Genomic DNA, 123,871 nt, shown 5'->3' on the forward strand with positions numbered 1-123,871 from the left:
TGCCAACATTTGCAGAGGGATTTAACGTTTAATGGTACCAAACCTTCTCCTTTTTCTGAAACATAATATAACATCACAACATAGAAAAGACACACTATAAAATATCAATTGACTGTTAAACAGAATATACCCTTTGTTGTCCTCTCTCTGTTGTTTTCAAAAATCATCGTTTTATTACATGTTGTCTGGTGTCATTGAGACGGACAACATAATTGATCGATGAATTTTATTATATGTTGTCTGGTGTCATTGCGACAGACAACACAATTAATCGATGGATTTTATGATATATTATTTGTTGAAATTGAGATAGACAACATACTCAATCGATGGATTTTATTATATTTTGTCTGGTGCCATTGAGACAAACAACATATTCAATTGATGTGTTATATTGTATGTTGTCCTACGTCATTGAGACAGACAACATAATTAATTGGTGAATTATGTTGTATATTGTGTGACGTCATTGAGACAAACATAATAATCAATCAGTGTATCTTCTTCTATGTTGTCCGTTGTCAATGGGAGGGACAACATAATCAATTGCTGGATATTATCTGGTGTCATTGGGACATACATATTAAGCAATCGTTTTACTATGTTGCATGTTGCCTGGTGTCATTGAGACAGATATGATAATCAATCGTTTGACTATATTGCATGTTGCCTGGTGTCATTGAGACAGATATGCTAATCAATCGTTTGATAACATTGTATGTTGCCTGGTGTCATTGACACACAGATGATAATCAATCGTTTGATTATATTGTATGTTACCAGTTGTCATTCGAACAGACAAGAGTATTCACTCGTTTGATTATATTGTATGTGCCTGGTGCCATTGACACAACCATGATAATCAATGGTTTGTATATTGCCTGGTGTCATTGAGACACAGATGATAATCAATCTTTTGATATATTGTACGTTGCCTGGTGTCATTGCGACACAGATAATAATCAATCATTTGATTATATTGTATGTTGCCTGGTGTCATTTACACAATCATGATAATCAATGATTTGATAATATTGGATGTTGTATGGTGCCATTGACACAACCATGATAATCAATGGTTTGATAATATTGTATATTGCCTGGTGTCATTGAGACAGACATGATAACCAATCGTTTGATTACATTTTATGTTGTCTGGTGTCATTGGAAGCGACAACATAATTACAAAGTTGATTCTAGAAAATGTTGTCTGGTTTCTTTGAGACATACATTCTTATACGTCGTTGGATTATATTGTATGTGTTCAGTTGTCTTTGGGACAGACATGATAATAAATCGTTTAATTACATTGTATTGTGTCGTGTGTCATTGAGAGCGACAACATAATAAAAAGGTTGATTCTAGGATATGTTGTGTGATGTCATTGGAACAGACATACTAATGCATCGTTGGATTATATTGTATGTTGTCCAGTGTCTTTGGGACAGACATGATACTCAATCGTTTGATTATATCGACTAGGTCTCGACCTTGTTTAATTAGTCTGATTCAGTACTTGATGATCTTTGTGTTGTCTGAAATGGTCTTGACCAAGGCTCGACCTGTCTCGACTAGTCTTGACCTGCAAATTTAGTTTTGACTGGTGTATCTAACCAAAGTACATATTGATCTTACAAAATTCAAGCTTATTTGGTAGTTTGATTTATTGCTGTAAAATGAAAGAATTTATTAAAAAAAAATATTATTTAAATTCAGATTGGCATCTTTAATTCTTTTAATAACTTTTTCAAATCAACTTGGATTTTCATCAAACTATGCAGCTAATTTAGATATGTATTAAGCTTACTGAATCCAAGGTCATTTTGTATTTTGTTGCATTGCTGTAAAATTTAAGAATTATATTAATCTTGGTAAAAAGGTAGGATTTGTAATTCGGACAAAATAGAGATAGTACACATAATTTTTACAATAACGTTTTCAAATCAACTTGGATTTTCATCAAACTAAGCAGCTTCATTGGATATGTATTAAGCTTACTGAATTCTAGGTCATTTTGTTTATTGTTGTATTGCTGTCAAATTTAAGAATTAAATTAATCTTGGTAAAAAAAGCTAGGATTTGCAATTCGGACAAAAAAGAGATAGTACACCGTAGTACACTTTAATTTTTTTAATTACTTTTTCCAATCAACTTGGCCATTCATCAAACTAAGCAGCTATCTTAGATATATATTAAGCTTACTGATTCCCAGGTCATTTTGTTTTTGCTGTATTGCTGTAAAGATTAAGAATTATATTAATCTTGGTAAAAAAAGCTAGGATTTGCAATTCGGACAACATAGAGACAGTACACTTATATGTTTTTAATAACTTTTTCAAATCAACTTGGATTTTCATCTATGCAGCTAATCAAAAAACAAAATAAACTTGAATTTTTTAAGATCAATATTTAATTTAGTCAGATTGGCTAATTAACACCAGTCAAAACTAAATTTACAGGTCAAGACTTGTCGAGACAGGTCGAGCCTTGGTCAAGACCATTTCAGACTACACCAAGATCATCAAGTAATGAATCAGACTAATTAAGTAAAGTCGAGACCTAGTAGAGTACACTTAAGTACAGTCGAGACAATGTCGAGACTAGTCGAGTAAAATGTGTGCTCGATTTTATTACTGGTCGAGCACAAAATATGGTCAATTCAGACTCTGAACAGTTTGTAGTGATTGTATGTTGTCTGGTGTCATTGAGAACGACAACATAATTAAAAGGTTGATTCTAGGATATGTTGTCTGGTGTCTTTGAGACAGATATAATAATACATCGTTGGATTATATTGTATGCTGTCTTGTTTCTTTGAGACGGACATGATAATCAATAATTTGATTATATTTTATGTTTTGTGGTGTCTTTGACAGAGACATGATAATCAATAGTTTGGCCCAGAAGCACCGAATCAGGGCATCCTTTTTGAACGGGAAAATATCCACTTTTTGATATGGGATGATCTCTGACGTCCCACGGCTCCAAATTGTCTGGCGAAACAGCTGTTGGACGTCAGAGTAATCTTGGACTAGTTTAATATTAAGTGATTATTCGGAACTTTTTGTATCAAATGATGTAATATAGTTCTAAACTTAAAAACCTTTACTTTTCGCCATTTATCTAAGAACATAACATATGTTCCTTCATCAAAGAGCAAATTATTCTGACTCTTGGTTAGTAAGTTGTATCATAGGTTCGATGGTCTAGGTTTGGAAGTTAGCCTCTCATTTTGCAAAAATAATTCACAGCCAGCTTGCCTTGTTTTATCTAAAAATGTTACCGAACAACAATGTTTTAGTCTCATTTTAATTGATCAGTTAGTTGATAAACATTCTAACAAATATACAAAGTCCACAAAATGGAAATTCCATTAAAACTTTTAAAACAAATTAAGATGTTTGTCAAATATAACATACAGAGCTAACTAGTATGTCGACACTGTCTGCCAAATGCTATCACGAAGTTAAGTGTACAAGAAGAATTTATTCCGGTTATTAAAAATCTACGTGATAAGAATGCAAGACTAAGTACCTCTTTGCGTATAAGCACAGTTGCTTTTCAAAAGCTACATAACAGACGAAAACATATAATAGTATATCTTTCCTAGCAACATATAGAGCAAAACAATCTTACTTACCTTCTTTGGCTATTAAAACCTACATCACGCTAGTTGAAAATAATGTCATCGCCTTTTAAACGTAATACCTTAAATTGAATAGAAGAGCAGGAAGTAAACAGTTATTCAAAACGAGGCAATGATGAACTGCTCTTCCATCAATTGTACATACATGTACTACACAAGTCATTTAAGTGTAATACAAAATCGTCACTCTAATTATCATAAGAAATATTGAACTAAAAATGATAAAATAAATATCGAATTCCAAAAAAGGTTTGCAAACACATTCTTGTTCAAACAAATGAAAATAAAAAATAATAATCTATAAATGACGTGCGTCCAATGCCCGTTTCTAAATGGCATCATAGACACTCAAACAGAAAGATGGCCTAATCAATCTTCCTGTAATAACTAAGGAGCCAAAACACCCGTTTCAAGAGACATAATACTTTTGATGAAACATTTAAATAACACACCAGTGAACGATACGTACAAGAAGGGATGTACGCGCAAGGACAACGTATTGTCAGAAGCATAAAAGTATTTATATAATAGATTGTCTAGTTCACGCATCGTTATTGATATAATGGAATTTGATGCGACTGTCATACAAGTGAGAGGTTTAGCTAGCTATAAAACCAGGTTCAATCCACTATTTTCCTCATAAGAAAATACACGTACCAAGTTAGGAATATGACCGTTGTATTCTATTCGTTTGATATTTTTGAGCTTTTGATTTTGCCATTTGATTAAGGACTTTCCTTTTTGAATTTTCCTCGGAGTTCAGTATTTTGTGATATTACTTTTTTCTAGTAAATGTCCGAATTCGAATATACAGCCTGAATTATTGCGTAATTATCTATGTCGTAGACTGATATACTAGTAACACATAAAATGAGTGTTGCTAGTGCATTACACCCGACTTAAAATAATCTTTAGTCAAATTTGATTTATCTACTCCTTGTGTGTAATAATACTCGTAGTTCGAACCTAAATTAATAAATTCCTGAATGTTAATTTTTCGATAATTCCGACATGAAATTGAACATTGGTTATTCAACTATTTTCTGTTTATTTTTTCAATTTTAAAGTTCAACTTATGGATTGGGTTTATAATTATTCTTCCTAAAGTCACTTAGATATTAAGATACAAATTGTTTCAGTGATTGGTGAATATTTATTTCTTAATTTTCAGTGGCAAATATTAAGGGTGAGGATTTGACTGTTCAAAACAACCTATAAACTAAATAGAAACATGATACATCTTGGTATCAAATTATTATATTATATAACAATGGCAGATCGACGAAAATGACTATTTCGAATATAATGTAAAGATATTTATCTATATATTTAAAAATCCATGAGGTAAATTGAAAATGAAGAAACATAAAGAACATAAGAAAATGGGAGTTTGTTATACACATATCTATTTTAAATCTTAACTTATTGTACAAGTTTGTAAGCTTGAACTCTCAGACGGATCCACATATGTTGATGGGGATCAAAACAGTTTTCATCCTAGTGAGTCAAATAAAGTTGTCGAAAAAAGTAAATTTGCCTGGTTGATGTAAGAATCCTAAACTATAGCTTTGATTTATCGATCAATTCTAGATTTAGCATTCTGTTTGTTCAAATTGCCCTATGATCTAATAATTCCATAAAGAGTATGCAGTTGTCTTCATAATGTGACGATAAGAAGAACACATTCTTCACAATCTAAATAATAATCTAATCAGATAAAGCAAACACACTTCTGTATAATAGTCAGGTCGATTTGTGAAACAATTCAGAAGGTGGTAAAAGCATCAAACTTTGCAGAGTTTTAGTTTAAGTCATGATAAACATTTATAGCTATGGACCCATTTCTAAAAATCAAAATGGCGTCTATGGGTGGCCATTTTAAAATGGATACCTGAAATTTTCTTTACCGATTGTTATAAAACTCGGTATATTTATCACTTATGATAAGGAATATTATCTGAGGACATCGTGTATTGAAATACTGGTGACCATTCTGAAGGGTGCCTATTTTGAAAACACAAATTTTAAATAATTTTTGTTTTTGCTGTTGTATTTATTTTTCTCATTTGCATTTAAACTAATGAACTGATATATATTTAGATTTATATCACCACATCATTCTTATAGGACTATTTGTATTTGGTATTCACCATGTGGTCAAATAAGCACTAATGGACATATTAAAGAAATGAACCCAGGACAAATACCAGTCATAGCATGTGATCAACTTTGTTATGCCCTTGCTAAAACATCCACTTGACTATTGCATGAAAGAGATGATTTCAGCTTTCCAATTGTGAACTCTCCATTTCTAAGTAGCAACATTCCACCAGCACTTGCATGCAGGGTATAAATCTCCCAATTGATACGATATTCCCGTGCTTGCATTTCCTATCATGATTTTCTTGATATACGGTTGCTGCTCACAGGGAAGCTTAAAAATCAAGAGTTCCAAGTTGTGAAGTTGAAATAATCCCTTCGTAAATTTTACGGACGCCATCACGAGTGTGTTGACCGTTGTGGAATAACCGTTTCACACATGATATCGGACATGTTCTTTACGTCGTAACTACGATCCTCTATCCTTTCATGAATGTGACCTATCGAATTAGACTATTTACCGGATTTGTTGTCACATAAGCAACACGACGGGTGCCACATGTGGAGCAGGATCTGCTTACCCTTCCGGAGCACCTGAGATCACCCCTAGTTTTTTGGTGATGTTCGTGTTGTTTATTCTTAAGTTTTCTGTTCTGTGACGTGTGCTGTTGTTTGTTTGTCTTTTTTTATTTTTACCCATGGCGTTGTCAGTTTGTTTTAGATTTAGAGTTTGACTGTCCCTTTGGTATCTTTCGTCCCTCTTTCGATTGAATATTGACCTGAAAGAAACGGGGCAATCATATTGTAATAATGTTTGGTGGTCTACATATTGAGATTGCTGCTTTAAGAACAATAAGAGATTAGCTACAAAATAGTGGATGGCTAAATGCTTTGAGCCAGTCAAACGTTGCATCTGCTGGAACAGCAGAATCATTCCTCAAAGCATCAAATGTGACCCGATCTCGACATGCCCATCAAGTGACTGCTTGTTCCTTACATATGATAATGCATATGGCCTACATACAATATTTATCGAACAAATAGGGATTGATAAGTACCATGAGTACGTGAGGGAACATGAGAGAACGTGCGAGAACGACAAGAGGACAACACCACTTTCCGATCCAATTAAACAAAACACATTACACCTCTTAAGTCGCCAGCAATTGAGAAGTGAATCAAAGGAAAAAAGACAAATTAGCTCCTTCAAGCAGAATTGCTCTCTATTTTCCCAGCTGTATGTGTCTTGCCAAGCTCGTGATAGTGATCTTTATGAGTTTCTTCGTCACGAAAACCAAGCTTATCCACCTTCACTGTCTAATGCCAGTTTGGTCAGTTGAGACTTGGTTCAAAGTCTGATTTGTTTGTGTCATTAGAGAACATGTGCGTAATTGTTATTGCGATTCCTGACGTAGATGCCATTATTTTATACGGAGTTGTTATTGTTATCATACTGAAGCCTAGATTTTGCAAAACCTTTGAGGATAACTCTAAGCAAGTTTTCCTTCCTCGTATAAATAATTACTTGAAGTCATGCAGTCGGATAGATGTGATATGGGATGAATACCGTCATGACAGCTTGAAGGCATCATCGCGTGGTAAAAGTGGAAAAGGTATTAGAAGACGTGTGCAGGTAGACTATACTATTCCTGGTAATTGGGAGTCATTTATCTAAGAATTGACGGCAACAAGACAGAGTTATTTGCCTATCTAGCGGAACAGCTTTTTATGCTTACTCCAAGTGTTCAGACGACAGTAGTTTCAACAAAGGGAAGCGCAGTTGTTTGCAACATACCAGATAAAAATAACGGCAACCTATCACCGTGCAATAATGAAGAGGTGATTAAAAGTGGAATGCAGAAAAAAATGATTAGAACCTTTGACACCGACATTGTTGTAATTTCAGTATCTGCAGTTCACAAGTTGGAGTTGGAAAAACTTCAGGTACATCCCTGTTCATGAACTTGTTCTATTTATGAGGCTTTTTAAGTCCAATGCACTACTATTCTTCCACGCATTTAATGGTTGTGACAAAGTTTCATCGTTTTCGAATCGTGGAAAGAAAACTGCATGGGACACATGTTTATCCTTTGATGCAGTGAATGAAGATTCCAAACTATTAAGTGATAAACCTAATATAAATGAAGACTGTGTTAATGAAGCTGCTTTAAACATTGAACGTCTTGTAGTCTTAATGTATGACAGGACCAGCGAGTGTTTGGGTATAGATGCTGCAAGAAGAGAGGTATTCACGAGAAAAGGACGATCTATTGAAAACATTCCTCCAAGCTCTGCCGCATTACACCAACACATAAAGAGAGCTGCTTACCAAGCAAGATTTTGTTGGGGACAAGCTCTTGTTAAACTCATAGAAACACCATCACCTTCCATCTGGGGTTGGAAGCGGAACAAAGAAGGGCTGTTGGAACTATTTTGTTAATCGCTACAACAAACGTCAGAGTCTTGTGATGATCTTATAAAATGTGAATGTAAAAGTGAAAACGGTTGCAGAGGACGATGTAAATGTGTAAAGGCATCATTAAGTTGTACTGATCTGTGTAAATATGCAGGACAATGTGATAGGGATTAATAGACAGTGACCGCTATTGTATCATTTGACAAAACTTGCACTACTCATTCATTTCCTGTTTTTTATGATGTCGTTGAGAGCAGTTGATTTCGTTATGACATTCATTATTTTATGAGATGATACTAATTATGCCTATAATGCCAATGGAGGTTTTTTGAAAGTTTTTTTTCCAGATAAACAATAATATTAATTAAATGTTTATTTTCATTGGTTTCAATGTTGAAGGTAGACCTATTTTGGCTTAAAAAAATCAAATTGGACACATTTCAATAGGCATACAACTAGTTTCTATCAACACAAAGTTGTTCTACTCAAATACGTATTATCACTTTATTAACCAATTTTCAAGACAATAACTTGAGAAATAAAATTTTCATGAATTTTTTAAGTATCTTTTCAAATCCAACGACCGCCATTTTAAAATGGCCGCTTCTCCCAAATTTCAATTTTCCAGAGTGGGTCCATATCTGAAAAGTTTGTCCAGTATCTATACTTCTACTATGCAAAAGTTCATGGTTTTACCACAATCTGAGCAATTTTGCTTTAAATCTGCACAAATAGAATGGACTATAATATCAATAACAACAGATAAAATTATTACAAACAAATGTATTACTATGAATGTGATATTGATTGAAAGGGGAACTAGTCAATGTTTTGATGTTTTGAAATTGTTCGTTATACAAATGTTCGTCGTTGAGAATACTTGATTGCATTAGGTAGTCCGCTAAAGTTTCGACATGAGTTTCAGCTAGTTATTTGACGAAATTCTTGGTCAGCTTATTTTGATCGCGTGCATCCATGTAGAAAGTTTGTGTTGAAGTGAATGTTTTTTTATAATTTCTTATTACATAGTTATAAAATATTATAAGTGTTACAAAATTCAATGAACCTAAGAGTTGTTTAATAACACCAATATTCATTTTCTTTACAAAATCATGAAAAATAAAATGTGTTCCTATGTCTACCTTAATTTAACAGTCTTATCTAAATGAAGTTTAAGAAATCTTAAAAGGGTCGTAAAGGGATAAATTACAGAATACTTTGACTAACATTGTTCAACAACAGCTAGATCAATGTAATACAAACTGGACCCGAATAGAAGAAATACATTTATGAATGTTTTAAAGCGATGTGTAACATATAATGAAGAAAGACAGAATAATGTATGGTTGTGTATAGTGGAAATTAACGCTCTGTGATAAAAGGGATACATAAGAGATAATTGATTAGAATTTAAAAAAAAACAGCTTTAAAATGTTATTTTGCAAAAGAGTGTCATGATTTAATTTTCAAATAGTTTTAAATCCTTTAAAGAAATAGTAATTATAAAAACTTAAGAGTGATTTATTGATACGTAAAGGGTATTTTGCAAACAAAAGTCAATTTCAAGTCTTATTAAGTGCCAAATGTCAATCTGTAGATCATTATTTGAAACGTGAAAACTGCTTTGCCGAGTTGAGCACATTGAAAGTTGTATTCAAAGTCTCCTATTTGTGTTGCTGGTTTAAAAAAAAAATAACACATTATACGCATCAAGTTTTTTATTATGAACAGCTGAATTTAAATGAGTACACATTTTTGTTATCAGTAAATTAAAATCTTACTTAATAGTTTTAAATTTTGTTAGACATATATAACGATACTACAGTCTGTCGATACCTTTATTTTGGCATTGCACAAGTTAATGCGTTTCTCTGACTGTTTATGACTTCTTATACAACATCAATTGGATGTCAGATTTGTTCTGATGTGTATGTTACTTAAGAAATAATTAATGGGGCTTGAATGTATCGTGATTTTACCACGGGTTGTCCCTTTATGACAAATATTTTACCTTGATCGATAGCAAGGGGTAAAATATCGGCATAAAGGGACAACCCTCGGTAAAATCAAGATATATTCAAGCCCCCATGAATTATTTTGATTCTAATAGGACAAATACGGCAATTGTTTTGGATCGAAGCGCTCTAGGTAAGGCATCATTTGCGTAAAATCCTTATGTTCTGGCGTTATCGTTCTATGACGTCGGGTAGCTCATTCATAAAAAAGCATATGACGCGGGAGACGATCGGAACAGCCCAAACAATATATTAATATTTTACCACGGGTGTGGACTCAAAGCGTTTGAAGGACGTCATTTTAGAATCTTAGAACGATAATTTTATACATTAGCTGTTATTGGCTTTAGACTAGCGTTCAGTAGCTGTGAGTCCGCTAAGATCTGTCTCCTTCTTGTTGTAAGGATTCATGTTAAATGTTTATCTTCTTTGTATTGATATGATGAGTTAAGTCTTTTTATAGTCGACTGAACGGTATGGGTTTTCTCATTGTTAAAGGGTTGCCTAGGATTGCTAACATCCACTGTATTAGAACTTTGGTGGTTATTTGTCTCATTGGTAATCTATATAATTGTATTAATTGTCATTAAACATTTACAATGTTTGTTGCAGTACAAGTTTAAATAAACATTTACAATTAACAACAAAATGAAAACAAAACCAGTTTATGAAAATTAACGAAAAAGACTCAAAAACATAAGTGTTCAAAAATTATAATATTACTATATTCAACATTCCATGTTACAATAAGACCTCTGTCCTCTTTTCTAATGACCTTTTTTATATAGAGGCAAATATTTATAACATGTCTAAAGGAAGTGTATTTTAGGATATATTTAAAAAAAACAGTTGATGAAAATTAATGAAAAAGACTCAAAAACATAAGTCCTAAAATTATAATATTACTATATTCAACATCCATGTAACAATAAGACCTCTGTCTTCTGTTCTAATGACTTTTTTTTGTGTAGAAGCAAATAATTATAACATGTATAAAGACTAACATTGGGCCAACGTTGGTATGATGATATTAAAAGACCATCCGCCCAACGTTGCCCCAATGTTAGGTCAGAAAAAGTTGATGGATTTACTATACCCTTCCGAATCGTATTAGGGCTACTGTAGTCTAAGTTATTTCTCCATTCCCTGGAAAATTTGGTCTATATCAACGATAAGAAAAAATGATCAGAAAAATTATATTGGTTCATTTGTAAAATTTTGTTGGGCCAATGCTGGGCCAATGTTGGGCCAATGTTGAAAATATATTATAAGCTAACATTGGTTGTTTCTCGTAACACTGCACGTCACACTAAAACTGCCAATGTACATTTTTCAGTTATGGTTTACAAGAGTGGTATGTCGGATATCGGTTTGGTATACTTATCTTGTTTACCGATAAAACAGCTATTTTTTGCAATGTGGTGACTCGATAAAATTATATTGTTTACAATTATTATTTATTATTTGTTTTTGTTGGTATTTAAAGTGTCATTTAAGTTACTTTTATAACTATTACCACTGCTACTTGTACTATTCACCGATTATAATCACTTTAAACATTATTAATAATGAATAAGTATATAGTTGGGACGTAAGCAATTTATATACAGCTGTAACATTTTGATAAGGTTGAATACAAGTAACACGCTGGTCAACTGATAGTTGCTATGGTAATATTCATAAGTTTAATGGGATGGTCAGAATTGTGATCATTTCCCGCCTTGCTGAGAGCAGTAATACTACAGAAAAAAAATTGTCTTCAGGAAAAAAGAAAAGAAAACATGTGAGTTGTTAATTTCTATTTATTTCTAAACAATTATGATTTATACAAAATTGTTATATTTTCGTTGTATGCGTAAAGTTTGTATAGTACATTTTTGGTATGAAGTTTTCATGAGAGCGTGGTTATCACCGGGGTAAATTATACTTCAAAAATGACGGAAGCAAAAGAAAAACGTTTATGAAAGTTAAAATAAAACCCACAGAGATATATATTTTGAAAATAAACAGTTGTAAACTGATCATAGCAGCGTATTTTAAAAGTTACAATATTACGAAATCATGATAATGTATAATTTTTAACGTTTGCAAATTGTACATATATAGATATATATTTGTATATGCTTTTTCTCTTTCCGAATTATTTATTTGAAATAAAATAACGTAATACTAGTATGGTCGTGCTTAAAAGATACCAAGCACATTGTAAAAATGTCATATTATTAACTGTAGGTACGTTTATCTCTTACTTGTTGTTTGCAATTGTTTTTTTTTATAAAAATCTAGCATCATATAATTATGTTGCAGATCAAGCACCCGAGTACTTCTGGAGGAGATACGGTAAAGCAGAGTGTAAGAAGGATTATAGGCACTATCCTGGAAAGAAATTGAATTGGCTAGGGAGAGGGGACAAGACTGTTTTTTCCCGTATGATCCTTAAAGATGTTTTAATAAGTAAGTATTACACTTTATGAGTTCTTTATGGCGCAAATTATACCCACAAATCCTTCTAATACTAATGAATTTCTGACCATTAGACAAATTATCAATATTAAAAAAGAGAAAAAAAAATTGGTTATGTAAGATTTTATTTTGCATTCAATAGTGTTTGAAATATTTAGAATATATTATACATTAATTTATATTACATATCTAGTAGGGAGATTACGCACGCATGCATTAGGCAAATACACAATTCAAGTTTACTTATAACTTTATTACAGAGTCGGTTAGAAAAATACCGTAGCTGTAAAGAGTCTTCAGATGAGGATAGATGATGCAGCTAAAGATTGCCTGCGGTTTAGCCTTGACAGAGAAGGTGGCATGAAACAGAAAAGGGAAAGTAAGAATAACATAAATAATAATGGTACCTTTGATAAAATCTGCTTGTTAATTTGTATGCTTGAATTATGAGCTGATATATGATATTTACAAATATATAGTGTGTACGTATATATAGTTTACAGGTATATCTAAATAAAATTACAATCATGTATACTATGTATATATCTATACAAACAACATTTACTCTTATTTTTTAATGACTGGCTATACATTGGACTTTGTTATTTTTATTGAAACTTTTTTTATTTTTATTTACTTATCCATCTGTAAAAGTGTAGGAAATCAAATTTGTCATCAATACACACTATCGAAAACTGCATGAATCTGTTCTATCAATCCTGAAACATTTAAAAGAAATTCTGTCAAAAAATCATTTGCAAAACGTGATTGCATCCGATACTGAGATGATATAATGTACTTAATTAGAGCAACATTCGTTTACCTTAACATGAAGACTAACTTAGTTGTGTTCGCTTTATCCCGATGATTTATTGTATGTATTATTATACATTTTAAGTTTGGATTGATGATGCAGACTTGGTTTAAGTATTTGTTTGATTTTTCCGGATGTTGTCATATTTTGTATGCATCTAAATGATGTTGAACTTCATTTAAATCGTATACATAATATCCATGTCTGAAGCATATTTACGTCGAAAGATACAATACAATAATTCAAAATATGTGAAGTAGATCAACAAGGTATAAAACACAAGTTGAAAATATCGATTGGTTTTCACTTTGACATTTTTAAGTCTAAATATATCTAATAGCTGTTTAAAAACATTTGTTTGGTTAGGTGTTCTAAATTCGGGTTTGATATAATTGGTTTTGCATACTTGCATTCCTATTTTTTTTTCTGTATAAAAAACAAGCATTTTTCTAATAGTTTTGGAAAAGTATTATATTATCTGACGAGACTTGTTAAATGAAAATAAACTTTTGTATTCACATTTTCCGATCGTAAACGTCAATAGCCGAGAACGAAGGGGAACATTTTTTTGTTGGCTTCAAAGCATTGGTTTTACTGTTTTGTGTAGTGATTTGTTACTGTTGTTCTCTTTTCATTTGATTTCTATTTGTGCGTGGTGTTATCTGTCTTTCAAGATTTAGGATTTGTTCCTGTACTTCAAACATGAAAAAGATATTACTTAAGTTACCTGCTTTCATTTGTTCTTTTATATCTTCAAAACTCCTTGTCTCTAATTCCATTTTCCTGATTTCGTCGAATCGTTTTACGTAGGATTCACCTGCTGGATTGTTACGCTGATCAAATCTAGTTATCATATCATGAACTATAGCGATTAGTTTTTGGTATCGTGTTTCATCTAATGCAAAGACAGTAGAATGCTGCATTTCATTTCTGATCACACGTATCCGTTGAATGTCATCACCAATAGTATCTTCATTGGTAGCAATCTCGTCAACCTTTTTTATATTCCTAAAGCCTTTACTTGGAAAGTTTATTTTTAAAGCACAATATTTCTTACACATTTCTGTTATGTCCAACTTTTTACGATCAAGTATTTCTCCAGTCTTTGTATCTAAGAATAAGCGATCGTATAAAACGCCTGATAATACCTCTAGAACTATCTTTGACATTCTGACGTAATTCTGTTCCTCACTACTTAATCTAACGGGAGCCTATAATACCAATGAAATATGTAAGATACAAACTAATGCTATATAATTGCCATCTATTAACAGGTAGATAGACCTACAAATATGGTCAAGGCAGTAAATACACCGGGACAGTGAAAAAGGATAGAACACAGAATTAATGATAGACAGACAATTCATGTTGACGTCAGAATATTCAAAATTACGTCAAATTTATTTGAATAATTAAAAAAAAAAAAAAAAAAGATATATATAGATTCTTACATTGATACCAGTGGATTATCGGATTTATCCAATCGAGATAATTTAACTATCGAGATTGGAAAAATCCGATAATCAACGAGTAACTATGTAAGAATCTGTTTCTCTAATGATTAAAAGACATTTTCTTTTTTTGTTAACCGAAAATCCCCTTCGAGTGCCTTTCACATTGCACGAAGTTGTCAATTTCATTAACACCTGTTATCATATCTTGATTCATACAGTTAGCTAAGAAGGTCATGACCCTTAAAATCATCCAATGATCTTTTGAGATCACCAGCAACCATACGTTGATTAAATTTTTTTATACAATGGGTTCGGAAAGGTATATATTTCCATAGAGTTAGAGAAACATATATATATCATTGCAAGCATGCGAGATTTGTACAAAGCACAATGTTCTTAAAGATATACTAGAAGTATTTCCATTCAACAATAATTTTACAGTCGAGCATTTTTTTTAAATGAGCTAGCTACGTAGTATGTTGTTCGACAAAGATAGATCTTTAGGACATAGGGGCTATTCAAGGTGCTATGATATTAAACGCAACCAAGTAAACATGGCGTTCTTTTCAATTGATTGAAGATGCATTATTACATGCATTTCATTACTTCTGCCTTGAACATACATAAAACCACTCAGAATATAATAGCAACATACAGGTCAGTAACATTTCTTTATTTTTCATATAGCATCGTATGATAAGATCATAAACAAGTAAAATAGGATGGATAATTTGATTAAAAATCACATTAATATTTTCGTAATACAGTGTTAATCCTGTAGACGGTCACATTAATTTTAGGAAAGCACTTAACATGCTTAAAAAGGAGGCACTTAAAAAAATTGTCAGGTGTGGGCGTGGAGCCTGTAGGCTGGCTGTAAATTATCTGAAAGTTCATTTCTGATTTCACACATTTAAATATATATAAATAGATATAAATAGATATAAATAGATATAAATAGATATAAATAGATATAAATAGATATAACTCAAATGTTTACTTTCACTTTTACGTCATATGTTTCGTGTCATGTTATTTGTTTTTCAACCAGGAACAGAAATATGAATCGATGAAGACCCTAGGGTTACCTGTATTTGTTTGCACATTGTGCTTTGATCTAAGAAAAGCTATTTATATATTTACAATGCAACCTTTATTTCATACGAATGTCCCACAAAAAATGTAAAAAGTGTGTATGTTATTAGCTTCTCTCACATGTATCATGCGATAACCTTTTGGTCACTTTTTATGTGTTGCGTCTGAATATGAATTATAACCCTCAATAGTGAATTAAAAGTTTGAACAAATCCTTCTAAACAAACAGAACCAGGTGCTCCGCAGGGCGCCGCTTTTATACGACCCCAGTGGTTGAACCCTGAACAGTTGGGACAAATTTGGTCACAATATTCAAGCTTGATTCTGTCTGAATTTGGATTGTGATCAAATTTTTGACATAATATAGGTTTCTGTCACAAAATTATTGTAGTAAAAGTTCCAACAAAAATTTTGAAAAAAAGAAAGCCCTTTAAAGGTAAACAAAAAATCCCCACCCCCCAAACTTTTTGAAACCCCCTTGGAGCAATAACCCTTAAACTCAATCCTGTGTTTTTGTCATGATTGTTTGGAACTAGAATCATGCTTCTTTTTGGCCCTTTTTTGGCCCCTAATTCCTACATATTTTGGGCAATTAACCCCAAAATTAATCCCAACCTCCCCTTTGTTATTTGGTACATTGTGATATAATTTCTGAGAGATCCATGCAATTACACATACGTTATGTCTTGAAACTAGAAAAAATGCTTGTTTTGACCCCTTTTTGGATCATAATTCCTAAACTTTGGCCCCATAACCTCTACAATGAATCCAAACCTTCTTCTTGTGGTTTTAAACATTGTGGTGTGATTTCAGAGCAGTTGACGTACGTTTACACAAGTTATAATCCTGAAACTAGAAAAATGCTAATTCCTAATCACTTAGGACCATCATCCCCAAAATCAATCCCAACCTTACTTATGTGGTATTGAACCTTCTGAAAAAATTTCATGTAGATCTATTCACTTTAACTAAAGTTGTTATCCGGAAACGAATGTGTATTCGGACGACGACGCAGACGATGCTGACGAAGACATCATACCATTATACGATCCCAAAAATTGGTTGCGGTCGTATAAAAAGAAGACACATAAGAACAACACAAGACTTTTTAATATTCAAGTTTATAAATGAAAACTCTGTCTCTGATCGGAAGACGGTTAGGTGAGCTTTAAATTATAAGTTATAGTGTGGATTACGCAAATGTTTGAAGTTGGTCGGGTTTTGCGTACATTTCCTGTAGAACCAAAGTTTCGTTGTTTTCCGCTTAAAGTTGATGTGGTTACCTGAGTTTTAGTTTGTAACACGGATCTGTTTTCTCGCTATAGATCTATGACTTTCGAACAGCGGTATACTACTGTTGCCTTTATTTGACACATTTAAAAAAAACTAAGGATGTTCTTATCCCAGGCATAGATTACCTTAGTCATATTTGGCACAACTTTTTGGAATTTTGGATCCTTAATGCTCTTCAACTTTGTACTTGTTCGGCTTTATAAATATTTTGACATGAATGTCACTGATGAGTCTTCGGTAGACGAAACGCGCGTCTGGCGTACTCAATTATAATCCTGGAACTTTGATAACGAATTAGACAAAGTCGATCTGAAAAACTCAACTATCTTTACTGATACAAAAAAGTAAGATACAAAATGACAAGCGTTTAATTAACAAAACACATGCATTGCTTTGAAGAAAACAAAATCACGCGCGATTTTGTAAATGGAACTGATAGTAGATCAATACATGGTACAGTCGCGCATATCAATTGGGAATGGACCCAATACTTTTTTTTTATCACAACGAATCCACAATGATACTGACATTAGCAACGAGTACACATCAAATGAATAAAAATAAAAATTACCAATAATTGGATTTCATCGTCTCACAAAGATATGCCCACTCAATGAAAATAATCTAAAAAAATTGAAACATTACCTTTGATTTCTCACCAGACCAATAGTCTTTATAGTTATGAGTTGTCGCATGTTCTTCGCAATAATATTTTTTCCCATCATCTACTTGATCAAATTCATGGAATCCTGTGTCAAAGGAGAAACTGGTAGTCTCACACTTCCATTTTTTCTCGAAAGATACCGTTTTCAACTTGTATCGCGTGTTGATAATTCTGTTGATTTCTCTTTCGACAACTTTTAAAACAGCTTGGTTAACCTCTGTATCTACTTCGTCCCATTGCCATACTTGCAGCTGAATCATATGACTACTCTTTGCTAATACAAATTTTGCACAGCCAGTTCTGTCAATATTGAATACACAACAATCCTTGAAGAGGCCTATCTCGCCCTTTACCACTGCTAGAGGATATTCTCGTAGACAAGAGACAATCAGATTGCTGATTAGATACGGCGGTAAAAAAGTAAAGACAAAACACAAACATGTAGATTTGTTAGCATTTGAAACGTTAAACAATACATCAATATCCTTAATTTTTAATGTTTGAAGCATGCATGGAACGTAAAAAAAACTATGCTCCCTTTGTACATTTCCACTTTCCGTCAATAGCAATGGATAGATGATAATGTCAAACTTTTCGATTACTTCCAGTATATGCTCTTTATGAATCCTCATGTCTTCTGATTGTTTCTTGAATATTTCTTCCAATAGCTTAGGATCCATCTTACCTGTTTGTTTGAAGTTGTTCCATTGTAAGTGTGGTAATTCCAGTTGAAACTGCTGGGCTGTAACAATGCATGTAAAGGCATTTGCTAACCATTGGGGATCAAGTATGATGTATGACGGAATGTCTTCAAAAAATATCATGTTACCAATTTCATGTTGATACCTGAGAAAGAGATGAAGCTCCTTGTCATCAGTTATCGGAAGTGGTATTTTCTCACCTAGTTCTTTTACTCTTTCAAAAGAAATTATTTGTTTTCCGATCGTTAGTTCAGAGTTGATGGCTTTTTCCATCTGAATAAATTTAACAGGGTATTCTCGATTCCAATTTGCGCTACTCTTTGCTGTGGCAAATATATTATTTCTCAATTTTCCAAAAGCATCTTCTTCATCCTCTGTGTTGGATATCAGGTGAATTGATCTCAGGTGACGCTTGGAATCTTTAAATATTTTATCAGTGTAGGATTCGAGACGTTTTCTGCATTGTTCTTCGTCCTTTCGCAAAAACAGAAACAGTGATATTGTATTATTTCATTATCATTTAACTAAAACAGTCTTAGATACATGATTTCTTATGATGTTTTTGGCTGTCAGTAACTATTACTATTCTCATATCTGTACTTTTCTGTGATGTTTTTCTAGAGCAGATGTATAAAGACTCTGGCTTTCGTAAATTGTTATGATATAAGTTAGACGGTTAGGTTTTGGCATTGAATTGTTTCATATGTTTTCAATCGGGGTGTTTTTAAGCCGGTTATATGGTACAGGTTTTTCATCAGCATCTGTTAACCCAACCAGCGCCTTTGAGAATAATCCCCGTTTTTCAGAGGGTTCATGTTGCTCAGTTTTAATTTTCCTATGAAAACTGTGTTCTGTATATGGTTGGGTTTTTTAATGACAGTTTTTATTTTCTATATTCATAAAGAATCGAACACTGGGGCAAAAAATTGGTTACTATTTAAGAACGGAAGTTGACAAAATTAAGAATGAGTGATAAAACACTACTTATTGAAATTAGCAGACACCAACACATGCAAAGAGAAAAAAGTGTCTATAGTAATTGTAATAATCAAATTGATGGTGAACATTAATCCGTCTACCCAGTAAACACACGACGTACTCCCAACGTCGGTTAATGGTCGTCTGAACGTCATGTCTGGATTGTACGTCGTACCAACGTTATGGGAACGGAAAATCCCAACGTTGGATGCAGACGTAGAGACGACGTTATAAAATTACGTCGGATTTACGTAAATTTAGTACCCTGTCAGGAGGTAACATTTTATTACGTTGTGACGACGTGCTTATAACTGTCATAATCCGACGTAACATTTTGTTACGTTCTGTCAACATTATAATAACGTAGTGAACAGACCCTGTAAATACCAGCTTACACATTAAAATCTGGTTTTATGGGAGAATTTTGTGGTTATGAGTCTGACTAGATACAGCATTCACCTTCATTGAAATGTGCTAACGATTTTTTCGATTTTCAAAATATCCCCCCTTTTTCCCCGCACAGACATAATTAAAATTATTTGCACCAAAATATCCAAGAAAATATTTCAAATTCAAATTAAATGTTCTCATATAAATATTTTATATGAATATTTATTGTTTAATATATACCATAATCAAGTTGTGTCATTTATTATTTTTAATAATTTTATAATCGTTTTATAATAGTGCATGTTCAGCAATCCTCGGGTTTTACCGCCGCATACTACGAAAACTCTGAGCATGCGCACTTTTACCGCCTGAATTTTGAAAACAGTGATAAAAGTTGCAGTGAAATCTATCTCGATTCAGATTCCAGAACACAGAAAAAGGTAAAACATAAATTGCACATTACTTCAAAAAGGTTTTTCATGATAACAACAAGTATAATTCAAAAAAATATAACATCTGTCGCCGTGTAGGGCGCCTCGTTCAAATCTGTTGACTCATTGACTGGTTACCGAGTTGAAATATGATACTTCTTCTTTTAATGTCAATATATTATTGCACTGGTACATTGTACAGGATATTTAAGCCAACATTTGTGTTATATGAAACCATTTTCAAACTTCTCCATTAACTTGTGTTTTTTTTAAAGATATATTAAGCAATTGACTATAGAAAGTAAAAAAGGGGGAGGGCAATTGTTTTCTCTCCATGACACCTCCTATAATCCTTATATTTAAAAGCTGGAAGTTTTTTTTGCACTTATTTTTAAATATTGTTGGAATCATAAAAGTCTGATCAATATCACAAATGCGAAGCTACATTTTTTTTTTAGATATCTCTGTACATTACAAACTCGCCCCATTACCTGATTATAATCTCAGCACATTACAAACTTGCCACATTTAATGCAATCTCGGCACATTACAAACTTGGCATATTACAAACTCGTCCTATTAATGATAATACTACATGTATCACCAGTCGCAAGCGTGAAGACTGTATAACTGGTGGTCGTCCTAGACCTGCATGAAAAATTTGCCACTGAACATAACGAAACCAACAATCAATCAATGTTTAACTGGGTCTGACATAGGAATAGACAATTTTACCAACAAAAACTGTCATAGATAGGCGTCACAGAAACTTTAAAAAAAAGCCTTCCAAGATGTCATAATTATTTAGACTAAGATCCATGTGCACATACCAGTTGGGAAAAGTTGGGTAAAATTATCCTTTTGTTAGGGTAAAACCTAGTTTACTGGGGTTCAAAAAAACAGTATATAACGAAGTCTTATTTGCTTTTCAATTTATGGTATGGAATGCATGTACATTTTTCACTTACCTGGTTCTCCCAAAGATTTGTTGGACTGACACACATGTAGTATGTACACAGACTGATCAATATAGAAGATAATTGATTGTATTTATGATTTTTTTCCAGAATCTTGTATAAAAATTCACAGATCCAATGTGTGATCATGTGTCTGAGGTTGTGGAATGCACAAGATGGACCAAGATATAAAAAGGTAAACATAATCATCAGTTGATCAGCTCTTTTTATGCCCTCCTTCACTGGGCCATATGGTTTTACTCTTGTACTGTATGTACATACATGTACATGAACATTGAACTCAAAATTGGTTTCTGAACTCTAACTTTAGTTTGCCTGAACCACATGTTATGAAATTTATACACAATGCTTGTTATCATAAAACGCAGAGTTTGATTTTTGAGACCATCTGTTTAACTGTTCTTTATAAGTTACTAGTATGTCCTTCAATGATAACATCATTTGTGGCTCATGGACACTTTATTCTTTAATTAATTTTATAAATTAAATGATAATTGGTTCATTTATAGATAATAATAAGATTGCGTTCATTGGCATATATGATATACACAACAGCCATGGTGGATTTTGTTTTTTCCACCGGCCCACCGTGAACAGCCCACCTGTGCCCACTCCAGCTATAATTCTTTTTTTTTGTAAGAAATATTGATAATAATTGCTTATCTGTTTCAATTGATTGTAAGTTTGCAAGTCTTTTGATTTAACAAGCTAGTAATTTTACCCACCCGGTGCTCACTCCCACTGTGAACGGATAGACAAAGCAAAATCCACCTGAGTTGTAGTGTAAGGTCTTGCTGTTATGATGTGAATAATAAATTTATTAACATGTCAGATTATGGTAAAATCCTAAGAATATCTTAAATGAATTGATGAATGACAATTTTGAGAAACCATATACTTCCTTTTAATACGCCTGTTTTAATACGGAGGTGGTTGTTTTTGAAATACCAAGATGCAAATTAAAGGGAGTGTAGTTCTTATATATTTTTCATTCTGTCTGTGCTGGGGGTTTAAAAAAAGGTTGTCCCTGGGGGTGGAAACATTTTATATGGAACAACCATAATTTCATAACATATTTTCTTTTAAACAAGGACAAAGGTTAACTAAAAGTTATAAATATCATATTCTGCTGAAATTATGTTCAAATTTCTAACATACATTATCAAAATATGTATATAAAATTGGCAGATACAAACATCTCAGTAACAACACAACATGATTATGAATCTGTAAGATTCATTATACCACCGACCGCGCATAAAAAATATTGATTATGTTTAAACAAGGATATTTTTTAAGAACTGCTGTTAGTCCTAAGTTGGGATAAAAAAAAAAAATTTATAATATATATATGATTTTTTTTCAGAGACTGGAAACCAACACAAGACCAGCTGATGAGAGGGCAGAAAACCAAACCTTTGAATGCCATGTATACAACCAACACAAGACTAGAATTTGGAATAAAATTTCAAAAAATCAGAAACATACTATTATTTTATTATTGGTTCATGTACATAAGAAAAAAGAAGTCCTAACTTTTGGATAGGTCTTTCTCTGGTATGTCAATGGAAAAAAGCAATAGTTAGTTTGATTGAATTTCAGTTATTTTCTTCATTGTGGGATATTTTTAGAAGTGTGTATAAGTTGGTCGTGTGGTCTAGTGGTATGGCTGCTGTGCAGGCGATTTGGTGTCACGATATCATAGTAGCATGAGTTTGAATCTCGGCGAGGGAAGAACAAAAAATTTGTGAAAGCAAATGTACAGACCTAACATTGTTAGGTTGATGTTTAGACGAGTTGTATAAGTTGTGTAGAAATATATATTTGAAAACTACAGACTTTGGGGACTTTTCCAAACATGTTTCGTAGCCTGTTCTTGTGTAGGGAATCCAGCTGAATGATTCTACAGTACATATTAAGGTATATGTGGTAGTTTTTTGTACTTCTGAATAATTCATTAAAAAATGTTTCCATTGTCAAAACGAAATCTAGATTCTAGAATTTCCACCGTCATATAGTGAAACTATTAGTCTAGGACACTGAAACCCTAAACATTTATAAGTTGCAGCATGTACCAAAGTGTCATGTTGAAGGCTGTACATTTACCATAATTGCTAACATATTTAATATTTGATTTTAGGAACGAGGGTTTTACTTGTCTCATTGGCCATCATACAAAATCTCGCCTTTTGAATAGTATTATGTGTTAAATTTTTGAAGGAAAGTTGCTTTTGTTAAATGTAAATGTGTAAATCTTGTACTTCAGTATTGCAAAAAATAATAATAAAACTTTAACCTTAAAACTATGTGAATCATGAATTGGACAAAATACATTTGATATTTAAACCTGACTAAAAGGTAAAAAAACCCAACTCTTTTGTGACTATATTGGAAACTGCTGGCAGTTTGGAAGTAAAGCAATTATCAACATTGTTGTTGTTTTTATAGGTGTTGTAATTTATAGGTGTTTCTTGTTTTTATATATATATATATAGATTAGACTGTTGGTTTTCCTGTTTTAATGGTTTTTCACAAGTTATTTTGGAGCCCTTTATATCTTGTTGTTTGGTGTGAGTCAAGACTCCTTGTTGAAGGCTGTACCTTGACCGTTAATGGTTTACTTTTATAAATTGTGATTTGGATGGAGAGTTGTCTTATTGGCACTCATACCACATCTTCCTATATCTATTGTGTCCATCTTGCCTACATTGAAAATTTTACTACTAAAAAAACAGGTGAAAAGAAGAAAATATAGACCCTGTTTACTTCTTCAATGAAATTTTATTGCTCTTATCAATCAAATGAGGACAAGGGTCATTTACAGTTGAGTTGCAACGTTGTCACAACGTCTTATAAAGGTCATAAATGAATAAATTACGTCACAAATTACGTTGTGACAACGTTGTGTGGATGGTTGTCAGCACGTGCCTTGGAGTTCACAAAATTACGTTGTACCGACGTAATTTCACTACGTTGTCACGACGATAGTATTACGTTGTCACGACGTAATGCCAACGTTGGATTGTTTACTGGGTAGTGACTTGAATAATAATAATTTTGACAAATAAGGAAATGTTGATAAACCTGTCAATACCAAAGGAAACTATAATCGTGACATCCGTAAAAAATGTCTTTAAAATAAGGCAATGTTAGAGTAGAGACTAAAACTACTAATACAAAATTGATACATTTTTTTTTCATATTAAATGTCAATTTATTTGCAATATTATTGATTTGTAAAACACTGGTTTTCTTAATTTACTATGTGTCAATTAATAGGCATCATCTCATTCACACTTCACTCAAAAAATGTCCTAGAGAACAACTTTAAAAACAAAAACGACAATCAGCATTGACGAGCATGACCGTCAGGACAGAAAAAGATATACATTATTATCAATATGACAAAGGTACATATTCGTACAGTAAAATGAAATAGATATTATACAATCTAGACTGAAACAATTTCGATAGTTTCTATTTAAACTGCGCTCTAATGTAACATTGAATCAGCGATTCGTAAACAGCCCGTTAGATGTGTAAGACGTCTTGGCAAACTTGATCTAATCGTATCTTATAGATCCAATACATTGGTGAAGTATTTCCAATGTCCATAGTCTAAACTTAACTAGAATACCGTTTTTATACGAACACAAGTTAACATTACCTAAATATTTTCAAAGGCCCAAATTCAGTCGTCAAGTTTTTATAAACAGAGACTAAATTAAAATGTCTACTCCATTGTTACTTTGATATAAATACCTGAAATTTGTCTTTGTGTGTACCAATTGCAATAACTGGTGGATCTAGAAGGTTGTGAGCTCCTTCCGGCAATACAGCTTCAGTTTTGTCATTTATGCTTCCATAACAATGTATTGTATCCATCCAGAAATTGAATGTGCCTGTGATTAAAGACAAATTAATATTTAAATATTTCGGTGGATGACTGCACTTGAAATGTGTCTTAAGAAAATAATTACGTCATTCAATAAAAAAATATATAATGATTGATCCTGCAGACCGTTATAATATTGCAAGTAAAAAATATAACTATCTAAATCAGTGTTTAAAAAGAGGCGAAAGTTACAAACGGGCGAATCAACATTCATCAGTCAAAAGGAATGCGATAACGATTGGGCAAATAAAAAAAACCAAATAATAGTCAAACAAAAGAAAGCGATATGGGCAGATAAAAAAACCCAAAGAATAGGCAACAAAAGAAAGCGATAACGATCGGGCAGATAAAAAAAAACCAAAGAATAGACAACAAAAGACAGCGATAACGATAGGGCAAATAAAAAAAAACAAAGAATAGACAACAAAAGAAAGCGATAACGATCGGGCAGATAAAAAACCCAAAGAATAGACAACAAAAGAAAGCAATAACGATCGGGGAGATAAAAAAAACCAAAGAATAGACAAACAAAAGTATGCACAACATTATATAGAACACAATCTAGAGAACAAAATGAGCCTTGCATAAATCAGAGTTAAATCGAGGTGCTCAAGAAGGGTACGCAGATCCTATATCACATTCCGCACCCGTCTTATTGTTTGTGGTAAGTACAAATTCGGCGATGAGTCTCACTTGTACGTCAGAGTCGACGTAAATAGAACGATATTGTGGTAACTAAAAATGGAACATGCCTAGGGTAATCTGGTAATAAAGCCAATTTAATGATGGAGTCCATAAATTTTCCATGTACAGAAAGCAAAATGCTATACATTAATAAAACACATTGCGAGGCGCAGCTTGATATGAGCGGAGAGGTCGAACCCTAAACAGTTTGGGCGAAAATCGACACTTCATTCATGCAAGCTTGATACAGATCAGAATTTGGATTCTGATAAAATATTTGACACATATATGTAAGACTCAGATTGACGTCCGGTCTCTAATCGACGTCCGTCCCTCAAATCGACGTCCAAAGCTGACGTCACAATGAAATAAGATTCCAAATCGACGGCCACTTAATTGTCCGATTTTTGGCTCCGCTAATCAACGTCCAATTTTTTGGCTCCTCTAATCGACGTCCGATTTAATGAACCTATGGAAAGATCAAAACGCCGAAACATTTTGGTCCAACATGCCGTATTATATGGAAATACATCAAAAACAAATGAACAAAACTGCCGAAATGGGGACAAACAAAGTTTATAACAGAACTTAAACTTGGATTGTCCGAAAGAATAGTAAAGACAGTTCTACATGTAGGTCAATATTTTTACGACCTAAACTTAGTATATGTGACAAATAAAATATATTAAAATATTTTTTTTAAATGTATTACCGGTGTTTACAGGTTACGAGATTTTTTTAATGTAATTTAAGAGTTTATTAAAAACAATGAGATGTGGTGTGATTACTATACACCAGAGTTTAAATGAAGTGGGTGTAAGTAATTATATAGCCCTTTATCTTTATAGCTTGCTGTTCGGTGTGAGCCAAGGCTCCGTATTTAAGACCGTATTTTGACCTATAATGGTTTTCTTTTATAAACTGTGATTTAGATGGAGAGTTGTCTCATTGGCACTCATATACCACATCTTCCTATATCTATAGTCAACCGTACGTCCTTTAACAATAATAAAAACGGTATTTAAAGGCTACGACAATTAAACATGTTAAACAATTGGAAATAAAAACTAACTTATAACATAAGTATATCGAAAAACAAATATGCCAAACATAAACCAACGATAACCACTCGACTACAGGCACATAAAATATTTGGCTTGGTTTAACATGATTGTGAGCGCTTAACCTACCCCTTACCTGGAGCAGTAGTGTAACAGCACAACATAAAACATAATGCCAATTTCTTTTGTATATGTTTCAATCCAGGTGTAAAACTAATTAATTTGTTGAAAAATATATTACAGAATCCAAATTATAATACCCCGGTTATCTCAAAACAGTTGGCATTACTTCTTTATTTTGTTCATTGTTGAAGACTGAGTGTTGCCCTATATATATGTCGTTTCGTTTTCTTTGTCGTTGGATTCTTATTTACGTATACTCGCATGCCATTTATCAATATGCAAGGTCATGTATAAGTGTAAGTGCAGCAATAAATTATTATGTTATTAATTGATATTGGACATCAAATAGAGAAGACTACAATCAATCGGATGTCGTTTTGGAAATACATGATTTGATAATGTGACGTCAGCTTTGGACGTCGATTTGAGGAACGGAATTCGATTAGAGACCGGACGTCGATCTGAGTCGAAAATCGACACTTCATTCATGCAAGCTTGATACAGATCAGAATTTGGATTCTGATAAAATATTTGACACATATATAAAGCTTTCTAAAAATTATTTTTTACAAAATAATTAACAAACCTACCATGAAGTTCTGCATAGTTAGATTAAGCATATTAAAACACACCATTGAACACAATGTTGTTAAAATCAAACTAAATTAATTTGGACCCATAGGTCCTCAATGTGGATCAATTTAAACACGGGGCAAAAAATCCAAAATCTGAAGATACGGTTACATTTAGCATAATAAAGAACCCACCATGTTCTAGCCTGTGAATTAATTCCCATTGAAGATGGTCAAGAAATGAACAATTGATACATTTGTATTAGAAAAGTTTTGTTTTTGTTCCGTTTTTCATAACAGTTCAGACCATTGACCCAAAAATCAATCCCAACCTTCATTGTTTTATATGAAACCTTGTGGTAACATTTCATCAAGAACCAATCACTAATATGTAAGCTATTGTTTGGAAACCAAATGTCTTCGGACAACGCAAGATATTTACGATCGTATAACAAAGGATGTTTGTATGAGATAAAAAGAAATCAACATTTGGGGTGATATCTTTTTAAGCAAGATATAAAATAGGTTAGCTACAAGTATATTACACGATTTTACGTGTAAAAGAGAGGGGAAAGATATAAAAGGAACATTTATAATCATAAGACGAACATAAGACGAAAATAAACTGACAAAGACATGACAAAGAACGCCAAAGACTAAAACCACAATCAAAAATATTCAAAACACAACGTAGTGAACTTAAGACTGAGCAACAGAAAACCCAACCAAAAACCGGGGGTGATTTCATACACTGACGGAAGATTCTACTCTCCATGTGGACACGTTGTGTTGTTCGTGTATTTAAAAACCTGGTGATAAGTATAATTCGGTATGCAAAAAGTGGCAGGATTGTAGTTACGACTTTTGGAACATATCCGTCATCATCTTTAAAACAGATATTCAATGATGTTAAACCAACTATTGATGGCATCTGTAAATTTTTAGAAGGGATAATTTCAACTCCACCTCTTTGACACTTGGCTTGATAGCTTTTTTGTGAGCAGCAACCTTCTTATAAGGACATCATGATAGGAAATACAAGTCCTAGCATATTGTATCAATTTGGAGATATATACTTCATGGAAAGACACTGCTAGAATGTTGCTACATAGAAAATGAAAGAACAATTGGGAAGCTGAAGTCATCTCTTTTGCCACAAACTTTTGTTTTCATCCGATTCTCATTTTCAATTTCTAGATGCAAGTCAAGATAGTAAATGGCTATATTAAATGAAACACGAAAAGTGGTGTCGTTTAGAGCAAATAATCAAAATCATTTAACAAAAAAGCCACGTATTAAAATTTGCTGTCTTAAATGTTTAGTTTCATTGTTTTTATATGAACTGAACATCAAGAATAATTCGTATCTAGGTTTAATATAATTATATCTTGACTTTACAAACCGTAGGATACTGTGTCCTCTATGTCATGTAAATTTGCTACGACAAGAAAAATTGCTTCTGAATTCAAAAACGTTTGATGTGTGTTGTAATACTCAATGTCACCAGCAAAATCCCACACTGTTAAATTTGCATAGCCGTCTTCGTCTTGTAAGTCTACAGCAGATCTGAGTATACTTAACAGCTCATCCTTTGCCAGTTTAGCCAACGGCGATTCTGTAATCTCCGGATAAGCAAACTGATAATTCATTTTGGCATGTTTGGGTTGAGGTTCTTCGTCATGTTCAATATTTTTGGTGATTGTGCCCTTATTATCATCTGTTGATATCTGATCTGATGAAGATATCTCCAATATGTCATGCTTTGGTTTTTCTTTATCTTGATGCAACTCTTTGACAATTGACTGCAACATTCTATTGTTGATACTTGTTTCTTTCACTAATCCTGTATCTACAAAAAAAATATTAAAAAGTGTTCAAAGTATAGGAGAAATCTATGGAAGTTAGAATTAAACTTCACCCATTTCATATGTTATACAATAAAAAAAAAACAATAAAGAAAACCACGTTCACCCGTTTCGCAGAAACTAAACACAAAAAAAAAGTATCTGCATTTAGAAGATATAGATATCAATAACATTTTATTTTCATATAAAACCTTTACAGTAACAACTATCGCAGTAATTGAAATAATGAAATTACAGTAGACATAAAGTATTTGCTAAAGGATTAAATTGCCAAAGGGTTTATACAACACTCAATTCAGACATCCATCTGATTAAACATTTTCATTTAGTTTTTTTTGCGCTGATTGGATTGTATTCTTGAGAACAATTTTTAATAAGACGTTGAAGATCATATAACCATGAAATGCAGGCACTAAAAATTTATTAGAAAAAAAACCTAATTACACAGCTTTATAAGTCTCAAGTATAAAAGAGTACACTGGAAAACAGTATAATTATAAAAAAAAATAACATTTTTACATATAATAAAACGGATGCGAGGATAAGTTTACATAAGCATAGTCATTTTTGAGAAGAAAAAAAAACAATTGTGATAATGTAGTAGAGATCATTAGTCTGTATTTTAGTTTAAATTACATCCAACATGCCTATCTTTAATTCCATTAATTAAATATTAAATATTCATATTAGGTCTGAGACATACGGTTCATACTAGGGTCTAGCAAAAATGTGTTTCCAAGAATTGAATAAATAAAAAAAAAGAGTAAATACATAAAAACAGCATACACAGAACTTAAAAAAAAAAAATATGTTTACTATGTTTTAGTTTTTCTAGGATAACTTTGCAATAAACATGATAAATAAAACATGTAAAACGACGGTGAGAAAAAAATCGCATATTTACCTAACACTTTATTCCATTCCCAGTTACTTAGATTTATTCGACATCTTCGCCGATGAATTTCTACACCATTTGTGCTTTTTACGCTTTGTAACTCCTCCCCGAACAATCTTCGTACTAAGGAAGTCTTTCCAACAGATTTTTTTCCAACAATTATTAAATTTATATCTCGTCTTCTTTCTGAACCTGATTCAAGGGCGTTCAGATAAATGGCAATCGACTCATGATCCATCTTTTTTATTTGTTCTGGTATTTTGCTGTCTGAAATGTAAATAAATAAATTTTTATCCTCAAAAGTCATTAGTAAGAGATCATACTCGTCTACCGATTTATACATATTAGCTCTGAGACATACAATTCATATTAGTCTCAATCGATTTATGAATTTCGAACAGCGGTATCCTACTGTTGCCTTTATGATTATGTTGACATCACATGCCTTGTGACAGCAACTAGTAAGAATGATTTTGACGTCACATGCCTTGTCAGAGGAACTAGTAAGAATGATTATCCAAAATATTTTCAGCACGTTGAGGAAAATATAAATTAGATGGAAATGATTTTAAAGTTAATGTGGTCATGGTGATCTGTAATCAATCAATCTTCATCAATAGCCTACTTCACTTTTCTCATCAATTTGTTGGTTTTTTCCATCATTTTTCATTATAACATTATAAGCAGATATCAAGGTTTCCGTATATTAGAAACAGGTAATTATAAATCATTTCAGCCGGTATCTGAATAATTAACATTAGATGATTACCTTCAACTACTGGTGCTGCAGGTTTCTGTAAATGGGTGACAGTAGTTACTTCTGGGGATGTCTTTGACATGGCAGTCTACAAAAGAAAAATATGCTATAAACTATCATGCCCCATTTGAAAACTTGTCAATTAGTTTAATACACATATTTTAATAGCCTTTCTACCTGCCACTAGGTTTAAAGGACAATAACTCTATATTTTACAGGAAGTTGAAATGCGCAATTCAATCACAACTTATTTTAACTAGACACAGACAATTATCTTGGATGGACCGTAATTCTTTACTTATTTCCAACTTTGATTCTGTTGTTTGCATCTATTTGTTATAGTAGGTACAGTCATTGTATTGAACAAAATCATTCCTCTTCGCCGCATAATTTAAAGATAATGCATAGTGATGCACGTTGACTAAGTTTGAAAGTGCATATGTAGTTGTCTTCCTTACTAGAATAATCAGTTTCAGAGTGTTCAGTGTTATTTCCCTTTGTTTAAAAATATAAATTTCATGTTTCTTTATTTAAGGATTTACATGATGCTTATTCAGTAAAATTTAAAATTGAAAATGGAAATGGGGAATGTGTCAAAGAGACAACAACCCGACCAAAATAAAAAAACACAACAGCAGAAGGTCACCAACAGGTCTTCAATGTAGCGAGAAATTCCCGCACCCGGAGGCGTCCTTCAGCTGGCCCCTAAACAAATATATACTAGTTCAGTGATAATGAACGCCATACTAATTTCCAAATTGTACACAAGAAACTAAAATTTAAATAATACAAGACTAACAAAGGCCAGAGGCTCCTGACTTGGGACAGGCGCAAAAATGCGGCGGGGTTAAACATGTTTGTGAGATCTCAACCCTCCCCCTATACCTCTAACCAGTGTAGAAAAGTAAAAGCATAACAATACGCACATTAAAATTCAGTTCAAGAGAAGTCCGAGTCTGATGTCAGAAGATGTAACCAAAGAAAATAAACAAAATGACAATAATACATAAATAACAACAGACTACTAGCAGTTAACTGACATGCCAGCTCCAGACTTCAATTAAACTGACTGAAAGATTATGATTTCATCATATGAACATCAGGCACAATCCTTCCCGTAAGGGGTTTAGTATCATACCATCATAACATATATGAGAAGAACATAACCCGTGTCATGCCAACAACTGTTTTTAGAATAAATGTGTTTAGTTCCGACGCAAAGACCTTATCAGTGACTCAATATTAACGCCAAAATATGCAATCTTTAATGACTTGACAACAGTATCGTAATTATATCCCTTCTTAATAAGTCTATTCAAAGGTTTTGTAAGTTTATGAGGTGAATACTGACACCTTTGTGCTTTATAAAGAATATTTCCATAAAAAATTGGATGTGAAATACCTGAACGTATAAAAAGCCTGCATGTTGAGCTATATTTACGAATGATGTCTTTATACCGATGATAAAATTTAGTAAATGTTTTGACTAGTTTGTGATATCGAAAACCCTGGTGTAATAATTGTTCAGTAATACATAAATTTCTCTCGTTAAAATCTAAAACATTGTTACATATACACGAGCGAATCGTACAAGTTGAGATATATAAACACCGTAAGATGGTGACAAGGGAACGTCACCATCTAAAAACGGATAATTAACGATAGGAAATGAAAAATCATCCCTTTTATCATAAATTTTAGTAGTCAGCTTTCCGTTAGTGATATAGATTTCAAGATCGAGGAAAGGGCAGTGGTCATTGTTAGTATTAGCTTTATTTAAAGTAAGTTCACCAGGATAAATTTCATTAATATACATACTGAAGTCGTCATTATTGATAGCCAAAATATCATCCAAATATCTAAAAGTATTATTTAATTTGTTTATCAGATGTTGTTTTGATGGGTCTTTGCTTATTTTTGTCATAAATTGTAACTCGTAACAATACAAAAAGAGGTCCGCAATAAGTGGTGCACAGTTAGTCCCCATTGGAATTCCGATAATCTGACGATATACGGAATCCCCAAAGCGAACAAAAATGTTATCTAGTCAAAATTCCAGGGCATATATAGTATCAAAGCATGTCCAATTAACATAGTTTTTTTGTTTATTGCTACTAAAAAATGACCTAAAAGAGTTTGAACATATATATTCACATTCTGATTTTTTGAATGCCCATTTAATTAGGTGTGTGAATTTTTTCTTAATGAGAATGTGAGGCAATGTGGTATACAGGGTAGAAAAATCAAAACTTTGAACAGATTCAAAATCACCAATATAAGCATCCAATTTATCAAGTATTTCCAACGAGTTCTTGACACTCCAAAAGTAATTTATTCCACTATTTGCGAAGGCCTTATTTGAACAATTTATTATAAGGTTTTTAATTGTACCAAGTGTGCTGGTAAGAATAATAAACAAATTAATAGTTGAACAATGGCTTGAAGACGAAATAAATCTATATTTGTAAGGGGTTTTGTGTAGCTTCGGAAGCCAATACATAGTTGGGACTTTCATTGTATTTGGCTCTGCTTGTAAAGCGGTGGCTAAAAGTTTATGTTTGTTACAGATTTCGTTTTCTGAAAATGGAGTACATATTAATTGAATAGATATTAGTATTTTGAATTCATTGGTTAAAGATATTCATTTATATTCTAAAGTTTAGTATTTCAGACTGAAGTATACAGTCCAACCAATGAAAGTTGTAAAGAATGCAAACTCCCTTTAATTTATTGGTTTTCAATTTCTTAGACATGTTAGATATGAGAAGCAATTTTTTTTTGGAATTTTGATCAATCTTGAAGAAAATAATATGACCCCCCCCCCCCTCCCCCGCAAAAAAAAGCACAAAAAAACAAAATTCCCCATCCCCATTTTTTTCTTAATTTGAAATTTCAAAATATATCAATTCACCGAACACATTTGACAAGATAGAATTTTTCGGTGGTATAAAAAAATTACAGAGAAAATGATTTCGTTCTTTGCTAGAAACAGACTTAATCAAACTGACATTGAGTTATTCCTCTTAGTATAAGAAAATGTCATGAGAAAAACTCTGGTTGTACCCCTTGTATTCATTTGTCGTTTATAAACAAAAAAAAATGAAACTGTTTTCTCAGGCGTGCAAGAACATACAATCAAACGTTTTGATTTATTTTGCTCTAATTGTAGATGACTGTTTAAAAAACCACATTTCATTGGTTTATTTTGATATTTAATAAACTAAGTAAAAAGCCTAATTTTAAAGGCCCATTTTTGTCAATGACAATAATGATTTTTAGAAAAATTTCAAATTTGCCCATAATGTTTGGAAAATGCATATAGGATCAAGAAATACATAGGTCAGACACATTTTTCTTTACAGAGAAGTTGGGAATACATATTTTTAAGTTGTTCGTTTGACCAGGCTGATGATACAACCCACACTTACTGGCACTTGAGTTGTGTGATGGTGACTTCGGTCATAAATCCAAATACCCAAATAATGGACGACAAACAATATTTTACTAAGATTTGTAATGTAATGTCCTTTTTAAATAATTTATATATATTTTTTTTTTCAGAAGCAGTTATTGCCAAGTTCGAAAACAGCAGTGTTATCAACCATACTTTTAATGGAAAAAATGCATCTTTTCTTAAAGTATGTTTAATTTCTCCCATTGTTTAATTGCAAGAAAATAGCACATATTCAGGTTTTCAGGTTTTAGGCTCCAATCTGGCAATATGTGTTGTATTGCATTTAATGTGGCTACCTTTATTTGAAATGATAAGTTTAGAAAAAAATCAATTGTTTTCTGATTTTTGTGATTCACCGTTTTTTGCTGTAAAGGTGTCAAACCACCAATTTAAAATCCCTACCTATTCCAACAAATTTTTCATTTTTCAATTGTCACAGCTTTCTAAATTTTGTACCTAAGTATAACTTCATACAAATCAGGTATATCCTAAAATGTACATGTATCACCTTTCTATCTGCCAATTTTTAATCCAGGTTTAATGTTTTCACTTGTAGTAAAATACCAAATGTTCGAAGGTAACTACTAAACATAGCCCCTGATTTTTCTGGAAATCTTAAATAAATATAGTATGGAGAGCATTAATCTTAAATTTTTAATGCAAACTCATGAGCAAGTAAATTATGTCTAAAAATGGTTTAAATATATTTCTTTAACAAAAAGTTTTATTTCTGTAATTTTTTTGGTTAGTATAAGTAAACAATGACATCAAGCACTATATATTTTTTAGGGAAGGACTACTTTAATATAGAACTTTACATTCTAAATTGGAGTGAGTGAATTCGTGGTCTGACATCTTTATCACTATGCCATATCTCACTGGAGTAAACTTTACTACACACTACTTATTTTATGATGATGTGATTTATTTGTTTTGTATGTAATTTACAAAGGTTGTGCAGGAAAGTTAACATTACTGAGTTTACTAATTTCATAGAGGTTTTATCTATGTAGGTGGCTTTGCCTATCCGCTACATACTGAAAGGTTTAAACTTTATACACAGGTTGACAGCATACTTTGTAAAGATGTGCTTTTTGTGTTTTAATATATGATTAGTTACACTTTTTATTACATTGGCTAATGGCTATTTTTTTTAGTGAAATTAACGTAGAAAATGTAAGGAACTATGTGTTTTTCCTACGCATTCACAATTTGTTTTGATCCGACGTTATCGACGTCTTGACAATGCCTATTGTTGTATGACGTCAGAGAGTGAAATAATCACGTTTATTTAACATGAGAAATTATCGGTTTTTATTCAACTGGGAAATCAATGTTATTTATTGCAACCAATGTAATAATACATTTAAGCATAAACATGTAAATCAATCTTTCTGTACAGAGGTATGCATTATATATACATAAAAAGAGATGATGTGACGTCATATACCTAGGATATAGCAAGCTGAATGACACATACAAGAAGATGATGTGATGTATATTCCAAGGAGACATCGAGCTGATGACACATACAAGGAGATGATGTGATGTATATCACTAGGAGATAGCAAGCTGATGACACATACAAGGAGATAGCAAACTGATGACGCATAAAAGGAGATGATTTGATGTATAAACCTAGGATATACCAAACTGATGACACATAAAAGGAGATGATGTGATGTATATACCTAGGAAATAGCAAGCTGATGACACATAAAAGGAGATGATGTGATGTATATACCTAGGATATACCAAACTGATGACACATACAAGGAGATGATGTGATGTATATACCTAGAAGACAGCAAGCTGATGACACACACAAGGAGATGATGTGATGTATATACCTAGGAGACAGCAAACTGATGGCACATACAAGGAGATGATGTGATGTATTAACCTAGGAGATAGCAAGCTCATGACACATAAAAGGAGATGATGTGATGTATATACCTAGGAGATAGCAAGCTGATCACACATACAAGGAGATGATGTGATGTATATACATAGGAGATAGCAAGCTGATGACACATACAAGGAGATGATGTAATGCATATACCTAGAAGATAGCAAGCTGATGACACATAAAAGGATATGATGTGATATATGTACATAGGAGACAGCAAGCTGATGACACATACAAGGAGATGATGTGATGTATATACCTAGGAGATAGCAAGCTAATGACACATAAAAGGAGATGATGTGATGCATATACCTAGGAAATAGCAAGCTGATGACACATAAAAGGAGATGATGTGATGTATATACCTAGAAGACAGCAAGCTGATGACACATACAATGAGATGATGTGATGTATTTACCAAGGAGATAGCAAACTGATGACGCATAAAAGGAGATGATTTGATGTATTTACCTAGGAGACAGCAAGCTGATGACACATAAAAGGAGATGATGTGATGTATATACCTAGGATATACCAAACTGATGACACATACAAGGAGATGATGTGATGTATATACCTAGAAGACAGCAAGCTGATGACACACACAAGGAGATGATGTGATGTATATACCTAGGAGACAGCAAGCTGATGACACATACAATGAGATGATGTGATGTATTTACCAAGGAGATAGCAAACTGATGACGTATAAAAGGAGATGATTTGATGTATATACCTAGGATATACCAAACTGATGACACATAAAAGGAGATGATGTGATGTATATACCTAGGAAATAGCAAGCTGATGACACATAAAAGGAGATGATGTGATGTATATACATAGGGAATAGCAAACTGATGACACACACAAGGATATGATGTGATGTTTATACCTAGGATATACCAAACTGATGACACATACAAGGAGGTGATGTGATGTATATACCTAGGATATACCAAACTGATGACACATACAAGGAGATGATGTGATGTATATACCTAGAAGACAGCAAGCTGATGACACACACAAGGAGATGATGTGATGTATATACCTAGGAGACAGCAAGCTGATGACACATACAATGAGATGATGTGATGTATTTACCAAGGAGATAGCAAACTGATGACGTATAAAAGGAGATGATTTGATGTATATACCTAGGATATACCAAACTGATGACACATAAAAGGAGATGATGTGATGTATATACCTAGGAAATAGCAAGCTGATGACACATAAAAGGAGATGATGTGATGTATATACCTAGGATATACCAAACTGATGACACATACAAGGAGATGATGTGATGTATATACCTAGAAGACAGCAAGCTGATGACACACACAAGGAGATGATGTGATGTATATACCTAGGAGACAGCAAGCTGATGACACATACAATGAGATGATGTGATGTATTTACCAAGGAGATAGCAAACTGATGACGTATAAAAGGAGATGATTTGATGTATATACCTAGGATATACCAAACTGATGACACATAAAAGGAGATGATGTGATGTATATACCTAGGAAATAGCAAGCTGATGACACATAAAAGGAGATGATGTGATGTATATACATAGGGAATAGCAAACTGATGACACACACAAGGATATGATGTGATGTTTATACCTAGGATATACCAAACTGATGACACATACAAGGAGGTGATGTGATGTATATACCTAGGATATACCAAACTGATGACACATACAAGGAGATGATGTGATGTATATACCTAGAAGACAGCAAGCTGATGACACACACAAGGAGATGATGTGATGTATATACCTAGGAGACAGCAAGCTGATGACACATACAATGAGATGATGTGATGTATTTACCAAGGAGATAGCAAACTGATGACGTATAAAAGGAGATGATTTGATGTATATACCTAGGATATACCAAACTGATGACACATAAAAGGAGATGATGTGATGTATATACCTAGGAAATAGCAAGCTGATGACACATAAAAGGAGATGATGTGATGTATATACATAGGGAATAGCAAACTGATGACACACACAAGGATATGATGTGATGTTTATACCTAGGATATACCAAACTGATGACACATACAAGGAGGTGATGTGATGTATATACCTAGAAGACAGCAAGGTGATGACCCACACAAGGAGATGATGTGATGTATATACCTAGGAGACAGCAAACTAATGACACAAACAAGGAGATGATGTGATGTTTTTACCTAGGAGATAGCAAGCTGATGACACATACAAGGAGATGATTTGATGTATATACCTAGAAGACAGCCAGCTAACGACACATAAAAGGAGATGATGTGATGTATATATCTAGGAGATACCAAGCTGATGACACATACAAGGACATGATGTGATGTATATACCTAGGAGACAGCAAGCTGAAGACACATACAAGGAGATGCTGTGATGTATATACCTAGGAGATAGCAAGCTGATGACACATAAAAGGAGATGATCTGATTTATATACCTAGGAGATAGCAAGCTGATGACACATACAAGGACATGATGTAATGTATATACCTAGGAGATACCAAACCGATGACACATACAAGGAGATGAAGTGATGTATATATCTAGGAGACAGCAAGCTGATGACATTTAACATGAGATGATGTGATGTATATACCTAGGAGACAGCAAGCTGATGACACATACAAGGAAATGGTGTGATGTATATACCTAGGAGACAGCAAGCTGGTGACACATAAAAGGAGATGATGTGATGTATATACCTAGGAGATAGCAAGCTGGTGACACATAAAAGGAGAAGATGTGATGTATATACCTAGGAGACAGCAAGCTGGTGACACATAACAGGAAATGGTGTGATGTATATACCTAGGAGACAGCAAGTTGATGACACATACAAGGAGATGATGTGATGTATATACATAGGAGATACCAAGCTGATGACACATACAAGGTGATGATGTGATGTATATACCTAGGAGATAGCAAGCTGATGACACAAAAAAGGAGATGATGTGATGTATATACCTAGGAGATACCAAGCTGATGACACATACAAGGTGATGATGTGATGTATATACCTAGGAGATAGCAAGCTGATGACACAAAAAAGGAGATAATGTGATGTATATACCTAGGAGATACCACACTGATGACACATACAAGGACATGATGTGATGTATATACCTAGGAGATACCACACTGATGACACATACAAGGAGATGATGTGATGTATATACCTAGGAGATACCACACTGATGACATATACAAGGTGATGATGTGATGTATATCAATGTATATACCTAGGAGATACCAAGCTGATGACACATACAAGGAGATGATGTGATGTGTATACCTAGGAGATACCAAGCTGATGACACATACAAGGAGATGATGTGATGTATATACCTAGGAGATACCAAGCTGATGACACATACATGGAGATGATGTGATGTATATACCTAGGAGACAGCAAGCTGATGACACATACAAGGACATGATGTGATGTATATACCTAGGAGACAGCAAGCTGATGACACATAACAGGAGATGATGTGATGTATATACCTAGGAGATACCAAGCTGATGACATATACAAGGACATGATGTGATGTATATACCTAGGAGATACCACACTGATGACACATACAAGGAGATGATGTGATGTATATACCTAGGAGATACCACACTGATGACACATAAAAGGAGATGATGTGATGTATATACCTAGGAGATAGCAAGCTGATGACACATAAAAGGAGATGATGTGATGTATATACCTAGGAGATAGCAAGCTGGTGACACATAAAAGGAGATGATGTGATGTATATACCTAAGAGATAGCAAGCTGATTACACATACAAGGAGATGATGTGATGTATATACCTAGGAGATAGCAAGCTGATGACACATAAAAGGACATGATGTGATGTATATACCTAAGAGATACCAAGCTGATGACACATAAAAGGAGATGATGTGATGTATATACCTAGGAGATACCACACTGATGACACATAAAAGGAGATGATGTGATGTATATACCTAGGAGATAGCAAGCTGATGACATATACAAGGTGATGATGTGATGTATATCAATGTATATACCTAGGAGATACCAAGCTGATGACACATACAAGGAGATGATGTGATGTATATACCTAGGAAATACCATGCTGATGACACATATAAGGAGATGATGTGATGTGTATACCTAGGAGATAGCAAGCTGATGACACATACAAGGACATGATGTGATGTATATACCTAGGAGATACCAAGCTGATGACACATAAAAGGAGAAGATGTGATGTATATACTTAGGAGATACCTAGCTGATGACACATACAAGGAGATGATGTGTCGATGTATATACCTAGGAGATACCAAGCTAATGACACATTCAAGGACATGATGTGATGTATATACCTAGGAGATAGCGAGCTGATGACACATAAAAGGAGAAGATGTGATGTATATATACCTAGGAGATACCACACTGATGACACATAAAAGGAGATGATGTGATGTATATACCTAGGAAATACCAAGCTGATGACACATAAAAGGAGATGATGTGATATATATACCTAGGAGATACCAAGCTGATGACACATACAAGGACATGATGTGATGTATATACCTAGGAAATACCAAGCTGATGACACATAAAAGGAGATGATGTGATATATATACCTAGGAGATACCAAGCTGATGACACATACAAGGACATGATGTGATGTATATACCTAGGAGATGTCAAGCTGATGACACATACAAGGACATGATGTGATGTATATACCTAGGAGATACCAAGCTGATGACACATAAAAGGAGATGATGTGATGTATATACCTAGGAGATAGCAAGCTGACGACACATACAAGGACCTGATGTGATGTATATACCTAGGAGATACCAAGTTGCTGACACATACAAGGACATGATGTGATGTATATACCTAGGAGATACCAAGTTGCTGACACATACAAGGACATGATGTGATGTATATACCTAGGAGATACCAAGTTGCTGACACATACAAGGACATGATCTGATGTATATACCTAGGAGATACCAAGTTGCTGACACATACAAGGACATGATCTGATGTATATACCTAGGAGATACCAAGTTGCTGACACAAACAAGGACATGATCTGATGTATATACCTACGAGATACCAATCTAATGACACGTATAAGGAGATAATGTGAGGTATATACCTAGGAGATACCAAGCTGATGACACATAAAAGGAGATGATGTGATGTATATACCTAGGAGACAGTAAGCTGATGATACATACAAGGACATGATGTGATGCATAAACCTAGGAGATACCAAGCTGATGACACATAAAAGGAGATGATGTGATGTATATACCTAGGAGATATTAAACTGATGACACATAAAAGGAGATGATGTGATGTATATACCTAGGAGATACCAGGCTGATGACACATACAAGGAGATGATGTGATGTATATACCTAGGAGATACCAAACTGATGACACATACAAGGAGATGATGTGATGTATATACCTAGGAGATATCAACCTGATGACACATAAAAGGAGATGATGTGAGGTATAAACCTAGGAGATACCAAGCTGATGACACATAAAAGGAGATGATGTGAGGTATATACCTAGGAGATATTAAACTGATGACACATAAAAGGAGATGATGTGAGGTATATACCTAGGAGATATCAAACTGATGACAGATAAAAGGAGATGATGTGATGTATATACCTAGGAGATAGCAAGCTGATGACACATAAAAGGAGATGATGTGATATAAAAACCTAGGAGATACCAAACTGATGACACATGCAAGGAGATCATGTGATGTATATACCTAGGTGATACCAAACTGATGACACATACAAGGACATGATGTGATGTATATACCTAGGAGATAGCAAGCTGATGACACATAAAAGGAGATGATGTGATATATAAACGTAGGAGATACCAAACTGATCACACATACAAGGACATGATGTGATGTATATACCTAGGAGATAGCAAGCTGATGACAGATAAAAGGAGATGATGTGATGTATATACCTAGGAGATACCAAACTGATGACACATACAAAGAGAGGATGTGATGTATATACCTAGGAGATTGCAAGCTGATGACACATACAAGGAGATGATGTGATGTATAAACCTAGGAGATACCAAGCTGATGATATATAAAAGGAGATGATGTGATGTATATACCTAGGAGATACCAAACTGATGACACATACAAAGAGAGGATGTGATGTATATACCTAGGAGATTGCAAGCTGATGACACATACAAGGAGATGATGTGATGTATAAACCTAGGAGATACCAAGCTGATGATACATAAAAGGAGATGATGTGATGTATATAGCTAGGAGATACCAAACTGATGACATATACAAGGAGATGATTTGATGTATATACCTAGGAGATAGCAAGCTGATGACAGATAAAAGGAGATGATGTGATGTATATACTTAGGAGATAGCAAGCTGATGACACAAACAAGGAGATGCTGTGATGTATATACCTAGAAGATACCAAGCTGATTACACATACAAGGACATGATGTGATGCATATACCTAGGAGATACCAAGCTGATGACACATAAAAGGAGATGATTTGATGTATATACCTAGGATATACCAAGCTGATGACAGATAAAAGGAGATGATGTGATGTATATACCTAGGAGATAGCAAGCTGATGACACATAAAAGGAGATGATATGATGTATATACCTAGGAGATACCAAGCTGATGACACATACAAGGACATGATGTGATGTATATACCTAGGAGATACCAAGCTGATGATACATACAAGGAGATGATGTGATGTATATACCTAGGAGATACCAAACTGATGACACATACAAGGAGATGATGTGATGTATATATCTAGGAGACAGGAAGCTGATGACATATAAAAGGAGATGATGTGAGGTATATACCTAGGAGATAGCAAGCTGATGACACATACAAGGACATGATATGATGTATATACCTAGGAGATACCAAGTTGATGACACAAAAAAGGAGATGATGTGATGTATATACCTAGGAGATACCAAACTGATGACACATACAAGGAGATGATGTGATGTATATATCTAGGAGATACCAAACTGATGACATATAAAAAGAAATGATGTGATGTATATACCTAGGAGATACCAAACTGTTGACACAAAAAAGGAGATGATGTGATGTATATACCTAGGAGATACCAAACTGATGACACATACAAGGAGATGATGTGATGTATATATCTAGGAGATACCAAACTGATGACATATAAAAAGAAATGATGTGATGTATATACCTAGGAGATACCAAACTGTTGACACATACAAGGAGATGATGTGATGTATATACCTAGGAGATACCAAGCTGATGACACATAAAAGGAGATGATGTGATGTATAAACCTTGGAGATACCAAACTGACGATACATACAAGGAGATGATGTGATGTATATACTTAGGAGATACCAAACTGATGATACATAAGAGGAGATGATGTGATATATATACCAAGCTGATGACACATAAAAGAAGATGATAAGATGTATATACCTAGGAGATACCAAACTGATGACACATAAAAGGAGATGATGTGATGTATATACCTAGGAGATAGCAAGCTGATGACACATAAAAGGAGATCATGTGATGTATATACCAAAGAAATAGGAAGCTGATGACACATAAAAGGAGATGATGTGATGTATATACCTAGGAGACAGCAAGCTGATGACACATGCAAGGAGATGATGTGATGTATATACCTAGGAGACAGCAAACTGATGACATATAAAAAGAGATGATGTGATGTATATACCAAAGAAATAGGAAGCTGATGACACATACAAGGAGATGATGTGATGTATATACCTAGGAGATACCAAGCTGATGATACATAAAAGGAGATGATGTGAGGTATATACCTAGGATATACCAAACTGATGACAAATACAAGGACATGATATGATGTGTATACCTAGGAGATACCAAACTGATGACACATACAAGGAGATGATATGATGTATATATCTAGGAGATACCAAATTGATGACATATAAAAAGAGATGATGTGATGTATATACCTAGGAGATACGAAACTGATGACACATAAAAGGAGATGATGTGATGTATATACCTAGGAGACAGCAAGCTGATGACACATACAAGGAGATGATGTGATGTATATTCCTAGGAGATACCAAACTGATGATACATACAAGGAGATGATGTGATGTTTATACCTAGGAAATAGCAAGCTGATGACACATACAAGGACATGATGTGATGTATATACCTAGGAGATACCACGCTGATGACACATACAAGGAGATGATGTGATGTATATACCAAGGAGATACCAAACTGATGACACATACAAGGAGATCATGTGCTGTATATACGCAGGAGATACCACGCTGATGACACATAAAAGGAGATGATGTGATGTTTATATCTAGGAGATAACAAGCTGATGACACATACAAGGAGATGATATGATGTATATAGCTAGGATATACCAAGCTGATGACACATAAAAGGAGATGATGTGATGTATATACCTAGGAGATACCAAACTGTTCACACATACAAGATGATGTGATGTATATACCTAGGAGATACCAAACTAATGATACATAAAAGGAGATGATGTGATGTGTATACCTAGGAGATACCAAACTGATGACACATACAAGGAGATGATGTGATGTATATATCTAGGAGATACCAAACTGATGACATATAAAGAGAGTTGATGTGATGTATATACCTAGGAGATACCAAACTAATGATACATAAAAGGAGATGATGTGATGTATAAACCTAGGAGACAGCAAGCTGATGACACATAAAAGGAGATGATGTGATGTATAAACCTAGGAGATACCAAATTGATGATACATACAAGGAGATGATGTGATGTACATACCTAGGAGACAGCAAGCTGATGACACATATAAGGAGATGATGTGATGTATATACCTAGGAGATACCAAACTGATGACACATAAAAGGAGATGATGTGATGTATATACCTAGGAGATACCAAACTGATGACATATAAAGAGAGTTGATGTGATGTATATACCTAGGAGATACCAAACTAATGATACATACAAGGAGATGATGTGATGTATATACCTAGGAGACAGCAAGCTGATGACACATAACAGGAGATGATGTGATGTATATACCTAGGAGATACCAAGCTGATGACATATACAAGGACATGATGTGATGTATATACCTAGGAGATACCACACTGATGACACATACAAGGAGATGATGTGATGTATATACCTAGGAGATACCACACTGATGACACATAAAAGGAGATGATGTGATGTATATACCTAGGAGATAGCAAGCTGATGACACATAAAAGGAGATGATGTGATGTATATACCTAGGAGATAGCAAGCTGGTGACACATAAAAGGAGATGATGTGATGTATATACCTAAGAGATAGCAAGCTGATTACACATACAAGGAGATGATGTGATGTATATACCTAGGAGATAGCAAGCTGATGACACATAAAAGGACATGATGTGATGTATATACCTAAGAGATACCAAGCTGATGACACATAAAAGGAGATGATGTGATGTATATACCTAGGAGATACCACACTGATGACACATAAAAGGAGATGATGTGATGTATATACCTAGGAGATAGCAAGCTGATGACATATACAAGGTGATGATGTGATGTATATCAATGTATATACCTAGGAGATACCAAGTTGCTGACACAAACAAGGACATGATCTGATGTATATACCTACGAGATACCAATCTAATGACACGTATAAGGAGATAATGTGAGGTATATACCTAGGAGATACCAAGCTGATGACACATAAAAGGAGATGATGTGATGTATATACCTAGGAGACAGTAAGCTGATGATACATACAAGGACATGATGTGATGCATAAACCTAGGAGATACCAAGCTGATGACACATAAAAGGAGATGATGTGATGTATATACCTAGGAGATATTAAACTGATGACACATAAAAGGAGATGATGTGATGTATATACCTAGGAGATACCAGGCTGATGACACATACAAGGAGATGATGTGATGTATATACCTAGGAGATACCAAACTGATGACACATACAAGGAGATGATGTGATGTATATACCTAGGAGATATCAACCTGATGACACATAAAAGGAGATGATGTGAGGTATAAACCTAGGAGATACCAAGCTGATGACACATAAAAGGAGATGATGTGAGGTATATACCTAGGAGATATTAAACTGATGACACATAAAAGGAGATGATGTGAGGTATATACCTAGGAGATATCAAACTGATGACAGATAAAAGGAGATGATGTGATGTATATACCTAGGAGATAGCAAGCTGATGACACATAAAAGGAGATGATGTGATATAAAAACCTAGGAGATACCAAACTGATGACACATGCAAGGAGATCATGTGATGTATATACCTAGGTGATACCAAACTGATGACACATACAAGGACATGATGTGATGTATATACCTAGGAGATAGCAAGCTGATGACACATAAAAGGAGATGATGTGATATATAAACGTAGGAGATACCAAACTGATCACACATACAAGGACATGATGTGATGTATATACCTAGGAGATAGCAAGCTGATGACAGATAAAAGGAGATGATGTGATGTATATACCTAGGAGATACCAAACTGATGACACATACAAAGAGAGGATGTGATGTATATACCTAGGAGATTGCAAGCTGATGACACATACAAGGAGATGATGTGATGTATAAACCTAGGAGATACCAAGCTGATGATATATAAAAGGAGATGATGTGATGTATATACCTAGGAGATACCAAACTGATGACACATACAAAGAGAGGATGTGATGTATATACCTAGGAGATTGCAAGCTGATGACACATACAAGGAGATGATGTGATGTATAAACCTAGGAGATACCAAGCTGATGATACATAAAAGGAGATGATGTGATGTATATAGCTAGGAGATACCAAACTGATGACATATACAAGGAGATGATTTGATGTATATACCTAGGAGATAGCAAGCTGATGACAGATAAAAGGAGATGATGTGATGTATATACTTAGGAGATAGCAAGCTGATGACACAAACAAGGAGATGCTGTGATGTATATACCTAGAAGATACCAAGCTGATTACACATACAAGGACATGATGTGATGCATATACCTAGGAGATACCAAGCTGATGACACATAAAAGGAGATGATTTGATGTATATACCTAGGATATACCAAGCTGATGACAGATAAAAGGAGATGATGTGATGTATATACCTAGGAGATAGCAAGCTGATGACACATAAAAGGAGATGATATGATGTATATACCTAGGAGATACCAAGCTGATGACACATACAAGGACATGATGTGATGTATATACCTAGGAGATACCAAGCTGATGATACATACAAGGAGATGATGTGATGTATATACCTAGGAGATACCAAACTGATGACACATACAAGGAGATGATGTGATGTATATATCTAGGAGACAGGAAGCTGATGACATATAAAAGGAGATGATGTGAGGTATATACCTAGGAGATAGCAAGCTGATGACACATACAAGGACATGATATGATGTATATACCTAGGAGATACCAAGTTGATGACACAAAAAAGGAGATGATGTGATGTATATACCTAGGAGATACCAAACTGATGACACATACAAGGAGATGATGTGATGTATATATCTAGGAGATACCAAACTGATGACATATAAAAAGAAATGATGTGATGTATATACCTAGGAGATACCAAACTGTTGACACAAAAAAGGAGATGATGTGATGTATATACCTAGGAGATACCAAACTGATGACACATACAAGGAGATGATGTGATGTATATATCTAGGAGATACCAAACTGATGACATATAAAAAGAAATGATGTGATGTATATACCTAGGAGATACCAAACTGTTGACACATACAAGGAGATGATGTGATGTATATACCTAGGAGATACCAAGCTGATGACACATAAAAGGAGATGATGTGATGTATAAACCTTGGAGATACCAAACTGACGATACATACAAGGAGATGATGTGATGTATATACTTAGGAGATACCAAACTGATGATACATAAGAGGAGATGATGTGATATATATACCAAGCTGATGACACATAAAAGAAGATGATAAGATGTATATACCTAGGAGATACCAAACTGATGACACATAAAAGGAGATGATGTGATGTATATACCTAGGAGATAGCAAGCTGATGACACATAAAAGGAGATCATGTGATGTATATACCAAAGAAATAGGAAGCTGATGACACATAAAAGGAGATGATGTGATGTATATACCTAGGAGACAGCAAGCTGATGACACATGCAAGGAGATGATGTGATGTATATACCTAGGAGACAGCAAACTGATGACATATAAAAAGAGATGATGTGATGTATATACCAAAGAAATAGGAAGCTGATGACACATACAAGGAGATGATGTGATGTATATACCTAGGAGATACCAAGCTGATGATACATAAAAGGAGATGATGTGAGGTATATACCTAGGATATACCAAACTGATGACAAATACAAGGACATGATATGATGTGTATACCTAGGAGATACCAAACTGATGACACATACAAGGAGATGATATGATGTATATATCTAGGAGATACCAAATTGATGACATATAAAAAGAGATGATGTGATGTATATACCTAGGAGATACGAAACTGATGACACATAAAAGGAGATGATGTGATGTATATACCTAGGAGACAGCAAGCTGATGACACATACAAGGAGATGATGTGATGTATATTCCTAGGAGATACCAAACTGATGATACATACAAGGAGATGATGTGATGTTTATACCTAGGAAATAGCAAGCTGATGACACATACAAGGACATGATGTGATGTATATACCTAGGAGATACCACGCTGATGACACATACAAGGAGATGATGTGATGTATATACCAAGGAGATACCAAACTGATGACACATACAAGGAGATCATGTGCTGTATATACGCAGGAGATACCACGCTGATGACACATAAAAGGAGATGATGTGATGTTTATATCTAGGAGATAACAAGCTGATGACACATACAAGGAGATGATATGATGTATATAGCTAGGATATACCAAGCTGATGACACATAAAAGGAGATGATGTGATGTATATACCTAGGAGATACCAAACTGTTCACACATACAAGATGATGTGATGTATATACCTAGGAGATACCAAACTAATGATACATAAAAGGAGATGATGTGATGTATATACCTAGGAGATACCAAACTGTTGACACATACAAGGAGATGATGTGATGTATATATCTAGGAGATACCAAACTGATGACATATAAAGAGAGTTGATGTGATGTATATACCTAGGAGATACCAAACTAATGATACATAAAAGGAGATGATGTGATGTATAAACCTAGGAGACAGCAAGCTGATGACACATAAAAGGAGATGATGTGATGTATAAACCTAGGAGATACCAAATTGATGATACATACAAGGAGATGATGTGATGTACATACCTAGCAGACAGCAAGCTTGTGACACATAAAAGGATATGATATGAGGTATATACCTAGGAGATACCAAACTGATGACACATACAAGGAGATGATGTGATGTATATACCTATTAGACAGCAAGCTGGTGACACATAAAAGGATATGATGTGAGGTATATACCTAGGAGATACCAAACTGATGACACATACAAGGAGATGATGTGATGTATATACCTAGGAGACAGCAAGCTGATGACACATACAAGAAGATGATGTGTTGTATATACCTAGGAGATACCAAACTGATGACACATACAAGAAGATGATGTGATGTATATACCTAGGAGACAGTAAGCTGATGATACATACAAGGAGATGATGTGTTGTATATACCTAGGAGATACCAAACTGATGACACATACAAGAAGATGATGTGATGTATATACCTAGGAGACAGCAAACTGATGACACATATAAGGAGATGATGTGATGTATATACCTAGGAGATACCAAACTGATGACACATACAAGGAGATGATGTGATGTATATACCTAGGAGATATCAAGCTGATGACACAAAAAATAAGAGAAAAATCCAGCAGATGAGAACACAGATTTCAAACATTTGTCTTTCACATATGCCAACATCTATATTAGGCAACAAGCTTGGAATTGTCAACTTACCGGGTACATTGTTAACTGACAACAAATACTACAACGACATTGAAGACTACCGGCAACTGTTTTATTGTAATTTATTTGTACCAAGTCTGTTTTGTCTCTTGTAATCTGTGAAGATCTTTTAAAGAAAGACACAACTGTTTACCTTAAGGAAGTCCATCACTTCTTCCTTCTTCCTTTTTCTCTCTTCATCATCATAGCTTCCTATTTTAACCAGATCATAAGGAGTTTTACCCTGAAATACAATCAAATAATCTTTCATTAATTATACACATATACATCTTTTATTTAAAAAAACTGTAAAACATTAGGTAATAGGTAACTGTTGCATTAAGTATACCTATGCAATGCAGAATGTTGTCTTATTTATATATACTTGAAATAAAAACCAGTGAACCTAAACCAACAACAAATATGAAATGTCATTATAAAGAGATCAATGAATAATATTTGAGATTTTACTGTTAAAGAAATCATTGAATGATTACAAGGTGTAGGGTGTGTTGGTAAAATGTGATAAGATGGTAGTCATAGTAGTTGTGATGGTAGTGTAAGATATGTTGCTGGAGTATTATTAAATGGTAGTTTTGCTAATAGTGTATGATTAGTGTAAGATGTGTTGGTGGAATTTGATTAGATGGTAGTAAGATGTGTTGCTGGAGTATGATTAGATGGTAATTTTAATAGTAGTGTATGATTGGTGTAGGGTGTGTTGTTGAAATGTGATTAGATGGTAGTTTTGTTAAATAGAGTAATCTATGATTGGTGTAAGGTGTATTGTTGGAGTATGATTAGATGGTAGTTTTGTTAAATATAGTATGATTGTTGTAAGGTGTGTTGGTGGAATGTGATTAGACGGTAGTTTTCAGGGATGATTCCACTATATAGTTTAGGGCCGCTGAATGTTTGTAAATATAAATTTCCAATTCAGGAAAATAAAATAAAAATTGGCATTTCCGAAAAAGTTTCCGTCACCGATTACTGCAACTATAATTTTTCATAGTGTGTCGTCAAAACGTAGTAAAATCCGGATACGAATGCTGACTATGATCGCATTTTATTAACGATTTAATTTTGTCAACATGAGGTTAACAATTTTAGCTGTTGGATTCAATTGAAGTTAAAATGTTATGGGAGTATTTGGTCTCGTTAAAGTAGATCGCTCAGCAGGTTAATAAAAAAAAAACTTTTTTTCCAAATGGGTGTCAAAACAGACCTAGGCAAAGAGCAAATTCAACATTATATGACATTGATGAAATAATTTAATGGTAAAATCAGATCGCCCAACAGAGCCGGTTATGTAATTTGATGAACACTTGTTTTGTAAAAGAAATTATTTGATATTTTGCTCTTTTTTCCGCAAAACAGTTTGAGCGTTTTTGAAAATAATGTTGCTGATAGACCATTCATGAAATGAAGTTTATAAGATTTCTTATATAGTTCATGAGATATCTTCTAGTTGTGACCTTATATAAAGTATATTTGTAAGATATCTTGTATAAAGTATATTTGTAAGATATCTTGTATAAAGTATATTTGTAAGATATCTTATATAAAGTATTTTTGTAAGATATCTTATATAAAGTATACGTAAGATATATATTTTAAAATCGATATAAGATATCTTCTATATTATATAAGATATCTATTTAATATCAGATATCTTATAAAAAATATTATTTAATATATCTCATATATTATAAGAAATATTATTAGAGATATCGTATATAAATTATAAGATGTTTCATATAATTTTGTTAAAATGATATCCAATAAATCATATAAGATATCTTATACAAAACATATTTCATATACTTTAAGATATCTTAAATAAATCTTATATATTATATAAGATATCTTATATATTATATAAGATATCTTATATATTATGAGATAATTTGAAATTCCAATAAATAGCTAAACGGCTTGCCATAGGTTTATGTAAATAGCTGGTACTTGTTAACGCATCAATAAAAATATAACGGAATTTGACGAGACTGACATCATAGTGAGAGGGTTAGCGCTTTAAAACCAAGTTTAATCCACCATTTTTTACATTTGAAAATGCCTGTACCAAGTCAGATATATGACAGTTCTTGTCCATTCGTTTTTGACACCAATCATACACTATTAACTAAACTGCCATGTAATCACATTCTACCAACACACCCTACACCAATCATACACTACCAACACAACTACCATCTAATCACATTCCACCAACACACCATACACCAATCATACACTATTAACTAAACTACCATCTAATCACATTCTAACTACACACCCAATACCAATCATACACTACCAACACAACTACCATCTAATCACATTCCACCAACACACCATACACCAATCATACACTATTAACTAAACTACCATCTAATCACATTCTAACTACACACCCAATACCAATCATACACTACCAACACAAATACCATCTAATCACATTCCACCAACACACCCTACACCATTCATACACTATTAACTAAACTACCATGTAATCACATTCTACCAACACACCCTACACCAATCATACACCACTGACACAACTACCATCTTATCACATTCCACCAACGCACTCTAAACCAATCATACACTATTCACTAAACAACCATGTAATCACATTCCACCAACACACCCTACACCAATCATACACTATTAACTAAACAACCATGTAATCACATCCCACCAACACACCCTACACCAATCATACAATATTAACACAACTACCACCTAATCACATTCCACAAACACACCCTATACCAATCATACACTACTGACACAACTACCATATAATCACATTCTATTAACACACCCTACACCAATCATACACTACTGACACAACTACCATCTAATCACATTCCACCAACAAACCCTACACCAATCATACATTATCAACACAACTACCACCTAATCACATTCCACCAACACAACCTATACCAAGCATACACTACTGACACAACTACCATCTAATCACATTCCACCAACACACCCTACACCAATCATACACTACTGACACAACTACCATGTAATCACATTCCACCAACACACCTTACACCAATCATACACTACTGACACAACTACCATCTAATCACATTCCACCAACACACCCTACACCCATCATACACTACTGACACAACTACCATGTAATCACATTCCACCAACAAACCCTAAACCAATCATACACTACTAACAAAACTACCATCTAATCACATTTCACCAACACACCCTATACCAATCATCCACTACTGACACAACTACCATGTAATCAAATTCCACCAACAAACCCTATACCAATCATATACTACCAACACATCTACCATGTAATCACATTCCACCAACACACTCTATACCAATCATACACTACTGACACAACTACCATCTAATCACATTCCACCAACACACCCTACACTAATCATACACTACTGACACAACTACCATGTAATCAAATTCCACCAACACACATTACACCAATCATACACTACTGACACAACTACCATCTAATCACATTCCGCAAACAAAACCTATACCAATCATACATTATCAACACAACTACCACCTAATCACATTCCACCAACACAACCTACATCAATCATACACTACTGACACAACTACCATCTAATCACATTCTACCTACATACCCTATACAAATCATACACTACTGACACATCTACCATCTAATCACATTCCACCAACACACCCTATACCAATCATACACAACTGACACAACTACCATGTAATCACATTCCACCAATACACCTTACACCAATCATACACTACTGACACAACTACCATCTAATCACATTCCACCAACACACCCTACACCCATCATACACTACTGACACAACTACCATGTAATCACATTCCACCAACAAACCCTAAACCAATCATACACTACTAACAAAACTACCATCTAATCACATTTCACCAACACACCCTATACCAATCATCCACTACTGACACAACTACCATGTAATCAAATTCCACCAACAAACCCTATACCAATCATACACTACCAACACATCTACCATGTAATCACATTCCACCAACACACCCTATACTAATCATACACTACTGACACAACTACCATCTAATCACATTCCACCAACACACCCTACACCAATCATACACTACTGACACAACTACCATCTAATCACATTCCACCAACACACCCTACACCAATCATACACTACTGACACAACTACCATGTAATCACATTCCACCAACACACATTACACCAATCATACACTACTGACACAACTACCATATAATCACATTCCACCAACAAACCCTATACCAATCATACATTATCAACACAACTACCACCTAATCACATTCCACCAACACACCTTACACCAATCATACACTACTTACACAACTACCATGTAATCACATTCCACCAACACACCCTACACCAATCATAAACTACTGACACAACTACCATTTAATCACATTCCACCAACACACCCTACACCAATCATACACTACTGACACAACTACCGTGTAATCACATTCCACCAACACACCCTACACCAATCATACACAACTGACACAACTACCATATAATAGCATTCCACCAACACACCCTAAACCAATCATACACCACCAACACAACTACCATCTAATCACATTCTACGAACACACCCTATACCAATCATACATTATCAACACAACTACCATCTAATCACATTCCACCAACACACCCTATACGAATCATACACTACTGACACAACTACCATTTAATCACATTCCACCAACACAACCTACACCAATCCTACACTACCAACACAACTACCATCTAATCACATTCTACCAACACACCCTACACCAATCATACACTGACTACCAACACAACTACCATCTAATCACATTCAACCAACACACCCTACACCAACCATACACTACCAACACAACTAACATCTCATCACATTCTACCAACACACCCTACACCAATCATGCACTACCAACACAACAACCATCTAATCACATTCTACCCACACACCCTACACCAATCCCACAGTACTAACACAACTATTATTTAATTAAATTCCACCAACACACCTTATACCAATCATACACTACCAACACAACTACCATCTAATCACATTCTACCATCACGCCTTACACCAATCATACACTTTTATTAAAACTACCATCTAATCACATTCACCAACACACCCTACACCAATAATACACTATTAACAAAACTATCACCTAATCACAGTACTGACACAACTACAATCCAATCACATTCTACCAACATATCCTACACCAACAATACACTACCAACACAACTACCATCTAATCACACTCTACCAAAACACCCTACACCAACTATACTATACCAACACAACTACCATCTAATCACATTCCACCAACACACCCTACACCAACTAACACTACCAACCCATCTACCATCTAATCACATTCTACCAAAACACCCTACACCAACTATACACTACCAACACAACTACCATGTAATCAAATTCCACCAACACACATTACACCAATCATACACTACTGACACAACTACCATCTAATCACATTCCGCAAACAAACCCTATACCAATCATACATTATCAACACAACTACCACCTAATCACATTCCACCAACACAACCTACATCAATCATACACTACTGACACAACTACCATCTAATCACATTCTACCTACATACCCTATACAAATCATACACTACTGACACATCTACCATCTAATCACATTCCACCAACACACCCTATACCAATCATACACTACTGACACAACTACCATGTAATCACATTCCACCAACACACCTTACACCAATCATACACTACTGACACAACTACCATCTAATCACATTCCACCAACACACCCTATACCAATCATACACTACTCACACAACTACCATGTAATCACATTCCACCAACAAACCCTAAACCAATCATACACTACTAACAAAACTACCATCTAATCACATTTCACCAACACACCCTATACCAATCATCCACTACTGACACAACAACCATGTAATCAAATTCCACCAACAAACCCTATACCAATCCTACACTACCAACACATCTACCATGTAATCACATTCCACCAACACACCCTATACCAATCATACACTACTCACACAACTACCATCTAATCACATTCCACCAACACACCCTACACCAATCATACACTACTGACACAATTACCATCTAATCACATTCCACCAACACACCCTACACCAATCATACACTACTGACACAACTACCATGTAATCACATTCCACCAACACACATTACACCAATCATACACTACTGACACAACTACCATCTAATCACATTCCACCAACAAACCCTATACCAATCATACATTATCAACACAACTACTACCTAATCACATTCCACCAACACACCTTACACCAATCATAAACTACTGACACAACTACCATTTAATCACATTCCACCAACACACCCTACACCAATCATACACTACTGACACAACTACCATGTAATCACATTCCACCAACACACCCTACACCAATCATACACAACTGACACAACTACCATATAATAACATTCCACCAACACACCCTAAACCAATCATACACTACCAACACAACTACCATCTAATCACATTCTACGAACACACCCTATACCAATCATACATTATCAACACAACTACTATCTAATCACATTCCACCAACATACCCTATACGAATCATACACTACTGACACAACTACCATTTAATCACATTCCACCAACACAACCTACACCAATCCTACACTACCAACACAACTACCATCTAATCACATTCTACCAACACACCCTACACCAATCATACACTGACTACCAACACAAATACCATCTAATCACATTCAACCAACACACCCTACACCAACCATACACTACCAACACAACAACCATCTAATCACATTCTACCCACACACCCTACACCAATCCCACAGTACTAACACAACTATTATTTCATCAAATTCCACCAACACACCTTATACCAATCATACACTACCAACACAACTACCATCTAATCACATTCTACCAACACGCCTTACACCAATCATACACTTTTATTAAAACTACCATCTAATCACATTCACCAACACACCCTACACCAATAATACACTATTAACAAAACTATCACCTAATCACAGTACTGACACAACTACAATCCAATCACATTCTACCAACATATCCTACACCAACAATACACTACCAACACAACTACCATCTAATCAAATCCTACACCAATCATACTCTACTGACACAACTACCATCTAATCAGACTCTACCAAAACACCCTACACCAACTATACTATACCAACACAACTACCATCTAATCACATTCCACCAACACACCCTACACCAACTAACACTACCAACCCAACTACCATCTAATCACATTCTACCAAAACACCCTACACCAACTATACACTACCAACACAACTACCATCTAATCACATTCCACCAACACACCCTACACCAACTAACACTACCAACACAACTACCATCTAATCACATTCTACCAAAACACCCTACACCAACCATACACTACCAACACAACTACTATCTAGTCACAATCTACCAATACACCATACACCAATCAAACACTATTAACAAAACTACCATGTAATCACATTCTACTAACACACCCGACACCAATCATACATTACCAACACAACTACCATCTAATCACATTCTACCAACACACCCTACACCAATCCTACACTTATGACAAAACTACAATCTAATCACATTCTACCAACACACCCTACACCAACAATACACTACCAACACAACTACCATTTAATCACATTCTACTAACACACATTACACCAATCATACACTTTTATCAAAACAACCATCTAATCACATTCACCAACACAACCTACACCATTCATACACTACTGACACAACTACCATCTAATCACATTCCACCAACACACCCTACACCAATCATACACTACTAACACAACTACCATCTAATCACATTCTACCAACACAACTACCATCTAATCACATTCTACCAACACACCCTACACCAATCATGCACTACCAACACAACTACCATCTACTCACATTCTACCAACACACCCTACACCAATCATACACTTTAAACACAACTACTATCTAATCAAATTCCACCAACACACCTTATACCAATCATACACTACCAACACAACTACCATCTAATCACATTCTACCAACACACCTTACACCAATCATACGCTTTTATTAAAACTACCATCTAATCACATTCACCAACACACCCTACACCTATAATACACTATTAACAAAACTATCACCTAATCACAGTACTGACACAACTACAATCTAATCACATTCTACTAACATATCCTACACCAACAATACACTACCAACACAACTACCATCTAATCACATCCTACACCAATCATACTCTACTGACACAACTACCATCTAATCACACTCTACCAAAACACCCTACACCAACTATACTATACCAACACAACTACCATCTAATCACATTCCACCAACACACCCTACACCAACTAACACTATCAACACAACTACCATCTAATCACATTCTACCAAAACACCTTACACCAACTACACACTACCAACACAACTACCATCTAATCACATTCCACCAACACACCCTAAACCAACTAACACTACCAACACAACTACCATCTAATCACATTCTGCTAAATCACCCTAAATCAACCATACACTACCAACACAACTACCATCTAATCACAATCTACCAATACACCCTACACCAATCAAACACTATTAACAAAACTATCATGTAAGCACATTCTACCAACACAACCTACACCAATCATACACTACCAACACAACAACCATCTACTCACATTCTACCAACACACCCTACACCAATCCTACACTACAAACACAACTACCATCTAATCAAATTCCACCAACACACGTTATACCAATAATACACTACCAACACAACTAACATCTAATCACATTCTACCAACACACCCTAAACCAATCCTATACTACTGACACAACTACTATCTAATTACATTCTATCAACACACCCTACACCAACCATACACTACCAACAAAACTACCATCTAATCACATTCTACCAACACACCTTACACCAATCATACACTTTTATTAAAACTACCATCTAATCACATTCACCAACACACCCTTCACCAATTATACACTATTAACAAAACTATCATCTAATCATATTCCACCAACACACCCTACACCAATCATACCCTACTGACACAACTACCATCTAATCACATTCCACCAACACACCCTACACCAATCATACACTACCAACAAAACTACCATATAATCACATTCTACCAACACACCCTACACCAATCATGCACTACCAACACAACTACCATCTAATCACATTCTACCAACAAACTCTACACCAACCATACACTAATGACAAAACTACCATCTAATCACATTCCATCAACACACCCTACACTTATCCTACACTACTGACACAACTGTCATCTAATCACATTCTACCAACACACACTACAGCAATCATACACTACTGACACAACTACCATCCAATCACATTCTACCAACACACCTTACACTAATCCTACACTACTAACACAACTACCATCTAATCACATTCTACCAACACACCCTACACCAACCATACACCACGAACACAACTACCATCTAATCACATTCTACCAACACACCGTACACCAATAATACACTACCGAAACAACTACCATCTAGTCACATTCTACCAACACACCCTACACCAACAATACACTACTGACAATACTACCACCTAGTTATTCTACCTACACACCCTATATCAATCATACACTACTGACACAACTACCATCTAATCACATTCCACCAACACACCCTACACCAATCATACACTACTGACAATACTACGACCTAGTCATTCTACCAACACACCCTACACCAACCATACACTACCAAACCAACTACCATCTAATCACATTCCGACAACACACCCTAAACCAATCATACACTACAAACACAACTACCATCTAATTACATTCTACCATCATATCCTACACCAACCATACACTACCAACACAACTACCATCTAATCACATTCTACCAACACACCCTACACCAATCATACACTACCAACACAACTACCATCTAATCACATTCAACCAACACACCCTACACCAATCATACACTACTGACACAACTACCATCTAATCACATTACACCAACACTGCCTACACCAACCATACACTACCAACACAAGTACCATGTAATCACATTCTACCAACACACCCTACACCAATCATACACTACCGACACAACTACCATCTAATCACATTCCACCAACACACCCTACACCAATCCTACACTATTAACACAACTACCATCTAATCACATTCTACCAACACACCCTACACCAACCATACACTACCACCACAACTACCATCTAATCACATTCTACCAACACACCCTACACAAACCATACACTAACAACACAACTACCATCTAATCACATTCCACCAACACACCTTGTACCAACCATACACTACCAACACAACTACCATCTTATCACATTTTACCAACACACCATACACCAACCATACACTACTAACACAACTATCATCTTTATCACATTCGACCAACACACCCTACATTAATCATACACTACTGACACAACTACCGTCTAATCACATTCCACCAACACACCTTACACCAATCATACACTACTGACACAACTACCATCTAATCACATTCTACCAACACACCCTACACCAACCATACACTACCAACACAACTACAATCTAATCACAATCTACCAATACACCTTACACCAATCATACCCTTTTATCAAAACTACCATCTAATCACACTCTACCAACACTGCCTACACCAACCATACACTACCAACACAACTACCATCTTATCACATTCTACCAACACACCCTACACCAACCATACACTACCAACACAACTAACATCTTATCACATTCCACAAACACACTTTACACCGATTATACACTACCAACACAACTATCATCTTATCAGATTATACCAACACACCCTACGCCAACCATACACATAAACACAACTACCATCTAATCACATTCTACCAACACACCTTACACTAACCATACACAACCGACACAACTACTATCTTATCACTTCCACAAACACACCCTACACCAAATATACACTACCAACACTACCTCCATCTAATCACATTCTACCAACACACCCTACACCAATCAAACACTATTAAAAAACTACAACAAACTCTACACCAACCATACACTAATGACAAAACTACCATCTAATCACATTCCATCAACACACCCTACACTAATTCTACACTACTGACACAACTGTCATCTAATCACATTCTACCAACACACACTACAGCAATCATACACTACTGACACAACTACCATCCAATCACATTCTACCAATTACACCTTACACTAATCCTACACTACTAACACAACTACCATCTAATCACATTCTACCAACACACCCTACACCAACCATACACCACGAACACAACTACCATCTAATCACATTCTACCAACACACCGTACACCAATAATACACTACCGAAACAACTACCATCTAATCACATTCTACCAACACACCCTACACCAACAATACACTACTGACAATACTACCACCTAGTTATTCTACCTACACACCCTATATCAATCATACACTACTGACACAACTACCATCTAATCACATTCCACCAACACACCCTACACCAATCATACACTACTGACAATACTACGACCTAGTCATTCTACCAACACACCCTACACCAACCATACACTACCAAACCAACTACCATCTAATCACATTCCGACAACACACCCTAAACCAATCATACACTACAAACACAACTACCATCTAATTACATTCTACCATCATATCCTACACCAACCATACACTACCAACACAACTACCATCTAATCACATTCTACCAACACACCCTACACCAATCATACACTACCAACACAACTACCATCTAATCACATTCAACCAACACACCCTACACCAATCATACACTACTGACACAACTACCATCTAATCACATTCCACCAACACACCCTACACCAACCATACACTACCAACACAAGTACCATGTAATCACATTCTACCAACACACCTTACACCAATCATACCCTTTTATCAAAACTACCATCTAATCACACTCTACCAACACTGCCTACACCAACCATACACTACCAACACAACTACCATCTTATCACATTCTACCAACACACCCTACACCAACCATACACTACCAACACAACTAACATCTTATCACATTCCACAAACACACTTTACACCGATTATACACTACCAACACAACTATCATCTTATCAGATTATACCAACACACCCTACGCCAACCATACACATAAACACAACTACCATCTAATCACATTCTACCAACACACCTTACACTAACCATACACAACCGACACAACTACTATCTTATCACTTCCACAAACACACCCTACACCAAATATACACTACCAACACTACCTCCATCTAATCACATTCTACCAACACACCCTACACCAATCAAACACTATTAAAAAACTACAACAAACTCTACACCAACCATACACTAATGACAAAACTACCATCTAATCACATTCCATCAACACACCCTACACTAATTCTACACTACTGACACAACTGTCATCTAATCACATTCTACCAACACACACTACAGCAATCATACACTACTGACACAACTACCATCCAATCACATTCTACCAATTACACCTTACACTAATCCTACACTACTAACACAACTACCATCTAATCACATTCTACCAACACACCCTACACCAACCATACACCACGAACACAACTACCATCTAATCACATTCTACCAACACACCGTACACCAATAATACACTACCGAAACAACTACCATCTAATCACATTCTACCAACACACCCTACACCAACAATACACTACTGACAATACTACCACCTAGTTATTCTACCTACACACCCTATATCAATCATACACTACTGACACAACTACCATCTAATCACATTCCACCAACACACCCTACACCAATCATACACTACTGACAATACTACGACCTAGTCATTCTACCAACACACCCTACACCAACCATACACTACCAAACCAACTACCATCTAATCACATTCCGACAACACACCCTAAACCAATCATACACTACAAACACAACTACCATCTAATTACATTCTACCATCATATCCTACACCAACCATACACTACCAACACAACTACCATCTAATCACATTCTACCAACACACCCTACACCAATCATACACTACCAACACAACTACCATCTAATCACATTCAACCAACACACCCTACACCAATCATACACTACTGACACAACTACCATCTAATCACATTCCACCAACACACCCTACACCAACCATACACTACCAACACAAGTACCATGTAATCACATTCTACCAACACACCCTACACCAATCATACACTACCGACACAACTACCATCTAATCACATTTCACCAACACACCCTACACCAATCCTACACTATTAACACAACTACCATCTAATCACATTCTACCAACACACCCTACACCAACCATACACTACCACTACAACTACCATCTAATCACATTCTACCAACACACCCTACACAAACCATACACTAACAACACAACTACCATCTAATCACATTCCACCAACACACCTTGTACCAACCATACACTACCAACACAACTACCATCTTATCACATTTTACCAACACACCATACACCAACCATACACTACTAACACAACTATCATCTTATCACATTCGACCAACACACCCTACATTAACCATACACTACTGACACAACTACCGTCTAATCACATTCCACCAACACACCTTACACCAATCATACACTACTGACACAACTACCATCTAATCACATTCTACCAACACACCCTACACCAACCATACACTACCAACACAACTACAATCTAATCACAATCTACCAATACACCTTACACCAATCATACCCTTTTATCAAAACTACCATCTAATCACACTCTACCAACACTTCCTAAACCAACCATACACTACCAACACAACTACCATCTTATCACATTCTACCAACACACCCTACACCAACCATACACTATTAACACAACTACCATCTTATCACATTCTACCAACACACCCTACACCAACCATACACTACCAACACAACTAACATCTTATCACATTCCACAAACACACTTTACACCGATTATACACTACCAACACAACTATCATCTTATCAGATTATACCAACACACCCTACGCCAACCATACACCTAAACACAACTACCATCTAATCACATTCTACCAACACACCTTACACTAACCATACACTACCGACACAACTACTATCTTATCACTTCCACAAACACACCCTACACCAAATATACACTACCAACACTACCTCCATCTAATCACATTCTACCAACACACCCTACACCAATCAAACACTATTAAAAAACTACAATGTAATCACATTCCACCAACACACCCTACACCAACCATACACTACCAACACAACTACCATCTAATCACATTCCACCAACACACCTTGTACCAACCATACACTACCAACACAACTACCATCTTATCACATTTTACCAACACACCATACACAAACCATACACTACTAACACAACTACCATCTGATCGTATTCTACCAACACACCTTACACCATTTATACACTACCAACACAACTACCATCTTATCACATTTCACAAACACACCCTACACCAACCATACACTACCAACACAACTACCGTCTAATCACATTCTACCAACACACCTTACACCAACCATACACTACCGACACAACTACCATCTTATCACATTCCACAAACACACCCTACACCAATAATACACTACTGACACAACTACCATGTAATCACATTCTACCAACACACCCTATAACCAATCATACACTACCGACACAACTACCATCTTATCACATTCCACCAACACACCCTACACCAACCATACACTATTAACAAAACTACCATCTAATCACATTCTACCAACACAACCTACACCAACCATACACTATCAACACAACTACAATCTAATCACAAGCTACCAACATACGCTACACAAAACATACACTACCAACACAACTACCATCTTATCACATTCCACAAACACACCCTACACCAATAATACACTACTGACACAACTACCATGTAAACACATTCTACCAACACACCTTACACCAATCATACACTACCGAAACAACTACCATCTGATCACATTCCACCAACACACCCTACACCAACCATACACTACTGACACAACTACCATCTAATCACATTCCACCAACACACCTTACACCAATCATACACTACCAACACAACAATCATCTAATCACAATCAACCAACACACCCTACACCGATCATACACTACCAACACAACTACCTTCTTATCACATTTAACCAACACACCCTTCACCAATCATACATTACCAACACAATAACCATCTAATCACATTCCACCAGCACACCCTATACCAACCATACACTACAAACACAACTACCATCTTTCCAACTAATTTCCAAATTGTACACAGGACACTAAAATTAAAATAATACAAGACTAAAAAAGGCCAGAGGCTCCTGACTTGGGACAGGCGCAAAAATGCGGCGGGGTTAAACATGTTTGTGAGATCTCAACCCTCCCCCTATACCTCTTACCAATGTAGAAAAGTAAACGCATAATAATACGCACATTAAAATTCAGTTCAATAGAAGTCCGAGTCTGATGTCAGAAGATGTAACCAAAGAAAATAAACAAAATGAGAATAATACATAAATAACAACAGACTACTAGCGGTTAACTGACATGCCAGCTCCAGACTTCAATTAAACTGACCAACACACCCTACACCAATCATACACTACCAACACAACTACCATCTTATCACATTTCACCAACACACCCTAAACCAATCATACACTACCAATACAACTACCATCTTATCACATTCTACCAAGACACCCTACACCAATCCTACACTACTGACACAACTACCATATAATCACATTCCACCAACACTTCTTACACCAATCATACACTGCTGACACAACTACCATCTTATCACATTCTACAAACACACCCTACACCAATCATACACTACTGACACAACCACCATCTAATCACATTCTACCAACACACCTTACACCAATCATACACTACTGATACAACTACCATCTAATCTTATTCCACCAATACACACTACACTAATCCTACACTACTAACACAACTACCATCTAATCACATTCCACCAACACATCTTACACCAATCATACACTATTAACAAAACTACCATCTAATCAAATTCCACCAACACACCTAACACCAATCATACACTACCAACAAAACTACTTTAAATCACATTCCACCAACCACCTTACACCACAAATACCATTTATTATCTTTCTCTGTTGTTTGGTACTTAGTTTTTAAAGAATAAAATATCTATCTATCAAATAAGAATAAAACTGAATGTTACCTCTTTTGTTTTCACCCAAGGACTGCATCCTTTATCTGTTAACAATTTTGTTACATCAATCTCTCCATACTCAGCAGCAAGATGTAAAGCTGTTCGTCCACGCTATAACAATATAAAAATATAAACATGTTAATGGTGTGTGATAACAAAATCATGAGAGGAGTCAAACAATTTACAAAATGTAAGAAATATAACATCGGGTAAGAAAATATCCAATTATATTTGTGTATAAACTATTAAATGGTAGATTAAGATATAAATTCACTTTTTCTGATTCAGTGAAACAAAAAAGGTAAAAAAAAAATAATACTCTTAATTATATAAGTATAACAAGTCAAATAATAGCAGCCTTCACTTTATATAAGTCTCACTAGTATTTGTTGTCCATTTCACATGTATGATAAACAACATGATTTTATGTTGATTCAGTAGAATGATCAAAGTTGAAAAAAAAACTTTTTTCAAGAAACATTAAAACGACTAATATTTTCTGATTCAGTACGAAGAGACAAGAAAAATGAGACCCCACTTTATATAATTTTAACAAGTATTTTTTTTTTTAAAATACATTTTAAATCTGTAGAATTAACATTATCTGACAAAAGACTTGTTCTCTTTAACTTCTTATTAAAATCAGATGTTTACAAAATAATTTTTCGTCAGGAAACAAAATAAAACCGTAACTATCTGATTCAGTTCTGTGTTACGAATAAAATGAGACCCCACTTTATATAATTCTAACAAATATGTGTTGTCCATTAAACCTGTCTGATTAACAACAGGATTTTGTGTAGATTGTGTATAAATTGGTGTTTGGTTAGAGTAAGGTGATTATATCTATCATTACCAGGCCTGTGGCTTCTAATTGACTTCCGTGAGTGACTAGGAAAGTCACTACCTCCAGGTGTCCGTACACAGCCGCCAACATTAATGGTGTCCATCCATACTGTAATATCAACATATAACAGACATCAAAACTTGTGTCATAAACTGGACAATGTTGTGTAATAAATATAAACAAAATATATATCACATGAATCAGTGGTCAAAACTGAATAAAATGACCAGTCACACTTGTATTTATATTCTACATAAACAACAAATAAACAACATGTTTTATTGTGAGATGTCAGAACTTCCATCAGAACTGTCAGGTTAAAAAAAAAACTTTTTTCAAGAAACATAAACAATATTTATATCAATGGACTCAGCTGGACAAGACAATTAAAATGAGACCCCACTTTATATAATTCTAATAAATATTTGTTGTCCATTAAACCTGTCTGATTAACAATGATTACGTTAAAAAAAAAAAAATTCAAGAAACATTAAAACGAGTAATATTTTCTGATTCAGTATGAAGAGACAAGAAAAATGAGACCCCACTTTATATAATTCTGTCAAGTATTTGTTATTTTTAAAACATGTTTTACATTAAATCTGTAGAATTAACATTATCTGACGAAAGATGTTAACACAACTCGTTCTCAACTTCTCATTAAAATCAGATGTTTACAAAATAATTTTTTGTCAAGAAACAAAATAAAACCTTTACTATCTGATTCAGTTCTGTGTTACGAATAAAATGAGACCCCACTTTATATAATTCTAACAAATATGTGTTGTCCATTAAACCTGTCTGATTAACAACATGATTTTGTGTAGATTGTGTATAAAGTGATGTTTGGTCAGAGTAAGGTCATTATATCTATCATTACATTGTCTGTAGCTTCTAATTGACTTCCTTGAGTGACTAGGAAAGACACGACCTCCAGGTGTCCTTCCACAGCCGCCCACATTAATGGTGTCCATCCAACCTGTAATATCAACATATAACAGACATCAAAACTTGTGTCGTAAACTGGACAATGTTGTGTAATAAATATAAACAAAATATATATCACATGAATCAGTGGTCAAAACTGAATAAAATGACCAGTCACACTTTTATTTATATTCTACATAAACAACAAATAAACAACATGTTTTATTGTGAGATGTCAGAGCTTCCATCAGAACTGTCAGGTTAAAAAAAAAAAAAATTCTAGAAACAAACAATATTTATATCAATGGACTCAGCTGGACAAGACAATTAAAATAAGACCCCACTTTATATAATTCTAACAAATATTTGTTGTCCATTAAACCTGTCTGATTAACAATGATTACGTAGAATGATCAAAGTTAAAAAAAAACTTTTTTCAAGGAACATTAAAACGAGTGATATTTTCTGATTCAGTACGAAGAGACAAGAAAAATAAGACCCCACTTTATATAATTCTTTCAAATATTTGTTATTTTTAAAAGATGTTTTACATTAGATCTGTAGAATTAACATTATCTAACTAAAGATGTTAACACAACTTTTTCTCATCAACTTCTCATTAAAATCAGATGTTTACAAAATAATTTTTCGTCAAGAAACAAAATAAAACCTTAACTATCTGATTCAGTTTTGTGTTCCGAATAAAATGAGATCCCACTTGATATAATTCTAACAAATATGTGTTGTCCAGTAAACCTGTCTGATTAACAGTATTTTGTGTCGATTCAAAATAATGATCAAAGCTTAGCAAATATTTAGTGGTATTACAGTGTAAAATGTTGGGTGTCTACCAGCTGCTTCATATCATATGTGTTGTTGTGAGTATAAGGGTAATATAGCAATGGTGTATGTTTGTGGTGAGTATAAGGGTAATATAGCAATGGTGTATGTTTGTGGTGAGTATAAGTAAAGAACTGCAATAAGCCAAGTTTATTTTTTTCAAGTTTGCATTGCCTATATGTGTGATCTGTCACTTGTTTGTGATGAGTGTAATAATGTCATTGCTATGTCACATGTTGGTGTTGAGTATAAGAGTGTCAATGCAACGTCACATGTTGGTGTTGAGTATAAGAGTGTCACTGCTACGTCACATACATATGTGTGTTGACTATAAGAGTGTCACTGCTATGTCACATGCTGGTGTTGAGAATAAGAGTGTCATTGCTATGTCATGTATGTCACATGTTAGTGTTGAGTATAAGAGTGTCAATGCAACGTCACATGTTGGTGTTGAGTATAAGAATGTCACTGCTATGTCACATGCTGGTGTTGAGTATAAGAGTGTCATTGCTATGTCACATGTTAGTGTTGAGGTAAAGAGTGTCAGTGATATGTCACATGTTGGTGTTGAGGTAAAGAGTGTCATTGCTATGTCACATGTTGGTGTTGACTATAAGAGTGTCACTGCTATGTCACATGCTGGTGTTGAGTATAAGAGTGTCATTGCTATGTCGCATGTTAGTGTTGAGGTAAAGAGTGTCAGTGATATGTCACATGTTGGTGTTGAGGTAAAGAGTGTCATTGCTATGTCACATGTTGGTGTTGAGGTAAAGAGTCTCATTGCTATGTCACATGTTGGTGTTGAGTATAAGAATGTCATTGCTATGCCACATGTTGGTGTTTAGGTAAAGAGTGTCATTGCTATGTCACATGTTTGTGTTGAGTATAAGTATGTCATTGCTATGTCACATATTTGTGTTGAATAAAAGAGTGTCACTGCTATGTCACATGTTGGTATTGACTATAAGAGTGTCACTGCTATGTCACATGCTGGTGTTGAGTATAAGAGTGTCATTGCTATGTCACATGTTAGTGTTGAGGTAAAGGGTGTCAGTGATATGTCACATGTTGATGTTGAGGTAAAGAGTGGTACTGCTAAGTCACATGCTGGTGTTGAATATAAGAGTGTCACTGCTACGTAACATGTTGGTGATGGGTATAAGAGTGTCATTGCTATGTCACATGTTGGTGATGAGCGAAAGAATGTCACTGCTGTGTCACATGTTGGTGTTGACTATAAGAGTGTCATTGCTATGTCACATGTTGGTGTTGACTATACGAGTGTCATTGCGATGTAACATGTCAGTGTTGACTAGAAAAGTGTCATTGCTTAGTGACATGTCGGTGTTGACTATAAGAGTATCATTGTTATGTCACATGTTGGTGTTGAGCATATGAGTGTCATTGCAATGTCACATGTTAGTGTTGACTATAAGAGTGTCATAGCTAAGAGACATGTTGGTGTTGACTATAATAGTGTCGTTGCTATGTCACATGTTGGTGTTGAGCATATGTGTGTCATTGCTATGTCACATGTTGGTGTTGACTGTAAGAGTGTCATTGCTATGTCACATGTTGGTGTTGAGGTAAAGTGTCAGTGCTATGTTACATGTTGGTGTTGACTATAAGAGTGTCATTGATATGTCACATGTTGGTGTTGACTATAAGAGTGTCATTGCGATGTCACATGTTGGTGTTGACTATAAGAGTGTCATTGCTACGTCACATGTTGGTGTTGAGTATAAGAGTTTCATTGCTTCGTCACATGTTGGTGTTGACTATAAGAGTGTCATTGCTATGAAACATGTTGGTGTTGAGCATATGAGTTTCATTGCTATGTCACAGGTTAGTGTTGACTATAAGAGTGTCGTTGTTAAGTGACAAGTTGGTGTTGACTATAAGAATGTCATTGCTATATCAAATGTTGGTGTTGACTATAAGAGTGTTATTGCTATGTCACATGTTAGTGTTGACTATAAGAGTGTCATTGCTATGTCACATGTGGTGTTGAGTATAATAGTGTCATTGCTATGTCACATGTTGGTGTTGACTATACGAGTGTTATTGCTATGTCACATGTTGGTGTTGACTATAAGAGTGACATTGCTATGTCATATGTTGGTGTTGAGGTAAATAGTGTTGTTGCTATGTCACATGTTGGTGTTGAGCATATGAGTATTATTGCTATGTCACATGTTGGTGTTGACTATAAGAGTGGCATTGCTATGTCACATGTTGGTGTTGACTATAAGAGTGGCATTGCTATGTCACATGTTGGTGTTGACTATAAGAGTGGCATTGCTATGTCACATGTTGGTGTTGACTATAAGATGATAAGAGTGTCATTGCTATGTCACATGTTGGTGTTGAGGTAAAGAGTGTCGTTGCTATGTCACATGTTGGTGTTGAGCATATGAGTGTCATTTCTATGTCACATGTTGGTGTTGACTATAAGAGTGTCACTGCTATGTCACATGCTGGTGTTGAGTATAAGAGTGTCATTGCTATGTCACATGTTAGTGTTGAGGTAAAGAGTGTCAGTGATATGTCACATGTTGGTGTTGAGGTAAAGAGTGTCATTGCTATGTCACATGTTGGTGTTGAGGTAAAGAGTCTCATTGCTATGTCACATGTTGGTGTTGAGTATAAGAATGTCATTGCTATGCCACATGTTGGTGTTTAGGTAAAGAGTGTCATTGCTATGTCACATGTTTGTGTTGAGTATAAGTATGTCATTGCTATGTCACATATTTGTGTTGAATAAAAGAGTGTCACTGCTATGTCACATGTTGGTATTGACTATAAGACTGTCACTGCTATGTCACATGCTGGTGTTGAGTATAGAGTGTCATTGCTATGTCACATGTTAGTGTTGAGGTAAAGGGTGTCAGTGATATGTCACATGTTGATGTTGAGGTAAAGAGTGGTACTGCTAAGTCACATGCTGGTGTTGAATATAAGAGTGTCACTTCTACGTAACATGTTGGTGATGGGTATAAGAGTGTCATTGCTGTGTCACATGTTGGTGTTGACTATAAGAGTGTCATTGCTATGTCACATGTTGGTGTTGACTATACGAGTGTCATTGGGATGTAACATGTCAGTGTTGACTAGAAGAGTGTCATTGCTTAGTGACATGTCGGTGTTGACTATAAGAGTATCATTGTTATGTCACATGTTGGTGTTGAGCATATGAGTGTCATTGCAATGTCACATGTTAGTGTTGACTATAAGAGTGTCATAGCTAAGAGACATGTTGGTGTTGACTATAATAGTGTCGTTGCTATGTCACATGTTGGTGTTGAGCATATGTGTGTCATTGCTATGTCACATGTTGGTGTTGACTGTAAGAGTGTCATTGCTATGTCACATGTTGGTGTTGAGGTAAAGTGTCAGTGCTATGTTACATGTTGGTGTTGACTATAAGAGTGTCATTGCTATGTCACATGTTGGTGTTGACTATAAGAGTGTCATTGCGATGTCACATGTTGGTGTTGACTATAAGAGTGTCATTGCTACGTCACATGTTGGTGTTGAGTATAAGAGTTTCATTGCTTCGTCACATGTTGGTGTTGACTATAAGAGTGTCATTGCTATGAAACATGTTGGTGTTGAGCATATGAGTTTCATTGCTATGTCAAAGGTTAGTGTTGACTATAAGAGTGTCGTTGTTAAGTGACAAGTTGGTGTTGACTATAAGAATGTCATTGCTATATCAAATGTTGGTGTTGACTATAAGAGTGTTATTGCTATGTCACATGTTAGTGTTGACTATAAGAGTGTCATTGCTATGTCACATGTTGGTGTTGAGTATAAGAGTTTCATTGCTACTTCACAGGTTGGTGTTGACTATAATAGTGTCGTTGATATGTCACATGTTGGTGTTGACTATAAGAGTGTCATTGCTATGTCACATGTTGGTGTTGACTATAAGAGTGACATTGCTATGTCACATGTTGGTGTTGAGGTAAATAGTGTTGTTTCTATGTCACATGTTGGTGTTGAGCATATGAGTATTATTGCTATGTCACATGTTGGTGTTGACTATAAGAGTGGCATTGCTATGTCACATGTTGGTGTTGACTATAAGAGTGGCATTGCTATGTCACATGTTGGTGTTGACTATAAGATGATAAGAGTGTCATTGCTATGTCACATGTTGGTGTTGAGGTAAAGAGTGTCATTGCTATGTCACATGTTGGTGTTGAGCATATGAGTGTCATTTCTATGTCACATGTTGGTGTTGACTATAAGAGTGTCATTGATATGTCACATGTTGGTGTTGACTATAAGAGTGTCATTGCTATGTCACATGTTGGTGTTGAGCATACGAGTGTCATTGCTATGTCATGTTCAGTACAAGAGTGGTAAATGTATGTTGTATAATCAGGTGTTACATGTCATGTTCAGTACAGGAGTGGTAAATGAATGTTGTATGATCAGGTGTCACATGTCATGTTCAGTACAAGAGTGGTAAATGAATGTTGTATAATCAGTTGTCACATGTCATGTTCAAGACAGGAGTGGTAAATGAATGTTGTATGATCAGGTGTCACATGTCATGCTCAGTACAAGAGTGGTAAATGAATGTTGTATAATCAGTTGTCACATGTCATGTTCAGTACAGGAGTGGTAAATGAATGTTGTATGATCAGGTGTCACATGTCATGTTCAGTACAGGAGTGGTAAATGTATGTTGTATGATCAGGTGTCACATGTCATGTTCAGTACAGGAGTGGTAAATGAATGTTGTATGATCAGGTGTCACATGTCATGCTCAGTACAAAAGTGGTAAATGAATGTTGTATAATCAGTTGTCACATGTCATGTTCAGTACAGGAGTGGTAAATGAATGTTGTATGATCAGGTGTCACATGTCATGTTCAGTACAAGAGTGGTAAATGTATGTTGTATAATCAGGTGTTACATGTCATGTTCAGTACAGGAGTGGTAAATGAATGTTGAATGATCAGGTGTCACATGTCATGTTCAGTACAAGAGTGGTAAATGAAAGTTGTATGATCAGGTGTCACATGTCATGTTCAGTACAGGAGTGGTAAATGAATGTTGTATGATCAGGTGCCACATGTCATGCTCAGTACAAAAGTGGTAAATGAATGTTGTATAATCAGTTGTCACATGTCATGTTCAGTACAGGAGTGGTAAATGAATGTTGTATGATCAGGTGTCACATGTCATGTTCAGTAAAAGAGTGGTAAATGTATGTTGTATAATCAGGTGTTACATGTCATGTTCAGTACAGGAGTGGTAAATGAATGTTGAATGATCAGGTGTCACATGTCATGTTCAGTACAAGAGTGGTAAATGAAAGTTGTATGATCAGGTGTCACATGTCATGTTCAGTACAAGAGTGGTAAATGTATGTTGTATAATCAGGTGTCACATGTCATGTTCAGTACAAGAGTGGTAAATGAAAGTTGTATGATCAGGTGTCACATGTCATGTTCAGTACAGGAATGGTAAATGAAAGTTGTATGATCAGGTGTCACATGCCATGTTCAGTACAAGAGTGGTAAATGAATGTTGTATGATCAGGTGGTTCATGTCATGTTTAGTACAGGAATGGTAAATTCATGTTGTATGATCATGTTCAGTACAGGAGTGGTATATATGTATGTTGTATGATCAGGTGTCACATGTCATTTTCAGTTCTGGAGTGGTGAATGAATGTTGTATAATCAGGTGTCACATGTCATGTTCAGTACTGGAATGGGTAAACTGGAATGGGTAATGAATGCTGCATGTCACATGTCATGTTCAGTACAAGAGTGGTAAATGCAGGTTGTTTGCACCTGTCCTAAGTCAGGAATCTGTACAGTTGTACAGTAGTTGTCGTTTGTTTATGTAATTTATACGTGTTTCTTGTTTCTTGTTTTTTTATATAGATTAGACCGTTGGTTTTCCCGTTAGAATGGTTTTACACTAGTAATTTTGGAGCCCTTTATAGCTTGTTGTTCGGTGTGAGCCAAGGCTCCGTGTTGAAGGCCGTGCATTGACCTATAATGGTTTACTTTTTTAAATTGTTATTTGGATGGAGAGTTGTCTCATTGGCACTCACACCACATCTTCCTATATCTATGTGTAATCAGGTGTCACATGTCATGTTCAGTACAAGAGTGGTAAATGTATGTGGTATAATCAGGGGTCACATGTCATGTTCAGTTCAAGAGTGGTAAATGCAGGTTTTATGATCAGGTGTCACATGTCATGTTCAATACAAGAGTGGTAAATGTATGTGGTATAATCAGGGGTCACATGTCATGTTCAGTTCAAGAGTGGTAAATGTATGTGGTATAATCAGGGGTCACATGTCATGTTCAGTTCAAGAGTGGTAAATGCAGGTTTTATGATCAGGTGTCACATGTCATGTTCGGTACAGAAGTGGTTAATGAATGTTGTAGAATCAGGTGTCATGTCTCAAGTCATGGTCATGCAATATTTTTTTGAACCAAAGTAATGTTTTTTGTGTAGAATTCTATGTTACGTGTAATAAAGTAAATCAATATTTCAGTTGTATACAGTTACGAAGTATCAGACAGCAACCCTTTGACATACAAACTGGAGTGGTATTCATCAGTGTAATAAAGATAATCACAATATATCATAATACTATGTTTCTTAATATTTTGAAGACAAGAGTATTTGCAATAACTAGAACATTGTAGAATGTACACACTGAATCATTGAACACTAACAAGGGCAATGTTTAACTGATCCACATTATCATGATTATGTGTACTATATAATCTGTAAATGTGTTAAACATTTTACTTTACTTACAGAATTGCTACATTCCAAGTTAGCTCTGTTCTTTACACATATTTCTACTTCTTTTATATTCCCCTCACTGGCAGCTGTTAGAAGTTTCTGTAAGCAAAACAAAGCTTTAACATTTTCCTCTAGAACATACAAATGTATTATAAATGTAATAATTGAATTTAACAAGCTACATTTTTACAGTGTCAACAGTTTATACCAAATACAGTGATTACCAAGAAGGAGTGAAATTGTTGTCTATAATTTCAGAGTTTTTTTAGAAAAGTCTGTAGACAATTGTCATGATTGTATTATGCATCAGTTTTGAGATCAGCCTAAGTTTTTGTTGAGATTTGTGTTGCTCGGTCTTTAGTTTTCTATGTAATGTTTTGAATATAAAAAGAAGATGTGGTATGATTGCCAAAGAGACAATTATACAAAATAGACCAAATAACACAGAAAATAACAACTATAAGTCACCGTACAGCCTTCAACAATGATCAAAGCCCATATGGCATAGTCAGCTATAAAAGGCCCTGAAATGACTAATGTAGACTGTTGAATTTTGATTGTTTTTTTCATTTTTTTCCATGGCGATGTCAGATTCTCTTCGACTTAAAGAGTTGTGACTGTCCTACAATATTAAATCTTACATTCCTTTTTTTTTTGTCTCCTGGAATTTTGTATATTGAAATTCTGTTCACTGTAGTCCTTTTGATTTCTCCTGTTCTCCCCCTGAGAATACACCTGAGGTCACATGACACTGACTGAATCTTTATGTACAGTTTATAGACAACATATAGGTCACATGACATAGGTCATATGACATAGGTCACATGACACTGACTGACTGAGAATACTACACACCTTTATATTTATGTACAGTTTATAGACAACATATGTCACATGACAATTGATTTTTAAGAAGAAAATCTTACCTTATTCCAACTTGCCATTATATCTTGTAAAAGAAAAACACAATTTCATTGACAACGGCATGTGCACCCTTAGTATCTATCGATAATTTTTGGTATCACTCTACAGTGCTGAGAAAGGAAATTATAAGTTAGTAAGATCAAAGGAAAATTTCGTAAAATAGTGATAATTTGGATATATATATATGGAAATTCTGTTCACTGTCATGACCATAACTGTAGTCAATTTAATTTCTCCTATTCTCCCTCTGACTGACTCTGAGAATACTACACTCCTGTATCTTTATGTACAGTTTATAGACAACATACTGGTCACATGACCATTGACTTTAAAGAAGAAAATCTTACCTGATCCCAACTTGCCATTAGATCCTGTAAAAGAAAAACACAACATTTTATCATGTTTGTACACAAGAGTTGTAATTTGAAGAGAAATATTTTTAAGGGGCATTAACTAAAAGAAACAAAAAAACATAAAATATAATCATGAAAATTAATGAAAGTTTGATCGGTTCTGTTTTGTTAAAGTTACTTAATTTTGTTAAAGGGGGTTCTACATTCATGACATTTGACCGTTACAGTGAAAAACACATTCAAAATTTTTCTGGTGTATTTTTACAAGCAGAATCCAAATATGTGATAATTAAATAAATGGGGAATGTGTCCATGGGACACAGATGATGCCCCCGCTTGCATATCATATAACGTTATAAAGGGGCATAACTGTAGAACAGTAATATTGACACCCTTAAAATTCAAACCTGATCTGTATTTTGTGGTAATAAGCATGGTGTATAAGTTTCATAACATTTGGTTGAGGCTAACTTGTTAGAGAACGGAAATGAAAAATTCAGCAATTTTTTCCATTTGTAAACATGGTAAAGGGACACAACTCTATAATGGTTAAAGCAACACCACCAAAATTCAAACTTGATCTGTGTTCTGTGGTAATAAGCATTGTGTATAAGTTTCATAACATTTGGTTGAGGCAAACTAAAGTAACAGAACGGAAATGAAAATTCAGCAATTTGTCCATTTGTAAAGGGGCATAACTCTAGAACCGTTAAAGTGACGCCACCAAAATTCATACTTGATTTGTGTTTTGTGGTAATAAGCATTGTGTATAAGTTTCATAACATTTAGTTGAGGCAATCTAAAGTAAGAGAACGGAAACCAACTTTGGGACGTACGGACGTACGTACGTACAGACAGACAGACAAGGGTAAAACTGAATGCCCCCTCCGTTACGGCCGGGGCATAAAAAATTCTGTGTAGTAGTTAATTGTGTACACTTTGCCTTTACGTTGTTTTGAAAGAAACTTGTTTAAGTAAAGCCTCTGTTTAATTATCAATATGATTAAATGATGAAACATGTTAAATACCCAATGTGAAATCTGTTGGTCAGAGTTCTGCAATTGTCAATAAGGGATTACACGTGGGCCTTCGTCAAACTCTTACTGCAACTTCAGCATTTTATTGTACAGTCTGTATTCATGGCCTTAATGCCACTTTATATTACATACATTTTTACCCTATCTGCCACCAGTCAATTAGCCTGATAAGAATCTGCAAATAAAGATTTATTTATATAAAATGTTAAACATGTAAATTATCATTGATATGGTCATCAGTCAGGGGACTTACTTAAATAAGTGCATGAAGTGATTTTCTAAATCACTGATTCAAGTAACATTATTTGCATAAAGGTTGGAAGTTAGAGTTGTCTTTCTTTAATAATCACCTACTTAAGTAGTACAAATTAATTTTATTGTAGCTTTAAATATAGAATACTAATGATCCAGGGACTAATTATGTTTCTAAACTTATCAGAACCAACATCTGTGTTGTCTAGGATGACCAGGTCATTTCAGGTGATGACCTTGTACTGAATCTAGGATAATGACATAAAAATCACTTGTTTAAGTATCAGACCTCAATTTCCTTCCCAAAAATCACTTCTTTAAGTATCATTCTTTTAATAACCCCCACTTATTTCAACACCCCCGAACAGTGAAATTTTTATCGCGAACAGTAGAAATTTATTACATAATCTGAAAGATGAAACCTTGAACTTCACAGGAAAAATACTCCCACTGCTGGGAAAAAACTTTTAAGAAAGTATCAGTTCATTATGTTAAGCCATTATTATAGCATTTTTTCAACTAAAATAGAATTTTCAGCTAAATGATAGCATCAAAGGCATAAACCTTGCTACTTAAAAGAAGCAAAAAGTTCATTTTTTTTAATTTTACTAATTAAAAGATATTATTTAAACCTATGTGTTTAAAATTTTGAAAAAACTACAAAATCCCAATTTGTGACAAAACCTTAAATTTGCTACTCAAATAAGTGATTTAAAAATCACTTATTTGAGTAAGTCCCCTGACTGGTCATAATTAATGAATGGCTAATATCTATTTTGAATTTATTTAGCGGATTATGTACATGATGTAAAATGTGAAGAGTCAAAAATTAATTTTATGGTTCAATAACAGGGATGATTCCACTATATAGTTTAGGGCCGCTTGGCAAGAAATACAAGAAATCTACACGGGGACCTTCATGACAGCTTTTTGTCATTATCGACTAAGGGGAACCATGAAGACTTGGCATTTGAATGGTTAAAAATGGCAATAAATGAAAATATTGATACTTCTAATTCTATAATGAAAATTCAAATAAATATAATTTAAATAAGCAATGAATTAGCATGCTAACCATTCCTTGTATGGAGGGATGAAATACTTTCGATCGCGCTACACTGTACAGCGTAGACACGGTTTGTAATGGTGACAGTTCCTCCATCGTTCAATTTTCATCCATGGAGATCCCTGAGGTGTCAAAGCAGACCTTGGCTAAGAGCAAATTTAAAATTTGATATAACATTGACATGATTGATGAATACATTTTAATGGGCGCAAATCTCGTTAAAGCAGATGGCCCAGCAGAATTGGTTACGAAAATTGATGAAAACTTGTTTTGTAAAAATGTTTTTTTATATTTTGCACTATTTCCTCAAAAGACAAAAGTTTGAGCGTTTTTGAAAAACAATGTTGATGATAGACCATTCATGAAATACGATATGTCACCGATATGGAACTGTTTCAAAAGTTATAAAAATGATCCTTTCTTCTTCTTTAGTTACGAAATACCATCAACTTTTTGAGAATTACTTTCCGGTGTATGCCTGTATAATGTCGTTTTAAGTTAATAACAATTATTCTTTTACTTATTTATTCTTTTACAATTTTCCAAATAATTTTGAAGTTCACTGGTCAATTGCTTTAAATATCTTATCAATTAAGTATATACTATTTTGTTATTGCTTTTCTGAATACGACAATGGGTCAAATAAATTTGAAAACAATTTGAATCAAAGTAAATTTATAAAGATGACCTGTTGAAAAAATACTAAATGGATGATTTTTTTCAGCTTGGTTTATTTTGCAAGCCGTCTTGCTATTTAATTTAACTTCAATTTATCGTATACACTTTATAAGATATCTTGTATAGTTTATAAGATATAAAACAGATATATCATGTTAAGGAGGGGTATTTGCGAAAAATAACAGTCGAGAGAATGATAAATTTCGCGAGCCGTAACTTGAGGGAAATTCATTCTCAAGACTGGTATTTTTCGCAAATACCCCTCAAGAACATGCTATATCTTTTTAATTACACCAAATGTTAATGTTCAAAAACGCATTGATGATCGTGACGTTACAAGCGTTTAGTATGATATAGTATTTTTTGGCAAATACAACGGCAGAGAGGGTAAACAAGGTATATCATTTTGGCAAATACCCCGGCGGCGTAAATATTGAAACAGTAAATTGGTGAAAAATACACTAGCTATCAACCAATCAAAATCCAGGATTCTTACATAAGGTGTAAGTATATATAAAATATCTTATAGATTATATAAGATATTTTATAAAATTTATGAAATTTACAATTTTCAAAATAATTTTATAAAATATAAGAGATATCTTATAAATTATATAAGATATTTTATGAATTATATAAGATATCTTATAAACTATATGAGATATCTTATACACTATATACAATATAAGATATTTTATGAATTATATAAGATATCTTATAAACTATATGAGATATCTTATAAACTATATGAGATATCATATACACTATATACAATATAAGATATTTTATGAATTATATAAGATATCTTATAAACTATATGAGATATATTATACACTATATGAGATATTTTATAAACTAGTTAAGATATCTTATCAACAATATAAGATATCTTATAAACTATATCAATCTTATTAAGTCTATAAGATATCTTATGTTATTTATAAGATATCTTATGTTATTTATAAGATATCTTATGTTATTTATAAGATATCTTATATTGTTGATAAGATATCTTTTATAAGATATTGTATATGAAATATATTCATTAGGTATCTTAATAACGTAAGAAGATACCTTCTTAAGTATATAAGATATCGTATAATCTATATTAAATATCTTATAAACTATATAAGATATCTTATCAACTATATAAGATACCTTATAAACTATATAAAATATCTTATACACTATATATATTGTTAATTATAAAATATTTCGCAGAAAAAATATTTATAAAATAAATCGTGTGCAATGATTTTGGTAATGCAAATGGTAGTTTTTACAGGAAAATAATATTATTTCGTCTTAGATTTTATACATAAAAAATTCCCAATTGGAATAAAAATTCCCAATTTGATGTTCTAGGGACCCATTTGAAAACACCTGGAATCATCCCTGAATAAATTCAAAATAAATTATTGCCATTCATTATAAATAAATTTCTATCAAAAATAAGGTTCAAAGAACTTTTTATACTATTTATATTAACAATAACAACGTATACACATGTTGGCGTATGAATACACAAGGTTAGAGTGGGCATGTCGCAATAAAAATTGACAACATTGAAAATAAAACTAATACTTTTAACCAATCAGAAGACAGTAAATACACCAAATTTACAAAACTTTGAATTTTTGAAATACTAAGGCTTTTCTACCTCAGGAATAGATTACCTTAGCAGTATTTGGCAAACTTTTAGGAATTTTTGGTCCTCAATGGTCTTCAACTTCGTACTTTATTTGGCCTTTTTAAACTTTTTTTTTATTCGAGTGTTACTGATGCATGTTGAGGTATAATGCAGTTTTTATCATAAAAAAATTTTAAAGAGATATTCGAGCATCTTTTTTCATATACCATCTTAAGCTTTGATGAGTACTCATTAGCAGTCTTCATGCTTAACCACAAGTCCTACGAGCATCTTTTTTCATATACCATCTTAAGCTATGATGAGTACTCATTAGCAGTCTTCATGCTTAACCACAAGTCCTACGGCATTGGCTGGTAATTAAAATTGCTTTCAGACTTCAGACAACAGAATCCAACTAAAAAAAATTTTAAATTGAGCTTCGGGCTTGTGGACTCTAAAGGTAATCGAGAATGCTGCATTAGTGACATGTAATTGCTTCCGACTTCCTCTTATGTGTTTTGAAAAATGTGGATAATACCTCAATTGAGGTATAATCCACCAATTGACGGATATTCACAATTGGTTTCCTTAAGTCTGCATCAGTTCTAACTTTAAAATTTGTTAGTCGAGATGGACAGGAAGAGACTACAGAGCAAAAATAAGATTTAATAGATGAAAACTCAGAATTTATCAGTAGGAAAAGGAGGGTTACAATTAGTTTTTAGGTTTCTCTAAAAAAAACCTAACAAATTCCAGCACGAAGTCATTCAAGTGTCAGAATCAATTACATATGTCATCACTAATTAGTGGTCACTATCATGATCATGATGATGGTAGATTATACCTGAATTGAGTTATAATCCACCAATTAATGGTAATTCCTGACCTGTTTATATTGTATGCACAATTTTGATTCTAAATGCATTTATAAAAGTCTAAATGAAAGGTTCACGACAAGCTTTTTATAAAAAAAAACAAGTGAAACTGCGAGCTACTGCTCACTGATGATACCCCTGCCGCAAGTGGATAATATTTAAATAGTGTAAAAATATGCAAGTGTTCGGTAAACAGGAAGTTGTCGAGTGATGAATCTGAAAACACATCACACGGTATACCTGACTAAGATAAACCCTGAAACCAAATTTCAGAAATCCTTGTATTGTAGTTCCTGAGAAAAATGCGACGAAAAATATTCATGGGACGGACGGACTGACTGACGAAAGGACAGACAGCGGTAAAACAGTATACCCCCCTTTTTTAAAGCGGGGGTATAAAAATTATACAAGTGTTCGGTAAACAGGAAGTTGTCAAGTGATCAATCTGAAAACACGTACATCACACGGTATAGCTAACTTAGATAAACCCTGAAACCAAATTTCAGAAATCCTTGTATTAATTGTAGTTCCTGAGAAAAATGCAACGAAAAATATTCATGGGACGGACGGACTGACTGACGGACTGATGAAAGGACAGACAGAGGTAAAACAGTATACCCCCCCCTTTTTTAAAGCAGGGGTATAAAAATCATACAAGTGTTTGGTAAACAGGAAGTTGTCAAGTGATCAATCTGAAAACACATCACACGGTATAACTGACTTAGATAAACCCTGAAACCAAATTTCAGAAATCCTTGTATTAATTGTAGTTCCTGAGAAAAATGCGACGAAAAATATTCATGGGACGGACGGACTGACTGACGGACTGACGAAAGGACAGACAGAGGTAAAACAGTATACCCCCCCTTTTTTAAAGCGGGGGTATAATAATTGTCACAAAAAAAGTGACAAACATCAGCGCCGCCTGGTGGCTAAAATCTCTTCAACAGTTCAAAATCAGCGCACCAAGTTTTACTGTCTTTTAAAACTTTCAAATTTGGTTTCATAAATTCTTTAACCTTGAAGAAAATAAAAATACTCATTTAAATGTTCAATTCAAAATTTCTTCTCAGTCATCATTTAGAAAGTTTCGTCCAAAGAAGAAGAGAAATGGAAACCCGGAAATGTCTCCATCGACCTGTTACTGTGTACAAAATGTTTTTAAAATGAGATAAAATGAGTAGGGCCTATGTCATTTCTTCACGTGAGTCAGATATAACAGAAATATTCAAAACTTACCCTTTAAAGTCATTGAAATGACATCTTCTTGGTTAAAAATAAAAAAATAATTGTCTGTAGTTTGAGAACAGGAAGTTTTGTCAAAACCAGACACTGAGTGACGGATTGGGACAAGTCGGACCAGGAAAACTCGGACCAGTTTTAAAAAAACTGGGATTAGATTGAACGATCTGACCAGTTTGAAACACTGATTGGGCCCATTTAAGGTCAATACAATTTCAAAGACACCTCGGAACAATGTGAAACACTGATTGGCCCCATTTAAGAACGCTTCTCAGTGGTTGATTCTAAGGGGGAAAGGGGGGCGTAGAGGACGTAAGACTCGGCCTCCCGTTTGATCGCCAAATAAATAATAAATATTTTTTCCCGGTATATATATATAGATTTTTTTTATATAAAAACGTCCCAACATTTTTTTTATTTAATTGTCTTAAAAACTGGTCCGAGTTGTCTTAAAATGATATTGACAAAATTTCATTGTTTTATGATGAATGAGTCTATAAAAAAAATTAAGTCACCGGCAAATCTGCAAATGGAGCCACTGATTCACATAAATTTGCCAATGAATATTGACTGAACGCTAACAGTTCCCCAACAGGGGGATCTTTTCCTTAGTCACCTCAGTGAGGGTCTGGAATTGGGGGAGGGGTGTCGTATCTACAAACTGATTCACCTTTGTGACACATGCAACCGATCGAGTGGCGGATCCAGCCCCCCTTTTTTCGGACGATCAATGTATTTAAATGGGGACATATAGTTGGACCCCCCTTTATCCTAGTTTGGGACCCCTTTTAAAAATGGCAGGATCTGCTCCTGCATGCATGTAATTCAGTACAAAGAGTCACATTTTCCTTCGTCAACTTTGTGACACATATAATTTCAGAAAGTCAATTGGCAATGTTTTTTTGTGGAATAGTACATTTTTTTGTACAAGTTCAACTTGAATGCGAACACAGGCATGTGCACTTAAATTTTCTTGGTGGCTTTATTTCAATAAATAACAACTAGCCTGTTCCCTTTCAAGGCCGTAACTACCCTTGAGGCAAGTGAGGCAATTGCCTCACTAAAATTTCGACACTGATTTTTTTTTATACATATATATAAATATAATAGTCGTTTGTTGTTCTGTCTCAACCTTGATTTCTATAACTTTTCATCATTCCTTTTAAACTATTCTTCCTGGATATAACTCAGCATCTCAACGGGTGATGTTTCTCGATTACATTAACCTAGTAACGATAATCATAATGGATCTCTAGTTAAAAACAGGCTCTTGCAGAAAAAGGAAAAGCGACACTGAAGGTAAATAAGGAATAATTCTAGTAAACTAGTTTTTTGGTGAACAGAGTCTGAGTATTGCATATAACTTCATTAGTGCAATCCAAAAGCGATAAGTAGACTAATAAATAAAGTACTGGTCTTCGGAAGGGGGCAGTCCTGTCTGCGTATTCATTTCTCCGTTTCACCAACTTTGACAAATCAAGTACTGGGCATCGCAAGGGAGCAGTCCTGTCTGCGTATTCATTTCACGAACTTTAATCTTTCTCTTTACAGATAAATAAAATATAAATAATATGAAACATCCATGGATTAGTTTTTATCCATGTTTCTTTAACCTTAAAAATTGAAAGAATATCCCATATTCCAATTTGATATTATTGAGGATCGAATGGTAGAACCTTTAACACAGGATTTTGTCTTTACTTATTCGGGACTACGGTATTTCGTTTCTTTATATTCGGGGTTTCGGAATCGGACACCCCAGACCCTAACCCCTAAATTTATAGATTCTGGAACTAAAATACCACCAACTATTTCCAGAAATAATTGGAAATTACGGACCTACATGTAAACGTCAAAAACTCCAGTCCAATTTCCCCTGTACCCATACCAGATATACTTACTCTATAGATAGAATCATATACCTGTATCTTATCTCATTCTATCCCTAGTTTGTCTACTCTTTGTCAGCATAAAAGCGAGTTGAATATTTTGAAACTGCGACTGTATGATGGTTCTTACAGGAAAGCTTAATTCCCTTTTGCAAACAAAACTGTTACTACCGATGCTGCTACCGAATTGCTGATGGAGAAGGAATTGGAAGAAGACATTGATCATTGTGTTGATGATAATGTGCTACCTTTAGAAACACAGACTGCCCTGAAACGACTGAAAACTTGGAAAAGAGCATGCATGAGTGGCGAGAGATTGTGCGGTCTTGCCATGCTCCATGTTCATCGCGATAAGGAAACCAGTAGACCAAATTATGATTCTGAAACGATTTGACTGAACCGGCAATAGAAAAATTTGGCAAACTCTACTGAATCGATGTTTGTTCTATGTTCTGGCAGCAGACTCAAATCAGTGATATTTGGATGATTATCTTACATATAAATTTAAATAAAGTTGTTGGTGTTAGTAAAAGTCTTAAAATATGAAAAATTTATATAAAAAGTGTCCAAATTCAAAACATTATCAAACTCTCTAAAAGTGCCTAGAATGCAGGATTTTACGCCATTCATTTCATACCCTCAAAAAAAATTTTTCGCCTCGCTTCGCTCGGCTCAATTATTTTGCCTCACTAAAATAAAATGCCTAGTTACGGCCTTGCCTTTGGAAATGCAGAAATTTTCACTTCCGCATACAAAAGTCTTAATTAGGGAGCTACCATTTGATTTTTATGGGGGGGGGGAGGGGGGGCTAGGATGAAATTTGAAAAAAATAGGCAGGACAGGAGTTTTGAGTAAAAAAAAAAGTCAGGATGTGACACTTGCTAAAAAAAAAGTCAGGACGACAATTTAGGTAAAAAAAAGTCAGGATAAACTAAAAAAAAAAGAAGGCAGGACCGATAAGAGTGAAAAATAAAACGGCAGGACAGAGATTACAGCTAACAAAATGCAGGACAAAATTTTTCATCCTACCCCCCCCCCCCCCCCCCCCCCATAAAAATCAAATGGCAGCTCCCTTAACACTTAAGAAATTATCTCCCTGTAAAGACTTCGATAATTTTCAGTTATTTTCTTGTTACTTGATCGTCCACTCTCGCGTACACCCAACCATTAGACAGTATATTTAACTGCGGAGGGTCACCAACTGATATTAATAAACAAAACATACATGTAATAACATCAGATACACATACAACACAAACAGACAGACAGACAGACAGACAGACAGACAGACAGACAGACAGACAGCACATATATGTATTAATACATAGATAGCACATGCAGAATAAAAGTAACGCAAATCAAATCAAATCAAATCAAATCAAATAATTTTATTGGTGTAAATTCCTATACAGAAATGATACCAGCCGACATTTACAAAATACAGATACAAATACAAAAATAAACAAACAAACAGACAAAAACAAAAACAAAAAAGCAAAAAAAAAAAAAAAAAAACATATTTTCTCAATGATAAGAGATACATATTTTATATTTACATTGCGTGGAGGTGTTATTCATACAAAATTATTAATTCAAGCTATTAACAATTAGCTTTAATACTATAAAAGTTCTTAACAACATTATGTTTGCTTTAAATGAATGTTCAAATCATACATATCGCTTATTCCAGCTACACTTACAGTACTAATGTCTGTATCATTACTTTTCAAAATGAAACTAAACTTATCTTGTTCACACATATTAGCAAAAGATGGAACTATATCACTTAAATTACAAAAGAGTACATTTCTATTAATTTCTAGTGCTTTACATTGAATGAGGAAATGGAACTCATCTTCAATTCCATCGTTACAAATTGGACAAATTCTCTGTTCTAAAGGTGTTCTAGTATATCTACCAACTTCTATTAGTAATTTACTATTACTAATTCTGATTTTTACCATTTTAGAAATAACACTTTTGTTAAGGTCCAGTAGAAGATATTTTTCTAATTCAAAATTATTCTTAACTGTGCGATATGTTCTTAGTTTATTACCATGACTATTACCATTATTTGAGTCACAAAAAAGAGCTTGTTTCCAGTATTTTATGAATTCCTCTTCTAATTTCTTTTGAAATGAAAAAAGTAATTTTTTCTTTGACATAGTATTTTGATTTTCCCAGACATGTTGAAAGCCAAGTTTACTTAATAACACTTTTAATTTACTACAAAAACCATGAGGAAAGTTTAAGTTTTCATTGTATGCTTTCTTTACCATACTCTCACTGTCCATGTTAATGATATGAAGCCAGAAGTTAATTGTATTTTTAAGGGCTGACAATTAAAGCGGGAATAAACCTAATTCAGAAAGTACAGCATTATTAACAGCACCTTTATTTACACCTAATAAAAATTTAGCAAATTTGATTTGAATTTTATTTGGACTGAAGTTTGCATAGTTTGACTTGATGGTAGTATTTTGTTTCACTAAACTAATAGTAGCCCAAACTTCACTGCTATATAACAGAATAGGTTTAACGCAAGAGTCAAAAAGCTTTAAATGTGGTAATAAATTCATCTTTTCAGAAAATAATAGTTTTCTAATACAAAATATAGCTTTGCTAGCCTTTTTACATAACTGTTCAATTGCTGTGGTAAAAGATCCAGATGGTTTAAAAATTATACCTAGATACTTGTATTCATGGGTTAGCTCTAGTAATTTTCCATTATAATAGAATTTGTGCTTTCTAATAATTTTCCCTGCTTTATTGAATATTATTATTTTGGTTTTATTAAGATTAACAGATAGATTCCATTTTTCACAAAATATATTTAATTTATCTAAAGCATTTTGTAGGCCAGATACAGATTCTGATATTACTACTAAATCGTCTGCATAAAGAAGACAAGACACTTGTTTATCATCAAGGCATGCCGGATCACATTTGTGGTCAAACATTTCAACCAGTTCATTTACATACAATGAAAATAATGTAGGGCTTAATATACAACCCTGTTTTAATCCTACACATGAGGGAAACGTTTGTGTTAGTCCCTCTTTTAATTTCACAGAGAAAGATACATCTTTCTACATATCTTTTAAAATATTGAAAAAACAACCTTTTATATTATATTTTAGTAACTTATGAAAAAGCCCATCTCTATTGATTGTGTCAAACGCTTTTCTTAGATCTACAAAGCAAGTGTAGAGATGTTTAGATTTTTTAAAGGTCTTGTCAATCAGAGTTTTTAATGTTAGAATGTGATCACTTGTTCTGCTATTTTTCCTGAAGCCTATTTGCTCCTTATGTAATATACTGTTAGTTTCTAGAAAGTTGTCTAATCTGGTAGATAATATTTTTAAGAAAAATTTACCTAAACAGCTCGAAAGAGCTATACCCCTGTAGTTTGAAGGATCATTAAAACACCATCCTTTAAAAATAGGCTTAATTATATTTTCTCTCCATACAGAAGGAAAGATTCCACTTTTAAATATCAAATTAAAAATCAACACATATGTTTTAACTAATTTACTACATTTTTAACTTTAAGTCTTTTACAACCTTTAACACCTCCTCCGCAGTAATATTATTATTCAAACAATCATTATTACAATCAATACTACTAAGGTTTTCATCAAAATTGTTACAATGTTGAAAATTCATTAAATCTTTAAAATACTTCAACCATTCATCATGTGAAATATTGGAACTATAGGGTCTTCCTTTGTTTTCTCCTTTAATAAATTTACAGATTTCCAAAATTCAGAAGGGTTTTTCTCAGATAGGTCAAGTATATTTTTTAATATTTTATTTTTGTAGACCCTATGTTTTTTACGTACAAGCTTGTTGAAGTTTTTTCGCTCTGTAAAAATTTTTAATCTCAAACTGGAATCCCAAGGATTCCTACCTAAAGTTCTACAGAGAGCTTTTATATGCCTATATTTAGCATCACAGTCTTTGTCAACCCAAGGTTTTTTGATTTTCCTTCTTTTTTGTTTATTATTCAATTTTGATTCAAGTTTGTTATTTAGGGTTGCTGCTCCCTTTAATAATTTATTAAAATCAGATACCACGTCATTCACGTCTGTTGTGCTGTTATCAGCATTCTCATTTGCTATCAGCTTTTCGGTTTTTGTACAAATATTATTAAAACTATCATAATTTAAATTTTCAATAAATTTTTGCTCTCTTATTGAAGACCATCTTATGACTGGTGGCAATTTCCGAAGGTTTGTAACGTTTTTCGTTTATTACATGCATCACTGGGTTTTATGATCATGATATAATTAGATTACTTCTTCTCATTAACCGTTATAAAGTAATTCCTTACAATCTATTTTTATCGCCTTCAATCAGATTGTACTTGTTAAATGTCAAATCAATCATGTTAAGGAGCTGCTATGTTTATACAGGTGACCGGTTGACCTCAGCTTCAGTTGACCTTAGCTCCGGGCTCCGGGCTCCGGGCTCCGGGCTCCGGGCTCCTGTAATATAGCTCCTGTAGAATATTTCTTTGTTCAGTCATTTAACCATATTGTAATCAGGTTACTAGAGTAGTATAAAAGAGAGAAATAGATAGTGAGACGAGATACGATATACGAGGAGAGACGATTTTGTGTACGAGAGGTGCATATGTAGGAGATTTAGGATTATGTCACCGTATTGTTGAGCCTGCAGTTAAGATGTTGTAAACTTGTATTACTGTTACATGTACTTTGTATTTTGAATAATACAGTATTGAACTTTTAATCGACTTTGTGTTTATGTTAACTTGCAAGACTTCGTTCAGACTACACCAGGATCCATTTATTTATTTATGTGACCAGGATTCCCTTAATCACGCTACCAGAGATTTTTAGGGTTACCCTATTAAAGAGTATACTTGGCATTTGTCGTCCGTGGACGTGTGAAACGTAGACACCAAACAACAAAGCACAAACACAAGAATACACACTCTAGTTTAAGTCCTCATACTTAAACACTTTTTCGTCACAGCAAGTTATATATTAAAACAAATGTCAAATATCAGCACATAGTAGCACATAGTATTTATATCGGAGTAGCACATAGTATTTATGTATATCGGAGTAGCACATAGCATTTATATCGGAGTAGCACATAGCATTTATATCGGAGTAGCACATAATATTTATATCGGAGTAGCACATAGTATTTATATCGGAGTAGCACATGCAGAATAAAACACTATAATCACAAACAAAAGACTGCATGCAGCAATAACAGAGGTAATGCATAAGCAAATGAAATAAATAGCTAAATAAATAAAGTAAAAATAACTGCAAAAAGATAAAACATAGAAAAACAAAAAAAACAAACAGCAGGCTTCGAGATCAAGTTATGGGGCAGCAAGTAAGTACATTATTTACAAGAACTGCATGTACATTTTTCTGAAAAACACCAGGTGGAGATAAAAATTTGAACTGACCAAAAGTTGATAAGCTCCTTGAGGCAAGGAGTTCCAGAGTGTTACTGCCTCATAACTAAAGCTTTTCTTACCATCATTGTTTTTTTTTTTTTGGCCGTGATATATCTGCTATGCTTTGTACCCGAAGTTATATGAATTTTCTTTAATATTTACTAAATTATGTAGGAATTCTGGACTTGATTTATATATAATAACTTTATATGTCTCTAATGCCATGGTTCTCAATCTTCTGATTTTTAGTGCTGGAAGCTTTGACTGTTCAAGAAGTGTATTGTAAGAATTTGTGTAGTCGTCATAAATAAATCTGAGTGCTCTTTCTTGTATTTTTTCTATTTTCTTTGTGTTTTGTTCACTGCAGAAGTGTCATGTAAGAGGACAATAGCTGAGGTTTGACATGATATAAATGAGTGGTATATTGTGAGTTTAGAAAGTCTGGTGAGATGAGTGCCAATTCTTTTAGAACGTTTCAGTTGTCGTGCAGCTTTTTTGCAAATATTTGAAATGTGAGTTTTGAAATCCAGTTTAAAGTCTATTGTTACACGGAAAAGTTTCGTCACATTTTATATTGAATCCATTTATGTTGAAAACAATATTTTGAGTGTGTTTTTTTACCTATGGAAATTGCCTGGAATTTTTCTGGGTTTGCCTGCATTTTGTTGAAAGAGAACCATGATATTAGGGAATTACTATCTTCCTCTAAGGGTTAAATAACTGATTCCAAAGTAGTACCTGTTTTTGAGAGGGTGTCATCATCAGCATAGCTATATAAGATCACAGTGTTTGACAAAAAAAATATCATTTATGAATACATTAAATAATACAGGGCCTAGTATAGATCCCTGAGGAACACCCTTATATATATATATATATCTTGCATTTGACTGATACTTTGGCCTATTTTTACACACTGTTTTCTTGCAGTCAGATAGCTTTTGAGTAATTCCAGAGCATATGGACCATGTGGACTAAGGCCATATTTTTCCAATTTAAAAAGAAGCAAATCATGTTATTGCATGTATACGGGAATTTCTCGCTACATTGATGACCTGTTGGTGACCTTCTGCTGTTGTTTTTTTCTATGGTCGGGTTGTTGTCTCTTTGACACATTCCCCATTTTCATTCTCAATTTTATTTGTTTATTAATATCAGTCGGTTTAAAGAGCTCTTAAGAGCTCATGTTCATTGTTATTGTGTATATACAATGTATGCAACCCGACTTTAAATAAAGATTACTTTACTTTACTTTTACTTTTTAAAGTGTGGATGGGGTATATAGAATATAGATAATTGGGGGAGCAACATTGTGTCCGGGGATACAGAGGAACGTATGTATGGTACAGTGGCGGATCCAGGGGGGTGGGGTTCCGGCGGTTGGACCCCCCTTTTATTTTGGCCGATCAATGCATTTGAATGGGAGTATATAGTTGGAACCCCTTTTCTCTGGGTTGGGAACGGCCCCCTTAAAATGGCTGGATCCGCCACTGTGGTTTAAACAAATCAGTACTGATCTCAGGGGCGTAGCTAGAAAGAAACGATGTGCAAGCATTGACAGCCTAGCGGAGCGGGGCGAAGAAATTTTGGGACCCTTTTATGCAGAATTTTTTTTTTTTCGGTTTTCGGTCATAGGACAGTTTAAAGAGGAGCTATATGGCGATAAGACTTATAAAAAATTTATGAATGTAAAACTTAATAAATCTTCTGAATAAAGTAATACATAAACATCACATATTTGTGATACAGAATTTACTCAAAATTGTCCAAAATCTGCTCTTCGGGTCTAGACAGAAACAAACTTCTCTATTACTTTAATTGTCAATATTCAGACTGAAATCCCGATGAATATGCAGTAATGCTAGTAACTGTCGTGTACATTGTTGATTGTACATTTGTTTTCAACATACGTAGTACACTGATAGATCTCCATGATAGCACTCGCGAGATGTTATAAACCAGCGTATAGCGACCTCCCAACTGATCTCGTCAAAATTACATGCCAGGTTAGTTTCGTATGTCTCAGACAATGTTGAGATTTGTTCGTTTTTTATATTTCTTACAACACGATGAAGCAGATACAGCGCAAAGAAGCTATTTTCTGATAATACTAGACGCGACTCCACTCTCCAGTTCCCTTATCATATGGTCTATGAACGAAAAAAAATAATGAGACTTTCCAATACTGTGTTCGTGTTTGCAGGGTGATTGGCTCTGGTAGTCTGTCGACCACATCGTCTCGGCATATTTTCAACGATATCGAAGGGTTCTGATAATTCTAATGCTGATTGGTACATCTCATTCCAAACTGATGAACCGTACACTGTCAAATGTGCTCCAAAAACTACATGTCTTAGACTGAGTATTACAAATTCAAATTCTGTAAAAGATACAAGTTACTGTCCGATTTTGTCATAATCTCCAATAAAACTTTTATTTTGAAACCAAATGCCGTTATTTAATGATATTTCATCAATTAAAAAAGTGACAACATAGGTGTTTCCTTTAACATTTAATCTTTAAATTTTTTTTAACCATTTTTTTTTTTTTGCGTGCCGAATCGATGTGCACGCAACTGCGTGTTAGCGTATAGGGAGCTACGCGCCTGGATCTGAACACAATCTTATATATCTATACATAAAAATAAGATATTAAATAGTGAACAGAACTGGATTCAGTGCTACTAGTATATTAAACTTATAGAAACAGGGGATACAGACGGGCACAACTGGACACTGCTATTTCTATATAAAAATTACAAAAACAGGGGCTACAGGCGGACACAAGTGGACACAATGTTATTTCTATATAAAACGTATAGACACTTGTGGCTACAGGCAGACACAGCTGGACCCAGTGCTATATATAAAACTTTAAAAAAAAAAACAAAAAAAAACAGGGGGCTACAGGCGGACACAAGTGGACACAATATTATTTCTATATAAAACGTATATAAACTTGTGGCTACAGGCAGACACAGCTGGACCCAGTGCTATATATAAAACTTTTAAAAAAACAGGGGGCTACAGGCGGACACAAGTGAACACAGTGCAATTTCTATATAAAAACTGAATTCAGAACTTATGACTTTTACAGGGGGCTTTAGGCGGACACAATTAAGTGGACACAACGTTATAAAAACCGGTGGCTACACGCTGGACACAGCCGGACACAATGCTATTTCTATAAAAAAAAAAAAAAAAAAAATAAAAAAAAAACACTAAAGAAACAGGGGGCTACAGGCGGACACAGCTGAACAATCTAATTAAAATATAGATCTCTGATTTCGTTATACTACATCTAATTAAAATATAGATCTCTGATTTCGTAAACTAAATATCTTAACTTAACTTGCATTTAAGAAAAATGTCAAGCGGTGACGAAATTCCGTTATATGCCGCTTCTAGGCTATCAACCCCACTAAAACTTGTTATATCGTAAATCCAAATTGATTTATCTTTACAGTAGTGTATAACATGCACGTCTATATTTGTTGTCGTAATCATCCGTAGCTTTCCTTCTCAAGTATGTCAATCGTAATAATTTTGCCAACCCGGGCGCTGAAAACTTGGCAATAAACGTCTCGCAGTAAATGATTAATTATAAAAACTGTTTCAGAAAAAGCTGTTATTTTGTTTGTCTGAATAGGACTTATCCTCCAGCTAGTAAAATTGTATAAGATACCGTGAAAAAATCTAACAAGTGTTATTAGGGAGCTACCATTTGATTTTTAGGGGGGGGGGGGGTGTGGCTTTAATGAAATTTGAAAAAGGCAGGACAGGAGTTTTGGGTGAAAAAAAAGCAGGATGAGCAACTTGGTAAAAAAAAGACAGGATGACAATTCATGTAAAAAAAAGTCAGGATAAATTAATAAAAAAAAAAGCAGGACCGAATGGGGTGAAAAATAAAAAGGCAGGACAGAGATTACAACTAAACAAAAATGCAGAACAAACGTTTTCATCCTACCTCTCTAAAAATCAAATGGTAGCTCCCTTAGGTGGCAGAAACCAGTTATTTTACATTCAATCTTTAGAATTTCATTGATTTATGATTTATTTTCTTGAAAATTCATTCAAGCTTATATACAAATAAAATGTATGTTTTCAAGGAACTAAGATGTGTGCGTGCTTATGTAAATATATAGAAAACCTTTAAATTTGGGTGTCTGTCCAGCATGGAGATTTTAAAATTTATAAATGCATTGCAAATAAGGCAAAAAATGTGATGCTCTGATACCAATCTAATTCTCACTTGCAGAATCCTGCTAAAAGCCGACAAGAATTTTAGGCAAAATGCAAGAGATAAAGGATATTCAGTGAATTAGACCCTTATCCGAACCTATCCTTACCATCAAAATCTCAAGATATTTTTGTTTGCATAAAAATTATTTTTTTCCCCACTTTGATTGGATGCCGTCAAGTGAGGAGACCACCATTTTGACTTCTGATTGGACCCAAGGAAATACCCAACCTGTGTATGCAACTTCTTACTTGTGTAGTTCAATAGCCTAGCATTTACATTCATTTAGTTTTTCAGTCTACATGATGCAATTATATACTCGATGCTTAACTATAACAATATCTCTGCATGTGACACAATTGTTCTGGTACACCAAAACTGATACCTGCCACCTATAACCACTAATTGAAAACAATATATTTCCATTTTTTTAGTCTGATTGAGTTCTATAGTCATTTACCATTAAAAATACATGCATTTCATATGGTTACAGCACAAAAAAAATATTAAATAGACTTTGTAAGACCAAATTTATTATAGCAATATTTGCGTCTTTTGCCGTCAAACTGCTTTGAATGCAAACAAATTAGAAAAAAAATGGTTGTCTTCATATTTAATAACTTTTATTGTGCGAGTTTTCTGGTTTAGTGTATGAATTATCCAACAGTGTTTAAAACTACTTTAGTTTATTGTTTCATGCATGATATAAAACCACTTACAACTGATCTCAAGAAGTATTTTCTACAGAAGCCGGTTAGTGTCAGGGTAGAGTTTTATTTTTAAGTCGTTTTAACGACTAAGCTAACTTGTTTAAACGACTTAGCTAAGTTGTTATAACGTCTTAGCATATTTATCTTGTTATAACAACTTAGCTTACTTGTTTTAACGACTTACCTTACTTGTTTAAACAACTTAGCTAACTCGTTTAAACAACATAGCTAACTTGTTAAAACGACTTAGCTAACTTGTTTAAACAACTAAGCGAGCTGGTTACAACTACTTAGCTAATTTAACTCGTTTTAACAACTTAGCTAAGTTGTTATAACGTCTTAGCATATTTATCTTGTTATAACAACTTAGCTTACTTGTTTTAACGACTTACCTTACTTGTTTAAACAACTTAGCTAACTCGTTTAAACAACTTAGCTAACTTATTAAAACGACTCAGCTAACTTGTTTAAACAACTTAGCTAACTTGTTATAACGACTTAGCTAACTTGTTATAACGACTTAGCTAAGTTGTTATAACGAATTAGCATATTTATCTTGTTATAACAACTTAGCTTACTTGTTTTGACGACTTAGCTTACTTGTTTAAACAACTTAGTTAACTCGTTTAAACAACTTAGCTAACTTGTTAAAACGACTTAGCTAACTTATTTAAACAACTTAGCTAACTTGTTATAACGACTAAGGGTAATCTTTCAAAAGGCCCACACGTGCACAAGGACGTGATGTTACCGAAGGTTATGTTTTCGTAAGATATGAAGCACATTAGTAACAAGTAAACAGAGAACAGAGACAATGTAAGCTCAATACTAAGTGCAAATACTTTATGTTTCTTTCTATAATCATATTTTTGTTTTGTGTGAATGGATGCATGGCATGTATATAGTATTTGTATTTGTTTATTAATAGTCATTGCGTTTATATGCACACTCATTGCTTCCAGCATGTCAGGTTTAAATGCAAAATATGCAAAGAACGCGATTAACTGCAAAAATGGTCGAGTTTAGTCGCAATGAAATAACGTTTAAAGGTTTCAAGTTGCTCGAATTAGCTTTCGTACAAAAACTAAAGGGTTATTTCATGAACCTATTTGTTTTTATATAAATGAACTTATTTAGAGAATAAACAGATTTTTAAATTTATGTGGCTGTCATTTATCTTTTTTTTTAACAACATAAATAAATATTTATTTCAAATATTGGCTTGTTACAATATTATTCAGGAGTCCAAGAACCTCCTGATGTTCCCTGTTACAATATTATTCAGGAGTCCAAGCTCCTCCCGATGTTCCCTGTTACAATATTATTCGGGAGTCCAAGCTCCTCCTGATGTTCTCTGTTACAATATTATTCAGGAGTCCAAGCTCCTCCTGATGTTCCCTGTTACAATATCATTCAGGAGTACAAGCTCATCCTGATGTTCACTGTTACAATATCATTCAGTAGTCCAAGCTCCTCCTGATGTTCTCTGTTACAATATTATTCAGGAGTCCAAGCTCCTCCTGATGTTCCCTGTTACAATATTATTCAGGAGTCCAAGCTCCTCCTGATGTTCCCTGTTACAATATTATTCAGGAGTCCAAGCTCCTCCTGATGTTCCCTGTTACAATATCATTCAGTAGTCCAAGCTCCTCCTGATGTTCTCTGTTACAATATTATTCAGTAGTCCAAGCTCCTCCTGATGTTCTCTGTTACAATATTATTCAGGAGTCCAAGCTCCTCCTGATGTTCCCTGTTACAATATCATTCAGGAGTCCAAGCTCCTCCTGATGTTCCCTGCTACAATATTATTCAGGAGTCCAAGCTCCTCCTGATGTTCTCTGTTACAATATTATTCAGGAGTCCAAGCTCCTCCTGATGTTCCCTGTTACAATATCATTCAGTAGTCCAAGCTCCTCCTGATGTTCCCTGTTACAATATCATTCAGGAGTCCAAGCTCCTCCTGATGTTCCCTGTTACAATATCATTCAGTAGTCCAAGCTCCTCCTGATGTTCCATGTTACAATATCATTCAGGAGTCCAAGCTCCTCCTGATGTTCTCTGTTACAATATTATTCAGGAGTCCAAGCTCCTCCTGATGTTCCCTGTTACAATATTATTCAGGAGTCCAAGCTCCTCCTGATGTTCTCTGTTACAATATCATTCGGGAGTCCAAGCTCCTCCTGATGTTCCCTGTTACAATATCATTCAGGAGTCCAAGCTCATCCTGATGTTCCCTGTTACAATATTATTCAGGAGTCCAAGCTCCTCCTGATGTTCCCTGTTACAATATCATTCAGTAGTCCAAGCTCCTCCTGATGTTCCCTGTTACAATATCATTCAGTAGTCCAAGCTCCTCCTGATGTTCCCTGTTACAATATTATTCAGGAGTCCAAGCTCCTCCCGATGTTTCCTGTTACAATATTATTCAGTAGTCCAAGCTCCTCCTGATGTTCACTGTTACAATATCATTCGGGAGTCCAAGCTCCTCCTGATGTTCTCTGATACAATATTATTCAGTAGTCCAAGCTCCTCCTGATGTTCTCTGTTACAATATTATTCAGTAGTCCAAGCTCCTCCTGATGTTCCCTGTTACAATATCATTCAGGAGTCCAAGCTCCTCCTGATGTTCTCTGTTACAATATTATTCAGTAGTCCAAGCTCCTCCTGATGTTCCCTGTTACAATATCATTCAGGAGTCCAAGCTCCTCCTGATGTTCCCTGTTACAATATTATTCAGTAGTCCAAGCTCCTCCTGATGTTCCCTGTTACAATATTATTCAGGAGTCCAAGCTCCTCCTGATGTTCTCTGTTACAATATCATTCAGTAGTCCAAGCTCCTCCTGATGTTCTCTGTTACAATATTATTCAGGAGTCCAAGCTCCTCCTGATGTTCCCTGTTACAATATCATTCAGGAGAACAAACTGATACCTGCCACCTATAACCACTAATTGAAAACAATATATTTCCATTTTTTTAGTCTGATTGAGTTCTATAGTCATTTACCATTAAAAATACATGCATTTCATATGGTTACAGCACAAAAAAAATATTAAATAGACTTTGTAAGACCAAATTTATTATAGCAATATTTGCGTCTTTTGCCGTCAAACTGCTTTGAATGCAAACAAATTAGAAAAAAAATGGTTGTCTTCATATTTAATAACTTTTATTGTGCGAGTTTTCTGGTTCAGTGTATGAATTATCCAACAGTGTTTAAAACTACTTTAGTTTATTGTTTCATGCATGATATAAAACCACTTACAACTGATCTCAAGAAGTATTTTCTACGGAAGCCGGTTAGTGTCAGGGTAGAGTTTTATTTTTAAGTCGTTTTAACGACTAAGCTAACTTGTTTAAACGACTTAGCTAAGTTGTTATAACGTCTTAGCATATTTATCTTGTTATAAATGACTTAGCTAACTCGTTTAAACAACATAGCTAACTTGTTAAAACGACTTAGCTAACTTGTTTAAACAACTAAGCGAGCTGGTTACAACTACTTAGCTAATTTAACTCGTTTTAACAACTTAGCTAAGTTGTTATAACGTCTTAGCATATTTATCTTGTTATAACAACTTAGCTTACTTGTTTTAACGACTTACCTTACTTGTTTACACAACTTAGCTAACTCGTTTAAACAACTTAGCTAACTTATTAAAACGACTCAGCTAACTTGTTTAAACAACTTAGCTAACTTGTTATAACGACTTAGCTAACTTGTTATAACGACTTAGCTAAGTTGTTATAACGAATTAGCATATTTATCTTGTTATAACAACTTAGCTTACTTGTTTTGACGACTTAGCTTACTTGTTTAAACAACTTAGTTAACTCGTTTAAACAACTTAGCTAACTTGTTAAAACGACTTAGCTAACTTATTTAAACAACTTAGCTAACTTGTTATAACGACTAAGGGTAATCTTTCAAAAGGCCCACACGTGCACAAGGACGTGATGTTACCGAAGGTTATGTTTTCGTAAGATATGAAGCACATTAGTAACAAGTAAACAGAGAACAGAGACAATGTAAGCTCAATACTAAGTGCAAATACTTTATGTTTCTTTCTATAATCATATTTTTGTTTTGTGTGAATGGATGCATGGCATGTATATAGTATTTGTATTTGTTTATTAATAGTCATTGCGTTTATATGCACACTCATTGCTTCCAGCATGTCAGGTTTAAATGCAAAATATGCAAAGAACGCGATTAACTGCAAAAATGGTCGAGTTTAGTCGCAATGAAATAACGTTTAAAGGTTTCAAGTTGCTCGAATTAGCTTTCGTACAAAAACTAAAGGGTTATTTCATGAACCTATTTGTTTTTATATAAATGAACTTATTTAGAGAATAAACAGATTTTTAAATTTATGTGGCTGTCATTTATCTTTTTTTTTAACAACATAAATAAATATTTATTTCAAATATTGGCTTGTTACAATATTATTCAGGAGTCCAAGAACCTCCTGATGTTCCCTGTTACAATATTATTCAGGAGTCCAAGCTCCTCCCGATGTTCCCTGTTACAATATTATTCGGGAGTCCAAGCTCCTCCTGATGTTCTCTGTTACAATATTATTCAGGAGTCCAAGCTCCTCCTGATGTTCCCTGTTACAATATCATTCAGGAGTACAAGCTCATCCTGATGTTCACTGTTACAATATCATTCAGTAGTCCAAGCTCCTCCTGATGTTCTCTGTTACAATATTATTCAGGAGTCCAAGCTCCTCCTGATGTTCCCTGTTACAATATTATTCAGGAGTCCAAGCTCCTCCTGATGTTCCCTGTTACAATATTATTCAGGAGTCCAAGCTCCTCCTGATGTTCCCTGTTACAATATCATTCAGTAGTCCAAGCTCCTCCTGATGTTCTCTGTTACAATATTATTCAGTAGTCCAAGCTCCTCCTGATGTTCTCTGTTACAATATTATTCAGGAGTCCAAGCTCCTCCTGATGTTCCCTGTTACAATATCATTCAGGAGTCCAAGCTCCTCCTGATGTTCCCTGCTACAATATTATTCAGGAGTCCAAGCTCCTCCTGATGTTCTCTGTTACAATATTATTCAGGAGTCCAAGCTCCTCCTGATGTTCCCTGTTACAATATCATTCAGTAGTCCAAGCTCCTCCTGATGTTCCCTGTTACAATATCATTCAGGAGTCCAAGCTCCTCCTGATGTTCCCTGTTACAATATCATTCAGTAGTCCAAGCTCCTCCTGATGTTCCATGTTACAATATCATTCAGGAGTCCAAGCTCCTCCTGATGTTCTCTGTTACAATATTATTCAGGAGTCCAAGCTCCTCCTGATGTTCCCTGTTACAATATTATTCAGGAGTCCAAGCTCCTCCTGATGTTCTCTGTTACAATATCATTCGGGAGTCCAAGCTCCTCCTGATGTTCTCTGTTACAATATTATTCAGTAGTTCAAGCTCCTCCTGATGTTCCCTGTTACAATATCATTCAGGAGTCCAAGCTCCTCCTGATGTTCTCTGTTACAATATTATTCAGGAGTCCAAGCTCCTCCTGATGTTCCCTGTTACAATATTATTCAGGAGTCCAAGCTCCTCCTGATGTTCTCTGTTACAATATCATTCGGGAGTCCAAGCTCCTCCTGATGTTCTCTGTTACAATATTATTCAGTAGTTCAAGCTCCTCCTGATGTTCCCTGTTACAATATCATTCAGGAGTCCAAGCTCATCCTGATGTTCCCTGTTACAATATTATTCAGGAGTCCAAGCTCCTCCTGATGTTCCCTGTTACAATATCATTCAGTAGTCCAAGCTCCTCCTGATGTTCCCTGTTACAATATTATTCAGGAGTCCAAGCTCCTCCCGATGTTTCCTGTTACAATATTATTCAGTAGTCCAAGCTCCTCCTGATGTTCACTGTTACAATATCATTCGGGAGTCCAAGCTCCTCCTGATGTTCTCTGATACAATATTATTCAGTAGTCCAAGCTCCTCCTGATGTTCTCTGTTACAATATTATTCAGTAGTCCAAGCTCCTCCTGATGTTCCCTGTTACAATATCATTCAGGAGTCCAAGCTCCTCCTGATGTTCTCTGTTACAATATTATTCAGTAGTCCAAGCTCCTCCTGATGTTCCCTGTTACAATATCATTCAGGAGTCCAAGCTCCTCCTGATGTTCCCTGTTACAATATTATTCAGTAGTCCAAGCTCCTCCTGATGTTCCCTGTTACAATATTATTCAGGAGTCCAAGCTCCTCCTGATGTTCTCTGTTACAATATCATTCAGTAGTCCAAGCTCCTCCTGATGTTCTCTGTTACAATATTATTCAGGAGTCCAAGCTCCTCCTGATGTTCCCTGTTACAATATCATTCAGGAGTCCAAGCTCCTCCTGATGTTCCCTGTTACAATATCATTCAGTAGTCCAAGCTCCTCCTGATGTTCTCTGTTACAATATCATTCAGTAGTCCAAGCTCCTCCTGATGTTCCCTGTTACAATATTATTCAGGAGTCCAAGCTCCTCCTGATGTTCCCTGTTACAATATCATTCAGGAGTCCAAGCTCCTCCTGATGTTCCCTGTTACAATATCATTCAGTAGTCCAAGCTCCTCCCGATGTTCACTGTTACAATATTATTCGGGAGTCCAAGCTCTTCCTGATGTTCCCTGTTACAATATCATTCAGTAGTCCAAGCTCCTCCCGATGTTCCCTGTTACAATATCATTCAGGAGTCCAAGCTCCTCCCGATGTTCCCTGTTACAATATTATTCAGTAGTTCAAGCTCCTCCTGATGTTCACTGTTACAATATCATTCGGGAGTCCAAGCTCCTCCTGATGTTCCCTGTTACAATATCATTCAGTAGTCCAAGCTCCTCCTGATGTTCCCTGTTACAATATCATTCAGGAGTCCAAGCTCCTCCTGATGTTCCCTGTTACAATATGATTCATGTGTTATTATAAGCATGGCAACTTTGAAAAGGATATTTCGATTATTTAGACGTTAATCGCATAAATTATATATAAATATACTAAATAAATAAATGATTTGGAAAATACGTTGAAGGTATAAAAAGTCAAGAGAATTCTGAATGCAATTAGGGTATATCCGGGCACTCTGGTTCTAAACCTTGGTTCCATCTGGGTTTTTTGGTTCTGAACCTTGGTTCTTTGGTTCGAAACCATGGTAACTGGTTCAACATCCGGGTTGTTCTATTCTAGATCATTCTAATTTTCCCGTTGACCTTGGAGAAGATAACCGCAAGTATCCGAATAAAAAGGTAAAGTAGGTCAAAGACGCTAAAATTGTTTTATAACATTAAACATTTCAGCATCGGCGGCAAAGGAAGCTGTAAGGTATATATCTTCTCTTTTAATTATTTTCATTATGAAACTAGATAAAAATAAAGCATCGTATAGATTTTAAAAATAAATCGAAATATACAGTATATCGAACATCCTTTTATTTAATCAGTCGTTCTGTTTTCATTTATTTATTTTTACTCATCCCTTATTTCCGTTAATATTTCTAAAAGTTTTAAAACGACATGTCGTTCAGTTTGCCGACGATATGTGCATCTAGCCACTTGACCAGTTAACGACTTGCATATATACTTGAATGATATTGCATATTTATTTTCAAGTTCGACTGAATTTTATTTAATTGGCTTTGTAATAATGCCAGATTTGATAGAAATACATGTGAAGTATATGAAACAAATCGTTTTGTTCAAAACAAAATGTTAAAAGACATAAAAAGAAAGAGATAATCAATTTAAGTTTGTAAGCTTTAATAAGTTAGAAAATAAGCTATAAAATATTACAAAAATGTATATGTACAATAAATTTGTCAAATTTGAGACTCCTTGTGAAGGGGATGCATATAATCAATCATTCGGCCCCCAAAAAAAGAAATCAAAATTAAGATTAAATATTTTTATAATAAAATTGTGTGTGTGTGTGTGTGTGTGTGTGTGTGTGTTAATGACAGTGCCAGTGGGATGAGTATTACCAGCACAATAGTCAGAACTTCTGTGTTGGTGCCATAGTAGAGAGGCATAATGTGTTACCCTTGTCCGTCCTTTCCGAACATCCCAAAAATGAGTCCCGTTCTCCTAAATTTGGTTTGACTCAACCAATATTGGGAAGTACTACAAAACTTATACACAATATAAAAAAGAAAATGTGGCATGGGTGTCAATGAGAACTCTCCACAAGAGACCAAATGACTCAGAAATTAACAACTATAGGTCACAATTCTGCCTTAAACAATGAGCAAAGTCCATACACAATAGTCAACTGTAAAAGGCTAAGAAATGACAATGTAAAACAATTCAAACGAGAAATAACGGCCTAATTTATGTACAAAAAAACAAATATGTAACACATAAACAAACGACAATCACTGAATTACAGGCTCCTGACTTGGGACAGGCACATACATACAGAATAAGGCGGGGTTAAATTTGTTAACGGGATCCCCACCCTTTACCTAATATGGCTTGAGTGCCAATGAGAACTCTCCACAAGAGATCAGATGACAGAGGAATTAACAACTATAGGTCACAATACGGTCTTCAACAATGAGCAAAGGTCATACCTCATAGTCACCCATAAAAGGCACCGAAATGACAATGTAAAACAATTCAAACGAGAATAGAAAAGGACAAATTTATGAACGTAAAACAAATATGAAACACAAAAACAAACGACAAACACTGAATTACAGGTTCCTGACATGCGACAGGCACATACATACCGAATAATACGGGATCACCACCATCCCCCTAACCTGGGAGATATTCCCACACAACACAAAATAAAATTGAAATTTGGTAGCGTCACTTTTACCAATTTATGAGAATTCGTGTCCCTATAAAAACATAGAAAATGTTTAATTTTTCGTTTCCGTTCTCTTAAATAAGTTTAACTCAATCTAATGTTATAAACCTTATTGGCAATGCTTATTACCCCATAACACAGATTTATGAAGTTCGATATTGAGTGGCGTCACTTTTATTGTTCATGAGTCATTAGATGTAAGAAAATGTGGTACGAGTACCAATGATACAAATGTCAACAGGGAGCCTTAAGATAGGAAAAATGTTAAATCTGTTGTTAACGTTCTTCAACTTCAGTTTGCCTTTAGGCTTTATAGCCAAATATTTTGAAACTTATCCATAATGCTAATGGTCACAAAACGGTCAAAATAACGTGAATCCTGCATCTATATGTGGAAGTTTACTGATGTTTTTTCACAAGCAGGGGCATCTGTGGCCCATTGACATATTTTAAATTTAGCTTATTTACTTCCGTTGAATTCTACTTCTAGAATTAACTTGCATATTTTTTCAGGATCTCGGTGCAGTTTGGTAACAAACAACGATATTTCAAGTTACATGTGACCAGCATAACAAAGTGTTTCACTAGATTGAGCTCTCTGTCTAAGTGTACTTTAAAGGTTCTTTGCATTGAGTTCAGTTTATTGGTATGCGTATACCTTCTGTGTGAATTTTTAAGATGTAAAAACAGACTATCCATATCTGCATGTCCATGAATTGAAATGAAATCTAAGGTTAAATGATTAAAACTTTTTGCATTATCTCTCACAACTGACGGCACATGGTGTTACTGAAGCAGTAAATGTTCTCTCTAATGGGGGTCTCGTTGGGGGTTCTGATCCCGGATCCCGCTTACTGTTTTATCAGGTTCCGTATTCCGCTTACACTATGTACGTAAGCAGTTCTTGTTTTTTTGTAAATTCCCGTGTACGCTTGACTTCAATTCCCGTTTTCACGGCACAATAATTTGACTTTCACGTGTAACGCTTACAAAAAGTCAGCAACCCCGCGTCACGCTTAGACCCCAATGAGACCCACTCAAATTTTTCACGAAAATTAAAGGATTTAGTTTTCATTTGAACCTAACATTCTTAAAAATTGAGAATGAAAATGTGGAATGTGTAAAAGAGACAGTAACATAACAAAAGAGCAGAAAGCAGTCGAAAGCCAACAGTGGGTCTTCAACAAAGCGTGAAAATCCCTCGACCGGAGGCGGGCTTCAGATGGCCCCTAAACAAAGTGTGTACAAGTTCAAACTCCAAAACATAAAACTGAACTTACAATTAAAAACATACAAGATCAACAAAAAACAGAGACTCCTGACTTGTCGTCAAGGTAATTATACCAAGAGACACACCCAATATGCAGAGGTCAACAGTCAAAAAGTTATAGTCTGGTCAAGAGTTCCTTATAAAAAAAAAACACAAAGCAGATTTTGAGGAAAGGGTAATCGTGCTACACAAAACTAACAAATATATCTTTATATATCTAAAATATATATAAGATGTGGTATGAGTGCCAATCAGACAATTCCTCATTTAATTCAAACAAAATATACAAGTTGTACATTGAGGCCAAGGTCAAGCTCACATGGAGTTTCTATTGCCACTAGACTCACCAACTTATGACAATACATCTACATGCCACATATTCAGAAGCAAGGTCAATTGAAAATTATATTTTGAGATCAAGGTAATATACACACTGTATCCCGATGACACACCCAACGTGCATAGGTCAAGAGTCAAAAAGTCATATTCTGGTCAATAGTTCAATGTCAAAAATATACACAGCAGTCATGCACGAAAGTTCATCATGGTACACGTAACAATGTCTTATGTCATGATGCACGCACTACACATGCCAAATACAGAAAACCTAGGTCAGCGACAGAAACACAAGACATATAACTAGTAAACTCAAATGAAACGGTACTTCTATTGCAGGTCACTGCAATTGCCTTCAAAATAGAACATAAACTCTCCCAACACTGCAAAATTAATAAATAAATAAATAAATAAATAAATAAATAAATAAATAAATAAATAAATAAATAAATAAATAAATAAATAAATAAATAAATAAATAAATAAATAATCTTTATTTCAAGAGGATGATCCCATTAGTTAAAACTAATCTTCCTCAGAGTCCTCAAAATAATAATAACATATTTATAAGTACATAGAGTATTATAAAGTTATATTATACACAAGATGCAATTGTATTTAAATAATAATGAAAAAGCATATTAATTTGCACAATTGATGAAAAATTTGTAACATTTTGTTTTAAAAGATACAAGTGTATTACTCATTTCTATTTCATTTGGTAAATTGTTCCATATTTGAGAACCTGAATATGTAAATGTTTTCTTTAAAAAATTTGTTTTTGGTTTTGGAAGATTTAATAGTTTTTCATCAGCTGAACGAAGTTATAATTCTTCTTGTAGCGGAATATATCCAACAACAAGTGGACCAAGGTAGTTAACTAGGGTATCGCTCTATGCATTTAAGGTGTATACAGAATGGAATCTGTGTTCCGAGAGATACAGTCAGTATATTAATGCAGATTTTGGACCCGAGAGGAGTGCAAACAATACTCAAACGGCGTCTTCGAAGACGAAAGTATTTGGCAGCTGGTCCAGACTTCATTTGGCATGTAGATTCATACGATAAGCTTAGACCATACGGCATTTGCATTAATGGTTGTATTGATGGTTTTTCAAGACATCTAATATGGTTAAACGCATATAAAACAAGCAACGATCCTAGGGTTATAGCTGGATATTACATTTGTATATGGAGGCAATAACTCAGAAACAAGGGTGTCCACACTTAGTAAGAGGAGATATGGGAAACGAAAATGGTCACATAGCTCAAATGCAGGATTTTTTTATTGGGAGAAAAGAGAGTTTTATATATGGAAAAAGTACAGGAAATCAACGTATCGAAATGTTTTGGTCCTTTTTCCGTCGACAGTGTTCTCAAATTTGGATTGAAACTTTATTAATTCTAAAGAATGATGGACAATTTACAGGAAGTTTTATTGATGTCAACTTAATGCAGTTTTGCTTCTTAAATCTAGTACAGGTATGAAGATTACAAACACTCAACCGTTTGGTCCATTCATACGAATTTGTGCAGCGTTTATTGAAATGGCATTATGCATTATACTGATTATTAAAGTATAATAATGTCATTTTAGATCGACACTGCCCAATTCGCCAATCAGGGTTCATTGGTTTAGTGTCTGTTCGAATGGCATAGATTCTTAAGTGTTATATAAGTTTTTTCGTTTAAACTTTAAGCCGGCCTTTTTTGCGTTTAAAATAGTTTATAAATGCGTAATATTAAATTCAAGAGAAAGTGAAATACATGTAACTAGACTAAAGTGAATGCTTTTGGAAAAAAACAAATCTGAATTCTGTCCGATTTCATATTAAGTTTATTGATTGGTGGTGTTTAACGTCACTTTTAATTTGCTGTGCTATATCATGTCAGTCAGTTTTTGGTATTGTAAGCTTGAGTAGATGAGTAGACTTGTAACCATCGATCTTTGGCAGAAAAATAGCAATTCATTATCAATTTCATATAGGAGTTGAACGCACCGCACCTTCCACGATCAGGGTTCGAACTCACAACATCAATGTTGAACGGATAGTTTTCGGGGTAGTTGACGAACTAAGACAACTCGTCCACATAGACCTGCCACCGCAGCTCTTTCCAGATTATGAAATTGCTAATCATTACATTTCAACAAAAAGCCTTTGCATAAAATACATGTATATTGCATTGTATATGTATAGTTAAAACAACTAAAACCTATAAATAAAAGTATAAACACAATTATTTATTTTTTAAAAACAAATTTCCGTTAATGTAGTATTAAACAAATTGTAATGTTAATTTTGCAGCAGGATATCGATCGAATGGTAATTGAATGGAATTCACATACTACAAGGCCATCAAAACATCAGAACTGCCCAAGTGGTCGCCCTATGGTTATGTATCGAATTCCAGATATGTACGATTCAAGAAGCTATTTAAATCCAGTGTTACCAAATCAAATTGCTGTCTGCAGGGAAGAATGTACCTTTCGGGACGAAAAACCGTGCGATGCCAAATTCTTTGAACTTTGCATGATATATCTGGAAGAATTGAACAAGCAGTTACCTGACAATAGGGACGATGCAGTTGCTTTGTACTTGACACTCAGAACAGAACTTATTAATGATGTATAGATCATTTGACAATATCAGACTAGAAAAACAGAAAGGGGAACATAATATACATGTAATAATTGGCATAGTATAATCATTTCTTTAACTACATTTATGATAAATTCATGAAACAATTTACTGATTTCTTCCGTTACTATGCAAATCCTTGTGTACATCAAGAAATGGGTACTAATGATGCTTCTATAAATCTAGAGGCTTTAAAGAGCATGTGACACTCTCTTTTGTTTATGTGCATATTCAACAAAGGAGACTCTCCAACATTGTAGACAAGAGTAGAATTCCTGACAAAAATCTGTTTTGTTGATCTTATATTTCTGATCATCAAGCATGTTTAGTTTCTCTCTATCCCCTTTAGTGTTTGCTCAAAACAACCCTGTATCTGCTTTAGTTTTCAAGATATAGTAGGCAAAAATGAAAAAAAATGGTAAAATTTGCCATTTAAGGGCAATAAATCCTATAAGAAGTCATCTGACAGTTTTGACATGTATGGGCATTTAGTATAACTCAACATCCTGATCATTTTTGCTCTTGTCAGATTTTCTCTCTTTATGATGGTTTTCAAAATAATAGAAAAAACTTGCATTTTACCCCTACATGTATGTTCAATTTTTAACTATGTTGGAAATCTTGTTTGGCAGGCGAGGTATTCAGACATTTTTGTAAACTAGATACCCCAATGATGGAGCATAGTACAATTTAAGACATTAATAAGACAATAACGAAAAGAAATTAAAGAACCTTAGTGAGCGCGCTCACATACCCCACGTCCCCACTTTGTCATTGGAGAAATCAAATAAGCGTAAGAAAGAAAGAAAATTGTATAAGAAAAAAAATTGAATCGTAATTTCCTGTCGTTATGCACAACTACATAATATGTCCTTTTCATCTAAAAAGATTTGTGAAATTCTGTTGTGTGGTTTGAGAGGAGTTGCGATGACAAGAAGCAGGGCTGACGGACTGACGGACGGTACGACAGACGGAGGGACGGGTCAAAATACCGTGGGGTATACTAACAATAGTCTAGAATACATACATAGAAAGAAAAGAGGCACCAAGGGACTATGCTTAATGACGTGTTCATAGTACGAATCATTTTAACGAACTTCTTGACTTATGATATTGGGAAGATCCACCACAAAAAACATAAATAGAACCATACCAATAGTACGCAAATACATGTTCTCAGATATCATCTATCATATACAAAAATCACATCATAAAATTACATCCTAACTAAATGTATCCAAAATCAAAGATGTGGAACATAATATTCTATCATAATCATTTGGTAGTCAATGCAATTAGTGTCGTTTCCATGACAGTCTAGATCTTTAACATAAAAAACTAAATATAAAATAAACAACTTAGTTTTCTCGTCTGATTTTTTTTACATTGTCATTTTGGGGCCTCTTATATCTGACTAGGCGGTATGGGCTTTGCTCATTATTGAAGGCCGTACGGTGACCTATAGTTAATTTCTGTGTTATTTTGGTCTCTTGTGGAGAGTTTTCACATTGGCAATCATATCACATCTTCTATTTTATAACACTTCTAATGCTCAGGTTGGCTGTCATTGTACAACACAGTTAATAATATAGAACCCTATAGGAAAAAACAGAGAACTCCCTTTGTCGGGAAACTCAAACATCCAAACATACTATCCACACTTGTACGAAATAGAAAAATACTTAAATATAATATATTTAAGGAATCAAATTATGACTGTAATATTTTTTCTGTCTATGAAGAAATAACATAAAAAATGAGGTACACACTGAATAACCCGTGTATCTTATTAAAGTGATGCTCTGAAATTGATATGATTTGCATCAGGTTGATGCACTTCACATCTCGTCGTAAATATGCACGACATACATGCCACTGGACATCAAGGGAGCAATTCATTTATCATCACCATCAACTTGTGATGTGCAATCGCTTGTCTTCAATTGATAATTATCAAAGGCAGTTTTATAATTTTTATATATTTGATTTTTAAGCGTTAATGTTTGCATTTCTTTTCTTATTTTTTTCTTTGCATCTAATCTTTTAGAACATAAAATAACGCAGTCCACATAAGGGTTACATTTGCTCCTATCTAATCATATAAGAAGAAGAGGAATAAAACAGGGGGAAAATGCATTGAGTGGCAATAACTCGTATATTGAAGCGTACAACGACGACAGTCTCGTCTAAGTGAGAAAATTTGCTGTTTGAAAGTTTATTTCATATCTGGTATAAAAGCAGTCGAACAGCCAAGGGTATACTGTCGGACAGGAAGGTTAAAACATGTCAATATTTCAATATCCAATACATCCTTTGGTTTTGAATAAAATGAAATAAAGGTATAAATTAATGCGGCAGCAATCCAGCGACATAGACAAATCATATTATGAGTCAACCGGATAAGTCTTTTGTTATAGAATATCCTAACAGACACAAGTATTTGGTTGAAAAATATCACTTGCCATTTGTTTAATTTCGATCGGTGGAAATTTAAGAAGGTGTACTACATGTATAAACCAGTAGAAGATAACACTTCACTAAATAGAATAAATGATTGAATGACGTAAAGTGGCACATCAAATGAATAATCATGACGAATATAATATGAACATTAACCCTGCTTTGTTCTAAATCGACATGCGGAGCCAGGTTTTTTTTACGCGTAAGTTCACATGAAGATAACAGTTCGCAGGAAGGATAGTCACCCAACACGGAATCATTTAATTTCTGGCTCCGTTCCGACAAGTCTGTGCTCTTACTGTAAAGCTAGGTTCACACTGCCAATCAAGTCAACTCGATGATCCCGATATCCCAAATTTCCACGACCAAGCGTAACCAAATTCTTGATCGGTCCTGTTTATGACTTATACCCGACTGTTAGGATCCGACCGAATACGAACTTAAGGATGTTTGCTGCTCAGTTTCAAAATAAATAACTGTCCATAAAACTAGTATATATTGGTTATTAATTGAGGAATCAATAAAGCAAAAAATAAATAGGGGTCAATGTGATTGCTTTCGAGATATAAGCCATTGGCATTTTGGCGGGAAAATGTTCTCTCTTGATTTTTCATAGCTTTATCCTTGACCAGTTAAAGTTCTCAAAAACTATTAGTAACATGATTGGGATACAATGTATAATAAACGAATTAGTGTTTGTCGATAAATTTTCTTTAAATCCTACAAATGTTAACACTCTTCGTAGATTTCCCCACAATGCATCTCGTTTGCGAAAGAAAATGTCGCTACTCCACACAAGAAACGATTTTCTCGATTCGCACTTTCCATAGACAGAATAACGGTTTCTTACTATCTCGTTTCATGATATAATTTAATCTATAGTACATATTGAAGAGAATACAACATTTTGATTAGCCAGATGCCAGTTCATATTTTCCACCAATTGCTGGTTTAATAAACGACGAGACGCTATACGGAAAACTTTTCCTCGGCGAGAATACTTTTGTTCCCGCCGTTTTCATGACAGTGTATACTGTACTTAACATATATAGTGATAACCGTGGCCCCACCATTACATTAACAGACTGGGACAATACTACAGTATAAGTATTAGAGGAAGGTGATGGTACAATCCTATCGCATATAGAACTAAATAGTATTGCACTTATTTGACGACACACTTAACCTTGTTCCCGTGGACACTTAATTCATTTCAAGGCCCTCATCCCTGTACATCCTTCGTTTACTATTTTCGATATGAACATATCACGACGGAAAAATAGAATTGAGAATTGAAACGGGGAATGTGTCAAAGAGACAATCCGACAAAATAGCAGAACATGTAAGAAAAAAGGCCACCAATGGGGTTTCAACGCATCGAAAAAATCCCGCTGAAAAAATCCCGCCCCAGAGTCGAACTTCTGTTGTGTATGATCAACTGGCCACTAAACAGTAATATATATGTGTTCCGCAAAATGGAAGCCACACTTTAACATATTATTGAACTAAAAGTAAAGTAGAAATGAACGATGTCTCCACATTCTGCTCGGCTATATGCACCAGTGCATTCCACATACTTGTGATAAACAGTGATGTAAAATTTAGAATGGAAATGGGGAATGTGTCAAAGATACCGGCACAACAACCCGACCATATAACTGACAACAACAGAAGGTCACCAATATGTCCTCAATGCAGCGAGAAATTCCCGCACACGGAGGCGTCCTTCAGCTCGCCCCTAAATAAATATGTATATTTGTTCAATGATAATGAATGCCATACTAAACTCCAAATTATACACAAGAAACTTTACAAGACTAACAAAGGCCAGAGGCTCCTGAATTGGGACAGGCGCAAAAATACGGCGGGGTTAAACATGTTTATGAGATCTCAACCCTCCCCCTATACCTCTAGCCAATGTAGAAAAGTAAACGCATAACAGTACGCACATTGAAATTCAGATCAATTCAGTTCAAGAGAAGACCGAGTCTGATTTATACGTACAACTTGAAAAAAATACCTTTTTGTCTCACTTGTAAAACCTTAGGAGATGAAAACCACTTTCCCCTCTTTTGTCAAATCAAAAATATTGTTCTTTTTATCCTCTGTATATGTAGACAGGTTACTGACATGCCAGCCCATCCTTCAATAAAACTCTTCGAAAGATAATGACTTCATCATATAACAGTACAATCCCTCATGTTATGGAGTTTAGTATAGCCGGGCGAAATGGCTATTCGACTATATGTAAAATCAAGAAGGAAGATTTCGCTCCTTAAACTTTTATTTCAGCAGTCCGGAAAGACCGAACAACAAACTCCAAACTAAATGTCAAGTAACATACAAACAATAACAATATATATAAGCACAAGCAATTAAAGGATTAAGAAGATTAACAGAAGACAAATTAGAAATAACAATAGATTAAAAGAGTAATTAGTGTCCGACACGTATTTGTAAATTATAGTATAAACTGTCACAGAGAATTAAATAATGAAATAAATAGAGTAAATGCATTTAAGACCTTTGTCCAAGATTATGACACATAACACTTATGCCTGAATTTACGACTAAGTATAGATTAATAAAATAAATGCAAAACCTAAATATACATTAAAACAATTGAAATACTAAAATGTGGTTTACAAACTAATTTCATTGCACTGTAAAAATAGTCCGGTCATATTAGTTTAAGGCCATCATACATTATACGAGATAACATAACTTGTATCACATGCTAACAACTTGTTTTAGAATGAATAACTTGTACCACATGCTAACAACTTGTTTTAGAATGAATAACTTGTACCACATGCTAACAACTTGTTTTAGAATGAATAACTTGTACCACATGCTACATTAACAACTTGTTTTAGAATGAATATCTACTTTTCAGTGATGCAAAGACCATGAGTGCATCAATATTAACATAAAACAAGAGGGCACACACTGAAATGTCTCGCCTTTCTAACCATTGATATTATGTTGATAGTCATAAATATAAAGCTTTACTGTTATCTATGATGAGTTTACTTACTACAACTTTCACATCAACTTAATAGGATCCAAGAAAATTAGGACAAAGTCATTTAAACCAAATAAGAAATACATGTACAACTTACAATCAGTAAAAACACTATATTTATAAAGACTAAGTTTTTATATTTTTATAGTTCGTTCTTATGTTGTTCTGTTATACCACTGACTGTCCCAGGTTAGGGGGAGGGTTGGGATCCCGCAAACATGTTTAACCCCCGCCACATTATTTATGTATGTGCCTGTCCCAAGTCAGGAACCTGTAATTCAGTAGTTGTCGTTTGTTTATGTGTTACATATTTGTTTTTCGTTCATTTTTTTTTACAGAAATAAGGCCGTTAGTTTTCTCGTTTGAATTGTTTTACCTTGTCTTATCGGGGCCTATCATAGCGGACTATGCGGTATGGGCTTTGCTCATTGTTGAAGGCCGTACGATGACCTATAGTTCTTAATATCTGTGTCATTTTGGTCTTTTATTGATAGTTGTCTCATTGGCAATCAAACCACATCTTCTTTTTTTATAAGTGATATACTGATCTTAGTTTCGAAGAAGCATATTTAACCAAGAAAACTAAACATTGACCAATGAACAATGAAAATGAGGTCAAGGTCAGATGAATCATGCCAGGCAGACAGTTATTGTGATTCGTGTTTGGTTTTCCCGTTTGAATAGTTTTACACTAGTAATTTCTGGAGCCCTTTATAGCTTTCTGTACGGTGTGAGCCTAGGCTCCGTGTTGAAGACCGTACCTTAACCGATAATGGTTTAGTTTGATATGCGACTTGGATGGAGAGTTGTCTTATTGGCGCATATACCACATCTTCCTATATCTATGTACAGCTTACCATCATTCAATTCAACAAATATAGAAGACATATTGCTTATAGTTTAAGAAAAATAGACCAAAACACAAAATCCTATTAGTGTGTAATGAACACCTGCGAGACTGACATGTCTCTGTAAAGGTTTGGTTAGCTTTTTATAACGGATGATCTCCTTTTAATGGTGTTAGTCGATATATAAATCAAACCACATGCAAGGGTGCTAGACTTGTCAGAATACAGATAATAATATAGGACATCATGAAACTTCATGACCTTTTACGTCGTCACGGAAAATCGATTGGTTCTTCCATAAACAAACAATGGAAGAAACAAACATACTATTTATATCTATATACATGTCATCAAAATCCATCAATGTGCTGTCATATTTTGCCGAAGAAACCAGAGTTTGCATGTAACAAAAGATTGCAGGTTGTCGTGCTTACTGTAGGCTCACGACTTAAGAGCAGGCAGATCTGAAACAGCTTGCACCTTTCTCCCAATTAAGCCAAAGCTACATATTTAATACCAAATACAAAACGCTCTGTGAAGACAAGAAGTAGCTCTGTGAAGACAAGTAGAAGATAGTAAGAACAGACTAAAATATCATTTTAAACATTCGATTCCAAAATAAAGGAAGTGGATGTTCGTCAGATGTTAAAATAACTCACATGGGAAAAATACATACCAAATATCAAATAATTCTGTCCAGTTAAAGCTGAAAGATTAGTAAACAAAACGTTTGTTCCTGAGCACGGACAGAAGGATGGACAATGTAATTGTTCCTAAGCACGGACAGAAGGATGGACAATGTAATTGTTACTAAGCACGGACAGAAGGATGGACAATGTAATTGTTCCTAAGCACGGACAGAAGGATGGACAATGTAATTGTTCCTAAGCACGGACAGAAGGATGGACAATGTAATTGTTCCTAAGCACGGACAGAAGGATGGACAATGTAATTGTTCCTAAGCACGGAGAGAAGGATGGACAATGTAATTGTTCCTAAGCACGGACAGAAGGATGGACAATGTAATTGTTCCTAAGCACGGACAGAAGGATGGACAATGTAATTGCACTATGGTATAACGCATTATTTAATTCAAACACCATGGATAGAGTTCTTCTTTTTACCAAGACACTAAACAAATCGGTTTCGATTAAATGGCGTTTTAGGGAGCTACCATTTGATTTTCATGGGGGGGGGGGATGGGGGGGGGGGAAGGCTAGGATGAAATTTAAAAAAATAGGCAGGACAGGAGTTTTGAGTAAAAAAAAAGGCAGGATGTGACACTTGCAAAAAAAAAGTCAGGACGACAATTTAGGTAAAAAAAAGTCAGGATAAACTAAAAAAAAAAAAGGCAGGACCGATTAGAGTGAAAAATAAAAAGGCAGGACAAAATTTTTCATCCTAGCGCCCCCCCCCCCCCCTAAAAATCAAATGGTAGCTCCCTTAGTCATGTTGTGGACACCGGAAAACGACTGGAAACGTGAATTCTATATTCTAAAGCTTTTGTGAAAGACGAGGGACACTAATAAAAGATGAAAACTTTCCAGATTAACAAAAACTTTATTAAACTATTTTGTACTCTCTGTACTAATAATGAACCAATACAAGTTAATGTTTAATTAACATTACAATGTTTAAAATCAACAGTTCAACATATTGAAAATGCATGCAAGTGTTATATTCTAACTGGGACTAATAGATAAGGTATTAAGTCGTATGTTGCAATTTAAGGCGGACAACAAAGAATCACACAATTTTAAGAAACAACTTTAAAAAACGAGTTGAATTGTTTTCCTGATTCATGAGCAATATAGTATCTCAAGTCCCTGAAGGCCTACTTTTCAACTGAAAATTTGATCTCAAATCATTTCCAACTTTAAAGTTTTACATTTTCTATGTAATTTTTAAATATAATCTAATAGTGAAACTTTACAAATAACAGTATATTCCAATGTCAGAGCATTTAAGAAATAGAAACCAGACGGGCTGAAGTGACCCATATATGTACTCTAAATTAAGCAGATACATGAAAATGATTCATGACTTTATGAAAGTCATATAATATGTCTGCAATTACAATAAATGAATTTAGGAAACCCTTTCATACATTAACATAAAGTGTCATAGACATACCCCACTTTCTAGTCTATTTGACAGCAGAGGTACAACAGGGGACACATCAAAGATTTTTTTATGTTTGAAATATTTGCCACTCGAGTGTAATGCATTATGTTGCATTGTTTTAAAGTCATATAAACACAATGTAAAACGCATATCAATCGTTTACTATATATTTCTGTTGATACGTGCCCTGTTGTGGTATACGACACATATTTAGACCACTTACATCATACAACTTCAGAAAATATCAAACTTTAGACCAAATTTTCTAGAGGAATGTGTGACAACAGTTTTCCTAATCATTATGCAGGTAGAACTCTAGGCCAGGGCAGACAGATAATGATTCACTTATGGACATAACTGGTCGATTATTCCTTATGTACATAACTTGGCGATATCAACTTACAGTCAATGTACGAAATAGAGCAGTTCAACAGACGCCAAGATATATATGCCTGAAAAAATTAGTACGATACGATTGAATATACAAGATTATAGAAACATATTTGTTTTTTATAAATCGGAAAATAAAAACGAATAATAGTATATGAAACTAATATTCTGGTGACTATGTCAAAATTTAAAAAAAAAAGTATGTCTTCACTGGACAATTATTAAACAAATAGTGAAAAACAAATTAAAGTACACATTTAGACATTTTGTTCTGTGGTATCTGAATAATTCTGTTACAAATGTAAAGAAAAATAATCCGATTCTTCATCAAAAAAGTGTAAGTCTAAACATTTTTCTATCTATATATATCTCTTTTGAAAACGTTAACCAATATCCAAAGGGTGATGAACTCTCAGTAAAGCCGTAAATTCTGCTCGGAGTTCTGTGTGTGAAGAGTATGTTGTCAAAAGTTCTATAAATGGGGTGCAAGTGCGCACAACAGGTATCCGGTTAATGCCCGTTCTTCTGTTAAAATGTACATCAATTTTATCCACAGGTCAGCAATCATGTCTGAACCAGTTACATGATGACGAAATCTTTTCAAAGTAAGAATATCCAGTCCTTTAATATACTGTTTAAGATAACCCATGCATTTCTCCTGCTCTATACCCGTTTCCTAAGGCTGAAAAAGACGTACGACTTTTAGATTGGTGGGTCGTTTGGATGCATACATTGAAAAAAACGATTGTATTGTGGGTAACTTCAAAATCAAGACTTTCCAGGCTGTCTATGTTATTGCATCAATAGCATACTTCGGTCTGTGTATCAACTCTTTGGTAGCAATGTTTAATAGTAATGCCCTTACACCATCTGTCGATACAGACGTGCATCCCATTCTACATAACATGTCAATAAACACTTCCTTGTCATCTTCCTCCTCGATTTTGTTGTAAATGGCTTTCTCCACAACATCTGTCTCCATCGGTGCAATGTAGTTAAGAAAAGACTCCAACATAGAATCACTTGTTACTGATCTTTCTCCGTGAATTACCGCAATAGTAAACACTGTACATAGATTCATTGGAAATATGCCATGATCTATGAATCCTTTTGCGAGGATTCGTCCAACAGCTTCCCACTCTGGTCGCTGCATAGAAGGTTTTATGGTACCCTCTCCGCTTCTCCAGTGGTCGACTTTTCCATGAACTCTGCCCAAAATCCGGAGGTGGTGTTGGTGATCGAGGTTTATATAATTCATGTAAGGCTACGCTTTGATTGTTGACGATTGCTGAAGAATCAGTTCCAGTACAACTAGTGTCACCAGTAACAAAAGGAGTCGTGTCAATACCTGCCGCAATTGCCGCTTGAGCTATAATATCATCAGTTGTAGAATTTTTGCATGGTGTGTATGGTAGTGTGTCATGTGTATCATCATAGTTCAAGGAATTCCAAATCACCACTTCGTCATCGCTACTTTCACACAAAATATGGGGAGGTACTAATGGGTTCAATAAATTCCGGCAATCACTGTTACTCCTGCGTGAGCTTATAATCGAAGATGAGACGCACGAACTTCAAGGTGATTCTGAATTCTCATTATTTCGTATGTAAATTCTTTTGTGGAGGTAATCAGTTGCAATAAATTCATCTGGTAATGTTATGCGCTCACTTTTTTTATTCGCTGCAGGCATTTGGACCGTTTCGTTCGCTTTTGTACAATCGGATGACTGTGGCCAGAATAAATTTTAGCGTACTTATTCCTGTTCGATCTAACATTTCAATCACTGTTTCCTTTTCATTTAATTGCTGTTCGGTAAAATCAAGTAGGTCCGTTTCAAATTCTTCGATTTTACCTAGTTTGCTTATTCCATTTCTAAAAAATTTTGCCTCAGCCAAATATAGGATATCCTTTTTTGTCGCTTTCTTGCTTACAGCTTGCTTTCTAGGAATCCCTCCATTTTTCCCTCTCACTTGATGATAAAGGTTGTCACTATGTCTGAAATTTATCCATCCAATCAAAACTACTCTGCTGGTTTTACGGGCGTTAGAATTACCTATCAAATGACTTTGTTTTGTTCTTGAATGCTCCTCTTCTCCGGATTCTTCACTTTCGGTTAGTCTTCCTGGCAGATGTATTTTTCTTCTGGTTTGTCTTTACAAAAGTGCCTCAGTGCTACTCGGTCGCCTACCTCTAAATATTACTCTAAAATACTTTCATCTGCTTGTACAAAAAATTTATCTATCTGTCAAAAAATAAAAAATCAGAAATAAATACAGCTAAATAGTATAACAGGCTTCAAAAACAATTGTAAAAAACCCAATAATGGAAGAAAGTATTTTAAGATTTCATAGATTGTCGCATTGTGTGTACGCATTTGGTTGAATCTATATGTGATAAAAATGAAAAATGAACTACTTATACTGACGCTAGACGAGATTTTGTGGAAAAAATAATCGAAACAAGAAATGATCATTACGAAGTCTCTCAAACAAAGCTCCAATAATAACAGCCATTTAAGGATTGCTGGACATTTTGCAGTAAAATTGGTTTGGTCCAGTAAAGGGATATCATATGCATTAGTAACCCCTGGGGATTGACATATTCAAATGAAAGGAAATGGGGATAACCCCTTGTATATCATTCAAAACATCTTGGCATGACAACCAGAATATATAACGTTAAAGGATGGGCTTCTTGAACACTAACATTATATTCAATTAAATTCAATTCAATTCAAAGTTTTATTGCCATATCAACTTTACAGTTTGTGACATATAACAACAACAAAAACAAATAAAGACAAAAACTAAGTAATTCAATATGTATATACAAATTTAAGTAAATATTAAAGGGTCCCCTGTCCTCAGTTCCATTGACTTTTTTTTTATAAAGGATCCTAGTTTATTCACAAGTGTTGGTGTTGATGGGTTAAGTATATATATTACTTTTTCATTGTCAGTGAGATTAGCAAATGAATCATTTTCTCTGTTAATACAATTAAAATATGTTAATCTTATGAATTTGACATTTAACATTTGAATTGTGAGAACAATTTAGTAAGAAATGTTTCTCATCATTTAGTACTTTGCATTTTTTGCAAAGTCTCTCTTCGCGAGGAATTAAAAATGCCGTCCTTTTTCAATTAATAATGAATGGTCACTGATTCTAAGTTTTGTAATTAATTTTCTAAATTCTAAGTTTGAGTTAGAGAGGTAAGGTTTGATCAGTAGATTTGGATCAAGTCTTTTATAAAAAAAATAATTTACTTTTATCAGCAATAGATCTCAACTTATCCATCAACATATTGTTGTAGTATGAGTTTATTAGGGGTTTAATATAGCTTTTCATATTTTCTAATTGTTTTAAATTATCACAGGTTTTTAGTCTATCTATATCAATGTTAGATTCAGAAAGAATATCTATTGCAAAAGTGAACCATGAATAGGACCCACTAGAATCTAAATTTTTAGTTATTTTAGTATTACAAGTCAATATAGATCTCACTAAGGTGTCAAATAAGTTATAGGAAGGCTGCTCTGATAGGAAGGCTGCCAAGAGAATAAGTATATGTTTTAATAGAAAACAAAACCTTTTTTTGCCTTTTTTTGTTAATTCAGCTGTACTTAATGACTGAGATTACCATTTGATTTAATCAGCAGACCTAAGTAAGGATATTCTAAAACATTCTCTATTTTTTTGTTTTTATGTACAAGTATAAATGTTTCAGGCTTTTGCTTTGTTGTTGAAAAGACCATACTTTTTGTTTTATTTATGTTTAGAGAAAGCTGCCAGTTTTCACAAAACATGGACACTTTAATATTTAGACTATTTTGGAGACCCTTCTTAGATTCTGATAGTAAAAGCAGATCATCAGCAAACAGAAGGGAGCCTAGTTTAGCTCCAATGGACTTAAGTTGCCGTCATCTTCCAAGCCTTTAGTGATATCATTTATAAAAACATTGAACAAAGAAGGACTTGATGAGTCCCCTTGTTTCATGATTTTAAGAACGTACTATGGTGAAATTGAAAAAAAAATCTAAAATTTAAATTGATACTTTGTCAGAAAAGTAATAGGCAAGGAACAAAATAAGCTAAACATATTGATATGTTATTCATTTTCGAGATGTTTGACCTTTTTTAAAATGGAAGGGGAAAAGCTGACTCGAGCTTTTACCTTATATTTGCATTGTTATTATTTGCCGAATTATGTCCTTAAGGTAATACATGAAGAAAAATTAACCCTTCGCTGTTTCATGATCGGAATACGTTTGCTTTCGTACGAAATCACATTGCACAGTACAAGTATTGATTTTCATGGTAATTTTTGCAAGATGTTTTTTTGATCACCAGTCCTGTCTAAATGTATAAACACATGTGTATAAAATGGAGACATTTGGTCGGATTGCCAACGCAACAACTATCCAAGACAGTCAAAATGAAGCTGATTTGAGCATCTATAGGTTACCGTACGACCTTCGATAGCGAGGAAAACCCATACCGTTTATATAGTCAACTACAAAATGCACCAACAAATCTAAATCTAAACGATAACTGGCCTGATTTATAACAAAACAAAAAAGGAATAACAGTGTTACATATTTGTTTTTCGTTCATTTTTTTATGCAAATAAGGCCGTTAGTTTTCTCGCTTGAATTGTTTTACATTGTAATATCGGGGCCTTTTATAGCTGACTATGCGGTATGGCTTTGTTCATTGTTGAAGGCCGTACGGTGACCTATAATTGTTAATGTCTGTGTCATTATGGTCT

General features: G+C 34.5%; 1 protein-coding gene and 1 long non-coding RNA gene across 2 annotated transcripts; one reads left to right on the plus strand and one right to left on the minus strand.

Annotated features, from left to right (window-relative positions):
• Positions 1-9,883: 9,883 nt before the first annotated feature.
• LOC139493908 (uncharacterized) lies at positions 9,884-85,027 on the minus strand. Its single transcript, XM_071282069.1, has 15 exons — positions 84,924-85,027; positions 79,175-79,358; positions 78,141-78,164; positions 76,882-76,968; positions 69,194-69,292; positions 68,323-68,421; positions 67,476-67,577; positions 51,079-51,168; positions 31,302-31,377; positions 30,542-30,799; positions 29,175-29,621; positions 25,200-25,339; positions 17,942-19,135; positions 14,182-14,665; positions 9,884-13,359 (listed from the first exon to the last, which is right to left on the minus strand). Exons 3-15 carry the CDS (start codon positions 78,156-78,158, stop codon positions 13,316-13,318), a joined length of 3,138 nt encoding a protein of 1,045 aa, XP_071138170.1. The 5' UTR covers positions 78,159-78,164; positions 79,175-79,358; positions 84,924-85,027; the 3' UTR covers positions 9,884-13,315.
• LOC139493912 (uncharacterized) lies at positions 20,327-22,920 on the plus strand. Its single transcript, XR_011657096.1, has 3 exons — positions 20,327-20,469; positions 21,528-21,612; positions 22,804-22,920. It is a non-coding gene; the product is annotated as an uncharacterized lncRNA (long non-coding RNA).
• Positions 85,028-123,871: the final 38,844 nt, after the last annotated feature.

This window comes from Mytilus edulis, chromosome 11 (genome assembly GCF_963676685.1).
Source record: "Mytilus edulis chromosome 11, xbMytEdul2.2, whole genome shotgun sequence".
In the NCBI taxonomy this organism is placed as follows: Eukaryota; Metazoa; Mollusca; class Bivalvia; order Mytilida; family Mytilidae; genus Mytilus; species Mytilus edulis.

Excerpts from the sequence above, each read along its gene's own strand:
- LOC139493908 (XM_071282069.1), bottom strand. Across the intron at positions 67,578-68,322 it reads AATTAGAAGCCACAGGCCTG|CGTGGACGAACAGCTTTACA; the intron begins GTAATGATAGAT and ends ATATTGTTATAG. Across the intron at positions 30,800-31,301 it reads TGCAGCACCAGTAGTTGAAG|ACAGCAAAATACCAGAACAA; the intron begins GTAATCATCTAA and ends TTTACATTTCAG.